General features: G+C 38.0%; 3 protein-coding genes across 3 annotated transcripts in view; 1 reads left to right on the top strand and 2 right to left on the bottom strand.

The window, feature by feature from the left end:
* The window catches only part of LOC116485351 (interleukin-7-like), a 10070-nt gene extending 4873 nt beyond the window's left edge, over nucleotides 1-5197 (top strand). The window contains exons 3-5 of the mRNA XM_032180627.1: nucleotides 2133-2219; nucleotides 3016-3168; nucleotides 5045-5197. Of these exons, the coding sequence (XP_032036518.1) occupies nucleotides 2133-2219; nucleotides 3016-3168; nucleotides 5045-5197 (393 nt within the window). The remainder of the gene's footprint in view (nucleotides 1-2132; nucleotides 2220-3015; nucleotides 3169-5044) is intronic.
* Nucleotides 5198-14049: 8852 nt separating this feature from the next.
* On the bottom strand, nucleotides 14050-49777 carry ZC2HC1A (zinc finger C2HC-type containing 1A). Its single transcript, XM_032181006.1, has 9 exons — nucleotides 49707-49777; nucleotides 37005-37078; nucleotides 36257-36373; nucleotides 35898-36033; nucleotides 33647-33795; nucleotides 32181-32277; nucleotides 31145-31253; nucleotides 15320-15424; nucleotides 14050-14667 (listed from the first exon to the last, which is right to left on the bottom strand). Exons 1-9 carry the CDS (start codon nucleotides 49720-49722, stop codon nucleotides 14487-14489), a joined length of 984 nt encoding a protein of 327 aa, XP_032036897.1. The 5' UTR covers nucleotides 49723-49777; the 3' UTR covers nucleotides 14050-14486.
* A 30847-nt stretch (nucleotides 49778-80624) lies between these two features.
* PKIA (cAMP-dependent protein kinase inhibitor alpha) lies at nucleotides 80625-122632 on the bottom strand. The gene is made up of 3 exons (XM_032182903.1): nucleotides 122432-122632; nucleotides 87494-87671; nucleotides 80625-82359 (listed from the first exon to the last, which is right to left on the bottom strand). Exons 2-3 carry the CDS (start codon nucleotides 87642-87644, stop codon nucleotides 82280-82282), a joined length of 231 nt encoding a protein of 76 aa, XP_032038794.1. The 5' UTR covers nucleotides 87645-87671; nucleotides 122432-122632; the 3' UTR covers nucleotides 80625-82279.
* Between the last annotated feature and the right edge of the window lie 21547 nt (nucleotides 122633-144179).

The raw sequence follows: 144179 nt of genomic DNA, 5'->3' as shown, positions 1-144179 counted from the left end.
GGCCATGTTAGTACAGATAGCATATTTAGTCTGTCATCATTTTTTTTTTGTGACAAAGAGAAGTGTTTCCTGGATAACAAATAAAAAGCTCTTGGTGAGCAGTTATCAAATAGGTGATCTATAAGGGGTACCAACATGACAGGAAGAAGAGCCTCTGGGAAGCAGATTCTGCTGTCTTCCTGCAGTGGAGAACCATGAGGCGCTGTCCTGGTTTCAGTTAGAACAGAATTAATTCAGTTAATAACTGAAACCAGGACAGGCACATCCCATCTCTGCTGGAGCTGCAGGACCAGGGAAGCCAGGAGGATGTTTTCTGTTTTAATAATAATAATAATAATAAACCTTCAAAATATTAGGGATGTTGCCCTTGGGTCATAGCAACTCTTTACTAGGAAGTTTCCTGCAATTGTATAGGCAAACTCAGTAACTTTCAGTCCCTCAATGTGATGTTTGGACACAGTCATGGACATGACTAGTGGGTTCTATACTAGACCTTCAGAAATTAATTTGATTTTCACGAATGTCTTTTTGAGGCCAGGATTTCTCTTGAGTTGCTTTAGCCACAGCAAATAAACTGCCTTCAGAAATGGTTACTACAATATGCCACAGATGGAGTCAGTGACTTCTTAGTGGTTAGAGAATGAAGCCACAGATAAAACTGAATTTCAGGATGATTTTTTATTTTATTTTATTTTATTTTATTTTATTTTATTTTATTTTATTTTATTTTATTTTATTTTATTTTATTTTATTTTATTTTAATCTTGGTGCTCTATGACTGCAGCAAAATTTCAGTCTGTTGTGGTACAAGTAGAGATGAGCATTATATTCATAACGCTTTTTTGTGTCAGTGAATATTTGGCTCCCTAAACTCCTGGGTTTGAAAACCCTTCCTGTAGAAAGTGCTGTTCATCTTGGATGAGCTTCTGAAATACAGGCTTTATGCAAAAATCTGTAGAAAAGCCCTGCATATGAGGTTGGCTAATGTGTTCGTTCATATGCACACCTAAATGAGGACAGCAAGTATAGTATTGACAGGAGCTGTCTTCTCTTTTAAAGCTTTTTTTTGGTTGCATTAAGTTATTTGTGTACAGGCTGAAGAAGAAACAGAAGGGTTTTGTTGAGTTAGATTCAATTGTCATCTGGATGACAACCATGAATGCAGAACAAAAAGCAGAGAGAATAAACTACTGATAAAATATTATGGCCACACAAAGGGAGCAAGTGTGGATTATCTCAAAATACATATTCTGTTAATCCACGTTAAGTTAATGCTAGAATATGCCTAGGGCTTTTTATTAAGGCAAACGTTGACAAATGTTGTGTTTGATGTCTGTGGAAGATTTAAATATTCCTGTAGTTTTTTAAATGCTAAAAGACCAAGTGATTCAAGGGAATATGAAGGTTTAAAATGAATAGACTTGCATCCAGTTCTGGGCTCTGCATTACAAAAGAGATAGAGAGCTACAGGAAAGAGTCCTGTGAAGGGTGATGAGCAAGGGACTGGAGCATCTCTCCTGTGAGGAGATGCTGAAAGAGCTGGGACTGATCTGTCTGGGGAAGAAGAGGCTCAGGAAGGATCTCATCAGGAGGGATCTCATCAATAAATACCTGAAGGCAGGGTGCAAAGAAGACAGAGCCAGGCTCTTTTCAGCGGTGCTCAGTGGCAGGAGAAGAGGCAATGGGCACAAACACAGGAGCTTCCCCTGAACGTAGGCATGTAATGTGCAATGAATATAGCACTTCTTTACTGTGCTGGTGACAGAGCATTGTCAGGGAGGCTGTTCTACCTCCTTGGAGATCTTCAAAAGCTGCCTCCATGTGGTCCTCGGCAACCTGCCCTCAGTGTCCCTGCCTGAGCAGGAACTTGGACCAACTGACCTCCAGAGGTCCCTTCCAGCCTCAGCCTTGCTGTGATTCTATGTGATTCTGTGAGTACCTTTGCAAATTGTAGCTGTAATTGGGGTTTTCTTTGCTTGCTTGCCAAGGGAAAGCTCAGAACTGTACACTGACCCTGCTACAACAGAGATCTTACAGAGCAATTTAGTGTTAAGGTCACCAACTATAAGTGAGAAACTTGGCTCATTTGATTAAAAATACTTTCGTGTTTAAACATATATTATATTTTACAGGTAAATATGTCTGCAGAGTATCGTGACAGGTGCTGCAAGAATAAAAAACATGAACATAGCAAGGTGTTCTTCTGCAATGATACTCAGGTAAAATTTAGCTTCTCAAAAATTACTTTAGAGAATACGAACCCCAAAGGATTCTTCGTACAATCCACTCCCTGAATAACACATTGTGATAGTGAAGAATGTAACATTTTTTAATTGTCAAATCATGGTGTTCAGGAATATTCCTTTTAGGAATTTGGAATCATAGAATCTGTCCAGTAAACAGATATTTTTTCAATCGAATCATTAAACAATACCACATCAGAAATCTTTATTTTTTTTTCTACTGCAACAATTGCTTTAAATTTGTAATACAAATTAGTACAGAACGCTGATTGTATTTTGACAGTGGAAGAAAACAAAATTTTTCCAACATCTGTTTTTGTTTTTCTACAGAAATCATGTTAGCTAAGGTTTCCACTTACGATCTGAGAGCTTAAAAAAAATAGTCTGGGCAGATCTTAAATAACTGAAAGCAATTGTCCATTGTAGCTGTGGATTTTATCATGACTTGGTAAAAGGACCGAGTTCAAAAATTGGTCAGCATTTTCCTGATTGCGTCAGCTGCTTTCATTAAGGCTATGATTTATCCCTAATATCCTTGCTAATATTATTGCTAGTATTATTATTGCTAATTACAAATTGATGTTTTAAATATTTTGAAGAGATGGCAATTGGGTCAGATTAGTCATGATTTATTGGAACAGACTGTTGTTATGCCATATAAAGAAACTAATGGTTACTGATGGAGCTTTTGTTTTAAGACAAACAAACACTACATGGAATTAACAGTGCACAGACTTTTCAGCAAGTTTTTTTTTTGTTGCTCTCTTCACAGGAAATAGAATCACTACAGAGTATGGCATGCAACATGCTCAAATTCTTTAATAAGCAAAAAATCATCAAAGAATTTAGATGGAAAGCAGCATTAGTCTCATGTGGGACATTACAAGTTCTACAGTGCAAATGTGAAAGACATAAAAAAGAAAAGGTGAGTGTTAGTGATGGTCTATAGTTTGCTGGAAGTATGTGCCTTACTCCTCAGAGCTCTTTAGCACAGATTATCACATCTACCTCTCAAAGGTACATCTATCATGCACATGTTACATGCATGACAAATTTTGCTCCGTATAGCATGTCTTGTAACAGACATTAAACCTGGTGCAAAGACTGTTTAAGTCAATGATCTGGATGTCTGTAGTCAAGATATGTAGTCTGGTTTAGTAGTGAAAGACTTCAATTAATTCTCCAGTAAAAGACAAAGATCGCACTTATACAAATATTGCCTTTAACTTCTATATACATAAAATCACACTTGCTACTTCACATTGGATTTCTACCCTGAATTTAATGTTTAAGGTGGCTTATTTCAACAAATAATCAGTGGGAGTTTCTCTCCTTTCCATAATCCCTTTGATTATTGATCTTATTTTTATCCACTATATCTCAAACTCAAAAAGAGTAGTTAGATATGAAAGTATTTAGATTTTTAGTTATTGGCAGCATCAGCTCTTTAGTATGTCATTCAAATTTAGTGCAGTGCTCTACCATAGAGAAGGAAAAGCGTTCATTTAAGTGTGGCCTGCAGTTTTACCTAATTAGCCAACATCAAAAAGCCTCCTTGCAGGCACCAAAGCCAGCCACCAAAAAATCTTTGTGGTTGGCTTACATAGGTGGATTGAAGGCTACATTTAACTCTTTTTTTTTTTTTTCTTTTTTTTTTTTTCTCCATAATATGGAGAAACCTATAACCTAAAAACCAGATCTTCAAAGTAATCATTGGTGTCTATATTTTGCTTAGACAACTCTGGTGAATCTAACATTTGCCTAACCATAAAAAGACTCCTAGTTCAGTAATAGAAGTCAAAGAGTGTCACCTAACTCCGTGGATGCCTGGTTTTATTTAAGGACCAATTACATAAAAGTCATTTGGTAAAAGTCTGTGACAGTCTGTAAAAGTCTATAATGTCTTATAAAAGTCCATAATATCTACTATTTCAACCTGGATAAGAGGAGGCTCAGGGAGGATCTTATCAATATAACCTGAAGGGTAAATACCTGAAGAAGGGTAATTACCTGAAGGGAGGATGCAATGAAGATGAAGCCAGGCTCTGTTCAGTGGTGCCCAGAGCCAGGACAAGAGGCACTGGGCACAAACTGGAACACAGAAGGCTCAGGAAGCACTTCCATACTGTGTGGGTGACAGAGCCTTGGCACAGGCTGCCCAGAGAGTTTGAGGAGTCTCCTTCCTTGGAGATCCTCAAGAGCTGCCTGGAGAGTCTGCTCTGGGCAGGAGGTTGGAGCAGGTGATCTCTAGTGGTCCCTTCCAACCTTAACCCTTCTGTGTGATTCTGTCAAGTCACAATCATAGAATGTGCACAAGAATCCCAGTCTGGTGAGACCCTGACCTTTAGGGCCAGCATCAGGAACAGGACTGTTTGGCTCCATCAGCCTCAAGGTACCACACATACGGGCAAAGCTTTTGAAGTTTGGCTCACAGTTTAATTGGCTTTGTTATTCGTGTCCTTAAATTAATTGAGAATAGATTTTAAACCGCTGACAGAAGATGTATGTATTCTCAATTGCACAGACTGGTTTCAGATGCCTTTACTTGCAGAGCATTAAGGCTGCGCTCTCTCAGATCAGCAGGAAGTGGTGGCAGTAGGGCTGTGTTCACAGTGAGAACTGATGCAGGCTGGGCCCCACCACAGCACATTTTGTGAGGAGCCCAGCATTCTGGCTAAGTTACCATGTAAGATACCTGCATTATTTATTGAGGTGTAATGAAATTAGTTTGCTTTAAAATACGTCTGTATAAAAAGAATTAACACTTCTCAATTAACTCAATATAAACTATTGTTTTTCAGGTTTGCACGCAGATAAATACACATAATAATGACGATAGAGAAACAGGTGAACAGTCAAAAAAGAAATGTAACCACGAGTTTTGTGAACTGAAAGAGAATATATCTAGCCTTCGATCCTGCTGGAATAAATTTGAAAAAATAATTTCCAGGTGATTCCAGATGAATCCTGCTCTTTTCTATCAAAGTGGCATTACTTTGTATCTTTGCATTTCATATGCATCCTTTGAGTAACTCTGTTCACTTACATGAATACCGGAATTCAGATGGAAAGCTACTGTACTTTGATCCTGGAGAAGGAATAAACAGAAACAGCTAAACCAAGCTGCTGAACTCCAAGAAGGGGAAATAGAGACCAGTGTTTGAAACAAAAAACTCCAGAGAAGGTTGTGTCCCACCTTCACACTCTGGAAAGTACTTCGAATTTTCTGATCTTCTGAGTGACTTTATAATACCTTCCTATGAAAGCAATCCAGTTAGACGTCTACTGCAATTTATAAAAAAATCTTAGAAGCTGCAGGCCAAAAAACAAACAAACAAACCTCAAAACAAAAACAGTATGGAAAAGCAGCTGATTATTTTTTTCTAACTATAGAAAACATCAAGAACCAAAACGAACAATTTACCAAACAAGCAGCAGCTCTTGAGTTTGTTCTGCTGATGCAATAATGTTTTCAGTGTGAGCATCTAATGGGCTTGCAAATTGATTTAGGTCTGAAAAATGGGAAAAAGGTATACTATTTTAAAAGCCTTGGAAGGGTAGTGATTTTTGAGAGATGTAGCACACTTCTGCTGGCTGAAGCAGAGGCAAGACAGTAAGGCATACGGAAGGCGAGAATTGGGGTGCCTGAATGTAAGTTTGCTCAGCTGACTGGAAACAGCAATAGCGTTATGCATTTGGTTATTGGAGTTAGCTGACAGAGGACCTAGAATTTCTTACCTTCAGATTGTGATTTCTTATATGCAATCGTTTTATATAACGTGTTTAATGTGTTAGAAAAACATGACTCAAAATGTGTGAATACTTTCAGAGAATAATATATTGGCATTTAACTAATAAAGTGTTCATATTTAATTTTGGATAAATAGAGGTATTTTTATAGATGTTTATAACTCTTTTGCAGTTTCTTACTTTGATATAACTCCTTTGATAATAAAATATTTGTCTTCTATGGAATTGGGCTGTTGGCTTTTTGAGTGTTATTACTCTTCTCTTAGCTTTTTTTTTTTTTTTCCACAGCTGGTCATTAAAATCACAGTGGCTTTTGTAAGATCCAGCTGCATGAGTTTTCCTATTATAAAGTATCTATTTCTTAATTGCTTATAACCGTATAATTTAGGTACACAGTTCCAGACCAGCTGTCCACCTTGGACTAAATATTTTGTGAAATCTTCAACTAAGCCTGTTCTTTCCTGATTCAGAGTGAAATTTTTCTGTGGAACTACTCAGAGAAATCTTTGCTATTCAAAACACAAGATTGAAAAAATGGTGGGATGTGCTTCAAACAACTGTATGTACCTCCTCTGACTGGAGTAAAATCTGCTGACTGAATCCATTAAACCCAGTGTGCCCTATTGCTAATGGTGAGGGATCTGTATCTAATCATAGCGAGGAAACTTCTTGAATTTGTAGTATCTTTGAATTGGATCTTTGTAAATATGCGACTGAGATTTTCAGACTCTCTTTAGCTCTTGATGTAAGGGATTGCAACTTTAAATTCAAACAAAAAAAATAAAATAAAAACAGCCATTAAAAAAAATCAGCCCAACCCACAACCCTTTTATGTAATAGGAAAAGGAAACAGATTTCCCAATGTTGTACTGCAGCTCAGAGAACACAACTATTGTAGGGACTTCTGAGGAAATCACTTCTACTGAAAGAAGTCCCAGTTGGCTGAGGAATGACTGAAGAATACCAACTATGTTTTGGAAACTCAGGAACAATTGAGAGCCAAGATTTATTTCCTAATAACTGCTATCACTTGGCAAGGAAAGGGCAGTGTGAGTTAAAAGAAAAATACACAGGTGCAATATTAGTTACTACAAAATTGAAATCACAAAGTTCAGTTGGCTTAAATGACTTAAGCAGCAGCTCACAAATCTTGAGGCCAATCAGTTTCTGGCCTATTTTGAGGAAAGACTGCACAGAGAGAGATCCAGAACAGAAATTTGAATTGAGTGGTTATGAAACTGTGGTTTTCCTGATTGCTTCTCTTAATAAATATCTTGCCTGCCTGATTCTTCCTGCCAAGTTTCTTGAGTCATCACTTTTATGTAAAGACTAACTGCTAAACCCAGTGATTTGTGCTCTTTGATTTGTTCCTTCTAATTGAGAACCTTCCCCAGCTTCCACTGAAATTAGGAATGTGGTAAAACCAAACTGCTTTGCAGGAGATGGGCTAAGGGACGTTGCAAGGTATCACCACCACTCCTACCTCCCTTTCATTTTTTACCATCTTTTTCTTAGTTTGTTTTAAAATTATGACACTGTAAAAAAGGAATATGAGTAGGTCACACATACAATTTAGAAATTGATGGAATTTATGGGAAGGTAGCAAAGGAAGCAAGGGAAAACAGGTATTAAAATTAGTGAAAATAATTTTAGCACTGTCGTTATGAGGGACTGTGAATTGAGCAGATTAACCCATGTGGGCAAGATAATGTTGCACATTTGAATAATTTCTAACAGCAAGTTAGGTGCTCTGCTGAGAAGAATTTCTGGTGTTCAGGAAATAGATCAAGGAAGGTCACTGGTTTGACATCTTACTTTACACTTTTAAACTGCTGAAGTTCCTCAGCTACAGGTCACTCCTGGCTGATTTTAATTTTCCTTCCAGTTTCACCTCTTCAGCTTTGTGCTGAGCAACAGAGATGGTGGCTTTATGATAGGATTCATGAAGCATCTGCTTGGTTCTTCCTTTTTTTTTTTTTTTTTTTTTCCTTTTTTTCTCCTCCTGCTATCTGACTGGGATAGTTCATGATAAACTAAAACTTGGAAGCAAACTTGGTGGCTGGCTATCATGGAATCTCAGCAGTGGTAAGATTTTGCAGCCTTTTGGCACATGAGTTTTATCCAGAATGAATGGAAAATACATCTGTTTTCCTCTGAAGAGGGTGTGGTAAAGTAAACAAAAGAGACATCAGGAGGAACTTACCCCTAAAAAGATGATAGAAAAGAGGAACTGGTCTCTACTCAGCCCTATTTAGCCAATAAAATGAGGAACCCAAGTCCTTATTACAATTTCTGGTCACATAAGTGAACTTTACAGGAAAAATATAACTTCTTCTTTTTTTTTCCTTCTTAATCATTTCATGAACAAAGCAGTGATTGGTCCTCACAAAGCAGAACAAACCTAGATCAGGTTTAGTTACAGGTTATACCTTTCAGCCTAATTAAAAATAGTAATAATAATAAATAAATAAAACAATGACTTACTACAGGTTATCACAGTGATAGGCTCTATATTAATTAAGCACTCCATATAGTTGGGAAAGGAATAACAGAATTAAATTTACATGAGCAGCTCTTACTAACTTAAATATCTGGTAAAGGTTATTTTTCAAGGTGACTAAGCAAGACAGATCTCACCTTGCAAGTCAATGAAAAAACAAAAAACAAAAAACAAACCCTAACCTTTGAAATGGATAACTAGGTGGTTCTCTACAAACCACTAGGAGTAGACTTTCGATAAGTTCCCCCATTAGGTATGGTTTCCCTGAGACCAAAGACATGACAATATTTATAAGGTTAAAATGATTTTACCTATCCCTATTTTATTTTTTAAAGACAATTTCACATTTGGCTACAAAAAATGCATGGATTTCCAAAAGTTTTATTGGCATATTTCCTTTATTGTTAACAAGTGGCAAATTAGCATCAGGTAGTGATTTACATTTATTAAAACAGAACTGGTGGTTTAAAATAATATATCAAATAAGGTGGAAACCCAGGTGTTCTGAAAAAAAAAAAAAAAAAAAAAGAAAAGAAAAAAGAAAAGAAACACTAGATGGTCACAAACACAAATATTCAGTGTACTGAAGGACAAGGCAAACATAATAAATGTAATGCTGACAAAATCACCTCAAATACATGAATGAACACTTCATTTAAAAACATAGAATATCAATAAATAAACTTATGAAGATATATACTAAGTATCATATGAAGGATGAACACCTAGATAGTTACAGCAATTATATAAAGTAAGTATTGTAACAGACATGGAATACTTAACACTTTACAAGATCAGACCCAAATCCATCTGCACTTCTGCCAGAAATCCAAATACAAATATAGAACAATGAAAAACCATGCACTTGCATTTAGACCTTAAGTTCACTATTCAACAATATCAACCTGAATATTTGATTTACTGTCTCAAAAGCTACTGTTCATATTGGAGAAAACTGATTTCCCTATTGATTACTTTTGTGAAAAAGTACTAGCTATTTAAAAGAATATATGAATAGGTTGTTTTCTGGAAACATGAAATGGGGCTAAATAGGATCCTCCAGAAAATGGCTATTCTGAACAATACATATACAAAAAGAAAATAAAAATTCCCATTAATATGCAAGATTAATCCCTTATCTTGTGAATAGTGGAAGGAAAGCAAGGACCAAATAACTGCTGAATACAGCTAAGAATCTTTTACTTAACATTTCTTCCAACAACACAACTAGGTAACTCAAACCTTACTCAGCAACTTAGAAAAAAAAAATCACAAGTTGGAATGAGCTGTACTTATTCCAAGGCAATATAAATATTTTCACCAAAGTCACCAAAAACAATTTCAAAGATGGAAATAACACTGTCTCATACAATCCCTATGATTACCTATAGCTTAGTCATACTGAAAAAAAAAATAAAGTTGTAACAAGTACTCTCACAAAACACAAATTTCTGTCAAGATATAAAAAAGATTTGTTCATTGCACAGATGCAAAAGTCATGTGATGGAAACCAGCAGTTCTTGAGAACTTTATAATATGTTGACAATGCCATTTCATTTTATACTCAAACTACTTACATAGCCTACATCAAGGTGCACTGCTATATCCTTGATCCTTAGTGTTTAAACTACTGCAACCATACCTCCTCTCGCTGACTTTGATAAGCGTGCATCATGGAACTGTTCTTTTCACACGCTGCAGTTCAGACACTAACTCTTAGTTGCAATGGTGAAGTAAGAGCTAGTCTCACCCAGATGACAGAACTTCCATGATGGGTGAAGATTAGCTCAGGTCTTAAAATACATTTTGGATTTCCTAGCCTGTGTACCTTGCTACCTGAGGGTCAGTGTTAAGAGCACCATGGAGAGCTCCCCAGGCTTCCAGGCTGCCTCCCAGGCCAAGCAATCCCTCAGGTCAAGCTTTTCAAATCTACCTGTGGGAGGCTAATGGCTCTTCAAGTCTCTTTGGCAAATTTGAAAAATTCTGCCTAGATGTTTACTTCATAGGTATAATTTGAAATGATGCTAAAGTTTGCTCCTCCTCCTGCTGCCCACTTTCCTGTAGTGGTGTGGGAGACTAAGAGTCTAACTATCTGCATAACCATACATTTATGTTGCTGTGCGGTTAGAAATACCTTAGATTGTTTTAGACCTGGAAACAGTATTATACATAAACTTCTGAAAGGTACATTATATAAATCCTAGGCCTTCTACTACGCTGCTTTCACCTTTGACACTAGTATATTTCCATTGCACTTGCATCACTACAGGCCCAATACTCCTACACTCCTTTCTGTTATGTAGACTGCCCTAGTAAATCATGTATTCGCAAAAGCAAAATAGGAATGCAAACACAGTCAGCCAGGACCACAGCAACAGCCTTCTTGCTTTTTTACCACTGACCTTTTTCTTTTCCTTTTTCTTTTTCTTTTTTTTTTTTATTTTTCTTCCTTATTCCCTTCCCCTCCCTATTGTTTTCTTCTTTGTTGATTGAAAGACTCTTAGCAAGCAATTTAGGAAGATATAGTGGCAAACAACAAAAGAAAGTCTGACATATGATCAGACACTGATAGTAGGTAACATTAAAATCATGTTAATAAATTTCACTTTCAGTATACAGCAAGTACATCAGTCAGCTGTTTGGGGCTTCACAATCCCCTAGTAGCATTCAGTACAGTTTTGTATTAACTCTGCTTTAGTGAAACCACTTTTTATTTGTATAACAAGAGTTCTCACAAAATACATGTGCACACACACAAACACACAACTGGAAAGACAGATGGTAAATGAAGCAATAATATCATCATAGATTTACACATTAAATCTAAGGAATTTAGGCTTTTAAGTTAAATATCTTTCAACAAGGCATCCAGAAGATGACACTAGCTAAGTTTAGACTCCTCAGTGAAGTGCATCAGGGCTATATAGTTCATCTAGGTGTTCTATCTTAACAATTATCAAAATTTTGATTCTTGAGGCATTCTGGAACACTACCCTTTCAGCATCTGTATTCATGATTTTTATTCTCATGAAAAAGCAAGGCATAAGGGCAGTGGGAGGAGGAGGGCACGATGTTTTGGACCTAGGTCTTGTTAATAAATTGAATTCAGGAATTTCTTCACAAATGTAATATACCTAAAGATTCAAAATTCGTAGTCTTTACTGTCTCCCTTACCTGTTTATATTTTCCTTAAATGCTATAATCAATTTATTTTCCATATTCAGTTCTGCAGGGCATTATTAAAACAAATCTACTGGCAAATAAATATTTAGATGGAATAACTGTGATCTATTCTGATAATGTGTGTAATGTGTGTACTGTTGTTAACAACACCTGACATTCAGTGACATAACCAATTGAAAGTAGAAATATGCCAGCTTTCTGGTAGTCTCACTATACAGTAAAAAACTGCATAGTCAATTATATTTTCATTCTCTGCTTATCTTTACCGTAGATTCTATTGCATACACATTACCAAATGTTACTATCAACAGTCATTTACACTTCAGTAGATCTTTCTGTAAAGCCAAATTAAAAGTTCAGGAAATCTTTTTAAAGTTTTTCCTTCAGTTGAGGTTAATCGCCTGTCTAGTTCTTGCCATAAATCATAGAAGCATAAAAAAATATAAATATGTCACTCAAGTAATTTCCTAAATGCTACGTTGGAAGCAAAGAGTTACACAAAGCTCAAAAGGTAGAAATTATCGTTGTTGTATGTGAATTGGTTTAAAATTAGGAAACCTAAATGGTCAATATTATTTTTCAACCATTCCATCAATTCTTGAAAACCTGTAATATATATATTTCCTTAAAACATTTCCCTTGTAGAATGCATTTTCAGTGAAGGGTGAAAAGCTTTTTTTTTCCAGCAGAAACAAACTGGAAATTCATCACGTCAGATAAAGGAAATGATTCTTTGATGAATTCACTAACCAATCAAACCTATGCTAGATTTCTATCTTTTCTGATGGACACTTACAGCTTCCAGTAATTCAGTCTGCAGACCTCCAGACCTCAATGGCCCAAGTCCAGGACAAATTTTTGAAAGCAAACTTATCTAAGCTGAAGATGCAGGATTGTAATTTTTCCAAGTACAAATATGAATGTGCCAAAAAGGATCCTAGAACCTAAATTATGCAAAATATAGACTGGCTAGGGTTTGTCAGGTCTCTTATTAACAGCCATCCATCCTATCATGCTCAGCCATCAACTTCTGTAAATTACAATAATACAAGACTACATTGAATGAAAAGATAATTTCTAGAAATAATTTTGTATAAAAAGTATAAGACAATTTCATATAATTCATATTGTATGAATTATATTATTTCTATGGAAATAGTTCTGAAATATCAATAGTTTACGGCCTGCATGATGACTACATCAAGCCTCTTAAATCTCTTATCCTCCAGGACTAGAACCTGTTTTGGAGATGCATGTCTTAAATCATGGTTTCTCCATAATAGGCCCCATTGACAGTAATCACATGTTTTGAAAATGCAAACAACATTCAAGTTGCTATAATGCAACACTGCAGCAGATTTTGCAAAAACGACAAAGAAAGTATAAAAATCAATTCAAACGGTGAGCTCAAAGTAACCATGTCTGACAAAAAGAGTGTATTGTGGGAAAGGCACAGTTAAGGTCTTTCAGATTGTTCTTCCATGCATAGCTAAAATGATGTCAGTATTTCAAAATAAAACTTCACAAAACAAATTACTACATTCAGATACAAGTTAAGTGATTCAGCTTGTGAATGGCTTTAATAGATTGTGTCATTTATTTTAAAAGAATGAAAAAAACAACTTCCAGGGCCTGACTCTTCTAACCAATGAACTGATGTGAAGTCTGCTACTAACTTTAAGAGGCTGATTTCAGAGCCCATGAATATACAGAATTGAAGAGAAAAAAGGTATCATGTGTTAACTCCAGAAATATGGACCTGCTGTTTGCACAGGGATAAGTATAAAAGCAGTTGCTACTTATATCAATTTCTACTCTTCTAATAGCATACATTTTATGGATGTCTTTTTGTATTGGATACGTCAAGAAGGTTGTTTTTAAAACAAGTTCAACACTTAGGTACAGTAACTACAGATTCTCCTTCAGGAGACAAGGGAAGAAAAAAAGAGTAGGACTTTTGGAAACCTTTAAAGACAAAAGCAAAGAGCTTTTACACATGCTAGTCACGGTGAAGAACACAGGAAGACAAAGACAACTATTTCATAACAAAAGGAACTGATGAAAATGAGGATATCATATTTCTTCTTATAAATACATAAAAATATTAACAAGTTCTAATTCAAAAACAGAATGGGGAAAGCTGCACAAATTTTGTTTTTCTTATATGTGAATGGAATTTTCAGACTTTCCTCTTTGAATAGTTAAAAAAAATCATTGGAAGTAATTGTAAAGTCCAGTTAGGATATTACTGTGAAGTAATAGTTTAAATAGTTTGAAGGGATCCTGTCTTTTTGCACTTTTAACCAGAAATTTCTAGGGAGTTATTTATGTTGTTTTCATTTAGAACATAGATAACATGTACTTAGTATTACATATGAAGGAAATGCCTCCACCAAGAAACTTTTGACACAGAAGTTTTTCATCGTTAGTTCCCTATGGGTGAGTTAACCTACATAAGTGATTTAAATAATGCCTTATCTAGTAGGATTATATAAGAAAAGTAACACTGAACCACTTCCACTACCTAAGTTAATTAACATGTTTTTATACTTTAAAATATTTCCAGCAGAGATTAAAGAATATTTCCATGAATGGCACAGTTTAAGGTACCTGCTATTTTTATATACAGTATATATATTTATATATAAATTACTACGTAACCGGAAGATTGCACTCAGAAAATTACAATTTGATGTTTCAACACGTTTGCAGCATGAAGTCTAACTGGAAGGAGTGCTCTAGCTTTCCATGCAGCAGTACATTGCAGATGCTTCCAATTTCTCTTTTTCTCTTTGCTGTTAAGTATGTGTTCACACAACCATTCTTCGAATTCCACACTCACAGCAAAACTTTGCCCATTCCACTGGATACCTTGTTCCACATTCATGGCAGAATTTAGATAACTGTACAGGTGAATTTCCTTCACTGCTTTTTGAACTTCCTCCATTGACTGAGTAGTCTCCACTGTCATACCCTATTTTACCATCAGGCCTGAAAAAAAAAAAAAAAAGATAAAAAACATCCACTGTAACTGAGTTCAGTATAACTTGATGCAAAACTATTTAAACCCTTTTAGGGAATTACTGCTATTGTTATTGTCATTTTCATGCTTACACCTTGCATTTATTTGCCCTTTACCTTGTAAGTTTACCCAGATTCCCCAAGTTTTAGGAGCACAATTAAGTGTTTGAGTCACTAGTTAGGTTAACCAGATAATCTGGAAACATAAAAATTAGCTTGTCAAAACAGGAAAGGCAAATAGCCTAAAAAAGAAATATAATTTTCCCCCTGCTCTTTAAAAGGGCATGTGCCGGACAATTTCTTTTTGTGCTGTGGATGTAGATTTCATTTAACTTCAAGTGAACCACTGGCCATTTGAATGATCATTCACCCAATTTGTCAATGACTAAGAGGTTTTTGACATTTCTAAAAGTCTTCTGTGCCCATCTTATCTGAGAGTGATATTCTATTAGATGGCAAACAAGGAAAATACATTCTCAGCATCTAAAACGGGACAGATAAAATTGACCATGAATCATCCATTAACTGCAGAGAACAGCATTTTCCCCTACTTATTCTGCAGTGAGTACTCCCCTTAAATGAAGATTCTACTACTGGCAAAAAAAAAAAAAAAAAAAGCTACCTTGAGTAACTGTCTGAATTACTTGTTTTTCTTTTGTTTGATAGAGCACCCGTACTCATGGTTCTTGCCACACTAGGAGGGGTTGTCCGTGCTTTAGTTACACCTCTAAAACAGAACAAATATCCGATTAGTTATATAAACACAAATTTACGCAAGGAAAGGCATTTTTAATTCATATACAAAAATTAATTTAACAATCCATAACAATCAATTCATTGTATGAATAATACAACTTACTTCCTAAAATACAGAAAAGCTTTGCCATGAACTTGCCTGCATTGGACTAAATATGATTCAAATCTTACACTGCCAAGCTAAATTGCACAGCCAGTCCCTTCCTGTTTCACTTTTTATCACACCAAAATACGGGTAGAACCTGCACTATTGATCATTTAGTATATTCTAAGGTCTTCTTTGACAGACTACAAGTCACTTTATAGTGTTGTCAGGGCTTTCAGAAAAATACAGGGTACCTGAATGTAATGCAAAAAAGAATTTACAAAAGATACCATATTTCCAATATTTTGTGACAAATATGAAACAAGTAACATTTTCTTAATAGCCACAGACTTGACATAGGACACATAATTCTCAGCTTGGCAGACCTTCTTTCTCCAAAGCACATGTATGGGAGGGGGAAAGGAGGGGAAGGAAGGTCTGTCCAGCTGGACATAAGGGCCTAGTTTTTTTCTAGCTTGCCACAGTGTTTCAAAGTTGGCTTCAATAGTACAACCACAGAGCTGTGAAAGCTACCTTCCTCAAGACTCATGGGTTTTATAAGTCATTACGCAATTAACAGCACGTCCTAAACATGCAGAACATTTTAGTGCTTGTTCTGGTCAGTGGTAAGAACACCAGAATCCCCTGCAAAATCTCAGAAGTACAAGGAAAAAAGATAGGAAGGGGCATTCTTTTATCATCAGTGATCAAGGACAGAATTTTTCTTCATTGCTCAAGAGAATTACCATTCACCAGGATTTATTCTTGTTTGGCAAGGCATCGGAATGACTATGACATCTTGTGCCTGACCACCAAGTTTTTCTGTTCACATTCTTGAACACTGATGCATAAATGAAATTTAAGTTGGGACAATCTCATGGACATTACGAAATATTAGAACAAGATCTCACAAAAAGTTAGTCACCAAGAGCCCAATCAGCAACAAAAACCCCAATAGTGATTTTTTCCAGATGAACCTAACTGCTCCTTTCAAAACTATAAACAGCTTACTCTTGGCTTGCTTTTCAAAATATACAGAAAATTATTCAGTTCCAATAACTTCAAATACAGCAATGATACAACTGACGGTCAGTGTCATAACTCCTGAATTTGAGACGATTCATTTCAAAAAGCCCATTTTCCTTCATGTTGTGAATATAAGTTAAGGATGATTTTTCAGTTCCTTCCACTAAGAACCAGTCACTTAAACACTTCAGTGGAAAAGTGATCAAATGATTAAGAATAAAAACGGAAACCGGGAACTAAATTTAAGAGTAAATCAAGTGAAAATTATATTTAGAAAACGTGTTCAAGTTTAACAAGAATGGCTTTTACTTTCAACGGGTAAAGTGGAACTACCAAAAATTCTGTCTCACTGGGCAGAACACCAACTTTCTCCTTCAGTTCTCTTTTGAGCCCTCTTACCTGGCAAAGAGATTCTAAAGATGTTTTTATTTAAAACATTGTGTAGACTGAAAAGCACTACATAGGTTTTAATTCTGATATAACATTAAAAGTCATGCCAGTTTTTCAGAAGCTACAGAATTACAGGATAAAAGTTCTAAGTGTTAAAGTTCTAAGTTCTAAATCATAAGTTACATTATGATGTTACAAGGACACACAACAGTACAGACACTAAAAAAACTATCATGCATTATTTCCTCCATCTCATTTTAGATTGGAGGCAGACCGTGCTTTAAATACTGGTAAAATTCATTAAAGCTCAATAGTGCAGAAAAATATACTGGACTTTTACTTTATTTGTTATGGAAGCTAGAAAAATGTATAAAAATGTATAAAAAGTTAACTGCAGACACAGAAATAGTAGATCTCATGGCTCAGTGATGATCAAACAATGTGGACCAGAATTACGTCCCAATTCCTGTTTAGACAATTCCAAATAATTTAAACCAAACTTTTCTAACCTATTAATGAATCAGTTTTCTCCAGATTTCCGAATTTGGAACCAACACACTACTTTTTCAAAACTGAGAGCATTAATATCTTAAATTGAAATCTGTTCAGGATACATCTTGAATCAATCATTTCCTACATAATGCAAGGAAAACTTAAAAAAAAAAAAAAAAAAGTCCTAGATATTTGAAAGAAATTGACGTGAAAAATAGTCCACTTCTCTTTCCTGTATTTCAGCTGTTCACTTCTTTAAAATATGTATAATAATATACCCTTACTCTACTAGGGTCTCTAAAAAAAGTCAACTGATACTTTAATAATATATGTATATTAAAGAAGTTTCCCCAAAATCAATGTCTTAAGAATATGATTTGAATGTATAATATGACACATAGGTTACCAGTGAAACCAGGAAAAAGTAAAAAAACACAAACAAACAAAAACCACATTGAAAGTGCACTGTTTATCCTGTCTGTTGAGCAAGGTAGTTACATGAAAAGTTAGAACTTTACTAAGGTTTAACAGGGCATCCTAACTCCTAAATACTTAAAAATAGGTTTGCTTATACACAGATACATTTTTCTTTCTAAAAATGCAGGGGAAAAAAAAAAAAAAAAAAAAAAAGACCTATTTTCAGACTGCAATAGAAGCTTAATATTAGTATTATAGTTAACTGCAATGATTTTTGCTATTTCAACAAGTAAATCAATAGCAGAAAGCTGCCACTGTCTACAACTTTATGCATCCCAGATCTGGACTCTAGAATTAGCATCAGGTTTATTGTGTATTTTATTATAAATCTTGAAACTGGATCCATAATTTGCAATCTGATCTATGGAGACAGATGTCTTCCAACATTGCCTGACATTCTTGATTATCTCCGTTTCTGCCACTATAGCTTGGTCTCCCAGTCTGTCCAACTTCTGCTATTTCTATCCATTTGTCCAGTAGGTTTAAATACAAAACTACATACATAATTATGTATTCTATATACTATATAATGTATTATATATATGTGTGTATAGTTGTATACATATGTAATTATATATAACATACATGTATATATACACCTGTTCAAAGTTGTATAATGAGAAATAGTGATGGAGCCTGACAGCAGGTGAAGCTGTCACAGTGCTATCTTTAATCCTTAAAGGTCTGACATACCTTTACAGACATTTATTATCCTGTCACAATTTCAGAAGAATTAAGACCGAAGGTGACGTCTCTTCCTAAGCAACTTATGTTATACATCTAGTTGAATTGCTACTGCATGCAAAATTGAAAGCTTAAACAAATTTGTATGAGAAGCTTACCTTTGCCATTCACACACTTGCAATTTGGTTGTATTTGCAATGAAATATCAACATATCAAGTTTGCTTCTTAGACAAGGCATTTTCAGATATTCTTGATAGCTATCACCATCACTCACAACTGCTGATACTTCAGTGCAAAATCCTAAGTATGTCTCCAATGACTAACGACATGCATACCAAAGTCCAAGAACCTCTACTATAAACTGTCACCATCTGCATGGCTATGCTGAATTTAACAATGGCTAGTAGCCATTCGCATTTGTCCAGTGCTGTCGGCACGTAATATGCTGAACAACCTCCTTCAAGGAAGACATGTTCAATCCACAATTCCAGTGGTCTTTGAATAAGTACAACATAAACAGTGAGGATGTGAATAGCAGATTAAAGGCATATACTCCTAAAGAAATTCTGTCAAGAAGAAAAGTCAAGTACCTGCTCTACAGACAAGGGATACTTGTAAGCACGTTTAGGAACTCACCAACCAGAATTTTCAACATCTTAGTAACGAATTGTAATACGAAAAATTGACCTATTTTTGAGGGTACACAGACAGCATTCATGACTAACCAACTATAAAAAGGAACACACACACACAAAAACTCTCTCTAAAAAGCTACCCATTCTCCTTTATTCCTTTTGCTTAAAATAGGAATCCAAGTTCAAACATTCTTGCCTTAAACCACTGTATTCCAAATATGGGCTATATAATTGGAATTTATAGAATTTATTTTAGTAATTATTCCTAATTACACTTCTGCAGTATATTTTGAGGTATTATTTATGAAGAATCAGCCCATTTGAATTTGGCACCTTCCAAATTACATGGAAGTGTTAACTACAATACAACTATTTCCTTTTTAAAAGACTGGAACACCTTTTCTTTCAAAGCAGCTTTGATTTTAATCTTCCATCATAAAGTCCGTCTTGCTTACATTCTTGGACCATCATAGCTACCTTACAAAAGGAGGGGTAGTAAATATTTGACTTTAAAAGCACAATAAATTCCCTTCGTCATAAAACACTTGCCTGTAAGGCAAATATTTGTACCTTTATCAGTTGTTCTACAGGCTTAAATGTTTACTTCAGCTCTGCATCATATAACTTCATTTTCATCTCAGGTTTACAGGCTATATTACTCTTAGTCTAGAATCAGTGACAGAAGAAATCAAATCTGAAAAAGGGGTTTTCATCATCTTTCCATTCCTACAATGAAGCAGTTTACCTAAGAGATACTTATACTAATTATATTCCCACAACATCTATACTGAAGACATACTGGGCAGCAGGTATCTTTCAAGGTCACACTTTTGCTATTCAAATGGCTTTGAGGAATGTTTCTGTAAAGCATAAACCAAGCAGATTTGTAATACCACTTTATAGGCAGTAACTTATTTGGTCTTTTGATGGTACTGTTTGCTTTTTCATCAATGTCATAAAACCTTTGCATATCTATATACTGAGAGGGGATCTCATCAATGTGTATAAATACCTGAGGTGTGGGAGACAGAGGGATTTGGCCAACTTCTTTTCAGTGGTTTGTGGGGACAGGACAACGGGCAATGGCCACAAAATGGAGCACCAACAGGTGAAAGAACTTCTTCATGGTGAGGGTGACGGAGCACTAGAACAGGCTGCCCAGGGAGGCTGTGGAGTCTCCTTCTCTGGAGATATTCAAGGCCCGTCTGTAAGCCTACCTGGGCAGCCTGCTCTAAGGAACCTGCTTTGGCAGGGGGGTTGGACCCAATAATCTTTTGAGGTCTCTTCCAACCCCTACAGTTCTGTGATTCTGTGATCTCTTCCAGTTTGCAGTGGTTGGCCTAACTTGTCCATCTTTCTATTAAAATAAATGAAGGGGTACTCATAACTTACATAGCAGTCTGGCAATCTCCTTATCACCAAAACAAACAAACAAAAAAAAAGTACTTACATATTTGTATTTCCAGAGAATTCCTATTTACTAAAAAAGACATTTACCCGGTACAAATCAGACTTTAATAATCGAGCAAGCAAATGGGGTGCGTGTGTGTTCTTACATTAAAAAGAAGAATATTTCATAGACTTATAATTGTATTAGGTCTCCAAAATATATATTAAAAAGCAAATAAAAAAAATGTTGCTAGTTTTCCTTACAGTCTGCACAGCACTCTCACATTTAGGCTTTTTTGTTTTAAGAATACCTTTTCTAATGTCAAATTCATCACACCGAGAAAAGGAGGCTCATATTTACAACATATACCAACTTTATTAAGATGGCAGTGTTGCGTTAAGGGGTGTAGCCGATCAACTGTTATGGGCCTGCTAGGATTCAGGGTACTGAACTATCACAATCACAGAATTCACCAATAACACATTAACTGTTAGGGGGCTGGTTGGATTCAGAGCAGTGAACTATCACAGTCACGGATTCACCAATAACGTATAACCACCCTTACTCTAGTCTCGTTTAATGAGAGCTATCACTGCCAGGAACAATGCAATCAAGTATGATTTATTACAGCAACAGGTACACAGGTTCTTTGGATTGCTGGCAATAGTGACTGTCTGCAAAAGCAAGCTAGTATGCATGAAATACACAGGTGACACAGGTGTTACAGGTGAGACAGGTGTTACGGGTGTTACGGGTGTCACAGGTGCGCAGCCCAGAAATTAACACGTTAAGAGGATTAAAGACTCTAGAAAGATTGATAACCAAGTGTTCAAATCTCACCCAAAGGCGTCCCAATGAGGGGGAAGAGAGGCTCAGCCTGGGACTGGTCCCAGGAGTCAGGAGGTTCTAAGGATGTTGTATTCCCTCGGGATGGTATCTCCCCTGACCATGGTATCAACCCTAACATCCCCCCTCTCTTAGGCCAAGTTATATTATTTTCTATCTTTTAGGTGGAGCTTGAGTGACTCTAGTCAAGCATATCTTAGTTATGATTAGTAATGATTGATCATTAGTTATGATTAGTTATAATTAGTAATGATTAATCATTAGTTATGATTGGTAAAAAGTTCTCCTGTCTCCGTTTAAAGTAATAGGCTCTGAGAAATTCAGAGCGCATGCTCAGCGAGGGGTGGTCGCACCTTGGAGGTGGGTAGCTTTTGGGATGGAGGTGTGTTTTGGTATTATAATGATATTATAATGAGCAAAAGTACACCAGCGTACAGCATTTGTCAAAACATGACAGGTCCTTGGCTCAGAGTAGCAAAAAGTGCAGCTTATCAGTTTCGGTGTGCACAAGAACAACCGAGTCCCCACCTGGTCACAGAGCCTAGCCGTGGTGTCTCCACTCTACTCGATGCTCCGTACTGTTCCTTAGAGCCAGCACACCAGGTTTCCCCAGCGCGATAGCATCTAAGGTTGGAAGCCTAAGGAACACTCACGTAATGCAGCTACACCCTACCCTGAAAGCCTCTTCAATGCTGTACAGTTTCTTTAAAATGTGAATGTTAGTTTTATTTTCCTAGTTACTTCAGGTAATTGGACCACAGGCAGAAAGTAAAAGATGTAAGTACAAGTCTTGTGGACTTTAGGGTTAACAAGAAGAAATATATATTTTATATATATATATATATTTTTTTTTTTTTTTTTGTAAAGGCTTAATGTTGTGCCAAAGGAGACTAATATGCCTTCCATTCTCTTTTATAGAGGTTAAAAAAAAAAGACTAGAGAAAACCTGAAAGAAAAACAATTGTTTTAATTATCAAAACACCCACTCACAATAGACAAACAAACAAACCAAAAAAAAAAAAAAGACAACATTATCCCTCCCTCCCACACGTGATCATAAGAAAAACTGTATCTCTTGAGAAATCACAGCTTATATGAGGAAGATCAGGACTTCATGTGAAATTTTGCATTATTATGTCAATACAGTAAACTTGCAAAAATTAAATTATATCTTCACTCCCATCTTGGTAATGTAATAAAATGTTTCTTCTTATTGCCAAAAAATAGTATATAAACCCCAAATGAAACATGATGAAACAATCTGAGCATTTTTATTGATCTTTCTGAAATCAGAGAACTATAAACAAACAAACCAAAGTTGATGGAAATGTCTAGGCAGCTGAAGATTAGCTTTTCTACAAGTTTTCTACCACTCAAGGGAAGTTATAAGGAAAACAAATGAACAAAAACAATAATGAAAAAGCTATACTTTTATACCAAGAGAAATAACTTTCTAAACTTACTGTGGAGTTCTCTGACTCTTGTTATATAACCTTAATAAACTGTAATGCCAGGAAAATTATTAAACAGCTAATTACTGTCAAGGAAGCTCACTATTTTTGATATAGCTTTTAATATCTAAAAAAAAAAAAAAAAGGAGCTTGTGTACCTCCAACATTTATATCATACAACTTCTCATGTTGCTTCTGCAATAACATCATATTAAAAGTCACTGAACCTATAAATTTTGCAAGGTAATTTGGGTTTTGGAAATTTCTTGGGAACCTTGCAATTCATATTACATCTGTAAAGAATCAAAGGAAACCTCCTCATAAGGAACAAAATTCAACAACACTAAATGATATTCCTTCATTATGAAACCAGAAGGGAACACCGAGATTTCAGTCTGACAATTTAGCCCCCAGACAATGTGGGACATCAGATAAATTCCCCTACTGTTCCTCTTCCCACTGCTCCTCCCAAACAGATGTTCTTGTTCAAACCAACTAACTCCGGAAATGCTTAATCAATTCCTGTTTGACCAAATACATATTTCCCAAGGATTGAGAAGCAGAACCAAGATTTTTGACACTGCATGACACTTACTCCTACTTGTCATGATTTTCTTAGTTGTTTCTGAACTTTAAATGATTAACGTTATGTGGAAACTCTGGGCACCCTCAGTGCAGAATACTGTAGACAGTAACCTAGCAGCAGTCACGACTGCCAAAAGGAGGAACTGTAGTATCCCTTCCACACTTAAAGACACACACAGAAAAAAAAAAAAAAGAAAAAAAAAAAAAAGAGAATCTCCTGAAATGCAAATACCACTATAACATTTATTTACCTTTATTTCACTAAACAAAGCTGTGTAAGTTATAGTCTTATTGAAAGGAAGTGAACTACTCTAAAGATATGTTGTTTTTAAAGGCTGTACATGCTGTATGCAAACATAAGTGGAATTTAAAATGTATTGGCACTGGTTAGGTGAGCAGTTCACATTGCACTTCAGCTGTACTGGGTATGCCACTGACAGACATGACTCTCAGTCATGGGAGTGGGCTTAACATCAAATAGTAAAATTCATCTGAAAAAATAAAATAAGTCATTTCTAAGGGTACACTTGCCATACTGAAAAAAAGTAACAATTTTCCAAGCCACAATAAAAGAAATATTACTGTTCACATATGAAATGTACAGAGATGAGAAATTAATCTGTATGTGCAAAAGATCTCTGGCTGGCCACAAAGAGTGTGTTTTTGCTATGGAAAACATGGGCGGGGGGGTGGAGTCTGTCTGCTTAGCCTTAGGAAAAATTGGGTAGGCTCGTCCTATCCCCCTGAAGTTCAGATTATTTCTGACAGTTCACAAGAACTGCCCTAGCCCTTAAAAAATGCAATACATGCTGCTAAATTCTGTGCTCTTATAAAATATGCATCTAACTTTGGATTTTAACATCACTCACTGTCAGAATATAAGCCCAGCAATTTACATAGAATTACCTTTTCTTTTCCCTATTCTTCAACATGAAAAAGATGAAATCCTGTATTCACTCAAGTGAATGGAGGTTTTCCTACTGATTGCAATAGAGACCCATTACTCTTGCGCTCTCACTTGCCTCTCCAGGACTCAAAAATGACACAGTGTGACCCTTATGCCACACTTCCATTCATATTTATTAACCAGACATGTTACCCTGTTCAGGCAGAAAAAGAAAACTCTTCACAGCTGAGCTCAGCTGACCCATCCCGACCTACATGTACCAACTCAGTCTCACTAATGCTAACCTAGCTTATGCTGATGATGTTGTAGTGTAGTCCTTCCTTTACTAGGGGAGAAAAAGAAGAGAAATAGTATTTAAAAAAGGAAGTTTATATAATCTGGTTGCATTTCTGTTCCTATAAAATAAAAAATAGTAGTGTAATATTGGAGTTGAATTTCATATTAAAACAAACTACAGAATTTTTCCTTTATAAAGCTAAACACTTGAAAGACCCAGTTTGTTTTAGCCTTTACCTTTAACAGAAGTGCATCAATAGCTTTAGATGCCCGTCACAAGTTTCAGACAGCAGTTCAAGACTGCCACCTAAAGAGCAAGAGGAAAACTGCATGCCTGTGTATTTTAATCACATGTGGTCGGTTGTTACATTAGCCAGCAAAGTTGTTTCTTGTCTCTTCACATATTCATCACAATGAATTGGTGCCACGATTCTACAGAAAGGAGCAGTGTTTGATTAAACTGCCCACCTTACTAATATCGATCTAATTCATCCTTGACATTGCACGTTATAATTGTAATTCTATAAGCTTTACTACCTCTGTGTCAAATTTGGAATTACAACAATCTAAGCAAAAAATTGAAGATTTCACTTCATACATAAAACCCCACAAAATCAGGGAGTGAATATACTTCAGGAGCTCATTTCTTATACCTAAGACTAGAATTCAACCAAGTCAACACAAGTATGTAGGAATATTGAATATTAAAAACAAACAAACAAACAAAACAAAACAAGTAAAACAAAACTAACAAAAAAGCATTGTCTCTCAACATTCTGAACATCCGAAAAACTGCACTTACAACGGGATATTTGAAACACCACGCTCAGTCACTCAGATCATTAGCAGCTCATAAGGAAGAGCTATTTTCATTCTGACTTTAGGATACTGACTGTTAGTCTCTCAGCCCCTACTCTGATGGAATTTTATCAGAGTATAAACGCTGTAAGTATAAACGCTGGAGGTATTTCAGTAGAACCCTAAACATTTCAAACCTCCCTTTCTCTCCCAATACTGAGGGTGAGAGGATTAAGGCCAAAATTGTCACTAGCAACCAAACTGAGACACCTAACTTTTCCATGCTGTTGGTACTCCTACATCTCTTTGCTTCAACAGAACTCATGACAAATTTATTCTCAGAAGTGAATACAGCATAGCCAAAAGAAAGGGAAAGAATCATAAGGTCTCAGAATGCTTAGGAAAGGGACACATTAAATTGCCTTCTATCGATGAGAAGGCCAGTTAGTATAATGACCAAGAAATCACATGGACTGCTTAGCAAAGACAAAAAGATGAGAAGTTTTTTGTTGTTGTTGTTGTTTTGTTTTGTTTTGTTTTTAAGAACAGGGAAGTGAGAAGGACTGCAGGCAGAACACATTAATTGCATTTATACTTGTACTGGGTCTGACTGAGACGTGGAGGTAACTTTCCCTGCAGCAGCCCATACAGTGCTGTGCTCTGCATGTGTAGCTAGAGCAGCACTGGTATCACACCAGTGTTGTGTCTGCTGCTGAACAATGGCACAGCATCAGGACTCCCTCCAAGCCCCAAGAGCCAGCAGGCTGGGAGTGGGCAAGAGGTGGGGAGGGAGCAGCTGACCTAAACCAACCAAAGGGATATTCCATGCCATATGGTGTCACACACTCAGCAATAAAAGGTGGGAAAAGGGAAGGAGAGAGGGGGCTCTTGTTATGAAGACATCTGTCCTCCCAGACAACCGCTACACGTATTGAAGCCCTGCTTCCTAGGACATGGCCGAACATCACTCGTTGATGGGAAGTAGAAAATAATTTCTCTCTGTGTACTTCTGTGCAGCCTTTGCTTGTGTTCTTTTTTGTTTGTTTGTTTGTTTGTCCCCTCTTCCTTTTCCCTTTAATTAAATTATCCTTATCTCAGCATACGAGCTTTTTTTTTCTTTCCAGCATACTTTCATCTCCGCCTCTTCTGAGGAGGAGGTAGGATAAGGGTGGTTGTGGTGGAGCTCAGCTGCCCAGCAAAGTAAAACCACCACAGTCTTCCACCACAGTCTTTTTTGGCACCCAACGTGGGGCTTGAGGAATTTGAGATAAGGATGATAGTTCAGAGAACTAATGGGAAAAACATGGACTGGATGTTGTTGATGAATGTAATAGTTGTGAAGAATTTAAGAAAGTAATACTTGTGAAGAATGTGTTGTAGTAATGTGGTGAATGGACAAGGGGTAGAGTTAGTGTAAATTGTCAAATTTGTGATGGTAATATGTCTCTTACAGTGTGGGGAATTTTTTCTTTTTGATGCAAATGAACTTTGTGAAGACTCTGATGATTATGATTATTCTTAAATACACTTTTCACAGAGATGAGCTGTGGGTTTACGTGGCAAGGTTTTGGTAGTGGGGTGGCTGCAGGGGTGGCCTCTGTGAAGTTGCCCTATGTTAGATAAGGGCCAGTTTCAGCTGGCTCTAAAGGGACCCACTGCTGGCCAGAGCCAAGCCAATAGGCAATACTGGTTGTGCCTTTATAAGAGCAGATTTAAGAAATGGGGAAAAAAAACTGCTGGACAACAGCAGCTGGGAGAGTGAGGACTGAGAAGCAGCCCTGCAGACCCCAAGGTCAGTGCAGCAGGAGGGCAGGAGGTGCCCCAGGCACACAGCAGCAGTTCCCCTGTGGCCTGTGGAGATGCCCCTGGTGGAGCAGGCTGTCCCCCTGCAGCCCATGGGTCCCACATGGAGCAGATCTCCACACTGCAGCCCATGGAGCAGGTGGATGTGGCCTGGAGGAGGCTGCGGCCCATGGAGAGCCCCCGCAGGCGCAGGCCCCGGGAAAGAGCTGCAGCCCGTGGAGAGGAGCCCACGCAGGAGCAGGGGTTCTGTGAGGAGCTGCTGCCCACGGGGAACCTGTGCTGGAGCAGTTTGCTCCTGGGCGATGGACCCCATGGGACGGAGCCATGTGGGAGCAGTGCTTGAAGAGCTGCTGCCTGTGGGCAGTCCCCGCAGGCTCAGTTTGGGAAGGACGGCATCCCTAGGAGGGACCCCACATGGAGCAGGGGCAGAGAATGACCGTGAAGGAGCAGTGCAGACAAAGCATTAGGGACTGACCACAGCCACCATTCCCCTGCACTGCTTGGAGGGAGGAGGTGGAAGAGGGTGGATGAGAGGAAAATGTTTTTAGTTTCTGTTTGTTTGTTCTTGTTTCTCACTGCTCTAGCTTGTTAGTAATGGGTAATAAATGTCTTTCATCTCCCTATGTTGAGTCTGTTGTGCCTGTTACAATACTTGTTGTGTGATCTCCCCATCCTTGTCTCAACTGTCAAGCCCTTTTTGTGTCTTTTCTCCCCCTTCCCTGTGAGGAGGGGGAGTGAGAGAGCGGTTATGGTGGAGCTCAGCTACCCAGCTGAGTAAAACTACCATACTCCCTCACAACGATCTGAATCACTTCTACCCAATTTTACTGTTCTGAAGGGAAGATACAGGAAAAGACAGCAGCAAGAAGAGAAAAGCAAAAGTTTGATGCAAGGCAAAGAAAACCAAAGGTCTCACAATACAGGACAAAATAAAAACCCTTTTCCTTTCCCAGTTCCAGCTCCAATGTGTTTCTTCATCTAACACTAAGAATAACATTCCTCTTTGATTTCCAAGGCTTTCATCCTGACCTCTCAGTGTCTCCCCTTCATTTTCCACAGTTCTGATGTTCATGAAATGTCAATTTAATCTGCACCATGCCCTGTCCCCTCTGCTAAGACTGCTGTTCCGAACTCTTTCCACAATCAGGAAGGCCACCTTGCATAAGCTTGCTGTAAGGGTATGAAAGTGTTTGAAAGGGTATGTAAGTGTTTGCTCCTTTATGAGTATCTAGTCAAGGAGCTTTTCCAATGCAACAAGGGATAATAAGAAAGGGAGGCAGTGATAGGAATCAAGTCTGGTGAGTCACATTAACGTAGTAGAGCAGGTGAGAATGTAGGAATGTTTATTCCAGCAGGGTTATCTGATTAAGGACTTCTAAGTTGGTAGACAATCACAAGAAACAAACTTCTCAGTCAAACTATTTGGTGGGCTAACAAGCTACAGGCACCACTTGCAGGAAGGATGAACGTTGTAGCTGGTAAGAATCACAGGGCCCCAGACTGGAATGATGCAGGAAACTACAGAGCTCTGCAAAGGCATAAGGGATGTAGAAGGAGAAGAGCAAACAGGTAGAACAAAAGGGGAATACATAGGAAAGAGTATAAAAGGGCTGGCTGGCTGGCTGCATGTAAAACAGGGTCAATCACACTTGTCTGGCCAAGCCCTACAACTGAATCATTAAATCTTTTCTTAACTCTGTATTCATACTATTTTTCCTGTGTGTGTGCTGCAAGGCAGGCCTGGGATCTGGGCAGGGATATTGGGTGTACAGAGGGGCCAAGCTGGTACTCAAAGGATCAATGAATGTGTGTGTTTTGAACCTTGACAGTGCTTCATGTGTGCCTGTACTAGTAAACTCCCTTCACTACCAGCCAGAGAGGAGGAAGGGATCTTGGCTGCCTACATCTGTTTTACGTGAGTCTCGCTGAAGGCAACCCTCGGCTAGGCAGCCTGTGTGAGCAGCTTGTCAACGTCCCATCTCTGTGTGTGCCTGGGATACAAGCTCAGCTTTACTGCGGGTTGAACCTGAAACATGGAAAGCTGCAGCTATACTCCAACCCAGCAGGGCAGAGATCTCAGGCCCACAGGTGACAGGAGAAGCAGTCCTGGGCCAGAGCAGCTGGAGGAGGCAGCCGCTGCCTTTGCTCTTTACCTCACTTAATGTTTGCCTTTTAGTAAAACCGTATCTCATGGTTAGGACACTTTACTCTAGCTTATTGGGACACTGGAGAAAAAACCTCAGAGACATTCACTCCCTCAGGCCTGCACCTCAACCACACAGTTTGAGTGGGCAGAGCAAGGAAGCACAGAACTGCATCCTCATGCTACATGGTGTTCGGATTGAAGGATAAGAGCTGTAATTTGCACTTGTGCATAACTCTTAAGACTTGAGAGTGATAAATGAAAAATCACAAATTTTATGCAATAACTAAAGCTGTTCATCCCCATGAGTTATTTCAGAATGTCTTTTCTTCTTCACAAACTTAAGCTGCTGTTTTTCTCCATCTTATACAGAGTTCATCCAAATTGATACTCATACTTTATAGGAAGAAGTCATCTACAATCACCAATGATATAACTGCAATCAGTTTCTTGTTTTATTTTTGTTTTCTCTCACTGCTTCTTGGGGATCCTCAATGCTCTTCAAGCTTCCTGAAGCCAAGAAAACTTTACAGAATATCCTTGCAGGGTTTCCAGTATCACTAGCAAATGAAGAGAGGTGATCCTTCCACTCTACTCAGCATCGGTGAGGCCGTACCTGTAGTACTGTTCCCACCCAGTACAAGAGAGACCTATACATAATGCAACGAGTCCAGCAGAGGGCTACCAAGATCATCAAGGGACTTGAGCAATTTCCTTTGAGGAGAGGCTGAGAACTGGGACTGCTCAGCCTGCAGAGGAGGCTCAGGGAGGATTCTCAATGCCTATAAATACCTGAAAAGAAGTGCAAAGAAGACAGAACCAGTCTCTTTTCCGTAGTGTCTAGAGCCAGGACAAGAAGAAATGGGCATAAACTGGAACACGGGAGGTTCCATCAGGTTATCGGGAAGCATGTCTTTACCATGCAAGTGATAGAGCCCTGGCATAGGCTGCCCAGAGAGGTTGTGGAGTCTCCTTCCTTGCAGATCTTCAACAGCTGCCTGGTCATCGTCCTGGGCAGCCTGCTCTGGGTGCTCCTGCTTGGGCATAGGAATTGGACCAGAAAGCCTCCAGAGGCCTTAAACACATTACCCATAATGACCAGTCTTAAATCCGCAATTTTAGGGAATTCTAGTAATGTACATCTACCATTTTGTGTTGCTGTCATAGAGCACAGGATTCTATTGCGTTACTTCTGCTCATTCATTGGTTGCCTCATGTATTTTAAGGAGCAAGCAGGAGCGAAGATGTGCATCCTTTTGTGTTAAGAGGAAAGATCCTGTCACAATTGGCTTGTGGTCCATGGCAGAGACCTCTTATTTTATTTTCATGAAATGAGAGAAGTAGTAACTTGGTAGTATGCCTGGTAGTTTTCTCCTTTTCTCTTTAAGTCCTTCCACTTTTAGAAAGAAAAAAAAAAAAAAGACTCCAACCATTTTTGTCTGTTCTATAACTTGCTATTTTTCATATCTAGTTTTATCACTTTACCTCCTTTCCTGTTATTTTAACATTACAAAATGCATCTTTGCTTTCTCCAATATTCCTTAATTATTAATTGCATTTATAAATAAAGGATGAATTCAAACCACTGCACTTTTGAAGCTTGCAGGAAACAGAAAGAACACATAACCCACAGACACTTCTAAAACTAGCACAACATAAGTATAAAATAAGCTATAAAAGACAACGTTAAGTAGGAACTTACCCTGCTTGTGGGTTCACCATTCCCAGTGAGTTTTTATGCGCTGGTGATAATGTCTGAATTTTGCTCCCACTGGACCCAGACGAAGACAGTGCTTTACCTGAAGAGGCACCTTACAGTTTAAAGTAATAAGGGAAATATAAGAAAGCATAAGATTCTGTTATTGGAATGATACATTTAACAATATATTTATTGTAAAATTCAAAACAAGAGTTTTAGACATATTATACATTATACACATATAATACATACTTCTTGTATTAAAAAGTAACAAAATACTAGCACAAAACAAGTATGTTTCCAAAAGTGTATAGCAAATATGTAATTGGGAAAAAATATTCTAATAATTGAATCTGTTTCTTCAGAAAGAAAAAGGAAAGAAGTCTAGAATAAGTAAATGTACATACTGAACCTTATTGTATCATAAAAAAGAATAAATCTGCAAAATATTTTTATAAATTTATGATTACATTCAGCGTACAAATTTAGTAGAGAATACAGCAATAGAAAAAATCTGATGTAAAAAGACCAGAAGTAGATACAATCATGCATTACTTCACAGAATGATTTTGCAGGTGAGCCCTACATGCTTAATAGTCTTGTTGGATAGGGGCCAATCTGTGGCCATTCCATTTGTTTACTTATTTTGCAAACAAATGCTTACAGTTCAACAATAAATTTGGATGGGGCTTTGGCCAACCTGGTCTAGTGGGAAGTGTCCCTGCCCATGGCAGGGGAGTTGGAACTAGATGATGTTTAAGGTCCCTTCCAACCCAAAGCATTCTGTGATAGACATCACATACGTAGTTAAAAAAACAGGTTACGAAAAACATTGATATAAAAATGCTATCTTGAAAGACAGAAGCCATCTTATCCTGTCATGAAACACTAAGCTCCTCCTGTGAAATTTTTACTCCTTCATTTTAAATCACTGGGCAACACTGTAGAAATCCTTCCAGCTATTATACAATTTTCAAAACATAGTTTGATAACTAGTATTTAGAAAATAAATGCAAAATTGCTAACATTAATTTCTTACCTACAACTGTTTTGCTAACACCACTTGGCTGTGGTAAGCGTGATGATGATGGTGTTGATCCTGCAGAAGGCGCCTTCTTAACTGCAGCAGGCTTGTACTGTAACAAAATACAGCCTAGAAATTTAAGCAATTAAATCAAACTATCTATGTAACATGATAGGTAGTTATCTCAGGCATGCTGAGAAAACAAACTATGATTACTTAGTAACTAACTTGTTTCTGGTACAGGGGTCACACAGTTTCTGCTGGTCTGGTTTATTATAAAGAAATTATACTAGTAGGAAAGATTGTCCAACTTACTGGTTTTGTTTTGTTTTTCATTTAACTGCATGTTTTGTGGTTTTTTTTTTCCCCACTTTTCTACTGCTTTTACTTTTTTCCATACATATCTCACAAGCTTAACATTACCACCTCATAACCTGGTAATTTTAAAAAGAACATTCAAGGGCAAAATCATTTTTGCTTGCTCTCACATGTGCTTTCAGCCAGTCCAACATACTTCAGAATAAAGTGCAAGAATCACCAGACTAACTGCTTTTGTCTGTTTACTCTTCAAAGCTTCCAGAAAAAGTTTCGCCACCAACTAAAGACACACACACTTTAATCCTTCATTTGTTTTAATCACAACTTAACTATTGCAATTCTTACCCTGATTTGCTTGAATTCTCTAAACCTCTATTTAGACAAAAATATAATAATTCTGTACCTTTATTTGTTTAGTTTGGAGAAGAGAAGGCTCAGGAGAGACCTTATTGCTCTCTACAAACTACCTGAAGTGTGGGGAGCTGGGGGTTGGCCTCTTTGCACAGGTAACTAGGGATAGGACTAGAGGGAATGGTCTCATGGTCTCAAGTCGTGCCAGGGGAGGTTCAGGTTGGAAACGAGGAGAGATTTCTTCTCAGAAAGAGTAGTCAGGCATTGGGACGGGTTGCTTAAGAAAGGTTGGATGTCGTACTTAGGGACATGGTTTAGCAGGTAATATTGGTGGTAGGTAGACTGTTGGACCACATGATCCTGGATGCCTTTTCCGACCTTAATGATTCTATGATTTTTATTTGTCCACTTAAGGAACAGTATTGAACTGGATTCAGAAGACTTGCACAACAGAAATTAAACTCTGTCAACAAAAACTACTTTTACACTTCCTGCTGCTACCCTTATCTGTCATTTTCACAATTACACTTCCTGCTGTTACCCTTATCTGTCATTTTCACAAATCTCCAAATTACATCTATGACTGTTTTAAGCTTTTCAACTGCTGCCATCTGATTTACAAATCTCCAGTTGCAACTCTCACATGAAACAAAACACCTCTTCCATGCTTTGGTTCTAATAAAAGAATATTTTAGTGTCTAAAACAACAACATTACAGAATAAAATAGTTAATTTAAGGGCAACAAAATATTAAAGAAGTTTGATTTTATATCCAATGCAAATTACAATTTAAGAAAAATGTTTTTGTTCACCTGAGTTCTAGTAGGAAGCTTCCCTTTGGTATCAGCTGCCAGTTTCCCCTTATTAGTAATACGTGCTGCTTGTTCCTTACAGAAATTGATGTGTCTGTCGGCTGCATTTTCATTAAATCTCCTTTGACAATATGGACACTGAATGTAATCTTAAAAACATAAAATCCTAACATTAATAATGCGTTTTAACAAGTGTTATTTAAAAACAAACAAACAAAAAACACAAAGTATTTAAAAGACTTCTGAAGACCAACATCAGCCCCAAAGAAAATCAGCGTCGCTTAAATCTGAAAATGAAACACAGATTACTAGGGAAAAGATTACTGTCCACATGTAACACACCAGGCTGATGGATAAGAAGGACAAGAGTGGTTGAGAATCAGAAACAACTTATGTAAAATCAGAAACGCATTGAGAGATGCTACTGAGCAGGGAAGGTGACCAAAGAGGTAGGTGGACATGGCTGGGAATTCAGCTGTCAGGAAGTAGAGAAGAGAAGAGGTTTAATAAAGAATCACAAATACAGTTCAGTTTGTTCAAGATATGAAAGTACGTTAAAACCTTTCCCATACAGATAAGCTAAAGAAACAAATTATTCCTCTGGCAATTTTGAAAGAACTGAGTAATACCAACTGAAATACTGGAAATGACCATTTAAAAATAAATTAATAGAACCAGAAATATAACAAGATGACCTGAATCAAAGAAAACACAGCCAAAATTAGGAGACAGGATAATTGCTGTCTGCATTATTTTTTCCCCCAAGATAAATTTAGTCATACTATGAAGAGTAATGCTTGCAGGAAATATTAACATTGGGGGGGGGGGGGAAAACAAAACCAAAACAACACGAAAGGCTAAGTATTTAAAATCCTAAAAAATCCCTCATCTGTGTGTTGGAAATATACCCCTTAAAACATACTGCCTGTCAACAGTAAAGTATTTGGGCTGCAGTTTCAGATAGATGTTTTACTGCTTAGAGATATGAATTTTGAATTAATTCCTCAGAATATGGTATTCTAAATCATAAACATCTACTTTGGAAGAGCTGAACACAAACACAGCAGTTTAAATTAGTATGTTCCCAGGTGATTATAGAAATTTATTAAAGAAAACAAAGATTCAACAGTCATTGCCTCCAGAATGAATTAGACATTATACAATCCAAAATAAGATTGAGATTACATGTTACTACTCCAAATACAGCTGATCTAGTTTAAATAGTTAGCCCTTACAATAAACAAAATTTCAAATAGGTCAAATGTTTAATGCCTGGCAAAATATGAATCGTGACTCAAGAAGGCCACGGGAAGAACACAGCCTTCACAGAAGCGATGGCATGGGAACCTCGTATGATAACAGCAATCGTTTATTTTTACATGAACTCCACTACTGTCAGAACACTCAAACATAAACTGTACCTTAATAGATGGAAAGTCAGAAGTAAAAGAACTAATAACCATGATCAAACTAAGACAGGCCCAGACAGAAAATAAAGTAATATTAATAAGAAGAAATCCATGAAGCAAGCAACTATGGAAGCCCCTAGATTATAAAAAAAAAGGCCATTTGTAACTAGGGCAGGGCTGAATTCCCACAGAAGACCTCCAAAGCCCACTAAAGTAAATAGATCAGACAATAAAGGATTAACATGTACTCTTAAGTATGAGGATTTTATGTTCATCCTCTGTAAAATGCTTAGCACCAGACAGCCACCTGGCTATTACAGTTGCAGTATGGTTGAGAATGGAAGTGGTATCTGGAGATATCTGGCCCAACCCCCTGCTCAAGCATGGACACCTGGAGCAGTTTGCCCGGAGCCAGACAATACAGTCAGTACAGAAGAACTGTTAAGATTCAATATAAGCATTATACAAACTAATCAAATTAAAAACAGGCAGTATACATATACAGCCAAGTTCAATGTAAATCGGGTTGAACCTTCTCAACATCTTCAGGCTATTCTGCACTATTTCTATAGAAAATCCAATCCAGTGGCCTTCTCTGATGGAGTGACTGCATCAGTCAACATGGGAAGACCAACTGAATTATTTTATGATTATCCCTAAGCAGATGCTGTCTTGTGACTGGCTAGCATCCTTTGTAGTTTTCAGTACATTGCAATGAAATACAATAATCTTTATGAACTCACTAATACTGTGTTCCAAAAAAAAATCCATTTCAATTCAAATTTTTACGAATTGTTTAAATTACAAAAAAGTCTTTTAAGAAACTCAATTGTTTTACATACCAGGGTCATATGATGGCGGAGGTGGTGGAGGGAGTTTTCCACCATCTTTAAGATTAAGTCCTTTGGCTGCTCGTATAGTTGCTATGAACTCCTCATGCTTTCGTCTCCAATTGGATGGTTTTTTGGGAGGTTCTGGCTAAGAAGCCAAAAAAGAAATAACTTTATATGTTTGAAGTTCTTACTGTATACATCCTTTATTTTAATACACAATATTATGGTTAAATTTCTTCCAGATCCTACTTGATTTATCATAAATTGCCAGCAGAAACAAACCTTATTATAAAGCATACATATTTTGCCTAAAATGTTCACATGCAGAGTAAACCACCAGAGTAGTTTACATATAGAGTGTAACATACCCGTGGCTTAAGAGGTTTTACTGTGGGAATGTCAGTTCCTTCTGCTCTCTGTCGGCTGGAATCAAACGTCTTCCTTTTCTTTGCAGAAGTTTTTTGGCAAATTGGTCCATGCTTTTTCTATAAGCAGAAGAAATAAAGAAAAATGCAGAATTTTCTCCTGATGAGTACAATCAGACTGCTTTCACTCAAATACTTATGCCAACCATTACTTTTTGAACAGAACTACAGGAATTCACAAATGCATATACATGATCACAAAAACTCAAGAACTGAGGAAGAAAAAAAGGGAGGCACCTGTAAATGTTCCTTGCAAATAAAAAACTGATGGTAGGTAGGCAGCATTTGCATTTTAGGGACAAAACAGATCAGAGTGTCTGAAATTCATATTAACGTTAAGGACAATCCATCTTCTATTGAGACTGAAGAGGAGGGCATTCTGAAGACAACTAGCAGAACACTTCAATCACTAGATAAGATAGCACGATGCTCAGGCTTACATTTGCAGAGACCAGGAATAATTCTGTGGGGCCAGAGCAGATGCTTTTATAAGGACCCTAATTTTCAGAATATGATGGGATGCTGAAATAAAATTCACCTTCTTTTAAGGAACTTAAGAATTCCAGCTGTCTTGGTTTTTAAGTATTTGAAAAAACAAACATCTAGATTTACTTTATTTAGCTATACCAACCATTGCTTAACTCTTGTTAACTTATCAGACCTGGAAGCCAACAGTACGCATGCTACTTACCAGTGCTGCTGGAAAGAAAGTCCTTCCACAAATCCTACATGGCAACAGATCTCCAGTCTGCACTGTAACCTCACCTTTAAAAAAAAAAAAAAAAAAAAGGAGAAAAAAATGTAAAAAGCATACTTCCACAAGAATGTTTAAATTTGCAGTAAAAAAAAAAAAAAAAAAAAATCTTCCTGGATTGCTAACCTCAGCTGTCACTGTAAAAGTACGCATTCTTTGAACCATGCAGAGGCTGTGCAGATCAGAAAGGGAAAGCTAATATGCAAGTCCTTACATACTTTTCGAAGCAGTCAGGCCCAGTAACAAGTTGGCATGAATTCTAATGATTTACAACATGACACTCTGCACTTTTAAAGAGATGTCTGCATATCAGCATGCATATGACTGATTCACTGTGTGTCATATCGACAGCTCAAACAGACATGGAGAGCAATGATACTGGATATTTCTGGGTCTTTGAAAGAGAATCACCTGTTACAGCATCAAATGGAAGCCACATCCCATTACTTATTTCTATTAAGTTACACTATTCCACTTGCTCTTCAAAAGAAAAATTCTTGAAGGCTCTTTTTACAATCCACTTTATACGGGTTATTACTGATGGTTTACATAAGCATTTCAGAAGTGGCAATTCAAGCACTGGTACAAAAATGTAAACATTATACTTGACATACAACTGGTTTATAGAAATAGATAAAAGACTAACAAGCCAAAGTATCCGAGTCTAGGCAAGCAGGTATATTCATATAGTATGCATTAAGCAATGGAATTGTGTAAGAGATGAAAACTGCATAGTTTCCAAATGACAGGTATCTACTATATTTAGTACTGTACAAGAGCTGTAGAAATATTTTTATACCATGTGTATACATCTATCAAGAGGCAGTAAATTTGGATCAAGTTTAAGACTGGTTAGACTGAGCACAGAGGAAGAAACTGACATTTGCAGATGATACAGCTCTCTCTATTTATCCTGGAAAAACAGAAGCACTTTCTATAGACTTGTACTTCAGGCAAACTAATGGTTGAAACTATAAAAGTTAAGAACATAGGGAAGTTCAAAGGTTTGATCATTTTTTGTTACCAATTCCTCAGTGGAAAACCATTTTCCAACTAAACATACATACTTGTCAATTAACTGTAGAACCAATCCTAAAAACAAACAAACAAACTATCTAACTAACAAAATGTTTCAAGGCAAGCAAATGCAGATTCAGGCAGCCATGGTTCCCCAGAAATACATTTTTTTCCCCACATTTGAAGGCTAAAATTGAATAAGATTTCTGGTACCAATACATAACTATTAAATCTATTCCTGTCTTTTTCAATTACTCAAATGAAATACATTATCAGTACGTAAATATGCATGATGCATCAATTGTATCAATATAGTACAACAAGTTTTAAGAACAAGTCATACAAAATGTGTTCTGCAGTTTAACACATTTCTGTTCATACCATATTTTCATTATTTATACACCTTCTCCATGTAGACATGAATAGGCTCCTATCACACCGTAGCAGGACTGCACTGACAGCAATTTTGAGTCCTAAAGCTGAAGTCATAATTAAATTTCCTTTTCTGTCATCTAAATGCAAGCATATTTATGTGCACACAAGTAAGGGGAAACTAGGAAAGAGAAGACATTGCAGATAAATCTTGATTTCCTTCTGTTCTTCCATCTGACTTATATTTTCATGTTAGCAACACTTAATGGGAACTTCTTTTTTCCCCTCTCTATTTTAAATAATCATGTCTGAATTTTTTTCCAAAGGCCTCTTTCTTTAAAAATCTCAAACACGAGCACAACATTAGTCACAAGTAGCAACATGCAAGCTGCTCGTATGCTCGTACATAGTTCAGATGGCTGGAACCTGCCCTCATCTTTTTTTTTTTTTTTTCCCAAGGGTGAAGTTGGAATGGCATAGGCTTTCCTCAATTCTCCCAATCAAAAAATACAAGGTATGTACTCTTAATAATGCTAGCAGACATCACTGCAAAGTCTTGTTGAAAAGAAGAAAAAACACAACAACTTTCTATTATCACATTATTCTAATTTAATTCTCAGCTTTGCAGAAATTACCAACAAGTAAGAGATGTATTTCAGGGAAATACAAAGTGATGCCACTTGTTACTTTAATAAGTAGCTGAAATAAATCACAAATAGTGATCTTAAAATAATACAAGATTAACAATTTGAAAGAATTATTTCAAAAATCTGCCTTAGTAAATGAAGAATGGATTTCCACCCCATTCTTATATTCACTCAACTCTGGAATTCAAGTTTGCATTTAAATTCCCCATGGAAAAAAAAAAAAAAAGGTTAAAATAAAATAAAAAAAAGTAGTGCTCTAGGTGATCCTGCTTGGCAGGGGAGTTGGACAAGATGATCTTCAGAGGTCCCTTCTAACCTCGGCCATTCTGTGACTTGATAGACGCTCAGTGCTCTAGCAGTATTTACACACGACATACCAACACGTAGTAAGGAAAGCAAGTTAGCACTGCCTGCAGCTACAGTTACAGAGCTGTACTTCCCTGAAGCATTCCACGCTGCCAGGCAAAGCTATGTTTTCCAGGAGCTGTTGCTACTGCCACCCCTTTCCTCCCCATAGTACAGATCACTGACCCAAAACCAAAAGGAAGTTACTTTAAAAAAAAAAGTTGAAGCTGTACTGAAAATGGGAAGCCCACAGTTGTTTAGATCTGCACACTCATCCCTTCATTCCTTTCTCATTTTCGCCTTCTTTAAAGTAAAAAAAAAAAAAAAAAAAAAAAAAAAAAAAAAAAAAACCATAAAATCTTAACATTTCTCTCTCCTGGGCTCCAAGTCTTCCCTTACAAAGAGGTGAGCTACAACAACAAGAAACGTGGTAATTTTAAAACAAAACATGGGATTGAAATTGTTAAAGTTGGAAAAGAGTTGGTAGAAAGCTTTTTTTTTTTCTGAAGACATTCATGTTAGATACCTAATGCAGTCAGTCTGTATACTCGTTACACAGAAGCTATGTAAGTAACGAGTGACACAAATGAACAAAATAAAGGAGAGAAAAATGCTTACACATTTTTTCAGTAATGTTAAAAGTTACTATTTCATACACTAGCAATAAAGAGGATAATCTGGCACTTAGGGACATGGTTTAGTGGGTGATATTGGTAGTATGGCAATGGTTAGACCAGATAATCTTGAAGGTCTCTTCCAACCTTAATGATTCTACGATGATTCAAAATAGTAGTGTGTAAGCAATTACAGATGGCCAATTTCTTATACTAGGACTGAGTTTCTGTATCCGAGTAATTTTCTGTTATTACAAGCAGCATTGTGTGGTAGGTACCACCCTATTCATTATTATTATTTTAACTGCAAAACAGCCATTTTGGTACACGGTAACTCCTGTGCGCACCTACCTGCTTACACCAGAAAGCACATGGAAATTAGGTCTGAAGATGCATCTTGCTTCTGTTATTTTCCATAAAGAACAGAATGAAATTACCTCAAAACCAGTGTTAAAAACAAACCCAGAAAACAAGATGGGAGGTGGAGGGCAGTCCCTGTCACCGAGGGGCAGCCTTTCTCTTTCCTCCTGTAGTCAGCACTGGTGAGACCACACCTCAAGTGCTGTGTTCAGTTTTGGGCCCCTCACTGCAAGAAGGACATTGAGGCCCTGGAGTGTGTCCAGAGAAGGGCTAGCTACGAAGCTGGTGAAGGGCCTGGAACACAAGTCCTATGAGGGGCCACTAAGAGAGCTGGGGCTTTCTAGTCTGGAGGCTCAGGGGAGACCTTATTGCTCTCTCCACAACTACCTGACAGGAAGGTGTGGGGAGCTGGGGTCAGCCTCTTCTCACAGATAACTAGTGATAGGACTAGAGGGAATGGCCTCAAGTTGCACCACGGGAGGTTCAGATTGGAAATGAGGTGACATTTCTTCTCAGGAAGAGCAGTCAGGCACTGGGACGGGTTGCCCAGGGAGGTGGTGGCATCACCGTCCCTGGGGGTGTTCAAGGAGAGGTTGGACATGGTGCTTGGGGACATGGCTTAGTGGGTGACAGTGGTGGTAGGGGATGGTTGGACCAGATGATCTTGAAGGTCTTTTCCAACATTGATTCTATGATCTTTTTCATTGAAATTAATTATTTTTGGCCATAGTTTTCCAGCACAACTATGATTAAAAAAAAAATAGCAGTAAGAACATAAAAATCTTATCCTGAGTGTTTTTAGCCTGATAAAATGAAAAAGGAGTAAACAAAGGCAAAAAAATGTATAGCTGAAAACTTTGGGATTTCTAGGAGAAAAAAATGAACTGATTTATTTCTTTTATCTCCCTAATCAACAGTTAGAAGAAACAGGTTGTATTGAGATCACTAATAACTTCAGGAAAGTATTCTCTGAAGTGGCAACTGAAAATTTAGCAGTGGATGGTTGAATTTAGAAGTCTTAGAGAACTCTTTTCCTGATATGCCATTGCTCAGTACATATAAGACTCCCAAATGATAGCAAATAAGGATAAATCATGCGAGCAACAAATTTGCTAAGGAGCACTAGCTTACTCTTCTAGTACTTCATACATCCTCCGGGTTGTATGAGGAATACAACCCTGAAGATGAATCAGGAATTCACTAGCCAGCTTCATGGCTGTGCCTTGGAAATCCCTCCTGCCATGGCTACTTTCCAATGCAGAGATTGCCCTTATTTTGGTTACACAACCACAGAAGACCCAAAAACCAAGACCCAGCAGCTACATTTCCCTTTCCTTTCCCCATTTGTAATATCACTTATCATGAGCAGTTTACATGCTGGTGTTAAACATGAATAAATTTAGGTAACTTAGAGAAGGACATAATTATTACCGTTTAGATAAACACACTTCAGGAGAAGAGAATTAGGTTCAGAATGGTTATGTCTATACCAACTCAAGAAGTATTTCTGTTGAAGTGATGCCAGCACTATGATGCACAGTTTTATACCCTACTCTCCTACTGCCTATCTGAAACCAGCTCTTAAAAAGAGAGTTCAACTTACTGAGATGTTGGCTGTCCAAATTAAACAAATTGACTGGGAGTTTTATTACCAACACTCTTTACTTAATTCTCAGACTCTTACCACCTGTATTTCTGAACTCCTTGTCAGAGCTCTGCCTCCATGAGCTAATTGCTGAGTACAATGATCTTTCATTTTTTTCCTACCCGCTTGTGGGGAAGTTACTGAACGCTTTCCTTTTGAATATGGTCACCCATATAGGGCTGTGGGGCAACATACAAGGTTGATCTGATACAGTCAAAGCTAGCACAATGCTAGCTCCTACTATCAGGTTTTAGATTTAAGAAGTGTAAACAGACTCCACACCTGGAGGGAGCAGAAGCCTTCAGTACTGCTGAACAGCTATTGACTGAAGTTTCGTCACAGTTTTCTCTTTTGGAAAGCTTCGTGTTCCCATGTTATGTCTGTGCTTAGATACAAAATGCAGAATGCTCCAAAGAAGCAAGGCTGCAGAGATTAAAGCAGCACTTAGCCTTAATAACAGCATTTTGTCATGTTGTGAAAGCTGTTTGCCTATCCTTCAAAACCTTTAATTTATCTGCAGCAATGACAGTACTAAATGTCTTTGGTCAGACAACTGTGATGTTCAGAACCACCAAGCCTCACTGCAGTCAAACTTGCAGGAACACTCCAGCACAATTTCCAGCTTTAAGATCACCTACTCAAACCCCAGTGGTTTATAACTGTTGAAAGTCAGTAGTCAAAGAGTGCTCGCCAAATTTTTCTGCAATTTTTCATTTATTACTTTTAGCACAACTCCCATCCCATCTTTAAAAGCAAATCATTTTTTCCGCTTAGTTCTGTACACTTCAGGTACAAAAAAGTTTCAGTGCACACCAAGCGCCCTCAGTAACTGCGGAACTGCATCATCAAGCCACAGCATCTACGCCGTCATTCTCCAATCTATGTCCTCTAATCAGCACTGACCGGGTTGTATTTTTTTAAATCAACACAGTATCTAACAGCATTCATCACAGAAAAGACCGGTGACAAATAGCATAAAAAAGACTCATCCCTCAAAAATACTGATGCAGTGATACAGGTAGTGAAACGCTTGTCCAAACAGCTTAGTACACAAATTTTTATGAGTACCGAATAACAAAAAGATTCATGTACAAAAGTATAAAAAAGTACACCAACGGTGACTGAAAACAGGATGTTCTGTAAGTTTTTGATATTTTGATAAAGTTATTTCTGAGGTAAAAAAAAAAATGAAAAAGGACATCAAACTGCTTAACAATGGGCAGTACTTGCAATACATTGCTGAAGACTGTTTGATGGGAATGATTTACCCACCAAGCCAATCCTTCGTAGTCCATGATAGTTTGTAGGAAGAGTCAGAGAAAGGAAGAGGAAATCATAGTAAGCTCTCTTCCTATTCAAACTTTTTGTATACTTTAAAGTTTTTATGCAATTGGGTTGTTCACAATAAAGAGCAAACCAATCTACTTCTGTCTGTCTAATTCTATCTGCACTTAATTTTAGAGAAAAGACTGATGAACTCTTCATCTAATTCTGTATTGACAATGGAGTTTAATCTTGTGTAAACCTGTCACTTCTGCTTCCAAAAGATAACAGAAAGCAGCAAAACTTCAATTTCTTCAAGCTGAAAAGCTTCAGTAAAGCTTTCATAGTACCTCGTATGTTTTTATGTTAGCTCTCCAGCCTGACAATGCAAGTATACTATATTTGTCAAAATTGCTGTTATTGCACTGAACACAAGTCTGATGATGGTAAGTTCTGTATTACTGCCTTGAAAATAATATCAAGGAGAGCCCCACTGCCTCAAAGTGACAACCTGGAGGAGGATTCTATGAAGAAGTTATTTTTGTGACTGAGAAATGAATTGCACGCAGTCAAGAATGGTTGTAATAGCAGCACATGCACAACTCACATCACGGTGTGTTTCCTTCTTCTCTGTCTACCCTGCCTTCTTCCCTTCTTTGTTCGAAGTGTAACTTCTGATGTGAAAACATGCTGATGTCATACTAAGTATTCTTAAAAATAACCAGCTCTCCTGGATCCTCTTCTGTCTAGGACTGTATCTCATGGGATTCTTCAAAGCTGATCCCTAAACAGGTCAGAATCACCTGAAGTCCAGGTTTGTGATCCTGCTTTTTGCCCCACTCACTCTTTTCAGGATCTTTCATTGAACCACCTCATGGTCCCTCCTGCAGGCAAGGGTGCCCCAACTCTCACATCTTGAGCAAACACTTCCTTGTTTGTGGCTGCGAGGTCCCTCAGGAGTGCCTCCTTTTGTCAGCTCCTTGATCACCTGGGTCAGGAAGTTGTTAGCAACACACACCAGAAGCATTGTGGACTGTTTGTGCCCTGCTGTGCCACCCCTCCAGCAGGTAACTGGGTGGGTAAAGTCCCCCATGAGGATCAAGTCCTGTGAATCTGAGGCTCCTTCCAGGTACCTGAAGGAGACCTTCTTCCTGACCAGGTGGCTTGTAGCAGACACACACGACATGTCCCACGTTGGTCTGCCTGCTAACCCTGATCCATAAGCTCCCAGCTGGCTCCTCGCCTGTCCCACAGTAAATCTCCACGTACTCCCGCTGCTCTCCCACATAAAAGGCAGCCTCCCCGCTTGCCATCCAGCTGGTTCTTCCTGAAGAGCCCGTATCCAGCCACCGCAGCGCTGCAGTCGCAACCACCTGCGTGTGATCCCAGAGAGACCGTAGCCCTGTAACTGTGTGTAGACCTCCAACTCTCCCATCTTCCATCATCCTCCCTTCCATACCACTCCCCACGCTGAGTGCTCACATACAGGCACTTGGGAGAGGCACTCAATCATGTCACCTAACCAGAAAAAATCTCTAAGAGCTTCCCCTGTAATGCATACGGAAACACAGCAAAGCCCACAGCGACTAAATAGCGCTATTTGATCGATTTGCCTTCTGAATACATTATTTGGTCTTCTGTTAATGAGCTTTAACGTCAACCACTAGCAAGCACGTGACCTGCAAAAAATCAATGTATGGTTAAAGAATTCTGTTTTGGCATCATGAGCTCACTGCCCTCCTGCATTCAGCCGCAAGCACCATGACAGCAGAGCCAGACTGGCCTTCTGGCTCTGACCTTGCGCCAAGGCAACTCAGAGCAGCTCCTACTAACTGCACGCATTACTACTACTCAAAAGCACTTGGACAGAACAGTCCCTACCTAAGCCTGCCTGTTTGTCCGAATATTGCCTAGTTAACAGACTACAACAGTGTGGTAAAAATAGTGTTGATAATAAGCTCCATCTATAATAATAATAGTACTCAGTATATTATTTTTAAGGAATTTCTTTAAGAAGTAAGCTCTCCTCCATCACCTGTTGAACTCAGCCTTACAAACAGATTTTAATGAAATGAAACAGTAGCTTTTGATAATAACCACATCATAATGTGCAGGTAAAATACACTCTTTTTCCCACTTCATTTAACCCATTGAGTTCAATGGCGAGATCACGCCAGTTTCTGCAATTTAAGTTAAAAATGCACAGGGATATGATCCACTAGCTCTAAGATGCTAAAGAAACAATAATGTGAAACAGCTGAAGTCCTGTATATGCATTTTACTTCCCTTCCTTTAAAAATGAAATATATTCTTATAACACATTTCCCCCGTCACTTCCCCTATCACAGAAGCCTACATTTAGTTTTCAGAATTGTTCTTCAAGTAAAACACTTTGTTTCAGTTTCTACTCCAAAACAAATATTAACAAAAAATATAATTGCCTTGGAAAAAGTAAAAAACGTCCACAGTTATTCAGCATATTAAATGTAAAAATTAGATCACTCAGCAGAGGTGCAATTATGTGTAAAAGAGCAGTTTGATGCAAAGTCATAGTTATAATTGTGCTTTAATAGCTACCAGAGTAACAGATTCTTAAAAATACACATACCTTTTAAAAATATATATACCTTAATAATAGTTTTACATTTCAAAATGTCTTTAGTAGTTTCCAGCTTGCTTATTTCAGAACAGTACCATAAAATTAATTCTGCCTGAAACACACTTTCAGGAAAAAAAAAAGTAACAAAAAGGCAGAAAGCTCTCTTAAATGCAGCTTCAGAAAATGGCTGCCAAAGTAAGGACACATCCAGAGAGGCAAGACAAAGATGTACACTAAAGGGAAAGCAAACTCACGTTAATATTTTGTTTTCAAACAGAAATAATTTCCTGCAGTATGACAAAAAAAAAAAAAAAAAAAAAAAAAAAAAAAAAAAAAAAAGGAAAGGAGAGTGGGCACTGGCTCTTTCAGAAATTCTGTGAAAGCAAGCATGTATGAGTAAAACCATTGGATGCAAGCACACAAAACCCCACAGCAGAACGCCTGAACCATCTGGGGTGGGACACGTCAGCCACAATCAGGGTAAGCGAAGTGTCCAGAGGCAAATGCTATTTCAGCACAGGTCCCAGCTCCTGGGAGACAGTGCTGTACAGCAAGCCTTATTCTTAACAGACCTCCAGGGCACACCCAGATTGCTCAGAGACTAAATGCTTAATCACAGCAGTCCCTGCTTGGCACCCGCAAGGGAAAGCTCTGGGCTGGAGACTGCAGGCTATTTCCTGAGCAAGCAGCCACCCGTCCCTTTCCAGCCACAACCAGCCTGCCCCAGCTGCAGCAGCGGGGGCTGGAGATGGCCACTGGGGCTGGGCAAACACAGCCATTACCTACCACAGGGAGCTGGACTTTCTCCCTCAGACACAGCTGCCCCGTGCCCTTTATTCCTCAGGCAGCAGCAGCACTGACCCGCTGAGATGGGCTGCGAACAAGTGTGAGAAGAGGCATTTCGTCAGCTCAAGCAGCTGTTGTCAGCATCCTCCCAGAAAAAAAACAACAGACTGGAGAGCAGTCAAACATGCCGATGTGACAGTGACAGCTTCTTCCCTGCCAGCCAGCAGTGACAGCCACAAGCACATGCTGGCCCGTCAAAATCGGTCCTGCCATTCAGCACGTGCTGGACTGCCCAGGACAGGGCTTTTCAGCTCACTTTACTGTATTTTGCAGGCACGGAGAGTCTACCGCTCTAAGCATTTTCACCAGTAAATTAAATTAAAATTGAGATACAGCCAAACACTGAGAAAGTGACAGAGTAACAAACGTCACACTAGGAACATGAGATTTAAGGTTTGAAGTATACATCAGACTTGTCACTTGTAATGACGTGTGCACACTAATTCCTTTTTACAAAGCTCACAATCCTAAATTTCACTTTCAGTATCAGTGTAGTAATACAGCAATGCTGGTATACAGAGAAAATAATAAAGCACACTTTAAAAAAAAAAAAAAAAAAAAGAAAAGAAAAGGTGAATTTGGAAAGATACATTTAAGTCACACAGAAACTTACTTTGCTATTTCACTGAACATTTAAACTTGCACACTGCAAGAAAAATGTAATCACAACATCAGAAATATTAATCAGCTTTTAAATGTCACCAGTGCACATCCACAAACCAATTAATACACAGTCAACTCTCCACACTATGGAAAGAATTGTTATTAACTGGGTAAAGTTATTTCTTATTAGAAGCATGCTTGCACAATCAGAAATAGATCCCACATCTATATTGCTGAGCTTCAGAAAATTAATGCACCAGTTCTGGAAGGCTGAAAGCCCAGGCCAAGCATCCCCAGCCTGAGGGGGCCTTCCACAGTCATAAAAACATGCCAGCAGGCTGCAGCCAAAAGCCCAAGTCCTGCCCCCCACCGTAATTACATCCCTCACACTCAGAACTGCCGGCACCAGCTGTACAGATCAGCTCTGGGAATTCATTTTGCTAAGCCCCAACCCAAGACAGGGAATGGACAGAGACAGATTTCAGGAGCAGCCCATGCTTCAACATGCAATAAATATGACTGTGGAAGTGTGCTCCTAAGTACAGACTTAATCTAAAATGGCAACCAGCAGCAACGTTCTGCTGATGCCAGTAAAGCAATAACAACAAAAGCATGATGTCCAAGTGAAATAATTCATTATTGCTATTGGCTTTGCCTTCATTTTCCTTTCTTGAGGCTGCCTCCCTACACAAACCACATTCAAGCCCAATCTTTGTGCAGAGACAGCTTAAAGTGAAAAACTGTGCAAAAGCCCTGTTTACTTATGTACACTGCAGCTCAAGCAACACTGATAAATCATGTTTTGAAGGGGAAAAAAAAAAAAAAAAAGAGTATTTTGTGTTTTGGCAATGTTTAAAGTAAGAAAAAAAGTACAAACTGACCCACAAAGATACAGAGAATTATATTGCTCAGTTTCAAGAACTTTAATACTTAAGGACACTGAATAACAGGGTGGGATGCGAGTCTTCACAACCAAAGGTCATCTCAAGTTTTAGAAACGTATTATTACCTAAGCTATTCTTAAATTAATCTTGAGTGTTCAGAAAGAACATTCCACATCCCGGAAAACAACATTACTTTGATAATACTTCTGAAAGTACTTTGAAGAAAAGCATCAGAGAGCAAACATGAGTTAGCTCTACAATTTAACATTCTTCCTCCTACCACTCCCTGTGCCTACTGAAATACAAAGAGAAGGTAAACCAGCTCCAGAAGTCAGAACACTGAGAAATTCTACCCCAAAAACAACATTTCTCAGGCTTCCACTGTAACCTGTAGATCATTTTTCTTCCCACTGTCTGTTATGAAGGTACCAGAGCTTATAAAACACAGCTGGCATAGCTGGCCTTGCTAAGCTAGCTCACAGCCAAACCAATTGATTGATGAGCTGCAGATGATATGCAGCCCCAGCTGCAGTCAAACACATTGCTGACTCAAAATTAAAGCAGGCTTTCCCTTTCTGGACAGGCAGCATGGGATTGTCATCAGTCAGAGACAAAAAAGGAATTATTTGATACAGCACTGGACACTGCCTTTCAGATTTAATTAATAGGCATTAATAGTAAGCAAGGCATAAGAGTAAATTAAATAAGAGAGAACCTTTTTGGATTTGAATGTCAAATCACGTCCAGATTTATTGCCTTGCTGAAGTCACTAGCCATATGAACAGTCTGACTGTGAGCTCTATTAAGGAAAGAAGACAGGTATTCATTGAGAATTACCTCTGTTCTCCAACTGCGCTAGAAGGGACACAGAACAAAGGCCAGCTGGTGCTGCCTCCTGTTTAAACACTCAGTTACCTTTAGTAAGGCACAGGGTGGAAGCCTTAATAACTATTTTGCGACAGCTACTCAGAACAGGCCTGCATTTTTTTTTTTTTTTAATATGGCTAAAGCAGCTCATAAAGCACCGTAATGACAGACCTACTGACATATCCTGAAGGCGAGCTGCAACTTCTGGAACCCCAAACCGATACCGACAGATACTCCGCAGAGCAAGGACCCCTGAATTCACCTGGCACAGTATAAAGTTGCTCATAGCATCGACAAGCACACAGACAGCGCACTGACCGCTCCCCCAGCGTTATGAGCGCTCCCTGACACCCAGCTCAACCCTCCGCCTGCAGAGATAACAGGGCAGCGCCTCCACGAAGCCCCCCCGGACCCCAGCGGCCCGGGGGCTCCCTCCCCACCCGCGGCCGGGCTGCGGCGGCGAGGCAGGGCCGGAGACAAAGCGGGGCCCTGCCCGCCGGGCTCCGCGCGGGGCCGCCGCCCCTTCCCCTGCTCGCCACCCCACAGCCACCGCTCGCCGCCCGCCTCAGCCCCTCACCTTCCAGCCCCTCCATGGCGCAGCCCCGACCGCGGCCACCGGCGCCCAGCCCAGCCCAGCCCGGCTCGGCTCGGCCCGGCCCAGCCCCGCCGCCGCTGCCGTGGCAACGCCGCCAGCGCCCGGCCCGCCAACATCCGCCGCTGCCATTGGGCAGGGCGGCGCGGGCGGGCCCGGCCCTCGGGGCTGACAGACAATTTTTTATTTTTTTATTTTTTTAAAGCGTTATTTATATTTAAACCTTACCAAAATTATCATTGTCTTTATACACTTAACAACCATTTCTCTGGTTGTTCCAGACGAGTCAGTCCATACAGATTTTCTTGTCCATAAAACCCTGGCCATGGTCACAATCACACCTGGGAATGTACCTCAAAGCCAAACAAATACATAAAAACTTAAATTCCACCTGAGATTTTGGCCACGCTGCCTTCCCTGCATTGCCTTAGCACAGGACGCACATCCATGTGCTGCATGCCAAACAGCCAGCATGCAAGCCATGATAAACATAGGGTTTAAGTCACCCTTTGAGACAAAAAGCTTGAAGATGTACAGTAATGCTACAATTTTTCATGGTAGTTGAGAACCATGCTGAAAATACATTTCAAATTTGCCTTTGATCTATCATGCTTGTAAAATTACAGGCCCTGCTAGAAGGAACTAGTTTGCCACCATGTTGCAGAGTCCTAACTTTTGCAAATTATCTATTAAAGCTTTGACATAAAACTTAAATGAGCCAAAGTTTGCCATAGCTGCCTGCTTACCTAACCATGATGGTAGCACTGCAGAAGTTCTCTTCCTTTCATGATATTTTCATATTTGGACTGCAAGTTCAAAAGAAGAGGCTTAGGATAATTTCAGCTTTCAGCAGGAAAATCCTTTGTAATGAAACCATAAGCATAACTTTTATCTTGTGTTTGCAATTTAGTGAAGGGTTTTGTATGAGAGAAGTGTTTGGTTTACTTCGATTCCTTGTTTCTCTTTGAAATTTGAGGTTATTTTTATTAGAAATTAGGGCAGGAGGTAACTTCAGCTCACCCATCTTTAAGTGTCTTCAACGTGGTGAGCTAAGTTAATTGTTAGATTTCCCATTATATCCAATAAAGTTTTGTCTCTGTAGTTTATGCAGTCTATGGGAAGGAGGGTGAGATCTGTCTAGCCAAACATAACGCCTGTTTCTGGAGGTGATGAATCACAGCCTAAGCTCCAGCCAAGAGGAAAATTAGCCTTACTGACTAATTCAGCACCAACTATAAAGTGAACAATTGTTAGTGTCACGTGAGTAGCTCAGTAGACAAATAAACACCCATGTTAGAGTAGTGAAATCCTAACCTAGATGTCTTCAGACTGAATCCTGTACTGGAAACAGACATACTGTTTAGTTTTGCTCTGCCAAGGTGCCATTGATCTATTTCATTATCGCATTACTCATCTGAGAAGTGAAGGAAATAAGATCTGGCTTATAAAGCTAGTGGGCAAGTGACGGTGCTACTGCAAAGCTAAGAGATTCTCTGGGCTTCTGTGGCTGGTGTATGAACATCCATTGTGCAATGGACAGCATATCTTAAAAGACTCCTGATGATGGGTCTTTCAGTTGTTGTGAACATACGGGAACTGATTGTGAACATATGGGAACTGGTTCTCTATTATCATTGCTACTGTGCCACATGAATGCCTTCATAAATTTACCTTAGTTCCATATTGAAACAAACAAACAAACAAACAAAAAACAACAACAACAACAACAAAAAACACAAGCCTTTGCTATTTTGCTGTAAACCTACTACTCCATGTCTCTTCTACAAAGACATTCCTATAATATTCAGGATTTCTTATCTAAATTCTTTGATAACTTTATTAATTGCTAGTTTGCAGTATGCATTCTTGTGCCAATATGGGTTTCTGGCTTAAATGTTTTCCTCATTGTTTATCTCTTTCATGTATTTATAGGCAATTAGCATACATTCTGTTTCAGTATTTGCCTTGTTCAGCTAAACACAAAGTAGAGCTCTTCTAAGGTGTCTTCATAAACTGTGTTTCCCATTTCCACACTCATCATGTTACCTTTCTTTTTTTTCACCTATTTCTCATTAGTTCGTAATTCGTATGTGATCAACACGTTAAACCATCCCTCAGAGGTGATCTTACTGTATCACTTAGAGTTTTTCACCTCTTCTGGGAGTATTTGTACTCAATGCATCTCACGTTACATTTGCTATGTTATTGTAAGCTTGTAGGCACCACATCTATATTTAGTTCCTTTTCCATATCAGTTGTTTAGCAGGGGCAGCAAGGGTAGGATTTTTTGCTTCTAGACAGTCATACAGTCTGAACAGTGCCTGTTCAGAATCTTTGGTATCTCTGAGGAAGACCAAAGTGGCCCAAAGTGCAGCAGCCACATCTTTCTCAATCATACTTTATTAGAAGAGTGGAAATATAAACACTAGCATAGACACAACTAGACACGGACAAATGCCAGGAGGAATTCCAAAGAAGAGAGATGAGAGTTACACTGTGGTAAGCTCAGACAGGAGTGTAGAGGTACCACCTTAGCTTCAGATTCAGTTTCCAAAAAGGCTCAGGTCTCTTTCAGTAGGTCAGTCATGAAAATTTCTCAGCTTTAGTTGATATAAAAGAGAGGGCTGCTAACAGGAAGAAGTCCTGAGTTTGTGACAAATTTGTGAAGGCCCAATTTCCCTACCAACTGGGGGCATAAATGCAAATCGCAGCTTAGTCTGTATTTTTGGTTGCATAAGGCAACATTTTCAAAAGTGACAAGAGACTGGGAATTTCAGTCTGAGGTTTGAAAGGGTCCTGAATTTCAAAATTCACAGGGAAGCTGTGATACCAAATCTTTCTACCAGAATCTGTCAAGGCCTCTTGAGGAAGAACCTGAGGACTGTATGCACAGGTCCCAGGTACATTACTAGTACATGAGGATGTCTCTTTGCTGCTTGTGTGTGATACTTGTGACTGATCACACAAGGAACTCTAGTCCTTTCTTTTGTGCCGGCCCTATTTGTCATGGAGATCCTCATGTGATAGAGATAACCAGATTATGATCATCTAAAAGGCACATATTGATCACAGAATATATTTAGTAGAATGCAATGGGAATAGGATTCTGGGCCTTTGAACAATTCATATGGGCAACAGTCACCCCAGGTAAAGAAAGCTGCAGGAAATGAACTGTGAGTCTTACAAATAGTTTGGGCAGGCCAATAGGAGCTGTAGAATAAATATGGTTTCCTGTATATTTTAATATGGAAGATCATCTAAAGTGAAGTACTCAAAACTCGTCAGTCACTTCAGAAAGTACAAATCCTGGGATCCAGAGTTTGGCAATACATTGTCCTAGATCTTTGCAAAGCTTTGCAAATCCTTCATTTTGGTCAGAAGTTTTATAAAAGGACTAAGTCCTGTAAAATGATCAGAATTTCATTAACATTTCAAATGCCTTTCGTCACCATTCGAATCCTTTTCATGATGACTAAGATCTTCATAGAAAATCAAAACCCGTTCACTATCTTTCATGTTAATAATGAACATTGGATAAAGAAGGATTTCCCAAAGTGGCATTTTAATTAATACACTTTGCACTAAAACTAGCTTCTGGGAATTCAGATATGCTTGCACAGGGGGACTTTAAAATTTAAATATTTCTAATAAGCTTTTTCTTACAATTAACATTAATTGAGGACTGCAGACAAGAATGATTACTCTCCTACTAAAATAATTCCTCAATTGAATTACTACAAGAGTGCCTTTTGTTCTTCTTTTGTGGATTATAGTCCTGATTTATATTCAGAACTGGAGTATTGTGATTTTGCTATCAATCTTTTTAGAAACCCAGCCTTTTTTTCAGTACTCTTTATGGTTTTGTTTGCTCTGGGACTCCCACATCAGGAAGAACAAGACCAGAGGCCACAATGAAAATTGGTGAGCATTGCTGGAGTGAACATATTTTGCTCATGAATTCCTCAAACATGAATTGCTCAATGTATAAAGCTGCATCTAAACTTGAAGCATTAGAGCAAATGAGATGTAATAACGCCCAAAACACCAATAAAATAACAGTTTAAATTCTGGAATGCCATGCTGTTAGATATATTTTGTTGAACCAAGTAGCCAGTAATAAGAGGAGGCCAAGGACTGTGACTTTATCTGGGGATGTAATTCTTCAGTTGGATACCAAACGACAAAAGAAAAACTATTTTCTTCCGTCAGGCTGTCTATTGCTGGAGAAATGCCATATGTTCACGATCAGTAAAACAATACCACCACCAAAAACAGTTGTCCTCTGATGACCATCGTTTCTCAGCTCTTCATTCTGACCCTAGTGCTGGCCCAAGTGTTGATGTACTCAGGTGGTTTGGGGATTTATCCAGTTAGGACTGGGTAAGTGACACTCAACCATCATCTGTTCTGTGCATTTCTCTGATTACCTGCATGGCTAAGTGAACTGCTGTGCCAGCACAGGGAAGGATGTCTGCATCAAATCAGAAGGGCTAGCCAGAGACTTAGGGGAAGACAAAACTGACACTTCCATTGGTAGTTTGTGGTGGTTTAAAAAGAAGATAGTATAGAGGTTTTCTCAGGCAATAAGCCTGCAAGTTTCTCATCTCCTACCTCAGATGTTACATATTCTTCCTGATCTCTTTTTTTGTTTTTCAAAAACAAAAATGTCCCTTCCCCATTAAAATGCCACTTTTTTTTTTTTTTTTTTTTTTTTTTTTTTTTTTTTTGATCCAGAAGCACAAAAAAACAAAGTAATTGAAATACAGCCCCGTGTGTAGGGTAGGGCTAAGCTGTATCTAAAATGCTTTATGAAACTTTAACAGGCCCATTATACAATCAATCTCATAGGACTGGTTTTTATTTTTATTTTTTTCAATGATTTTTTTTTTCCAATTATTTTTTTTCACGGTTTTGTAGCAGCTACTTTAATAGTTGAAGGGACAAAATGACAAGCAGGCATTTCCATTTCTTGCTTCTCAGTCTGGCTAAAATACAAACTGTTGGATGTTACCTGACAGATGAATGTTTAGAGGCTGGACCAAAACAGCAGCAGTGGAAAATCCTGAACAGTTAGAGCAGTAGCAAGTTTTAGAGAAGTAATTTTCCCAGACTGTGCTTCTGCCAGACATGTTCTCTTATCAGTCTTTCTGCACTCCTCAGAGTACCACCCAGAGCAGAGTGGAGAAACCAGAGCTCCAGAAGACAGCAAGACCAAATATTTGGTGTTGAGAGATGCAGTTCAGGGTATGGTGTCATTCTTCCCTAGATACAATAATAGTTTTCTTCTCCTACGCAAGATGTGCTTGTGGTGTCTATAAAGCTGGTAGTGTAAAGCCAAAGTTTCAGAATTGAAGAAACAGGAGGATTCTTAAGTTCTTTGTTTGCAGATTGCTTATATTTGACATATTTTCTTATATTTTCTCTTCTAAAACAGGATTGCCCTCTCACTCCCTCAGATGTACCTTTCTATTTGAAAGAGCTTTATTCAGGCAGTAAGCATATTTATTTATTTTTTTTACAACTCTGCATTTTTACATTCAACTTTCAAATAACACAATACACACAATTTTCTATATAATCTCTGCTTTTAAATTCTGTTTAGAGACATGGTTAAATTTTCATAGCCTATAGTAGTTCTGCCATTTTCTTTTTTTTATGTATCAGCATCTGCAATCTATGTAACAGTCTTCAAATGTTGGGGTGTTTGTTAGTTTTCACAGTTCTACTAGCAGGGTAGTTCTTAAAAAAATGAGTGGGAAAATCAGAGTGCAGAATATGTAAGCCAAACAGATTGACTTTTGGTAAATCCCCTGCACCATTTGTGTTTTATTTCCAACACACTTCCACTGCTGAGCTTGTTGCCTTAGGATATGATCTTGTTTTCTAAGGCATGGCACAAGCCAGAACTGAGATTACTGAGAAGAAAAGCAATGCTATAAAGCTGATTTAACAAAGCCATTTTATATGAATTTCTGTGAAAAGCACTTTATGTGTTTCTGTTCCTTAAGTGTTTGCTTAGAAAACTGACTTTTCTGGGAAGGCATGTAAAAATTGGTTGCATTTATGTATTTTACAAAGCAATTGCCCACACAGATGGTGAAATATTCTAGTCTTCTGGAATTCTCCAAATGTCATACAAGGCAATTAAAGTTAAAATTATATATATGCATTGTGGCCCTGTGGATAGAATGAGGTAGTTTCACCCTTTTATGAGATATTTTTTAGTTGATAAGTTAAACTGGGCACTTTAATCCTTGTTTTTAATTTTTTTTTTGTTTGTTTTGTTTTGTTTTTGTTTTTGTTTTATAGTGTTCTTTTTTTCTATATTCAAAGGAAAATGTTGTGTTAAATCACAGTAACCAATGATAAAATCATTCAGAACTGGACTTGAATTTCTTTCAAAACACATATTTTGCTATATTTATTTATTTATATATTTATTTATTTATTTACCATTTAAGATACTCAGCTTCTTGCAGTTTTCTGTCCCTGAATTTGATCTCAAGATTCTTCTATTCTTAGACAAAAAAAAAAAAAAAAAAAAAAAAAAAAAAAAAAAAGAGAAATTATACTGTGCATATCATCCCTCATCACCTTGTGCTATGTGACTAAATTTACACGTTCACAGTTCTTCTCTTTAGGAATGTAGTCACAGATTTGGTGGTAAAATTCCCTCTTAAAACAAAGCATTTTTACATAGTGCTTTGGCAAAGAAGGGAAAAAATAAAGCAATCATCTAAAAGCACATTTAGTTTTGTCATTACATTGGATGTGCTTTCCTTATATTGAACAGGAAGAGCCAAACCGATGGATTCTCCAGGCCCTCTCTAGTTGTAGATGACCTTCTGGTGATTGTCTCTCATGGTATTTTTCCTTTCAAGGCTACAATCTCACTCCATATATGTCTTTCTATCCTCTGTCCTTCTGTCCTTCTGTCTCTTCTTCTAAGAAACATTTGATACATGGCCATGATGAACATTCCTTCCATTTTATAATGATTTGTGGTTTTTCTTGTTTATCCAGTTTCCAGATATCCACATTCACCATGATGTTTTTCAGTACTAAGAAGTGCCATTGAATACACCTACTTATGGTGCAGGGTGAAAGCTGGTTCTTCAGCCTTCCTAACAGCAAATCAAGGCATTGCAATAAACTGCCTTTTGGGTGTAGATCAAAATACTGAAAGCTACCAAGAAACTGACAGTCAGTATGGTGACTTTTGGTCTGACCTAGGTTGAGATGGCTTTTTCTGTACAAGTCAACTTTGCCATGTAGTTAGACACTTGGATAAAAAAAAATAAATAAATCACTATATGATACAATACTACTGATACTTCCAGATTCATATGAATGTTTACTGAAAAGTCTTGACACATTTGGCACAGACTAGATTTTACAACAGTATTCATGTTGCTCATGAGTGACTTGAGTAATTCCTGTACGTTCTAATACAAAGAACACATACAATGTTGCACTTTATTTTTAAATTTAGATTTACCTTATGGTGTGGAGTTTTGTTTTCCACAACTTTATAAGAAGTCACCAAATATACATGGGCTACAGGAAGAAACACAGAAATATTAGTCAATGCTTTCATTTTGGGCAATGGGTCCACCATACCGATGGCATCATATTGGACCAATTCAACAATTTGTATTCATTTTTCATCATAGATATCAGTAACAGGAGGGACTCATGTTAGTGAAAAATAATTTTCAGAATGTATTCATAGATATTTTGTGTCATTTGATCAAATTTTAGAATTTAGAAGTACAAAAATCTTTGACTATTTGTTTCACTGAAGAGTATTTGATTAGTTGTAGCTTAAAGTCTCAGTCTGTCCAGTTAACTGTGAAATTTCATATTTATTTAAAAGATTTACATATATTGGTCTTGAAACTGAAATCAACTGAGGATTTCTATTTTTATTCTGTACTGTAAGACATTGAACTCAGAGCCTGAATTAAACTGATCTTTGGTCTAAAATATTTAGTCTAAAAAATAAGTATTTGGATATAGAAGCTACTACTTACAAAAATAATGGCCAGCAGTTAAGGAGATTTTTTTTGATCTTAAAATATTACCGAAGTTGGCAGTGTAAGACTCGGAAAGGGGAAGTGAAATCACACACAAAAAAATCCACATGCAGTGTTAAGAGTCGAAATTATATTCCCTGACTCCCACTCTGTGTCCTGGCATCACAATCATCTTTCTTTTTGCATAAAGAAAGATGAATCTTTGTTGTAAAATAAAAAGTTAACTATGTGAGTTTGGCATTTATTTAATTCTAAGTACCAAAGGAGATTTTGAGAATAAAACCCTACACATTGGTTGTAATGCTTTTAATAATTACAAATCCTAAATGTGCATTTTTGGATATGATTTTTATGTGTGTGTAACTACTCCTAAGACGGCACAAAATGTTTACAGCTCTAGGATACTGACTTGTTACAGCTCTTGAAAAAAAATCACAACACAGTATTCTTTCCTGCAGCTCCAGCTGCCTTCCTTTTCTTCTTGGGACCAATTCATCTGTTTTCTGCTGGGTTGAAATTCTTGCTTTATTCACTATCTTAATTAATTGCCTAAATTCATTACTGATAGAACAGAAATACATTGTTTAACAGTGCCTCTCAACCAACAATTCAGGTAGAAACCCCACTGAATTCTATTACACCTTTAAAAAGCTTGAAAATATTCTCTTGTGTTTCTTTCCTGACTTGACTTTCTCTGAATCTTTCAGGCCCCTTTTAGGTACTGGAAGGCTGCTGTAAGGTCTCCCCAGGGTCTTCCCTTCTCCAGGCTGAACAACCCCAACTCAGCCTGTCTTCACAGGAGATGTGCTCCAGCCCTCTGATCACCTTTATGACCCTCCTCTGAACTTGTTCTAATAGGTCTGTGTCCTTCTTGTGCTGGGGACCCCAAAGCTGAGCACAGCACTCCAGGTGGGGTCTCACCTGAGCAAAGCAGAGAGGGAGAATCACCTCCCTTGACCTGATGGCCATGCTTTTATTGATGCAGTTGGCTTTCTGGGCTGCAAGCATTGCATTGTGAGAGATTTGGAAAATTTGGGGAGAGCAGAGTCAGCAAAGACTTGACTACATTTATCAACTTTATTTCCTGCTAATTAAATGAAGCTAAAACTGCATACAAGTGTGACTTGACCTTGTGAAAGGAGATTCTGGGGCGTGTCAAAGTACCCCAGCTTCTCACATCAGTCCAGTGTCAAATATAAAAGCATCATGTGTACTTGTGTGGTGTAAATGCCTGAAGTAACTAGGAAAATAAAACTAACATTCACATTTTTGAGGAAAAGGTACAGCATTGAAGAGGCTTTCAGGGTAGGGCATAACTGCATTATCTGAGTGTTCCCTAGGCTCCCAACCTTTGATGCTATCGCGCTGGGGAAACTTGGTGTCCTAGCTCTAAGGAACAGCACGGAGTGTAGAGTGGAGTGGAGACACCACGGCTAGGCTCTGTAATCAGATGGGGCCTCGATTGTTCTTGTGCACACAGCTGCACTTTTTGCCACCCTAAGCCAAAGACCTGTCATGTTTTGACAAATGCTGTACCCTAGTGTACTTTTTGCTCATTATAATATCATTATAATACCAAAACACACCTCCATCCCAAAAGCTACCCGCCTCCAAGGTGCGACCACCCCTCACTGAGCATGCGCTCTGAATTTCTCGGAGCCTATTACTTTAAACGGAGACAGGAAAACTTTACACCAATCATAACTAAGATATGCTTGACTAGAGCCACTCAAGCTCCACCTAAAAGATAGAAAATAATATAAATTGGCCCAAGAGAAAGGGGATGTTAGGGAAGATACCACTGTCAGGGGAGATACCATCCCGAGGACAACATCCTTAGGACCTCCTGACTCCTGGGATCAGTCGACGGGCTGAGCCTCTCTTCCCCCCCATTGGGACGCCTTTGGGTGAGATCTAAATACTTGCTTATAAATCTCTATAGAGTCTTTGACCCTTTTAACGCGTTTATTTCTAGGCTGCGCACCTGTAACATCTATAACACCTGTAACATCTATAACACCTGTAACATCTATAACATCTATAACATCTGTAACACCCATAACACCTATAACACCTGTGTATTTTATGCATACTAGCTTGCTTTGCAGACAGTCACTATCGCCGGCAATCCAAAAGAACCTGATTATCTGTTGCTGTAATAAACCATACTTGATTGCATTGTGATAACTCTCATTGAGTGCAACGAGGGTGAGGGTGGTTATCCGTGATAGTTCAGTGTTCTGAATCTAACCAGACCCCCAGGCGGTTAATGCATTTTTGGTGAATGTCCGAGCGGACCCCCAGATGGTTAATGCGTTTTTGGTGAATGTCTGAACGGACCCCCAGGCCGTTAATGCGTTTTTGGTGAATGTCTGACTGGACCCCCAGGCGGTTAATGTGTTTTTGGTGAATGTCCGACTGGTTCAGTATCCTGAATCTGACCGGGCCCGTAACGGTTAATCAGCTACACCCCTTAACGCGACAACTTGTGATACATGGAGTCTGTTCAACAAGGCTTTGGGAGCTAGGGCTATTTGCACTTCAGATAAATATATGACTATATAGGTTTTAAAATGCATGCAGTAAATGCACATATATGCTGAGTTTTGCTTTGGCTGAGTCACTGTCAAGCAAGTTCCATTGGTGTTCTTACAAGTCAGCAGTCTGTACACCTACTGAATTTAGCCTTTAGCCTATACTTAAATGTAGATACATCCTACCTACTGACCAGTCCTACAATATCAAGGCACATCAAGGCTTGGTGCCTCATTCCAAACAAGTCCAATAAAGAGTGTGGTAGAGTCTGGACATACCCTTACATTAGCATTTCCATGCTAGAGCTACAGTGAATTTGGGGTGGATATATTTCTTTTAGGTCATCCAGTTTTCCTACATTCAGACCCAAAATGTATTGTAGTTATAGTCCAGACAAACATCTTTGGGTAACTTGGACCTTGGATTTGAACTACCACTTTTAGCTCTTCCCAATTATGTGTTTCTACATAAGTCCTCCATAGAAACCTCAAATGACATTTCCATCAGCCATGTTTAATCATCCATTATCTTAATCAGTCATTTTTTTGTGTATTCTATAGTTGGGTGTATGCCAGTTCAGTTAACATGCCTTCTGCGTAAACATCTGGTAATTGCTAACAAAATGTTTTTTTTTTTTTTCTGTAAACAGAAACAAAAATTAGAACCACTGTTAGTGCTGTCACTAACATTCTTTGAGGTAATTGTTTTGTTTTTTTGTTGTTGCCATTTGATGTACAATTACTGTGTAGATAACACAGTAATTACTGTGTGATATTTTTGTATAGTACAAAATATACAAAAGAACGTATATATACAAAAATATCAGCTCTAGCAGAAGGGTTGAATTCCGTGTCTTATATCTATGTGGATCCTATATGGATACAGGCATCTATGGGGATATGGATACTGGACACTGATTGGCATGCACTCCATATCCTTACAGTAATACAAATTACTGTATCACTTGATATATTAATTTGCAGGAGCTCTGCATTTTTCTTACTTGCACCTGCATAACTATTGAAAAGACATATGCACACCCTTCAACGCAAACTCTCCTTTTTTGTTTGCTTAAAATAATATATTGCTTTCCAGGTCCCATCAGAAGCCTTGTGTTTGCAGTTTTTGAACTCCAGCTACTCCCAGTCTGAGAAAACACAATATTAATATAAAATACTGTTTAGTTATGAAACATCCACAATATTCCTACAAATCATTAAAGCACTATGAAAACAGCAGAGGGGCTGAATTTGTATGCTGATGTGGCACAGATGACTAATGTCCTAATCCCGGTATCAGTAGTTCTTTGGAGAGTGATACTGACAGAAATAAGGCTTTCTACAGGTGTAGGAAACAACGATCTGATTGTAGGATTTGGCAAGGAAATTATTTTGTCTTCATTTTCAGAAAGACAGGTACTTCCTTTTCCAGTACTCATTTTTAGCTACAGTTCTTTTAAATAAACAGCAGAAAACAGAAGAATCTTTTCATGAATGGAAGCACACGTCTTAAGGTATAATTAACTTTGTGGTCCAGTTGAATGCTAAATAATAAAGCCTGTAGAGTACTGTCCAACCATGAAGCAACACTTGGTGACTCAGTATGGACATGCACTGTCATCAGCACAGTAAAACAAGTTTATTCTGCTGCTTTCTTACAGCAACTCCCTAATTCCAGTAATATTAATACTAAGATGTTATTCCATGCTTCAGAGTAGGTGAGAAGTACCGGTTTTATAAGTCTTGATCTCCCTGTTTCTGGCTATTCATCTATTTGCCACAAGGCAGAACAACAAAGAGAGATTTGGTTTGCTTTTTTTTTTTTTTTTTTTTTTTTTTTTAACAACATGTTACCTCTGTGTAAAAGAATTGAATACATACATATATATACATATAGTCAAAAATACAGAAATGCTATGACATTAGGTTAATATATTTGTTAGAATTTTATTTTATTTTACTCCCTGAAGAGTGAATAACAGAAAAAATCATAGAATCACAGAATTACTTAGGTTGGGAAAGACCTCTAAGATCAACCTTTAACTTAGCACTGCCATGTCCACCATTAAACCATGTCACTGAGCTCTACATCTACACTTTTTTTGAAGACCTTCAGGGCTCAGCCACTTCTCTGGGCAGCTTGTTCCAATACTTCACAATCCGTTCAGTGAAGAATTTTTCCCTAAAATATTAGAATATTAATCTATTATTTGAATCTGCCTTTAATTCTGTAAGAAGGCCTTTTTTTTTTTTTTTTTTTTTTTTTTTTTTTTCTTGTTTAATAATTGAACAAATATTATTTGTATTTAAAAGATGTTGACCTCAGTGCTTGACTTTCTGGCTAAGGAAGGTTACACCCATGTAATTGGTATAGAAAAATGTGACCCTTTGTTATTGGTAGATGCTAACACTCTCTTTTATCCTTTTCCGTGTTCAGGACATGCTTCCAAAACCCTCAGAGATCTGACCTCGCATTCTTACAGTTTCTTACACTGTTCTTTCTTCTTCCAGCTGGAATGCAAACCCCACCTTCATTTCAAAGATATTGCCTGAAGAAATTGTACATAAATGCCCATATGCTTTAATCAATGAATTCCTAAAGGCTAAATTGAAGGTTAGGAAACTCGTAAGTAGGAGCTGAGAGTGAAACATAATGATGTGGACAAATGCCAGTACTGCTCTTTACCTAATAACCCTTCCAAAATTCTCGACTGGTCTTGATAGAGTATTTCTTTTACCTATTATGCAAGCTATTATAATATTATTTTAAACAACAAAGACATTCTCTCCCAGAGCTTTTTAAAAGTGCAGGAAGGGATTGCTACACAGTCTTGTCCTGTTTCTACACTGTTTAGTTAACCAGTAAGACATAATTACTTAGTGAAGTTAATTATTCTGTTTGAAAATCTCACTAAAATGTGCTGAGAAGCATATATCACCAAGTACAATTATTATAATTGTAATATATATATGTATTAATTAGTCGGTCCTTCCAAATTCATTAGCTGTGAGTCAGGAAATGTGAAGGTAATAGAGCAGCTTTTTACAAATTAATACTTACAAAAGTGTCAATGGCAAAACCTGTGCCACCAGAGGGGCTGTGAAGTCTGGTGTCTGCAAGCCTACACCTTGCGAGGACATGTCTGGCAGTGCTGCTTCTGCTTTCTACTCTGGTTCCTAGAAACTGAAGTTGCAGTTGTTTTGGGCATTTTCAAAGAAGGTACAGAGCAGTGGCATACAGGAGCAGCTTTGTAAGTATTCTTTCCTTGGTGCATTACAGTCAAGCAAAATGCTATGTATTAGACTTAGATGCCTTGAAAATAAGCGTTTATCTTAAAAGAGAATAAAAAGAAGAGTCAGTGTCATGACCCATGACTGCCTTATTAGTTATCCATCCACTAAGTAACAATAAAGCACACTATGCAACATTTCGATGCGTATAGCTACATAGCATGCTACCGTCTGCTATGTGACTACATAAATGATGACTACAAATGGCTTTTTAAAACTCTCACAGTACCTTGCTCTGTAACTCAGCCTTGCAGGACTTAAAACATGAGCTGGGACAAAGTGAAATGTACATGGGGGAAAACTCATTTATGGTTATTCAGGAAAACAAAATTCCAAATTAACTGTATAATTCTTGGCAGATGCTTCAGTCAGGGATGTCTGGCTGCTTCACACCTACCAAGGTACTACAGCAGAAAGCCAAAAGCCTGTGTGCTGCTGTTGAGGTCCAGATGCAGCAGAAGTGGAGAGGACACATTCTGCACCCAGCAGGGTCAGAGATAAAATTCAGCACTTCTAGAACTGGAGTTGCTAACAAGAGACACTTCAAAAAGAAGAACTAGGCGGGGAAGTCTGAGGTAAGGTATTTGCAGAAATGCTAAAATAAATAAATAAATACATAATAATCTAATTGTTCTACTATATTTTTAATAATACTGTAAGCCAGAAATCAAACCAGAAACATGTTGTATGTCAGGTTTTCCAGATCTCTGCACACACTTTCTAACTGTGTTCTCTGACCTTGTGAATTTCCAAGCGTCCTCTGTCATCACTCTGAAAGCATTCAAATTATGAAGTATTCCTCCAAGAGATCTCAACTAACTACTATGACTGTGTTCAGCTGGGAAGTGTTGACAAAGTTACCTTCCACTTTACATACGCAGAGTTAAGAAGAAAATGTCCCGCAGTGTACCAGATACCATATCTAAGAAAGGATCTTTAAGGGTCTAGCAAGTGTGGGATGAACTCACCTAGAATACAGCACTGAATGTCTAAGTTGGAGGACCCAGACTTATGTCCTTGTGCCCCTCAGCCCCACATAGAGGCAAAAATTTTGTGTTTACCAGCTCAATGTTCCCTCTACCTTGCTGCACTGTGCAGATGACTTCCATTAGAAGGAAACTACATTTTCTGGCCTAAAAAGCCTCTGTTCTGGGTGATAAGAAAGTCAGGTGTTCTGCAGTAAAGAAAAGATGAGGGTGAAGGAGAGAGGTAGCATCACCCAGTTTCATGGATTTGTCAGTCACCATGTGAATATGTCCTAAGGGTAAAACTTGGAGGCATGAAGAAGATGTCTGTTACTGATAAATACAATTATATTAAACTAATTACATGCCATGTAATAAAAACATGCATACAGTGATTTTATTTTTTCTCTTATGGAGATGACACAATGTTTCTATTTAGGCAAATATTTTGTGAGGAAGTCTGGCAGACATGATAAAAAAAAAGGAACTCAGTATTGTATTATTTATTATACCTTAGTATATTAAATGTTCATTATTATTATTGTTAGAATTAACAATCAATTATCATCTAATATACTGAGGTATAACAATACCATCATAATAATTGTATTCCCTCCTCATAACTCCTCAAATAGTGTCTCAAAGCTTAATAGCAAATAAATACAAAGGGAATAAAATAATCAAAGTTTTGTCTGGAGATTTTATGTCAGCTTGTTTTTGTTTCCAATTTATTCCTTGGTCTTCTGAACTCTAAGAACAATATGCTATTCTCAGATGGTGCTATCTGGCTGTGACACTGTAAGCAATAATGATACTGTGTTCATATGCTTCAGGAAAGAACTGAGCTCTGAAATATATTTGAAGGGTTCTGCTGAGGATAATTTTTTAGGATAAAAACATTTTGCATATGTGGTGGTTTTACCCTGCTGGGCAACTAAACTCCATTATAGCCACTCTCTCATTCCCCCTCCTAAAAAGGAAGAGGGAGAGAAAATAAAATGGAAAGGGCTCAAGGGTTGAGATCACCACCTACCGTCACAGGCAAAATAGTCTCAGTGTAGAGAGATTAATGTCATGTATTGTGTATCACTAGCAGACTAGAGCAGTGAGAAACTAAAATCAAATTAAAAACACTTTTCTTTCCCCTCATCCACTCTCTTCTGCCTCCTCCCCCTGAGTGGCAGAGGTAAACAGCGAATGGGGGCTGCAGTCAGTCCCACACTAGGTCAGAAATTGGACTCGGTGATCTTGGAGGTCTCTTCCAACCTATATGATTCTGTGATTCTGTCTCCACCACTCATTCATGGTCACTCTTTGCCCCTGCTCCACGTGGGGCCCCTCCCACAGGATGCCGTCCTTCCCAAACTGAGCCTGTGGGGGCTGCCCACTGGCAGCAGCTCTTCAAGCACTGCTCCCACACGGCTCCGTACCATGGTGTCCATCCCTCAGGAGCAAACTGCTCCAGCACAGGTCCCTCACAGATGGGCGGCAGCTCCCCCCATACCCTCTGCTCCTGCGTGGGCTCCTCTCCACGGGCTGCAGCTCTGGCCCGGGGCCTTCTCCTGTGGGGGCTCTCCATGGGCCGCAGCCTCCTCCAGGCCACATCCACCTGCTCCACCGGGGGCTCCTCCACCCATGGGGGGGCTGCAGCGTGGAGATCTGCTCCATGTGGGACCCATGGGCTGCAGGGGGACAGCCTGCTTCACCAGGGGCCTCTCCATAGGCCACAGGGGAACTGCTGCTGCCTGCCTGCAGCACCTCCTCCCCTCCTGCTGCACTGACCTTGGGGTCTGCAGGGCTGCTTCGCACTCCTCACTCTCCCAGCTGCTGTTGTCCAGCAGTTTTTTGTTTTGTTTTGTTTTGTTTTGTTTTTTCTTAAATCTGCTCTCACAGAGGCGCAAATTGGCTTGGGTCTGGCCAGCAGTGGGCTGGCCATACCTAACATGGGGCAGCTTCTAGATTCTTTGCACAGAAGCCACCCCTACAGCCCCCCCCACTACCAAAACCTTGCCACATGAACCCATTACAGTGGGGTCTACAGAAGGCATGTGCTGACAACTGAGCTACATGAGTTTGTGAAGAAAATACACAGGGGGTGCTTCAGACCTGCTTGTAAGGGATGTAAGTCTCTCCCTCTGGGCTTGGGGGTGCCTTTCTCTTCTTTGGCTTGACTGCTCATATTAAGCATGTAAATCTCTTTCAGTACTTTCCTTTGAAGATCAGCTTATCGATCCTGCTCTTTTTACTCTTTTTCCTTTAAGAAAACAACCAGTGTAGTTTTGGAGCAATTGTCAGGTAGTCTTGTGATTAGGGTACTCACCTGGGAGAAGGTGAAGCCTTTCATTTCTTTTTATGTAGTGGGGAAAACCTTTAAAATGAGGGCTCGGAAGTCTCTGCACTAGAATAGTCTCTTGCCTAGAAGGTAGATGGTGGAGATTCAAAGCCTCAGGCAAAGGATAGGATTTATTCTAAACCTTTGATGTCACGGGGGTCAAAACTTTAATCTTCAAACTGTTGGAAAAAAGGACTGGAGAAAGAGGCATTTTTGTTGCAACCTTTGATAAAATGGTTTCCTAGGAAGACCAGTATTACTGAATGTTAGAGTAACACATGGTGTACTGTCATGATCATCTGGTCCTTATTTTGTTTCAAGTATGCTTGACATACTTTCTTCAAAAAGTAAAATGCTGCAAGGCTTCTGTGGCTTTCAGCAGGAAGGGGTAAGAGATCTCACCTTCAACCACAAAGAAACACAGTATCCAGACCTGCAGCTTTATTCAGATGCCTTATTTAAGGTTTTGAGTTTTGGCCTTAAAAGGTCAGCTGGGAAAAATTATTTTATTATGAATAGTTGTCTAAAAGAGAAGAACCCAACTTTCTGGAAGAACGAAGATTTTAGGAGGCAGTTCTTATCTCAGTAGGCTGATACTCAGAACTCGCATTTAGAGCTTAGTCAAAAGCAATCTCTGGGGAGAACTCTTCCCTCCCTTCCCACCCCCCAACATTTATTTCAGCTTTCTGGTAAGGAAAAATGATTATGTCAGCTTATGGCTAAAAGATAACTACTGAAAGAAAGGGTTGACTATTTTAGTTTAGTTTAGTTTAGTTTAGTTTAGTTATTTTTTATGTGTGAAGCTTCACGGGTATGTACTACACCTTTACTTCATGTACTTCCTAAATGGTGCATGTACTTTGTACTTCCTAATGGTGCAGCCTGACAGACTAGTTCATAGAAATCGCAGATTTCAAAGCCTAAGCTGTCAAACTACAGCATAAAAGCTTTTAAGACAAAATTGCTTACTTTCCTGTGATGTATCTGAAATAGGTGTACTATCTTTACTGCAATATACTTGGTAACATGATGTTACATCTCCATAGTACACATGTGATCATACATACCTTTGAATTAAATAGTTTATCTTTTTAAACAAAGACAAAAGGAATCTCAGCCTGCCTGGAGTAGTAAAGCATTGTAATGCTCGTGAAAAAACGTGTTCTGCTTTTCCTTTTGCTGAAATTGAAAAAATAATGACTGAATTACAATGTGATTTTAGCTGGTGAGTCAAGTGACTTTTCCAGTTGGAGAAGTTGTGCTGTTCAACTCATTAAAGATGACAAAGATATGCAATACATAATGTATATCTATAATCTCTCTATATATAGAGTTACATATATATGATAAAGATGTATATAAATGTAGCTAGTATATCTCTAGCTATATCTAATAATCTTTCTTGCATCTAATATCTATATCTAATCATATAGATAATAGATTAGATAGATAGATATAGATATAGATATAGATATAGATATAGATATAGATAGATAGATATAGATAGATATAGATAGCTGCAGATGGATAGCTGTTGATGGACCACAAGATTCAAGAAACAAGTAATAGGAAAGGGAGCCTTTCACTCTTCCGAACTCATTCAGCTCTTAAGCGGGCAAAACCTATTACTCCTGGCTGAGTAGTAGAACAGATTGATGTTCTTAGTTGGCAAACCTCCATATAATGTAAAAACCCTCACTGAGATATTTCTGAAACTCTTCCTAAGTGTTCTCTGTGCTGTAGACAAAACAGAAGAATAACAAAATCTGAATTTTCACCTTGAAGCTGTTAGATACAGTGCAGACACTTATCTGAAAGAGTGTGTTCCTTGTGTGAAGATAAAGTTCAAAAAGGATTTTTTTTTTTTTTTTAAACTAAAAGAGGCCCTAGTGGGCTAATCTTTAAAGTATTAAAAGTAGATACCTCAGACTCAAAGTCAATGTATTCAAAGTCTTCAGAAAGTGGAAAATAAAGTAAAAAGGCTGAAATTTCCCTACAATGTATTCAAGAAAGGAAACTACAAACTGTGCTCCTCTCATTTAGAGTCTCAAGTGAGCTGTACAGTAGATCTTTGAGACTAGCAGAAGTCTTTTAAATGAAATATATATTTTTGTATTTTTCCGTATATGGTAAAATGAAATGCATGAATGAGTATATATTCCAATGCAATTTGAATTGTAATAGAAGATGGAAGAATAGAAAATAGAAGTATTTCAATAGTTCATTGACTTCTAGGATTTAAGGAGAAATTAAAGGATTTATAGAGAAATCATACAGTTTCTTTCGTAATTCTTCATTTCTTCATCAAAGAAGATGTTGGCAAAAGATCTGCAGTTTTCAGGTAAAGTTTTCAGGTGCACTGGTTTAAAAAAAAAAGAAAAAAGAAAAAAAGGCAAAATACTTTATCACAACGTGCTAGATTGCTCTGGGAATATCAATAGGAACAACAGGAACATTACAATCTAGCAAACAAAGTATACCGTATAAGCAGAGGTTTCAAAGAGTCTTGAAACTAAGAATGCAGAATAGAACAAACTAAAGACTGAATCCTAGCTTGTGGTAAAATCATTCTTGTTAGAAGTACTCTTTCAGTTTTCTCTGCCCATAGAAATGGTTGTGGCCAAGTTATCCACCATGACAAGTACAAACTCGCATGGTGAGTATTGAACATAATAGGTTAAAAATAAAACAATTGCTGTCTGCAGTGGGGCTATTGGTGTTCAACTCGCTAATGCATGATTTGGTAGAGAAAAGAAGAGCAGAACAAAACACAGAAAATCAATGCTATTGAGGAAAAAAAATATTTACTCATTTTTTGTGGGGATCATATCAGGGACAGATATATAGGTGGCACAATGACAAAAATAGAAGTAATGACAAAAGAAGTTATTGACAATACAAGTCAATTTACAGCACAACAAACCATTCTGATGTCTCCTGTTGTTTCAGGGTTCTGTAAAGCATACCAAGAAGAGAGGAAAGTGTCTATATGAAGATCTTGGAAAAAGCAGAGAAAAATGTCCATATCTGGTAAATAGCCAGGAAAAAGATCACTTTACTCATATATAAAAAAATTGATTGGTAAAAAAGTAATAGATTATACACAATTATATTGAACCCCCACGCTAAATACTGTATTCAATTCCAGACATTGCCAGTGATCTATTTAGTTATGATAGTTGATATGTTATATTCACTTTGCAGAACTATTCAGGTCTTAAAATAGTAAGGAACATGGTGGTGAATGGAAAGAAAATATGTTTCAGTATGACATACATCTCCCTCCTCCTTCTACTGTGGAAGTGCAGAGAAATGTAATATGAAATACAATATTTTCATCATGACCCTATACATCAAGTAAGTGGCACAACCCAGTCAACAGTTTTATCATACATGAAAATGATTTTCCAGTTTTCATATAAGAACAATTTTCATGTTCATGTGCAATATCATTGAAGGTTTAAAAGTAGAGACTTGTCTGCTACTACTGAAAACACTTAACTGGAAGCTCAGTTGCATACTTTTATGTGCAATATGGATGCTAAAGTGAGCAGACTCCAGATGCCTGTTACCAGAGATATTAATATTCTTTTTTTGACACCTTGCATGCCTGCTCAAATGAGTGTCTTTTTGGGGTACTGCTCTGATTACATCTTCCAAGATTTTTTTTTTCAGCTCAGTAGATTCCTATGTGTTGAGTAGTAGTTTCTGTGTGCTTATCAACTGCAACTGCATTGTAAATCATCCTCTTTCAATCTATGCAAAGCCTCATTCACCCAGGGAGAAAATGCAGTAGCTCCCCTTTACATATTTCACAAGTTCAAGTGTTATATTCACCATGTGGCTATAGTGAAACTGGTGTGTATTTTTGAAATAGCTGATCCACTTTTGATATGAGCCCTGGCTATCTCACTTCATGCAAAAGGATAAAATGAATAAAAAATTAAGATGAAAAGACAAATTTTGTGAATTTTCTGATTCTCTATTCTGATTATAAGTGTAGTGGCATATTCATGCCAGAAACGGAAGGCTGGGCCAGATCGTCTCCCCAGAGTCTTTTTGCAGAAGACAATTCAGAGAAACTAATCTAGATTTTTTTATTTTTTTTTTTTAATTATTCCCTGGAGAAACCTCTGTCTCCCTGTTGACTGGGCACCCATGCTGGAGGTAGGAATTAATTGTTTTTGAATTGGGGCAGTTTATTTAATGAAAGCTCAGGGCAAAATATACTTCCTTAATTTTCCTTGTGATTGAAACCCTCACCAAAGATGGACTTGCTGAATCTGCTGCTGGTAGTCACTATTACTCCACATGAGCTTTATACTAGTCTATTATAATAAGTCTATTGACTTTGATAACAGGAGTTTTTCTGATATTGCTTTATAATCTGTACAAACCAGATCCCCCCTTTTTAAAAAAATGTGTTATTTTTGCAGAATGTACTGAGCACAATCTACCTATTATTTTTTGTATTTTTGGTGTAGTGTAAACCTCAAAGTAGTTATTTGCTTCTTTTCTAGCTTGAATTTAGCTGCTCAGTTCTTCTCATTCACTCACATTCAGCATTCTTGTGAAAATGTTTAGCAAACTGGAATATCTACTGGATAGTCTCAGTTGCCCTAAAGAAATAAAAGAAATGGAGAAAAAACCAACATCCAGTTTTAATGTGGGACATATAAGTCATGTTTTAAATGTCTTCTTCACTTCACAACACATGAGTAAAAATCACGGAAGTATTTCAAAGAAACAGAATAATGCTTCAGAGAACAGAGCATGAATGTTTCATGGAAGACAGCAGGGAGGGACAAACAAGAGCTTGTGAGCTCTTGGGAAAATGATGACTGGCCTCGTGGGTAGCTGACATGAAAGCAGGTCTCCTGCCAGTCAAACACTTAGAGAAATATTATGTTGGGATGCATCTGTGTCCAGTCTTTGCATCAACATAAATGATACTTAGACCACTACTAAATAATAAATTCAACAATGGCAATGTCTTCAGAGAAATACATTTACAGGTAATAAAAACAACTGGCAATTACATCAGGTATTTTATCCCCCAAATTTGGTAAAAGAATACTGTTTAGTAAAGGGTGTGGATTCTGCCGTATTGTTGAAAATGGGAACTTGCTTTGCTTTGACATTGTTAGGCCAGTAACCAGTACAAAACACACTAAAAAAAGGTATGTGCGTCTATTTTTTCCAGTCCTTGAATATTTTTATATAAACATTAGGATTGCACATAGCTTTCATCTGGGAGATTTATTGTTTTCAACTTTCAAAAAAAAATGGAATAAAAGAAAAAGGAAAAGGGAAAGGGAAAGGGAAAGGGAAAGGGAAAGGAAAAGGAAAAGGAAAAGGAAAAGGAAAAGGAAAAGGAAAAGGAAAAGGAAAAGGAAAAGGAAAAGGAAAAGGAAACAAAGTTTTAGGGAAGCATGTGTTCCCAAACAATGAGTATCTACAATTGATAAGGTAACAGGTTGCTACGTACATTTAGGTATGCCAATAACTCCATTGCAGAAGGCTGTGTGTGTGGCAGAACTGTGCTTGGAACAGTTAAACAGCAATTTCTATTCTTCGGGTGATAGAAATGTAACGTTTTGCTATGTTTGCAAGTACTATTGTATAAGAAAATACAATCACTGGCATAAATGATAATATTATGATCTTCTGGGCATCCTGAGTTAGTGAAAGAATACATATTGAAGAAAATGTAATTTTCTATGTGCCTTTGTCTCATTCAGACTGTTTCATAATCCTAAAAGTTATTGGCCTAAAAACTTACTTTTGAAGAGGGAACATGTTATAGTCAGGGTAATGAGAAATTTGTTAATATGAAATGGAATTTCTGATGAGAATGTTGCCTAACATGGGGTCCGCTGTAGCACCAGGTCATTTTTCAGACATCAGGAGAAAAGGTAGCAAATAGTTTTACTCACCAGAGTTGTGGCAATACTGACGGCATGTTATCATAAGCAAATATTTTGTGGTTGAGATGAATGGACAATCCTGTCACTGACAATTTTTAATTTGACATGTGTTGCCTTTAGAAAGTAGTTTAGATTTTAGGCTTCTCCAAAGATTCTAATACCTGCCAAACTTTCTTGAAATGTGGTGGTATTAACTCTGAAATGAAGCTAGAAGCTGTCAAAGAATACTGTGGTTTAAGGGTGATCTGCTAGAGAACTACTTTGGATTGGAGGCAGTAGGAAGCTTTCTTCTTCTTCTTAGCTGTATCTGTATAAACGTGCAGTGGTGTTGGTGGAGTGAAGAAGCTTCTCTCTGAAATTTTTTAACTGTCTGTTCCATTTTAGGCATTTGAGTTTGACAGACCATCTCGGGACAGTGAAGTCCTTTGTAAAAGCATTTTAAAATGTTCTATTTCCCCCTTTGAAGAAAGAAAAAAATAAAATTCAGATGTGAGACTGTCACCAGCAGGACACAATTTGGCAGGTATGGTAGAAAAGGTGGTAGGACTCTCAATTGCTGCTTTATATTGTTAATCTGGAGAAAATAAGCTTTCAAGCTTTCTGAGACTTCTGTTCTTGTATATCAGAGTAACAAGCAAGTGTGTATTAGCAGTCTTTTCTGGTATCATGCCTGGAATTAGTGATATAATTTACTAGCACATTGTGTCCTTTCCTATCTTCCAACACTAAGCCTCTTTGTGAGGAAATGGCAGGCTTGTTTAAAGATTACTAAAATGAAGTGGCTCCTTATCCATCTTTGCATATGATTTTTTTCTATTTTTTCTCCAATAAAAAGCTCTTGTGTTCCTTTTCTCCTTGAAGCATCCTGGGCTACTTATGGTAATAGCTACCAAATCCCTTCATTATTGGCCTCTTTAACATCTAGTTGCTTGGCCCTGTTCATGGGATTAGTACCAGGAAATAAAGGTCTATCAGAAGCACCCTGTCGTGCTTTGGAATCTCCCTTCTTGTTCTGAATTTGCCTTGATGATATTTCTGTATTATTATTAATTTGTTTTTCAGGAATTCCAGTAAGCACAAACTTCCCACAATTGTCAGAAGAGCATTCTCTGCTGTACTGACTTCATTTAATTTAAAACTTATTTGATATATACTAAGATTCATATTTTTTTGATAGTACAGGTCACCAGGAATGTACAATTTTGACTGTGCTGTCAGATTGGTGAGCCCAGGCTGGGATTCTGTGGGCTGTCCTTCTAGCAATCAAAGGCTGCATGAAGACAAGGGAATACTGCACTCCTGATTTCTGTTCATCAGCTGGAATCAGCTGCAACGCCTGCTTTACAACCTGAGGTTTATTTCCAGCAGTTATGGAGATTAGTTTTGAGGGGTATGGATGGTTTCCTGGGAAAACTCTGAAAAATAATATCTCTTTTAAGAGGCTAAGGACAAAAGTCAAATGTCGTCGTTGTTCATTCCTCCTCCCTCCCCCCCCCCCCCCCCCCCCCCCTTTTTTTTTTTTGTTTTTCTTTTATCTTCTCTCTCCACAATGCCTTCATCTTCCCAGCTCCACCACGGCTGTTCAGACCTCTGATCTATATAGGTCGGTTTAATTTCTAATCCTTCTTTTTAAAATACTATCCAGTGCCACCAGGAGGTGTCCGTGTGCTATTTATCGGTTACTTTCCATGGTGCTTGCATTTTTTTTAGTTACTTTGTTGAAGGGGGCTCCATAACAACACCACAGTGGTAGGAGCTTCTGTGGAATGTTTATTATTATACAGCATTGGTGTTTGTACTTCCAAACAAATAAGGATATCATGTTTGTGCTTGGAGAGAGTGCTTAGTTCTTTCCCTGGCAGAGGAAAATTATAGATGAAAAATACCTGTTAAGTCATCCTTTTTTTTTTTTTTTTTCTTTTTTTTTTTTTTTTTTTTATTACTTACAGCATACACTGTTCTTTGAAATATATTGTATAATGTATTGAGGATATCATTCTGTTGCTAGGGAAATGATGACTATAATGAGATGTTACACAGTCTACATTTTGACTGCATTGCAGGATCAAAGATGATGCTGTGGAAATGAAGATCTCTCAAGGAAACATGTAACATGTCATATCTGCATTTGTGTGCAACTTCTATGGTTAGTAAAAAGAGATGAATGTGTAAATAAATGAATAAAGCTAAATATCACAGCATTGTTATGTTGCAGATCCCCATTTTTTCTGTGATATGTAACTGGAAAATATCTAATGTATTTTTGGTGTAAAAATGGGAATAAAATATGTAGAGAGGCGTAGAGTTACCTTTAGGACATTATAAATCACACCTACCTAAAGTAGAGCCAATATTTATCACCACATGAACATTTACAAACATACCTTAGAGTAAATCTGATTTCATTTAAACATCAGATAGGAAAAAAAAAAAGTTGGTAAAATATGATCAGCCCTGTGTATAATGTTGCCATAGCTTCCATAGCTTCAGATCTAGTTGACAGTCTCCCTTTTTGAGCCAGAAGTTATCATTCAGTGTGTTACTACAGTTGCAAGCACTACCTGCAGATGTGCGTGATGGGGACATGCAGGACTGACACTTTTTTAATGCCTGCACAATCAGATTGGCTATTTCTGCTTTCTCTTGCATCTTGGAATTAACTTGGTTTGATAAAGTGCATTCTATCTTTGCTAATGAGAAATCAACTAGTCTAAGAATGGTTTCCAAATACAATGGTTTGTTGTATGGGTCGTGGCCAAACTTCTTGTTTTATCTAATTATTTGTCAAATTTAATTTAGTGAAAAAGTTAACATTTCACTGAAAATTTGGCTTTCAGGGTACCTGAATAAACCTGCAACTCTGCCACCCCACAAACCCTTTCCTTCCTGAATTTACCTATATTCTTGGTCCTTTCTATTTGTAACTGTAACACCCTTCCACCAAAAATGTATCATGGCTCATAAAGAAGTTGTTATTGGATGCCCATCAGAAAAGGCAGACCCAGAAAGTTTCCGAGTAGGTCCTGACACCAATGAGTCATAGATGTCCTGTTCGATAAAGAGAAATATTAAAGCAGAAGATAGGTATCATTACTGTACGAGCTTTCACAGTGTGTGTTCCTATATCAATAGCCAGTTAAATAACTGAACTGAGAGGAATGCAGACAGCAGAAATCATTTTACAGGCAAATGAGTTGACTGAACTAGTAGAAAATATGGTGAAACTCTAATGAAAATGAATGATAAAGCAGACTTGGTAAATACCTTGATATACTTGCAATTTGTGGTCCCATGTGATAGCAGAACTCTGTTAAGACAAATGTATGGTTCTGCTGATGCACACAGTGTGATACTGAATTTCTTTGCCCAATTATATGTATCCTCTTACAAATAAATAAATAAATAAATGAATAAAATGAAAGTAATGAAACAGACCTGTCAGCATGCTACATGATGATTGCTTTCTCCTTTGCTGCCTTGGAAGCCACGACCTGTTCATACTTAAAAATTGGCTCTGTGCATGTTTGCAATATCCATGTTTAATGAACACAATGAGAGTTAATTTACTTTCTACTGCAACACCAAAGATGTAGAATAAATCAACTCACCTGCAAATATACAGTGTTCAGGCAACACTAGTACTGATTGAATGGCATGTAGCTTTACTCCCCTGATACTGGTTTGCAGAGCTGTTCAAAATCAGATGTCCCTACAAATATCTCACTTCTGTCTCTCAGATGATTATGTCACTATTTGCTATAAATTAGTTGACTTTTATTTCCCCTCTCATCCTTTTTTTTTTTTTTTTTCTTTTTATTCCATCTTAAAAATAGTGATTGATTTGTCAGGATATATATATATAAATGAAAGCAGATTTAATCATTAACTGGTTAGTGATCTATACAATAGATTTAATATTTAAAAGATACAAAACACTTACTTTCTGCCTGCTAGTGAGAGAAGGATTTTTGCAAACATTTTTGTCTCAGACATTCTGGAAGCACTCAAGATGATCTGACTTGGTCAAGTCTGTATTGGGATATCAGCTGTTATAGCTGTTACACTATACTCATGGACTAACACCAGATAATTTCTTAATGGCAAATAGGATTTAATATGTATACTGATGCTAATTTGAAAAAACAAAAACAAAAACAAAAACTTACTTAAGAACCTGCAAACTAGACATCACCAGCATCGGTCTTTTTATATGACACTGAAGCATAATGCCTGAAAATACCAAGAGATCGTTTGCACATGCACACATAATGAGTTGACAAGGCTTTCCTGCATCCATCCTAAGAACTCAGCAGCTCCAATCCATAATGCAAACATCAATATAACAGGGTAGAGCATGAAGTTCTGCTACTTTCAGAAGACTGGGATGCTTCTTGACTTGTGCCGTCAAGAAGCTTCACTCTCTGCTTTTAAGATTCGTTCACAATTTGTTAACTCAGAATTAGGCTTAGTCACATACTTAGGAATCGATTCAGTACCCTGCTATCCTCTTTGACCAGAATATTGTGTTTGACTATTATTTACTCTCAGCAAGATATTAGCAGTACTTAACATAAATGATAGGTACTAAACATCCGTATGGGCCATCTCTGTCCTTAGCATTCAGCATAGTATCCTTTATCATGATAAAAGGTCAGAAAGTCAGCCTGTGAGCCTGCAGAGAACAGTGAGAAGGTTCCGGCTACTTTAATTTCTATCATCTTCCTAGGTGTTAAAGTTTCTGCCTTTCAGAGACTACCCTGCATTCTAAATTGTCCAGGAGTCTCTCATTCTCTTTCATCAGAACCTGTTGATACTCACTTGTCTCCATGGCAAGAGCCTCAGAATTATGTCTGATTCTTTTCTAGTGTATGGCTGAAAATCTGAAGTTGGTTCTGATGTCAAAATGCCACCTAAAATTGAACACTTTCCCTGTTTGAGCTAGAAACCAGCACAGCATGACTTTCCACTGTGTGATAAAGGAAGCTCTTTTCTGCATTGGTTTCCACCTGTCTTACTATTATGAGATGTTGTCCTCCTAATATTGCTGGCCTGTCTTCCTGACTTCATGCTTCCTTCCTGGATCTTTTGCTTCTTTGGCATTAAGAACTTAGTGCATTGATCAAAATAATAAAGAGAAGCATCCTTTCCACTACAAGACTTTAGTCAGTTAACTATACAGAAAATCCAATACAGTATTCCATATCCATCTATTTCTCAGGTATTATTTTACTTAAGGGAAGCAAAGAACAGAAAATTAACAGGGTACAATGAGAAGCAGAGAAAAACAAATGAACAAGTCAGGGCAAAAATACAGCAGTTTAACAGGAGTCTACTGCTGAGGTAAAAGCAAACTATCAAAGTTCAGCTTATATTCCTGTGCTCAGATTTGACCGCAACTTCTATTCTTCTGTGAAAACATTATTGACGTTTCTAAAACATTAAATATAAACATTAAGCACACCTGGAGTTCTTCAGTGTTTAGGAGGAAGAGATACATACAATGAAGTCACAGGTTAACTATTCTGGTACTCACTCCCTCCTGGACACCAGATAATTTCATTAACCATTTGCATGAAATTTAACTCCTCAGGAACTGCCACTCATAGCAGGGCACATTTTTTCCACTTGAAACTTTAAAACTATGAAAGAAATCAGTGACAAGGGAAATACCAGGGACAAGTAGCAGATATACTGGCTGATATTTATTTAATAATTGTTGTATAGAAGATCACAATGAACTTTTGGCTTAAAATTATAATTTGATGAAACCATGGTATCTTTTAATAAAAGTTTAAAGCCCATGAACACACTAAAGGCAGTAAATAGAAAAAAATGACAGTATCTCTGCCCAATTCTAGTTTTATGTCCACTATGTTTAAAGCAGATTTAGAAGGTAAAACCTCCAAGTATGGTTGCAAACATAGTCATAAAATTTACCACGGGCAACTATTTTTTTGGAGTGATGATTCTGTCAAGGGGAAGGAAACACTGAAAATATACACCTACAGAGACAGTGAAGTAAATAAACAAAAACCAACAACAATAATTAAACAACCAACCAACCAAAAAAACCTGTAAGGTGTATTCCTTTAAACTGATAGTCCAGACCTAACTCTGCTGAGTTTATTTAGCTTTTGGACAGATTTTTCTAGCATAATTCTGGATTAAAGAAGCATTTCAACATTTTACCTATCATGAGAGCAGTAAAATACGCAGAAGTCAGATTGGAAGGTTTACTGAAAAAATGACTAAAAAAGGGAAAATAACACAATCAAAGTCTGATTCTACCATTAACATCCCTGTTATGTGGTGCAATTACACTGCAATAGAGGTGTAACTATACTTGAACCAGTGCTATTGTAATTGCTTGAGTAGTAACAGTACTCAAGATACAGTAGCATAATTTGGAATGGACGAACTCCATATATAAACATTCAGGGGGCTCTGAAGGATGTTACTGTGCTGGTAAAATAAACATTCCTAGGATCTGTTCTCCAGCACTGAGAATAGACACCAAAGAACGATCTTTACCTACACTAACAAAGAGGACCTCCAAAGCAGAAAGGTCACATGCTAACTACGTATTGAGAACCTTCTACAGTTTATGAACAGTCCCAAGCCCTGAAATTTTAGCTGGCATGGGTCAAATACATGCTAGTGTGCACTTTAATAATGCAGGGGCATAAACAATCAAATTCCAGTGGCTAAGAACATTCCTTAAAAACTTTATAGAGCTCTGTATTTGAACTGGATCACATGAAGTTAGCCTACTTTTAGATGCTGCAGAAAAAACAAATAAAGAGAATGAGCAGAATTCAACTGATAAAGGAAGCACTCATATACTTCTCAGGGAATGAGGAACATAAGTGGCCTTTTGCTCTACTAAAATTAACAGTGCTATTTTCCATCATAAAGAGATGCATCAAAAAATAGTGAAGGCCTCCATATTTGCTTTAAACACAAAGGAAAACAAGAAGAGAAACAGAAGGAATAAGCAGGTGGAAAGCAGAGAGGAAAACCTGAAATGTATTTTATTTCACAACAGAAAAGACTAAGGAAGAAGAGAAAGAAAAGTATGTAAGGAAAATGAGGAAAGACAACACTTTAACGTACTGTATTACTTATTCCATTACTAACTTTTTCCATGAAAGTTTACTGATGGTGTTTCATGTATATAAAACCCCAAGATCTTATTTCCTTCTGGTGTTAGTGTTAGATTGATGCTAACCAGCAATTCAGGACAAAAGGACGACCAGTTCTTTTCTCTGATCAGGTTGAAGACCTGATTCAGGAGCAAGGTAGAGTTGGGCGGAATCAGTAATAATGTGTTAACTTTGAAAGGAACACCAGGAGAAACAAATGAATAAATAGTTCAAGGGTAACAATATTTTCAAAGCAAATGGACAACTTCTGTTACCAAGAATATAGGGCACTTGACAGCTAATAAGACAGCAAGGCATTCAGCTTCCAAACTTTAAGAGGTGAGAATTAATATTACACTAATGAACCACAAGCATACTGCTTGGTTGTTTTTTTATTAACATTAATAAATGAGCTCATAATACTGATCAGAAGTGTTTTGTTTTTTTTTTTCTCCACACATCTCACAAAAGAATTTCATGTGACAAATACTATGATACATATGGTAGAAACAAATAACTGTGGCCACAAATATGTTTTGTTAACTGATGATTAATATATTCAGGAAGCAATCACACTATTCATTAGTAAAAGTTTACAAACATTAAAAAGTGCATAACATTTGAAACCAACAACAACACAAAAATATATATAATATATATATAATTATATATAAAGAAAGTGACATCACCTCCCATTAATAAAAAGAAAAAAATTCTTCTGACTTTGCAATTGGTGCTTATGTGATTGCCATGGTTTACTAGTCAGTCACTCTCTTTTCTCACCTCAGTCACACACAAGTATAACTTCCCCATTTTGCAGAGTTCAGCCTCATGTATGGCTTTGTCTGCTGGGGCAGGGGTAGGAAGGAAACCAATCAGCATAGCTATGGCAGAATACGTTATTAATTTATAGGTATTAATTTATAGGTTTTAAGTAGTCCCCTGGATGGACAAGCTAACCTGGTATTTCAATAAACGTCCAGTTCAGACTGCCATTTTGGAATAGCTGAAATAGGAAAAATCTAGTATTTTGGGTGCTAGCTTCCAACTCTTTCAACGTCCTTTTCCACAACCTGACCAAAAGGCTCCTGGGGCAGCTTCTAACTCTTGGCTGTGCCTGGTACATCAGTAACAGGCTAGTGGATGTGCAAGCTCAACAGCCTGATTAACTGAGGCATAGCCAAGGAGTAGAAATAGGTAGTTCCCCTGGCTGGATCTGGTTGAGGATCCACTATTTGGACTATCCTGTAATCTAAAACTCATTCCAAAATAGATAATTGGCCATAACCTATGCCACTTATTTTCCCATGTGTATACAAGGACCATCTTTAACAATGTGAACCAGAAAAATCTCTAGCACCATGGAATTTGTTTGAATTTTAACCCATATAAGGTTATAAATGTATTCTTAAAACTACCATTACAATAAAATACTTGGACTAACATTTTAAAAAAATAGCTTGGAGAAAGATTAAGAAATTGGGAGTAAAATTAGAAAACGGGGAAGAATAACATCAAAGATTCAGTCTGAGTCTCTGATATGCAACTAACTACAGGCAAGTGGCAAAAATGTACCAAGGACACAAAACACACCGAAGTATTCACATTAATGAATCGTTTTGAAGGCTCATCTAGTAACAAATTAGAGTGTTGCTGAGTCATTTAGGTTTAGGCATAATCAATTTAGCGGTTGACGTTTTAAATCTATCATGTGCACATCACCACATTATGCAAAAAAAACCAGCCCTTTCAAAACGCGTGGTAGAAAAATTCACAGTAACAGAAATATTCTTCATAAGCAGTTGAGAAGGGGCAGTGTGGAGCATCTAAGTCGTACAATACAAAAACCATTGTAAATAACAGAGCTGTAAAACAGACGCAAAGTTCTAAAAACAGTGCTTTCTTTACAGTTCTTTTAATGGGTGAACACTTTGGCCAGAGAATTTTAAACTCTGAGGATCACACAAGCCTTTGCTTAAGATACACAATTAGATCCTCTGACGTTTCAAAGGCCATTTGCTACAAGATTTACCTGTTTGTTCTACTTTCTAAAAGTGTTCCCATCAAGTAGTCATTATGAAGGGATCCATCTGATGACACTATCCCAAAAATCAATACATGTTCAACCATTGCTAATGACAGAGGTAGAGAAAATTCTGTCTTCTGCCACAGCTTGTACCCCCATTTTTAGCATTGTGTTGACTGGGTTCCAGCAGTGAAGACACATGCACTTGCTTTTCCACCAGCTTGCTCATGGAAACAAATTTGTTCCAGCATGCTCTTGTAGCCTGAAAACATCCAGCAGTTGCTCCAGTCAGTCAAAGTCGGATGTCAGCTTTCTTGCTTTGCTGCCTCCCCTTGGGCCTCCCCCGTTTGCTCACTTGGATTTCGTTGTGCATCTCCTTCTCCTTCTAAAAGATACAACAAAAGGATGAGTGATCCACCCTAGAACAGAGAGATCTTGCTTCCAGAACCCCAACTGTTCTTCCACCAGTCTCAAAACAAAGTAAATCGACTGAAACAAAACAAAAATCTTACATTGAATATAAAACCTTTTACTGCTACAATACTCATACTATGACTTCAAATACAAATCCCTAGCTCCATCAGCCGCTATCCTACACCTAAAGTGGTTATAAATGAAAGAAGTTAAAATATTTGTATATTTTTGATGATTTATTTACTGTGGTACTATGACAATAGTACCACAAATAGACTAGAAAAGCCTCCTCACACCAAGTTTGAACAGAGTTTACTAAAAAGAGGTACAGCTTCAATAGGCGAAGTAGTTTGCTAAAGCGCTGTTCATCCTTTGCCTTTGTTTACAGTGCCATGCCCCAAGGCTTTCAGCCCAGCTGTCTCACTGCAAACCACAGAACGATCTGAGGAATAAAAAACATCTCACAATGACACAGTGAGCAGACAACTCAAAGCCTGTCTACAGAAAGCTAATCGGTGCCTTGACAATGGTCTGTAAATACCTACATGCAAAGTACTGTATTGTACCCTATCTTCTGCCTAATGATTAAAGACCTAGCAGGTCCAGATGGCTGAAAGCTATGTACTAATATGCCACAGATCTCTGAATGCTACAATAATTAGGTATCAATACATAACAGTAAAGAAATAATTTTAAGATTTAGATGTACCCTGTATCTTGGAGGAATTCTGAATCATTTGCATTGATCTGGCTTAGCACAATAGTTAAGAGAAGACAGTTCCAAGGACAAAGTTGCAAAGAGGTCAAAGAAGAGGCATTATTCCTCTTAATTTTTAAGTCTCTTTCATAGGTTACTCCGCTATTCAAACCCAGGTCTTTAGAATAAGGGCAGGATTCTCAACACAGATATTTATCATTTCCTCATTTTAAATTAAACTCTGCCTCTACAGCCTTATTTCTGTGTATAGAAACAAACCCTCTAAATACCTTCTCCTTTTTACACAAAAGAAATAGGATATTGGTAATGGAAAAGAGAACACTGCAAAACACTCAGACTTGGTAACTCTGTTTTGAGCATGGACTGAATACTTATGCTGCAAACTGCCTCTGAAGTTATTGGTTATTACTGAATTCAATCTGATGAGAAGTTGTATTGAAGGTTGATTAACCCACTAAAACAGTGATGTTTGTTCTGTTTGCTGAGGGTTAAGTTATAAATAACAATTTGCTTCGCAATCCATGTTCTCAGAAACCTCTCCTTATTTCTCCTTGTCTCCCACATTACAGAGGTTTCCAATAGGATTGATTTCCTGTGATTTTCACTGTGATTTCCTATTGGATAGAAACCCCTTTTGCCCAAGTTGTCCAAGTACTTTCTACAAAGCCTCTTATACTCGTTCTGATACTATAAAAGAACAGATGAGTGGAATTTCATTTTTTGATTCCTGTTTGCCTGCTCTATCCTCTATTGATACTGACAACTACAGAGTTTTGAATACCCCTCATACTATCCAGGCAACTCAAGCTTTCCTGAAAGGATTTTTATTTAAAAGCAAAACAAAAATACAAACAACAACAACTCAAGAGAAAAATACTTGCATGTATTTGTGCTTAAAAGAAAAATCATCCTGGACACAAAGTCTAGATATTTCACTACCTAAACATTAAATGTAGTGCACAAAAATTTAAAGAAAGCACTAGGATTTTAATCTGCCAGTTCTTCAAATTTACTTCTCACAAGTGAGCTCTTACAAACTCTCTGAAAAACTCACAAGTCTACATCTATTTAATCTACAATACACTTTCTTGGTACTACAAAGTTTGTTTTCTGCTGACAGAGTTCCCTTGCTAAAAAACTTAAAATAGGCTTGGAAAATCCAGAAATTGATGAAGAACATTCTGGAACTATTCTTCCTTCAAAACATGATTGCTGTAAGCTCTTAGAAGTAAGAGTTGTGATTTTAATGCAGCATTTTGATTGCAACAGGTATTATTAAAACAAAACAAAATCATACCAAATAATAAAATATTTTTAAGCCATAATACAGTTGTGAGAGTTGGTTAGCTAGCAACAGTTATTAGTTCTGTCAATGTCCAGATTTTTTTTTTTTTTCTTCTCTCAGGTTACACTTCAAACATTTCTACCATGATCTAAAATCACTTTTAATGACAAACTTCTGCAATCAGTCCTTCATTCCAGTGTGGTACTGCAACACTTCCACTATCCCCATTTTATGTAGATGGCTGGACCATCACAGCTCTTACAAGGAAGCCTCCTTCTCACTTCTGCACTGAATGTGTTCTCTGGCATATCTTCAGACACCAGGAAAACTAGCAGCTTGTTTTAGAGATTAGACTTGCAAAGACTGGTCTTCATTCTTCGTTATATTTTCGCCTTACTACATTTTTTTAGCTATGATTACCTCTAAGATTGTCTGAACATAAAGTTCCTTGGAATTGTACTGTATACCAAGAGTGAGAGATAACCAGGTATCTGGGTTACCTGGTGATTTCCATACTGAAATCTTTCTCTTCTTAGTCAAGACTAAGGATAAAGACATCCCATGATTTTTATTTATTTCACTTTTCTACTCATGAGATGTACACCAGGCTTCTAAGTTCAGATAAAATACATTGCCAAAGAGAATCTGAAACCTGTATTCTGAAGTACACGCTTTAGTAGATATGTTCACTCCATGAATATGAATATTAGAAGGTTGTTAACTTATTATGGACAAAGAACACTGGAATTGTTGTTCTGAAGTGAGACTATTATACAGACATTATATGCAGTCAACTCTTGTTTATCTTTAGTTGGCTTATCACTGAGGGGATCACCACCACTCACTTCAGGTATCAAATAGTGCATGACAGAAAATTCATTGTCTTGGAACAAGGCCTCACTGCCTATTGTTTTTCAAAGCTGTTTCTGGTCTTAACAGGAAATGTACCTGCATGCTTTTCAAAGTGGATACACTAAATATGCTTGGGTAGCTTAATTTACATATATTTTATAATACCTTTTTTTTTTCTTCTTTATCTGCATTATTCTACTCTGTCATTAATCTGTGCAGTTGAAAATTGTGCAATTGTGCTTGCATTTTTGCAAGAAGATGTATATAGCTGTAATAAAAATAGGATAAAAAGAAAAAAGAATCAAAACTTGGTATATGTATTTGTATAATGAGGTACCACTTAGCATAAGGTGTTTGATTGACATACACCTTGAAAGAAATAAGATGTAACCCCTAAACATTTGTTTTTCTCTTAATCCTATCAGGTGTGATGCAAATCTACATCCTGCAAGCCCTAACATGATCTGAACTGGAATTGGGGATGCAAAATGTTTTTCATCCTCTCTTCAGTTTGGAAGGACATGACAGGATAATACAGTAATACTCACAGGAATGATAATGCAATGCATTTTCCAATATTTGTGGTTTGGAGGCTTTTGTCTGGCACCAAGGTGTACTAACAATACAAACGTTAAGTATATTTTCATTGTGTCTAATTAAAACTGCACCGCCAAAGAACTATGCTGGCATTTTTGTGCATCTATCACCTAATGTAACTTTATGAGCAACTCTGTATATGTTTCTGCAATGATTAACAGTTACCCAAGCTGCAAAAGAGGTCTCCTGAAAAGACTCCTGAATTATGTATTAACATTTAGGATAACAGTTATTTAAACCATTCTCAATGCTACAGAGCTAGCTGCATGTGCAAAATGCATACTGACATATATTACAAGTACAAACTCACATTCTTTTTATAGCCCACAAAAGAACACAGTTCTGGCTAATAATCAATCCCAACAGCTAACTGAAAAGTAGGAATTGTGTATATGTTTGATCTTGTCCATTTAGAAAATAATTTTGATAAGTGTAAATTTGAGACTGAACAAATGAAGCAAGGGGGAAGGTTGACACTATGCAAGTTAAATACCACCTACTTTGTGTATTTGTCCAACATTTTAGACATATCCCCACATTAGAACAAATAGACACACCTACATGCATGCTCATGTATTAATAACACTTTTCTTTTTAAACAGAAAGAAAAACAAATGCTTTGCACAACTAGAAGCGCATGCATCTAGAAGCTACAGGCCCAAAGCTGGCAACACCAGAAGGAATGACCTAGGATGTATGTCTGGTAAAGCCAAAAGAGAACCACCACCCAAACAGCACCACAACCACCTGAACATCTTACTGCCACATCTGATTTTCCAGTGATAAGATCACCTCTCAGAGCTCTTGCCCTTTTCTCTCACACAAATATGTGTACAAGAGAGGACGGCTGCTTATCAACACTGTATTTTTGCTGTGTCTACATTCTTCTGCTGTTATTAAGTGTAAGACTCCTTTCCCAAAATCTGAAAAGGCCTTTCAAGAATTTATGAGATCTGTTCATTAACCTCCACCCAAATAACATTATATTAAATACATAGCCATATTACTATTTTTATTTAATGTAAGGCCCTTCACCATACACTGTCCCTCCTTTCTCTCAGCTGAAGGTGTACAACCAGCTAAAAATTTTGTTAACATCAGAGGTTGAGTAAGATTTAGGACTGCATTAGTGCTAATTGCCTTAAAAGAAGGACAAAGCATCAACATAATCTGGAAACAAAGATACAAATGAAAGAAACATCAATGCATTGCTATTGAGCTGTCCTCTGGCAGATGAAAACAAAACTAATCTCTGCAAGCATTTAAGCAGACACATGGCATCTTCTACTGGCTTCAAACCAAGGCGCTTCCTTTAAAGGATACTATGAAAAGTTGGGTATTAATTAAGACTTTGTTATTTTCTTTGTTGTACTTAATTTTCTGTGAAATTTATCCTAACATGGACATGCGCTAGGCACTCACTGCACAAAGTGTTTTCTTGTTTTACTAGTATGTTGCGTTTGCAGATAGGTTCCCTTTTACGAAAACTGGACTTCTTATTGCAGGCAACCCCTGCTCATATTAGTTTCAGAAAAAAAAAAAAATGTTGTTGAGGGACAAGTGAATAACTCGTGCACATAAGCCATTTTTTGTGTACTACTTTTTTCATTTTAAGTTTTAAATAAATACATTAGCAGACCAAAATGTACTTACCTGCTTTGTTTATATCAAGCTCTGATAACTTTAAGGCTAGTTCACTAGAGTTCCCACCTGGAGAGGACACAAGTATGTCATGGAGTGCATTTCTTCTACCTGTTCTTCCTGAAGCAATAAAGTCTGCATATGTAGATTCCACATCAGTCATTGCTAACAAATATCCACATAGCAGTACCTGGATGAGAGAAAAGGAAACACCAACACTCAGAACACCAGAAAAACAGATAGTATGAAAGGAGAATAGAAGAGCTAGAGGGGTCTCATTGTGGAATAGACTGGGCATATGCAGTACTCAGCAAAAGGAGATGCCTCAATCTAAACATTTGGAGAAACTACAGCAGAAACGGAGTGAAAAGAAAAAAAATCTGTGGATTTTATACAGTCTGTATTCAGCAGTACTTTAAACAACTTCATTTATCATACTTCATAAAACACTGGTGAGTACTTTATAAAAGCAATGACCTCAGCAACATAATTTCTCTATAGAGCTGTCTCTGCTTTTAATATTAGCTGGGAACTAGGAGGTAGGTAGGGGGTGGAACAAAGTTCTTTTCTGCACAAAAGCAAAGCATAAGGATTAAGAAAGTACAAATCAGTAACACTTTGCATGTAGACCTGCATGCTAGTGCACAGGCACACAGATGTTTTGTGCATTTTCCTTTCCTGTAGTACAGTTAATTTCAGCATTGTACATACACCCCTTCAGACTCAACGAATTTATTTTTGTGTGGTTGCTGCAGCAAGGTGCATGTATTACCGTAAGGTTACTGTGATGAGTACAGACAGGCTAATCAAGTGCAAGAAGAGCCAAACTAATGCAGGATTAAAAAGCTAGGCTCTGTAACCTAGCTATAGCTCAGAACCCTTTTTCCATTGGAAAATAAATATTTCTCATGTCATTATGGAATAATGTGATGATACGCCTTCATGTGAGCTCTGCCAAAGATACAAGGAAGCTTGTGTTTCACCCTCAGTAAGAGAAAGATTTGTAACCCTGCCGGAACATCTGCTATAGCTCTAACCTGCTACATTTATTTATTTATTTATTTATTTTTACCCCCAAATTATAGAAGCATAACTATAAACCTTGCAGGGAGAACACTCTCTTTTGCTGATCCCACTTTTACTGTTAGTTCCATTTGCATTCATCTAAGGCTTTCTGCAAAAAAATAGATTACCATGCTTCAAATGCAACATCCCTCACATTTTATGTTTGGATGTAGGAGGGAGATCAGGGAAGCTTTCTGGTAGCGCAGTACTCTGAAGAAAAGCAGCACTAGGGAACCATGGAACAGAAGCAGCACCCCCACAGCTATATGCTGCCTTCATTTCTAAGCAGTACTTCTGTTTTTTTGTACTGCAGAGAGAGAAAATGGCCATAAGGGAAACACTGCACGCAACTGCATGCAGTGAGAAGGCTTAGCTGTTATTTCCAGAGAAGATTAATATTTACATTTGTATACAGTGTACAAATGTTTTTATCCAGATCTTACCATATGCACTCGCTGGACACTGAAGAAGCCCCTAAAGTCATCAAACACTAGCAGCAGCAAAAGATTTGACTTTCTTTCAATAAAAAGACAACTTTTTTTTTTTTTTTTTTACACTCTTGTTTAAATAGATACACGACAACAGCCAACTCATTCCCACACTTAGTTCTGAACAATCTTCACAAATTCTGTCCATTCTTCATCCTCATGCTATTCCTTACCTCCCCAGCTTCAGTCAGCTGTCTGAGGGTGTACAAAGGAGTTGTCTGAGAAGTCAAAAAAGGATTCTAAACCGTATTTTATTTAGACTAAATATAACTATATCATATATCATTGCAAGAGTGATGTATTTACAAAGAAGTTCGGGGCTATCACGTTTTGGTGTCCCATGTCAAACACCGGATGGCCAATGGGATAATTTTTCTCCTATGAACAATCAGTATGAAACAGGAAACTACTTTAAAAAAATAAAAAGCTAAAACCTAACAACAAGCATCCAGGGAAGTGAAAGAGGTCAGCATTGACTGAAAGCATGCCTGACAAACATAAAACGGTGTGGCGCCTCTCAATTAACAAATGTCTTCATGAGCATGAGAGTATGCACATTTCTTCCTGTGCAGTGCTCCCTTTTTGAAACACTGCAAGAATACTGAAGGAAATGAGACATCTACCATTTGTTCTTCCCCCGAGGCGCAGCAGACACCAAATATATCAACGATGGGGTAATGAAGCACATAACATCCAAAAGTGAAGAGTAACAGTGAGGACCTGTTCCTTGAAAAACATCGTCCAGCAAGATCAGAATGCAAAAGGTCTGAAGTGAAACTTACTGGAGGTATCTTTGCTCATTCCTGTTATTGCAGTGGGCTTGCAGAAAAGGTGGTACAAGACCTACAAGTCAGCAGTGTGCAGCTTGGATTTTGTCAGTAGTAATAGCATGAGTCCAAAGTCATCACTGCTACCACTCCTGCCAAGTTACTGATTTCATTTAGTGAGGGCGAAAAACAAATAAACAAAAAATAGAAAGAAAGAAACAAGACAAAACCCAAACCAAACTAAACAAACAAACCCACCACAGAAGAATATTCTTTCATAACTTTGGCAGCTGCGTATCAGCGCATCAGGAACAGAATGAGCAGAGAAGTCTATGGCTGAGATGAAACAGGCTATACAGCTGTAACGGCAGCAAAATGAGGAATTCTGTACTCAGTGAGCAATTCCCTGGACTGTACAAACTTTGCACTGCACAGAAAACTCTTCAGAGAGATTATATTCTTCATGAAACACTACATAAAACTAGGAGAGCACCTGGGGAATTCTCAGGCTTGCTAATTTAATTTTAGCCATGAAACAAGCTATAAAGCCATGCAAAAATGTGCTTGCAAAGAACCTTTATTTTAAAGGCTTGTTTTCTATAGGCTCAATATGGCATTACTAAAAACATTCAGATCAAAAAAATAATGTTACCAAACACACATTTATTAACACTTCCAAGTTTTCCTGTCTGCATCTTCTCTTAAATGTCAAACACCATTCTGTTATGTATTGGCATTATCTTGAGACATTACTGCATAAATATGGAACTCCACTGACATCAGCCGAGAGCTCCCCTTCCAGTGAATGGCGCAATGCCCAGCAGTCTCTAATACATTCACTGAACCAGTCATTAAGGAATTACCATTCACTCCAAAAAACCTTTTTTGTTTATTCTCTGTGGAAGGAACAGAGTTTGCTAATAATTCTGTGAAACGTAATTTGAATTTCCTAATTGTATTGACAGATACTCCTGCGTAAAAGATTGTGGTCCTGGTCCTGTTATTTCTAGTATTTATTTATTTGAAGTTGTAAAAACAGTATTTTCCTGCATGGTATTGAACTGAAACAAGAAGGCTGCAAACTTTACCGCTTCTGCCAACTGAACTAGCAAGCTAAAGAAAGCAGGAACTAGAACAAGAAAGCAGTTGTGTGAGCATAAAAATTAATGAAACCTGCTACCACAGGGTTGGAAAACGTGGTGAGCGGTAAGATACCATCTGAAATCTGCCACAGCTGTGCTTTCCCTTTCCCCCAGCGTTCTGCATGACAGAAGTTTAGAATTTGAACTTCAGCACTGGAGATTTTCATATAGTATCCTTCTTTTCCTCAGCTTCCTAGTTTCATAAAACTTTAGAAATATGTGTATCTTTGACTTCTGTCAAAAGGAAGTCGTGTTGAAAATTTCTTGCAGGCTCTTAAACAATTATAGAGGATGAGGAAGAGGAAGAAAATAAACAGGCATAGCATGATCACAGGAGACTTGCTGTCTTGGATTTTAGCCTGTGTAATAAGATATCTGTTATTTTTAAAAATAACAAGTAAACCTGCAAAGGACATACTTCTATGTCCTACAAATGTATAGCTTTTACTGGTAAGTATCATGAGGAGTGGAATTAGTAACCGGAGAACTTGGGAGGAGTAAGGAAGGACGACAAAAACAGTGTAATTTAATACACACAGAAAGAATCAGAATTTGTGTTTTCAGAAAGCTCCCTGAACACTCCACAATCCAACTCCTGTGTTAAGTTTTCCATTTCCATGCTATATATAACACATCCACCAAGTTTCTTAAGGTAACTGTCAAATTTCTGCAGCTGTTTTCCTTCTTCTATGTACTTCAGCTCTGTTGAAAGAACAGTCAAATCTAAAATTTAGTGATAGCTTTCACAAATTAAATCCCAGTTTGACTAGATCCCATAGTAACTCAATGAAACAAGGTTTTACACGGTGACGTTGTTATCAAGAGTTTTGAAGTGAAAGAATTATGTGAGATACCAACATAAATTAAAATAGAGCCTCTGTAGTTTGGGGGCTATAGGTACCTAGGGTGGTTGAATTTTAATACTTTTAAAGGACTAACTACCTAGAAGAACTACAAATGCATTTAATAGAAAAATATAAATTAGCAAGGATATTTTATTTTAAAAAGGCTGACAGTAAGAATGAGCATTTGACACATGGCTTTTCTAGAGGATTGTCATATGTTGCCCGCTAGCACAGGGGAGCCATTTTCTTGGTGAAGCTGCAGTGTAAGACTAAGAGGTACAATCCTTCAATGTTTACTCCTCCTCTTTCTCCATACGTGCTTAATGATGGGGTTGAATAAGGGATTTTCAAATAAAACTCTCTCAGGCTTTGGCTGCTAAATGTTGTATCACGATCAGCACATTATTTAAATGTAATTATCTATATTCAGCTTTCATAAGAGAACAAAAAAAGCCAAGAGAACTTGTCATTTAATAGCATGTCTGTTTTAGAGAAGGTGTATAATTATGCTTTTAAAATAAATTTTGGTTCCAAATCTAGCCTTAGCTTAGAGACAGGGCTCTTTCCAGTGAGGAGATAGTTCTAATCCCCAGCACCTTGCACACTTTAAGATTCCCATCTAATTCATGGCCTGCTATGTTGAAAGCAAATGAAACAGAGCAACAATTAAATAGAAGTACACTTTCTCCATGAGAGTTTATATATCTTGCTATAGAAGAGCACTGTTTTTGCACAGACACACAGTTGAGCGACCAGTGTTAACTCTAAAAGTTTTTTTAGCTTTCAAGTCAGAGGGGTATCACGTAAAGGAAATATGAATTTCCATGCCACCTCATGAGCTTCTCTTGAAGTTTCCCTTGAATTTCCATTTTCCCTTGAGTTTCCATGAGTTTCCATTCTGGGAAAGTAATGTTTTAGTATAGCCTGCCTAAAGAAGTCTACAGAACTATATGCCAGATATTTCAATACTCTGTGTATGCTTGAACAAAATCCATGATGCCCACGATCATAAGGACTTGGTCTCTCATCTACCACTTAATTTCAATTCGATCTTCCTTTCTGCAGAAACAAGAGTAGATGCAGCAGGACTTTCACTGAAGGGAAGAAAGTCACATGGGTTTTGTTCATGAAGCTTCTCTGTATCTTCCTAACCTTGCCTTTAATGCTGCAAGCAAGTTCTTTCTCTTGAACACACAAGTGCTAACCTGCACAGACAGTACATTAAAGGTATTGACCAACACAATTCTCATTAGAAAACACAGCTGAGTCTCTGATATCTATTCTTTTCAAGAACTTGTTATAACACTGTAATGAGTTTTTTTTGAAACAGCCACATCTTCTCTATTCACTGCTACATACACCAGCATCTATATGGCTTTTTGAGGAAAAAAGAACAAAAAACCTGAACTGTCTTGATCAGTAGTTGCAATTTTTTTTGGACTAGACTGCTGTGAACCACTGTAATCCTTACAGGCAACTTTCACTGTTTTTTATTTTTTTTTTTAAATTTAGCCAACTTTTAACTGAAAGTCTAATAACAAAATAACACTGTGAATTACCTGCAGACTATTATGAATTTTTAAACAACCAGTTTATTGGCGATAATGTGGAAGCCACTCAGATAAATGATTTGCTATCAAAGTTAAACTTCCAATTTTTGACAGAAGCGTAGTACTTTGGAAGGGACAAAATGAAATTTACTGACAAATTTTAAATGCCTGTACATACATATGTAGGCAGGTACTTATATGAGGTGATTCATTCAATCCATAATAAGCATTTGTTTTAGAATGAATGCAACTTAGCATCTTCAATGTGCTTATCTCTTCCTACTGAGTAGAAAAAAAGTCCAATAGGTAAGCCAAGATCTTTACTACCTATGCAGGTTAAATTACATTCATCCTACTCGAGATGATCTAAAAGAATTCTTCTGGTCTGTTGAGTTTTTAAATGTTGCACATCTAAATGCTTATCCACAAATGACCTATCCCCCTTGATATCATTTTCCTCTGCAGTTATACACCTTGCTAGTTGTTGCTTTATTAGTATGCTTTTAAAGTTCACATGAGAATAAATAAATAGACTATTTGATTCTCATTGAAAAAAAAAAAAAAATCAAACAACAAGTGGTACACAGCCAATATGCAGCACACTGTTGTGTACTTCTCCAGTTAAATGGGACCTGGCTGTGCTTTTTAAGAAATAGTTCCATGGTGCAAGAAAATGTCAATTCATTTATGAGGGTTGAAACATGCAGCTGAATTGTAGATTTGAATAGCTGAAGATTCCAAAGTAATATCCATCCACTATAGTTGCTGCAAATCCTAAAAGTCAACAATGAAACTAGCACGAAGATTTATGATCTTTATCTAGCTACAAGCCAAATAACAGACCACCTCTGCCATACTAACATATACTCAAACTGACCAAATACCTAGCTTTGCTATGCAATGGTAAGAACTAACGTGAACCTTGCTCTTCGTTGTTTTAAAATGTCAGTAAAGGTAATGGTTAGCAAAAAGATATTAGCCAGCACTGCCAACAGTTATCTATGTATCTGCTGGGTTGGGGAAATATGGTGGAATTACAAAACTCATGATATGGGTGTGAAGAATCAAACTTCAGGTGGGAAGATACCATCCAAAAGGGTACTCTGTCGGAAGGACAAGGCCAGGAAGACAAAAAGCAGGTGGAGATGTAGGGAGCAGCAATTGCCTTAGAGAACTGAGAGTTTGGTTAAAGAAACCAGTCAAACCTGAACAATCAGGAAGATAGCTTCCACCTTGGTAGATCCCTCCAGCTACCAAGGTTCCAAGAGGAACCTTGGGCTAATTTGAGTCAAGGACTTCACACAGGGCTGCTGATTTGAATGAGGGGACTGTATGTATTTTAGGAGAGAGGAAGCAGGGGAAGAAGCTTCAGACCTCTTACAATAGGAGGATAATGTGGTCCGGTGCCTACAGTATTTAAAAATAATTCTTTCTATGGCATCCTTCTATTGCTACTCAAGAAAAAGACTGTTTTTAATATCATGAAGCCTATTTGTTATGAAAACTGATATTGCTCTCCTGCTCCTGTATGACTCTGTCTTAAAAATACCTTGATTATCTTTCCCTGGAATAGACTAACTCCACTTCTCAGCACTGGACAACAATCTAACATACTTACAGCAATATACTGTATTTCCAGAAAAATACAGTATCATTCCAATGCCGTTTTCCTCTAAGACAATCTCATTCAATATAATTTTAGAAAGCCTTCTGCCTTTTAATCTCACTGCAAGAGATTTCACTTAATAGAGTCATCCTTCTTTGTTACATTGCTCCCATTCCCAAGTGAATCAAAGTTTGCATTTTGTGATGTTCTGCATTCTGACAATTTGATTGATGTGTTTACAGCATCTTACAGTATCAGCTTGTAGATAACATAAGAAGAAAGCATTCAGTTAGAAAAACAAAAAGAAAGTGTCTAAATACCAGCATCATGACAATATTTAAAACAGATTATGCATTGGTCCTGTGTGGAATGGAGGATGTATTGACGCTTTTAAGAGGTTTCTTCCAGACCTATTTACTCTGATTCTTTAATGTTTCAGTGCAGTGTTTAGTCTAGCTAACAGTATTCAAGATACATAAATGCTCCAGTTCATAAATCCTTAAACTCTTTCTTAGTATTTTAAAAAACAGTCCCCTTCCAAGACACTTTCCTCAAATCTTTAATACATTAATCTACTAGAGAGATTTGTTATATCACTAATCTTTTCAGCAGGTTCTGGTGCAATAGCTCAACTGCATGTGACTACCTTTTAAAATCATGCAGTCATGACTCACCATCAAAGTATGTGTTGCAGCATCCAGAACAGAAGAGCTTCAGCTTATTACTGTATCTTCTAGGGCAGTGATAAAAACAGCACTGAAAGGAAGGAAATTTGTCTTTTTGTTGGCACGATCATCCACAACTGTATGCTACCAAATATTAAATACTGGCTCCTTTATTTGCTTTTAATAAAAAACAGATTACCTCTTGCAAAGTTGCTAAACTACAATGTGCTTCTGCTGAGATCTCACATTTCACATGCAGGCTTGGAGTTTGCCAAGAATACACTCAATGACACCGTACTTCTCAGTATCTGCTGAGATAAATACCATAGGCCAACTTGGAGACCTGTGAACGTCAGACAAATAGTTTTTTAATAATAACCAATTTGTGCCACAATACCTTAATCAATATTTCATTCAAAGCTTATTTCATCAACTTCTGGCTTGTCAATAAAAAAAAAATCCAACATCTCCATGCATTTTTTTTTCTTGTGGTAGGCATTTAACATCTACTTTACATTTGAATTAGCTTTCCCAGCCAGCAGACATTCTGCTGTTTTTTAATGACTATCTAGAAGCTACAAAAAGAAAAAAAGAAAAAAAGAAAAAAAAGAAAAAAAAGAAAAAAAAAGCCCAGTTTAGCTGACAGCATTTCAGTTTGACTTAAAAGCAGTTCAATTTATTATTTCTACCACGGTACGTTCACATTCTATATTGCATATCACTTCACTTCAGTCTCCCTTAGTCTCAGCCTTACATATTTCAAGGTTTCCATCATTTCTGCATTCTGCTCCCATGTGTCCGCTGACTGCTTTGGAGTCTAAGGACTGCCTGCTTCTGTTGCTATGCAACAGCATAGCCTACTTAAGGCTTCCTGAAATAATCGTCTCACATGCGCTTTTTTTAGACTTGTTTCCAGCAGGAATACTGTACTCTTTCACTATAGTGGTCCACTGATACTATTGCCATAAGATTAGATGACGGTCACCCGGAAAGTTTTGCTAACTACCTTAGAGGACAGAAAGAACGATATTGCTTACAAAATTGATGACGTACCTCCTGCATTGGCCCAGGAAGGTGTAAATCTCAAGCATTGCTATATTCTTGCCAGATGTTCTCCAGGTGTATTAGAGCCATATATTTCTTCACTGGGGAAAAAATCCTAATTGCTTTCTTTTTCCTACTCTATTTCATTCAAAGGAAAAAAAAAAAATTGCTACCTACTGTAGAATAAGTCACCAGACAGGAAAAAAAAAACACACACAAAAAACCACCGTGCTTGTATATGAAGTCCATTATAAATTTAATCAGATCAAGAGGAAAAACCTGTATGCGAATATTCCAAGTTGTCATTCATTACAACATAAGCTGATTTCAGAAATCCCTAGGGCAAGACTCCACGTATTTAATATTATGTGACGGATGCCATGCAGTGGGGCTGCATTTGCTTTTTGAGGTAACATTGTGCTGCCCTTGAGAAATTGTCCTGTGAAATACTCAGTTTTTCCAGCCTCGGACGGCATTTTTCTCATTATGACCTTCTAGTGTTGCTGCTGCAAGGGTAAACCAATGTGTTTTGTTTTCTCATTGCTGGCTCGTTTGGGAAGCTTAAGTTAATTTATTTCTGTAACAATATGTAGAGCAATATAAACAGAGGGCTCTTGTTAAAGCCTTGTTAAAGCATCAGTCAGTCATCCCAAGAGGGCCAAATGCACCAGGCTGAGGGGACAAAGGAAGGTCTAATAGTACAAAAGCGATTTTATTGAAAGGAAATATCTTACGTCATACTTTTTTTTTTTTCCCTTGTCTGTTTTAGCATGCTCAGCAGCAGTTATGTCTATAGAGAGCTATGTGTCAGGCCAGCACTGATGCAGAAAGAGGAAAGATGCTTCCCAGCCCCAGAGAAAACAAGGTATGAATTAAGGTCCCTGCAGAAGCAAGTCTGCCTGTGGTCTTTTAAAGGAAAGTGGGAACGAGAGCAGCAATTTCCTACTGTTTACAGTACCTTCAAGTCTTAAAGACAACTTTTTCTTTTAATAAAGTTCCGTGGTAGGCACAGGAATGGCCTTCTCAACAACAAACACATGAAGTGGTAAACAGCAGTAATTTTCCATATGCATATGCATAGCCACAGACATGCAGTGAAGCCAAGCTATTCAAGAACATGATTGTGCAAGGTTTAGTGAGCATGACACCCCCTGAGTGATGTATTTCAAGTGTTTATTCTTTAAAACCACTGGTATTAAAAAGCACATCTCAGACTCAAATCAGAATCAATACTATTTTGAAAGCCAAGAAGTTGAGACCTGAAGAGCAACATCTAGAAGGATGTCCTTTATCATAAGCAGTCTCAAGCCTGAAAATGATGCATGAGCATCTGGAGGAAAGAAGGGCATTAGCAGGAAAGTCCTACTAATATCCAATTTGCATTTCCAATCTGCATTTTATATTTTGTAGTATTTATAGGCATTTCTGTTATAGGACAGTTTATAAAGAATTTCTAACATAAAAAGACAAAAGAAAGTCCTCACGTTTGCCATGGTAAGTTTGAAGACAGGAACCTTAAAAATAACGTTTGCAAGTCCGAGTGCAAAAGAAGAATCTAATTAAGCAAAGACAGAAAAAAAGCAAAACAAACAACAGCCCCTCTTCCTGAAGAACCCTTCAGATCCAGGAACATTTTGAACAGTTGCGACTGAAAAAAAAATCTGCATTTTATAGAGCAAGATCCTCTTAACAATGATGACAAGTTTCTGTGTACTGGTACCAGATGGAAACTAAAAAAAAGCTTGCATATACTAATATTTCATTAGCAAATGTGCTGCATTACAAAATCTGTCCATGGCACTCTGACTTAAGATATATTTGTAGATGCCAACCCAGGTACCCAGACAAATATGACACCCCACAGCAACTGAAGAAAACAGAGGCCCCACAAACCACAGCTACATAAAAACTCTGTGCTAGTTACAGCTTTAAATATGAGTGGGCAATATTGCTTTTGTCCCCAGTTTCAAGTCAAACTAAAGCTCAAGTAACTTGAGTCTTGTGCCTCCAGTGCCCCAGTTCTTCATCTAAGAGAAGAAAGGCCTAAATGAAGGAAGAGGTGCTTACAAGAAGGGATGGTGGAAGCATATAAACAAAGTAGAACTTCCTTGACTCTTGCAGAGCTCAGTGATTTCAGCCAACTGTAACAAAATACTCAAGCACCTTAATATATGGGCCATTAAAAAGCAGTGGCACACAGTAGATATTTTATACTCATGCCAATAAAAGTTATCCAACTAAACTAATAAATTTTCTGCAGCCCAAGCTCCTAATTCTAGCTCACAACAATTTCACAGTAGTTGCTGAGTACTTAGAAATGCTAAAAAAGCCTACAAAGAATCTGAACATGCAATTCTTAACCAAGTGCATAAAAACAATAAATATAATGAAGTGCAAGGCATGTTTTCTGGATATGAGCCAAGGCATAAATATATAGGTATGAGCAGAGACTGAAGAACTTACTGCTGCACTAAGTTCCCAGTTCATGTTGTCAGAGGACATGAATACTTTCATACTTGACCTGAGACCATGTAAGCACAGAATCCCTCCTTCCTTTCATCTACCTGTTGGTGTACGGTGGATAATAAAAGAAGTACCAGCTGTCTGCTTACAATAACAATATATACATGGGCAGAATATTTCTAAGGACTTCCATTTCTGAAATCCTGGCAAAGGGAAGAAAACCTCTCAAAAATAAGAATCACCCACAGAAGTGAGTTCTTGGATACCATTTTTTTTTTTTTTCCATAGGAGTCAGGTTGTCTGTATAACCTCAGAGATAGAGGGTAACTGTATAAATGGGTTTATGTTACTCCAAATCTAAAGCAATAGGAAAATACATAGTTGTTAAAGTCACTACAGAAGCACAGCCTTGCATTGTTACGTAAAAAATAAGCTTTAGGAATAAGAGAACAAAAAACAACAAAAAAAGGAGTAACGGATAACCAATGAAGAAAAAAGACAAACAAGCAGACTGTGGCAAGTATATAAAAATAAACCTAGATGGTTTTTAAGACTGAGCAGGAAGAAACAATCAACATCAAGTGCCTCCTGGCAAAGAGTAAGAACCACCTTTTATAACTACTGTTCTTTCTTGCAAAGACTTTGGGATACTGACAACCAGCTGTAAGCCTCTCCCTCATTCTAATTAAAACTGTCTATCTTTAGAGCTAGATGAACATGTGAAGGTTCATATCACCAGAGGAAAGCAGTATATACCAGTAAATATTCCTAAACAAAAATTTGAACTGTAGTATCAAGGATTTTCTCTATCAATACAGACAAGTATTAATAGTTTTGTAACTTAACTATGTCTTGTACTTTAACTATTAAATTTTTATTTCACATCAGGTATGTTTCCCTTTTTGCTGGTAACATAGCCAAGAGTCATATAGCCCTTCAAAGGAGTTGACTGAACTGCAGGCACAATTTAGGAACTGTAATGCTAACATCCCCAAGCGAACATTTCCACTCATAGAAGTGGAACAGAGAAAGTTGCCTTGGCTCCCACCTAGCTCTCCCTACTACCATGCAGCACTACAGCAAAAGAAAGAAAAGCAACTGAAGGGAATTGTGATTACAGGGAGCCTTTCACCTTCTGTTAAGAGATAAAGAACTGTATTTTGTCACATACTGGTCTATTCTCCTTGATCTGTATGTTAACAGCCTGCATTCAGCTTTCTGACTGGCAGAGACCAGCAGCTGCCCCATGTCAGATCAGAGCCAGCTCCAGACAGCTCCAAAAGGGGCCTGCTTTTGGCCAGGGCCGAGCCATGAGCGATGCTGGTTGGAACTCTGAGAAAGCAGATTTAAGGAAGGAGGGAAAAAAATGTGCTGGGCAACAACAGCTGGGAGAGACAAGTGAGAAAATGTGAGAGAACCAGCCCTGCAGACCCCAAGGTCAGTGCAGCAGGTGGGGAGGAGGTGCTCCAGGCACCAGAACAGTTCCTCTGCAGCCTATGGAGAGGCCCCTGGTGGAGCAGGCTGTCCCCCTGCAGCCCATGGGTCCCACACGGAGCAGATCTCCACGCTGCAGCCCCCCCATGGGTGGAGGAGCCCCCGGTGGAGCAGGTGGATGTGGCCTGGAGGAGGCTGTGGCCCATGGAGAGCCCCTGCAGGAGCAGGCCCCGGGCCGGAGCTGCAGCCCGTGGAGAGGAGCCCACACAGGAGCAGGGGGTCTGAAGGGAGCTGCCACCCACCCATGGGGAACCCGTCCTGGAGCAGTTTGCTCCTGGGGGATGGACCCTGTGGTACGGAGCCATGTGGGAGCAGTGCTTGAAGAGCTGCTGCCTGTGGGCAGCCCCCACAGGCTCAGTTCAGGAAGGACGGCATCCCGTGGGAGAAACCCCACGTGGAACAGGGGAGTAGAGTGACTGAGAAGGAGCAGTGGAGACAAAGCGTTAGGGACTGACCACAGCCCCCATTCCCCTGTGCCAGGGTGGAGGTGGAAGAGAGTGGATGAGGGGAAGCTGTTTTTAGTTCTCACTGCTCTAGGCTGTTATTAATTGGCAATAATTGCCTGTGTGACATTTTTTGTCCCTTCTTAAAAAAGAAGGCAGAGGACGAGCGAAGAAGCGAGAAACAGCAGAAGGAACCCTAAGGTCAGAGAAGAAGGAAGAGGAGGAGGTGCTCCAGGCACCAGAGACGCCCAGTTTTCCTGTGGGCAGCATCAGCTTGGTGGATGGGTCCATCTGTACCCAGCAGTGGGGCTGTTGTGGAGCTGGCTGGAACCATCTACATCCAGTACAGGGCAGACCCCAGCCTCTTCATCACAGAGGTCACCCATGCAGCCACCCCATTACCAATACCCTGACACCTACACCCAGTATACCCACAGACAAAATTTGTATTTATCACAAGACACTATGCAGATATAAATGGCCGTGACAAGCACTAAGTAGGCTTTTCAGTGTCTCCCTTAAACTTCCCTAACTTGCTGAGACTGCTCTTCAGTCACTTTCTTTCCTCTTCAGACTAGGAAATCACAGGCACATGGTAAACTCATTTGTTACACATCCCTAACACCACACAGCTGATGTGCGACAATCTCATGCCAAGCAAAGGCTGTGCGTCAGGTATGTTAATGCCATGAGCAACAACTAAGGCATTATCCTCTATACACCAGACTTTATCACCATATACCAAGAAATTCTCAATTACCGTCATGCTTATCTTATAGCCATGATTTCTATAAACAACAAAAGCAACTTGTTTTTCCCAAGATTGAAGCTGTTGTTTTACATGGGAAAGGATGAGGTACCTTTTCTCTGACATTTTCAGTTTTCTGTACCAGAGGAAAAAAGGTGGAAGAGAAGTATATACTAGTTTTTCAAACCTGTATGTTGCTTCCAAGAAAATATTCAATATAGTAACAAAATTATATAATTATTATTATCATTTTATATCACACCACCTTATTCAGTTGAATTAATGCTGGTCAGAAGAGCATGAAGTACCAAGAATTCAAGCATGTTACACGAGGTGATATGCTTGCTTGTAGGTTAACTCTAACCATTTACAAGTTCAGGTGAATGAACAGCGTGTAGGACATCTCCCATTAAATTTGAAGATACAGTGCTAACTCTAAGACCTGTTCACACTGATGAAAACACAGTACAATTTCAGTTGAGTCAGAATTACCAATACTGTAAAAAAACATTACGGGAACAAGGATGGAGGGGAGACATTTTTCTCTCTACTACCAAGCACTTAATGCCCACTTTTTCTAACATGACTATATTGGATTAAAAACTTCAGTGAATATGTGCTTCATCATCAACCTTTAGATAAGTAGATTTTAAACTTTTTGCTCAATGTCTTTGAAATATGCCATCCTAAACTAACACCAAAAATGATCTCTTCTGCCCTTATCCTAAACAAATCTTTCCATTACCTTATAGCTCAGCCCTGCTACCTATGGCCTTCTCGTGATCCAAGAGAAACAGCAACAGTATTTTCAAACAAATAAATCTGTTGTTTGTGTAACAAATAATCCATATTTACGCTTTCATCAGACTGCAATGAAATCAGAGCTGAACTAAATATGGAAAAACCATGAAGCATCTTCATTTTAGAAATCTTTTCAGTACAGTGTTATTGAAATAACCTTCAGGTAACAGTTCTTGGATATAGACTGCTCAGCCTCAGTGTCTTTCTGCTTTAAATCTTTCTTTCCAAAATGCTCCTCTTCCCCCTAAGCAATTTGCTCATTCATGCTTTGTCAGGAATATCTTTGACTTTCGGAATCAGGCAATATTTTGCCCCTTTTCTATTTTGCCTCTCTCTTCTTGCTCAGCACCCTACAGGGATTATTGAAATACTACTACTCAAATATTAAAAACAATGAAAATTTAAAACCTCAGTTATAACTACTATTATATTTTTTAAAAAAAGTACTAATACCTGAAACACAGAAAGTAAAAACATATTCAAGATTCCATAGGCTAAGTGAAATAGAAACCTCTCTTTCCCCTTAACTGACCTTTGGATGGACATACACTGAACACTTTTATGTGAAACACAGCTGAATCCATGTTTCAGCATGTGTCTCCTTTCCACAGAGCTATTTAACATGATGTCATTACTGGAATAATGATCTTGTATCTAGACAGCCGTGATCTACACGTGCCAAGAAATTTTCTGGGAATCACAACAAATCATTTAGTCATTTGATACATATACCAAATGAAGCAAACTTATCTGTAAAGTCAAAGGGAATCTGACTGTTTACTTTAAACTTCACGTTATGTGATATGACGATTTCTTAGGTATGTTAAAGATACTACTAGGTGAATTATTATTCACCTCCTGCTTGGTATACCTCAGTATACTGGTTAAAGGACTACCAAAACCAATGGGTTCAACTGAAAGTGAAAGCAAACTTTATCTTTCCCACTAAAAAGTAAATACAGAAGAATTCTTTCTTCTTTAAAAGTATACAAGTAGTTTGCAGAGAGTAAGTGTAAAAATGCTCGGAGTCTCTGAGTCTGACAATCGAAGACATAACTAGAAGACAAAAAAATTAAAGCAAAGAGTTATGCCATTCCTGAATAGCATAGACAAAGACAGCCATCTTTACACACCTTAGGAATATAAGCAGAAAGGAGGTTTATGTTAAAACCAAAAAACAACCAAAATAAACCCCAAACCCAAACAACAACCAAAAAAACCCACCACCACCAAAAAACCCCTATACCACACCCACAAGGAAAACAAACAAGTAAGGGAAAAAAAAAAAGCCACAGCCAAACCACAACACTCCTGCTTATCACGCACATAACCCCAAACAAAAATAATTCTTCTTACCCCATGAAGCCTATTTGAGACATCTTTAGTTGACTTTCCAGTTAACTGATAACTTGAATAAAATCAACAAGAACAAACAATGAAAAAATACCATACAAAAAGCATATAAACTACATAAACTAAATCAAACAACCCTCCACCTCTGATTTGATGAAATATAGATGGTGATCAGGTTGCCAAAGACAAACTGTTTTAGCCTGATTATTAAGCATGTAACCAAATACTACAGTGATCTCTATTACTGCATAAACTTTATGTGAAGCTGCATAGCATTATACCTTTTAGATGTAACTACAGAAGCAATCAAGTATCACAGAACTAAACATTACCACTTTGAGACAATTTTTGCTCTGCTCAGCTTTAGATTTGTTTATTTCTTCTGCATTTCTTCTTGTTAATCCTGGGCACTCTGAAACAACAATAATAGGACAGGATCTCTGTAGACAGAAACACACCTGATGCTAGATTGAGAAGGTTCTTAGAAATAGGGGCTGACAAGATACATCTAGAAGAATAAGTAGCTTTTAGTCAGCTTACGTCTTTCATTAAGAAAACTACTCTCCTTACACTAATAGAAGGGTGAGTATCTTTTTCCTCAAGACACACAAAGAAAAAGAAAAAAAACAACTTCCAAGGGTATTGCTGTGACAAACCCTCAAAAATACCGTCTTAATTACAGTTAAAATCAAGTAGATCAGCATAGAATCTAGTAGCTATAATCCTATACTATTTTTCTTCCAAGGAATCAAGAATCATTAACAATTAAAGACAAAAGATGAACTAGAGTTCCTTACAATTAGACTAAAAAATCAGTGCTCTATAAAAAGCAATTATTTTATGTTATGACACTATGGACCATACCAGCAAAAATAAGTTATTTTCTGATTCTTTATCCAGAACAAGTATTTTTCAGTAGCTTTCCTTAACAAGCCCGTGCAGTAAGTTGTTCACCTTCAGTTTATTAAAGGTGAATACCCTTCAGTAGAGGAAGCTACAAGGTCTTCTGGAACTGTTCTGGCACCATTCACAAACAAACAAACAAAAATAGCCATGAACTTCTACTCTCCTTGCTTGATTTTTGTTGTTTCTTGTCCTACACCAGTATTGTTTGAAAGCTGAATGATACACAGGTATTAAGTGTACTCTAATTAATTTAATTTACTTCTGAAGGTTGCTTTAGATTTTCAGATTTCAGCATGTGATGGAGCTTTTCTTGAATATCTATGTGGGTGGACTTGATAGAAGAATAAGTTTAGTTTGCAATGCCTGTTGTCACATTATCTGTATTTTTCTGCACCAGCGAAAGTACATTAAACAATGACAAGCTCATTAATACAGATTTCAAAATGCTTACTTGGTTTGCTTCCCATTGTCTTAGTATCAATTTCACTTGACATGGCAGCTTAAGTAAAGCAAAAACAATCTCTTCACAAAGATGTTTTACAGGTCCAGAACACCAGCTTGCCATAGAAGCATGCGAACCACTTTGCCATGGCACTTGCATATTGTTCTGCTGGATTTAGAGGCCTTCTGTGGGGGAGTCTAACTGAACCTCTGTATCTTGCATGATCTACATGTAGATATTCCTGTAAAATAAACATCTAGTGACAAAACAGCTTGTTTTGCATGTGGCACCTAAAGCTAGCAGGTCTTCCAGGGCTGTTCATCTATTTTACTCTAGAGGCAATCAAAAACAACAAAAATAATCTGGGGAGCAAGATTCTGAAGCAGAGGTTTCCTGTTTTGCAGCAATCATATGACAGCCAGGCATCCTCTAATCTGCAAAAAGGCACAGAACCAGGAGAATAATTGTGCCTGTACACAGTAAACCAGTTTCAACTGCTGATGAAGAATCAGTATGCTGACGGTTCTGTCATCTGCTGGGACAGAGGATCAGGTCCTTTGAGCTTGGGGACAGTCTGCAGGACAGGTCTCCTGCTTCCTTTATATGGGGCTACTGTATTGAAGACAAAAAATGCCATTCTCTCATTCCCTATTTCCATGGAGAAGGTATTACCTTAAACTTAAGTCCCAACCCTGAATCAGGACTGCTAGGCCTCTACAGGCACACGTAGTAAATCAACAAAATCATAGAGAAACTTTGACTGGAAGTGACATCTGGTGGTCATCTAGTCCAACAAACCCCAGCTCCCTTTCATGCAGTTAGAATTTCTCTCATTGCAACTTGACCAGTGACTCTTTTGTTGAGCACCTCCAAGAAAAGTCTGTCTTCTCCATAACTGCTCCTTATATATGACAATTTCTTCTTCTTGTACTGTCTTCCCCAGATTGTAGAAAACCAGCACCCTCAGCCTCTCCTTGTACATCATGTGCTCCAGCCTCCTAATTGGTCTTGGTAGCCATCACTAGACTTGACTTGGCATGTCAACATACTGCTTTGATCCTTGGGGGTCCAACATAGGCGACATTATTTTACATGACACTTCAAAAGGCATCTGTATGCATGTCTTTAAATAAAAAAAATCTATACATATATATATATATATATATATATATATATATATATATATTGTGTCACTTCTCTTGATCTGCTAGCTTCACTCTTTTTGCTGACGAAGTCCAGCTTTTTTCCTGGATTGAGAGCCCAGTTTCGTTAAAAGCAATGCAGAAAAGCAAAGGATATTAGTTGACAGAAATATTATTTAATCCATGCTTATTACATTTAAAAAGTTGTCACTATCATCAGCATCATGACAGAGATGAATATAGCCCTCTACTTACACATGGAACTGAGTCTTGGCACAATGATCCCCTTAGTCTGGCCAGCTCTAGAGTTTCTTGATCCTGATGCATGCTTCAAGTAACCAGGAATTTACTTTTTGAACACCTATGCAAAGGTTTATAAAACCTTTTTGTTTTTAGCTCTGTTGCTGGAGGGCAACAGCCCAAGTTCAGACTGTAGTTGACTCTCCTTTGCATCCTGGTGCAATTCAAAATGTTAACATTACAGGCCAAAACCATTAATCTACAAAGGCTTAATCTACAGCCTTAAGCCACCATGGATGAGAGTTTTAGCTCTTCACAAAGCAATCTGTCATCTCAGCTTGTGCTCTCAGGCAATGACTACCTCAGTCTCTGCTCACAGGCTTACATCTTACATATTCAGACTGCCTGCAAGAACCAGTCACTGGAAGATCCAGCTGTGAGATCAAGACAGTTTGTTTTAAATTACAGTCTGTGTAACCAGGCACAGTAGAGGCCACCTTCTCTCTTGTAGAAAGACCTGTTAATTACTGTGCTGTCTTCATTCTGCTGCCATTTCTTGTCCTCAAGGACAAGCTGACATTTACCTCTTTCTTTTTTCCCCTGCTCATACCTCAAAGTCTATTTCTCTTTTGGAAAAGGGGACCAGTGTCTACTGCTCCTCTCCCCAGATCCCAATATTCAATTAGGAACATGCCCCTTGATATTGTTAAGCCCAGAACACTGCTACAGATTGAGTAACCATTAAGTTTTGATTAATTAAGGCTGCAGAAAGTAAAAGTATAATCTGATACAAAATTAATGCAAAGCGTTCTCAGGATACCGGCTTTAATTAACTTTACTGGAGAAGTTTTGCTGGTTGAATTCTCATCAGATTCTACCCACGCAGTCGAAAACATTTAATTTCTCAAGAGAAGATGAAGATTTGCATATTTAACTCCTAAATTTGCAAGAACACACAAACTTTGTCCTTGAGCTTGGTGATAACTGGGACACACTGCTATGTATTTTACTACCAGTACATCTACATAGTCTATAGAATAAAGTCTAACATATGCATCTTATCTACAAACTGGATAACATACTACAGGAGACAGAATGATGATTTCCATTATGAACTGGAACACAAGAAACAGTCTTAGGAATACACACGGCAAGCAGGCATTGAAATAAGATTCTGTTTTGAAATCAATTTTTGAAGTAGTAAAATAAAAAAGCAGTAAGAAATTTTATCTGTTAGCATCTGGAAGAAGGTACATACAAAATGCTTCTTTGCAGTGAGGTTTCCTCATTAGTATATTGCAATTATGAACTTTTAAACCTTTGAGGTTTTTTTGTTTTTTTTTTTTAAACAAACAAACAAACAAACCAGAAGATATATAGTGTGAAGCAATCACTCTGACATACGGTCCAGAAGCACAGAGCTGACCTTCATCTCTGTCCTTTGTGAGAAAACAAAAAGAAAGGGGAGGAGTACCAGAACAGAGTGAGCTGGAACAGCTAGAGGCTGAAGACAAAGAATTCCACAAAAGCACCTCTCATACAGAGCTCTGGCCACAGCAGTAAAAAAACAAATAGTTTATAAATTTGTTTGTTGTTGTTTTATGTTTTTAAAAGTTGCTTCCCAGACACTCTTTGAAAGATCATATTCATTTTAATTGTTGACGTTTTTTCCTAATTTCTTCATCTTGTGTTTCTCATGCCATTTTCAATAATTAATTTGAAAGACCCAGCCAGAATCCTCTAACTGCAACTTATACAAGAGGTTCTCTTCATGCTACTAGATAGCACGCATGTGGCACAGCTGGCAGTCTTCTGTTTTCACAGCAGTCAGGTTTTCATTTCATCTACTGCAAGAGAAATAGGGAAGATAATGCGACATTAAACTCCCCTCTTCATCTCCAGGCAACATGCTGATGATGTCTGGAAGAATGTCACTCTGTTGTAGATGGAACAAGGAGCTGCAATGGAGAACAGTCTGTACCAAAGTTCAAAACTCAAAAATATATTTGAAACAAAGTTCCTATTTTCCAATACAGAGTAGAAAGAACCAAGACACACAACGTAATTACAAGGGATTAATTAGGTATAAAGCATTAAAATGAGGCAAGCAAAGTAATGTCTCATATGGAAAGAAACAGAAGTGCCCAGTTTCAGTGTTTCAACAGTTTCAAAGGTTTCTACCAAGAGAGGATCATTTTGGTGGATTTATTACATGAATTTATGATGAACATGAAGCCAGATGGTTGTAAACAGATTCATAAAGGCCAAATTTCAACATTTTTACAAGCAACCTTAGAATTCTGCTTATTCTATTGGTTAAACAGAACAACAACAGCTAAAAAAAAGTCTTGAATGTCACAGAAAAAAAAAAAAAAAGGGCTTAAAATGGATTTTTCAGAAGCTTTCAGGCCACTAAAGCACTGTCCTTCCCAGCTTTTTATTAAACTAAGGCTCCTGTAAAATTACTGGTAGGAGGCTGCACAGATCTTTCATCAGCTTTGCAATGTAGCCATCAAACACACTTGGAAAAAGTGTGGTCTATATTAAACATACAAAGTTAAAAGAAAAAAGAAAAAAAAAAAGCATGACATAGAAGCCTTTAAGATGGCCTTGGAGAACGTTTAATTCTGTTTGTGCTGTCCTTGAATTCATCTAACAATTAAACATACTTAGCGAGCCCTATAAAGACGTCTGTTAGGATACTATTGATATATTTGCTACATTTAAACAACATCCTGGATATCAAAGCTTTTGAACAGCTAATTCACACTTCTTTGGCTTCAAAGTTTTATTTTAAGAGAAAAATGGAGTGTCTGTGTGTCAAGGTAAATTATCAATAAGAAAACAATTTTAACACTGTGAAACAAATACAGAAGCTGTACAAAATCATGCAGCTCTCCAAATATTCAGAGCTCAACTCTCTCAGAGTACAACTCAATTCTGTTTCAACCTTCTGCTGTAGGAAAAACCTCCCTCTGCTTTTCTTTCTTAGGGTGAATTGGGAAGTCAGGGAGAAGAAAGGTAAGTAAGGAAACACCCAACAATATTGCAGACCATCGCAGAGACTGAGCAAGAAAGGGAATACCATTTATCACTCAGCAGATATTCATCAGGTAGGTATGCTTTGGTATTTTCTATGCAGGTAAAGAATCCTGTAACTACACCATTTTTTAGAAATCTTTTTACAGTGAACCTAGAAACAGCTGCTTCATCTGGGTTAGCTCTGATCTAAATGCAGCCACGGACTTGCTGGGAAGACATTCATCACACCTCTATGACAGGCACAAAGAAGTTACAGTGGGTAAGACACAGGTGTGAATGTAACATATATATTTTGCTTTAACTATCTGCCTGGCATCTGGAACTAACTAGCAAACCTGGCAGATAACGTGGTAGAGGTGTTTGAGTTGGCAGACACAAAGTGGTATTAACCACAGATTTCACTGAATGAAATACACTACTAAGTCTACTTCCTTTACCCAAACTTGCAACCTCCAAAAACACATAGAGCCAGCATATCACATCCTCTTTCAATCCTAGAACAGATTGGGTTGGAAGGGTCCTTAAACATCCTCTAGTTCCAACCCCTTGCCATGGGCAGGGACACCTCCCACTAGATCAGCTTGCCCAGGGCCTTGTTCAGCCTGGCCTTGAACACCTCCAGGGATGGGGCATCCACAGCTTCTCTGGGCAACCTGTGCCAGGGCGTCACCACTCTCTGAGTGAAGAACTTCCTCTTAACTATCTAAATCTCCCCTCTTTTAGTTTAAGCCATTCCCCAATTCCTGTCATAGTCTACCCGAGCAAAAAGTTTCTCTCCATCTTTTTCGTAACTCTCCTTTAAGTATTGAAAAGCTGCAGTAAGGTCACGCTGGAGCCTTCTCTTCTGTAGGCTGAACAGCCACAGCTCTCTCACCCTTTCTTCATAAGAGAGGTGCTCCAGTCCTCTGACCAACTCCACAGCTCTCCCCTGGACCCACTCCAACTGATCCACATCCTTCTCGTGCTGGGGGCCCCAGACCTGGACATTGCACTCCAAATGGAGCCTCACAAGGGCAGAGCAGAGGAATACAATCCCCTCCCTCAAGCTGCTGGTCACTCCTCTGGTGATGCAGCCCAGGATGCAGTTGGCCTTCTGGGCAGCAAGCACTCACCACTGTGCTCATGTTGAGTTTTTCATCCACCAGAACCCCCAAGTCCTTCTCTGCAGGGCTGCTCTCAATGTGTTCTTCACCCAATCATGCCTGGGATTGCCCGGACCCAGGTGCAGCACCTTGCACTTGGGACTTGTTGAACCTCATTAGGTTCACATGGGCCCGCTTCTCCAGCTTGTCCAGGTCCCTTTGAATGGCATCCCTTCCTTCTGGTGTATCAACTGCACCACTCAGCTTGGTGTCATCTGCAAACTTGCTGAGGGTGCACTCAATCCCACTGTCCGTGTCAATGATAAAGATATTAAATAGTACTGGTCCCAGAACAGATCCCCTGAGGGACACCACCCTTTGACAAGGCATTTTTTTTTCTTTTTTTTTTTTTCTTCACTAACCATCAGTGATTGGCATTACCTACAGTATTATCCTCCAAAGATTTAAGTAAAAGTAATATCATGGTTCCTACTATTTTGCCTGGTATCAGACTGATAGACCTTGGAAATTTTAAGTCATTATATTTATCCATTTTGAATAAAGACAACATTAGCTTTCCTTTTCTTGGTAACTGTTATTTGTACTGTTCCAAAATAGTTGAGGGAAGAGTAGAAGAGCATGAAAGAACGAATGGTGGGCAGTTCCATTTAAATTCGGGTGGCACTGCTGTTTTTTGAGCAAGCTGTACCCAACAATGTGTGACAAACAAATTCCACTCTTTTTGGTAGCTTGTATAAACATAGCTACAGAAACAGACTAGCTAATGGGTCACAGATGGCCCTTCCATTAGAAGATTAGAAGGATGCGGTAGGAATTCCACAGAAATGAATGGACTTCAAAAGCTTTTAAGAAATATGCCTTTGGAGATAAAAATTTCTTTCTTGCCTGATTTTTCTGCTAAGAAATTTTGGAAAGGACTCAGAATTATTTCAGTGGATGATATAAAGTATCTTGTCATAAAGGCACTTCAAATAGTCAAGACTATAAATGACAACTTGGCAAAGCCATTTTAGCTCCCTCACAGCACCTGGCAGAATGTTTGGATGTTGAGATAAGCCTCACATGTGTAAGTGTGCACTTTTCCTTTGGCTCACAGTAGATGAGAAAGCACATCCTCCTCCAAGCAACTGCAGAAATAAAAATTACTTGCCAAACCGGGTATTTTCCATCAGAAGGCTAGGAGTAAGCCACACCATCTGAAAGGTCCTGCTCCAGCAAACAAAGGGGCTGGAGTATTGCTCAGTGAAGTAGTAGAGTGACTTCTGTCATTCTGAGATGAGAAGAAACTCAGAAGAAACAAACAAACAAAAAGCTTGCCTGTAGAAAAAGTAGCATAACATGCTGGTCAGTGAGACAAAAAAAAAAAATGAGATCCCAGTTACATTACAGTTGCATCCTCCATGACTACTTTGCAGATTTGTCATAATTAAATGTCAGGATGAAACCGAGACACTCCCATTCTCTCCATCACCATCCCAGTTTCCATGGAAAAACAGGCATCCACTTGAAGTAGGTGTGTTGTGGATGATCCAAGTGCAGACAGTGAGGCACTCAGATGGGTGTTTTAGACCTTATTCCAGTCTCGTATTCCCCTTGTGTTAAGAGATGCAAGGATTTTCAGAAGGTAACAAAGGATCCTTTACGTGCAACTGGTTATTGTCAGGTATTGCTGTGTTCACCTTTCCTAGGTGAAACCAAGCAAGTGACTACAAAAGCCAGGGTGTTTTCATCAAGTTTTATGAGGGGATCTTGAGACACTCAGTAAATAGGAAAGTAGAGACAAAGAAAATGGTCGATGTTCAGCTCTGGTTAGGTTTTGAACAATAAGCAGTGTGTGAAGGAAGAAGACCTGGATTAAACTTGTGGGTAGTCCCTTCAGTTAATGGACAAGCGAGCAGTCAGCAAGGCCTTACATGCAATTTTATTTACAGAAGCATACAGATAACTGACTTCATCTGTGTCTCACTCAGATGTCATCCATGCCACCTAAATAACCAACATTCTGATCAAGTGTCTAAACCACACACTGTGTAGGAGGGAAGACACCCTTTTCATAGACAAGCTGGCCCTGGGGAGATGTAATACAGTTGCTTCATTCAACATTTTTTCTTTTTCCTATCTTTAATAGGCTTCTTCATTATTTCTCTTTATATTTGATCACATGTAAACTTGTAAACTAAAGACCTCCAATTTAACTGCTTTTCATAGGTGAAAGAACTTTGAAGAACCTTCTCTTAAAATTTCTATGTTATATTTAACTTCCCTCAATTAATGCTTTTTTCTTTTTCTTGCTTCTAGCTTTGAACACTGCTCCTGCAAGGAATAAACACTTTCACGTTGCTATTTAATCCCACTTCATCTTTTCATGCTTCCCTGAATACTTTTTCATTTGGTGATACTTCAGCTAGGTTAGATGCAAACAGCCTCCTCACCAAGTGTAAGATTTTGACTTCAAATGATCTGGCTAGTTGTAGAAAGCAGTAGGAACCTAAAAGAAAAAAATCTCTAAGAAAGCTTTAAGCCAAAACTTTAAGACAGAAGCATCTGACTTACATATCTGACCCAAATACATACAAAAGCAGAAAAGAAAAACAGAAGGACAGCTATAGAGCAGAGATCACAGCCATGTTTACTTTGGATTACTCCAAATTGAATAGAGTGACCCAGCAACACGTCTCTCCTCACACTGTCTCACACTCATCAGTTCCACAAAGAAGGCACTGCCTATGGAGGGGTAGGGAGAAGAAACCTCACCCATTGGACAATAATCAACATAAATACTAACGTGTACAATTAAACTTTTTAGTCCAACATTTGACTTATCCAGAAAGACTCTCAGTAGATCCACTCTTGCATTCCTCTGGTGACAGTTAATTCCTCTATTTATCTTTTCCAACCAGTCCACATGCATGCCCTGACATACATTAGAATCTCTTAAGAGAAACAACCCTTGGTAAAAATGAAAGCCTAGTATTTTGGCTACTGTTAACAGAAATGGCAATAACGTTTGTAAATTACTAACACATAGCGGGAAACTGATAAAGTCAAGGTGCTAAAGCATAAGTTCTCTTGAAATTTGCTCAGTGCCTAATGCTCAAAGAAAGCGCAGCATTCAGTGGTCAGCTCAGATCACAAAAGCTTGGCAAGTGGGGGCAAACTGCTCAGATTCGTGGCACCTTCTCTTTTTCCTCTCACTCCTGTGGGAAATGAATGCAACATACCACCACATGTGGCGGTCATTTGGGTGCTGATCCCAGAGCAGTGCTTCAAAAAAGTTCTTCCTCCTAATTTTGTGCCTTGCAGTTTGTTTAAGCAATCAGATGCATTTTCAAGTGCTAGTCTCCAAAAAAATTTACAATATAGTAGTTAAGAACAAATATTTATAAAATAGTGTGCTGCCAAGATAGTCCCAACTATAAACTCAAAAGGCTTATCGACAAAGTAAAGAATATACTTGGAAAATGAGTATCAGTGCCTGGCCAGACCAAGAAGAGGGGAGAAGGTGGAAGAACATAAATTATAATGAAGGGTGGACTTGAAGAATCAAATAAACCTACACAAAATACATTTGCATAGTGTGCTGTCCCACTGGAAACACTGCTTAAGAAGCAGAGCTGCAGTCAGTAACGGATGAACAGCCTTCAAAATTGCTTACATGAGGCATAAAAGTGACAGGAAAGAATTTTCTGCTTGGGAGGAAATAGTATGGTTCAGTGTGCTGCAGCAGTCATCAGAAATCAGTACCTTTTTCTGGAGATTAGCATAAATAACTCCCTGCAGTTCTACTGGCTATACGACTGGGGGAAAACAATGTTTAAACTACACCTTTCATTCCCTGCTTGTCAATGAAAGTGGAAATACTGTGAAGTGTTTTGAGGTCTCCATGATTAAAAGTATATAATACATTTCCCCAGTATCTAAGAAAATGAAAGTAACACAAATTATTCTTCTTGTTCTTTGGTTTGTAAGGTAATTGTTTCAACATGCAAAGAATGTAAAATTGAAAAGTATCCACTTCTGGAGTGACAACTAGCTAGTGTATTGTACCATGCTAAATATCTTCATGCAACTCCTTCCTTAAGCACTAATCAGCATCATCAGTTTTTGATATATTAAAAGCTTATTACTGTATCCACATGCAATGAATGCGAAAGTATTAGTGAGGAAGTGATGTCACATGCTTTTATTTATTTATTTATTTATTTATTTATTTATTTATTTATTCTTATACACAGTATCTGTGTTCCTCTGGATGCATGGCTATCATGTTTGTCTTCTATAAATACCCTCGTGCTGTATGTGTCATGGGGGTGGGTATGATACTTTCTGTGGAAGCTGTGCACCTCATTCACCATTTATCAGTGTTTCTGCCTCTGTAAAAATTCAGTAGAACATTGCCATTGCCCCAGACAGGCCCTTGTAGTATCAGACATGGTATAGCTATAACAATTACACTCTAAAAAGGACATGCAGGGCTGGCAATGCCCTTTTTGTACATTGTCACTCAGAGTGAATGACACTGGCATTATAGAATTCTATTTTATGCCTTATAATGTTTCAGCTGCCATTCAACAGATCAACACCTGTACTCCTCACAGGCAAATTTACACACCAAAGAAACATTCAAGAAGTCCTCTAGTTATTCAGATAACTCAGGGCACTTCCTATTCACGGTATTCTGCTTGGAAAACGTTCTGGTGTTTGCCTAAGAAATGAATGTTAACATTAGTTGCCTGTCTAGAAGCAAATATATGATAAAATACTCTTACCTCACTGACAAAAAGCTCTGGTATCCTTAGGCTTTCAATGCATGCTGTAATCAAAATTGATAAGCCATGTCTTTCTCAAGTCACGCAGCTTCTATATTCATGCGTACTCCATTCACATTTCTTATCACGCTTTGACTCCATGAGACCTTACAAATAACAGTTACTTAAAATGCAGCAGTCTATTCTTAGGCTTTATTTATTTATTTTTCATTAATAAAGTGTTTCATGTTATGTCTGCCTTTCAGAGTACGTTTTTTTTTTTCCACATGCTCCAATTCTCATATGCGATAATGGATCCTATTCACTCATTTCCAGCTCGCCATGTCTAAATTCACAAACATCAGCCCAAATCCGTAACCTGCCATCATCCCACTATTTTAAAACATAAGAAATATGAAACAAAGAAAGGGCTGAAACTTCCTTGTTCTGTAAGGCTACACACTGCATTTTTTTCTTTCTTACATTTTAAGACACACTTTTTTGATATTTTTATGCATTTGTAGAGACACATTTTGAGATCCAGCTACCAACATCCATGCCTCCTGCTAATGACACTCAATTAATTCTTCCAGACTCATTGCAGACATATCATTGCAGTGATCCTACAGTGAACTTCATGGGGATGCCAGAGATCAGTTCAAATGAAATGCAGAATTAATAACTGTAGGGAAAAAAAAAAAAAAAAAAAAGAAAAAAAGAAAAGGAATAGAACAGAAATAAAAGTCACCACACCACTAAGTGGAGTTCCTACATTGTTACCAGTGCCTAACAGAAATAAAGTTGTAGTAAGCATATAAATAACGTGATGAAGAATCAGATATGAAACAAGAGTTTCATACAGGAAGAGTAAATAAACCAGGAAGACTGTTTTTGAGGAAAAGACATGTGATAGATAAAATGAAATCATGACAGGTGAGAAATTTAAAAGGAAATGCTTGCTTAACATTTCTCACAACATGACAATCTAAAGGGCACCAATTAAATGATTAGGCAACAAATTTAAGGCAAAATGGAGACTCACACAAGCACAGCATCATATGCCTGCCACACTATGGAGGCTGAGAACATAAATCAGAGCAACTGAACTCATTCAGTGAGGACACTATATCTCCTGCAATTAAATACAGTAGTGCAAGTATTACTTTGAGCTCATAAAACTGTTAATCAATGCTGAGCACCAAGTGCTGGAAGACTCCATCAGAAGAATGTTACTGAATTTATGTATTATTTCTCTATTATGTATTACTTCTCCAAGCATCCTTTACTGAAAGTTTGCCAGCAGTTTTATTCCAATAGCACATTTCTATTATTACAGGTTAGGTCTATACTGATATAATGCACAACTTTTCTAAATGAGAAGAGGTTTATGTCCATCCTAGACAGTTTGAGCAGACATCTGACAGTTAATATTCTGGTGTGAACAACTATTTTTGTTTATTTACTAGCTATTCTAAACCGCACCAGTCAATGCCATCTGTCAAGCACCATGGGAAAAAAGTCTCCATGCATATTTCATTTAAAATATTCATAAAATAAAAAGACAGTCACTAATAGTTACTAAGAGGTTTGCTCAACTTAATAAGATGTATCCTTCATCCTTCTTGCTATGTATTTTTTTGCAGTGTGTAACAGTGTTTTCTTGGAATTCATAAACAACATACAAACATCAAGAACTTACTGCACCTTAAGCAAGCACTTCAGGAAGTTTGAAAGCAGCACAGTCTGCTTATTCCGATCACCCTTTTAAATTTACATCTCAGTGAAGTGAGAATGGTAATAAAAATACCACTTAACATAAATAGTTTCTTCTTGGCCCCTTGTGGATAGATGATTGATTTTGAAGTAGAAATGCATCTAATGCATTTTAATTTCTACTTTGATCAGGTTGAAAACAACAAAAAAAAGCAGCAGCAAGCAGCAGCATTGAACTACAACTCTGGAAACTCTTTGGAAGAAAAGTTAAGATTCCAAGTCACTTGTAAGAAAATACAGAATTGATGGAACATTTAGGTACATAATTTAGTCTAGTCAGTTTAGAAATTACTTTTCCATGAAAGGAAAAGAATATATAAAATACAATAAGGAGATGATCAAGTGTCAACATTTCAGTTTATTCACTTTCCCTTGCTTTGGTGAAGACTTTGTTCTTGAGCCTGGCTGAAGGAGTTCAGACCAACTGAGCTCAAGACTTCTGAGCGTAGAGAAGTTGTGTACTCATACTTTTTGCAGTTCTTTGTGTTACTCTGGCATTCAAATAGCAGCAGTCATTTTCACGTAATACCTTGTACGGGACTCACTGACATGTTTCTCACTGGGGATCACAGCTTTGAGTCTCCCATTAAGTTTGCCTCTGTCCTACCTGTGAGCAATCAACAGGTTAAGTAGAGATGCTGAACAGGAGCCAATTTAAGGCTGCTACTGAAGTAATAATATCCTTTACCAATATGATCCACAGTATTTTAAGGGAGGTTTAACATGTACTATAAACAGTATCATGGAAGGACCATTAATAAGCATCTGTGCTATTTTAAAACAACAGGTGGTGAGATCGTTTCACCAGAGTTATGTGCTCACCATATGTGTAAATGGAAATTCTGTAGGAGGTAGAAGGCAAATGAGTGAATAGTTAGCAAATACATATATTATATATTATATAATATATATATAATTATATAGATATATTAAGATGTATATGATCTCATTAAAGCTGCAGCACATTTTACAGGCTAGCTAACAGCTGCCAGGATAACTTCAATGTATCTTTGAGTCTTTTGGAACAGTTTCTAGAACAAAGATGTGACAAAAAAGCAGTCAGAGAAACAAAGACCGTATGTTGGAGTTAGACCTATTTGCCTATCACTTCTGATGAATCACAGGGACATTAGTGCAGAAAGGGATGCATAACTGTGCAGAGACCAGCATGTTGCTTTGAAGTACTTCTGAAATGGGACAGGTTAAACTGCCCATGAATCCCATAAAGCCAAAGAACAGCAACATAGCCTATTTTAAAACTGATTTTAATAATGGTTAGAAAACAAAATACATTCCACTAGAGACAACTACACCTGGGAAGACATCAGAATTTGTCCACTGAAGTTCTTCTCCAAAAAGGTTTGGGGAAAAAAACAACAACAACTTTACACTTGGTTCACCCAGGGTAGAAAGACAGAGGTACCGTGGAATCATTTTACTGCCACAGAAAGTCAGGCAGCTCAGAAATGCAGTATATTGGCAGCACGCTAGGGAGCACAAAGAAAACCAGTGTAACTCATTGGTTCTTCTGCAAACTTTAAGGGATGAAAAATGAGACTGCCTGATCTGGCATTTGGCTAGGACATTTCCACCAACACTCCCATAAGAGATTCCATTTTATGTTTCTTTCTCCCAATAATTTTATATTTAAAGACATGGATACATACTGGAACCACACAGTTCTTATACTATAAGATAATCTATTTTATTATGTTAGACACTTTTTAAGAGTATAAACCCAAAGACTGTCTTGAAACTAGTGTATCAATGCATCATGAAATTAATGCAAATAAATGGATTCATGCTTGTGTTGCGTTCACATAAACCTCTCTTGAAGAGGACCACAAATCAGATTGCTCCTGCAATAAACATATACGAACTCTGTTCTACATTCCAGATACTAAATTCATGGCTTCAGTATCTTGGTTGTGAAGTTCTGATGTAGGTCAATTAGGTCTGTGTACAAAGGTACTTAATGCCTGTTTTGTTCCCACCACTAGATATCAATCAATTGAACTCTTAGTTCTCCTTAACAATTGTTACCTTTGCATTTGACTGACCACTCACATGCAGACTTTCTACTGACAGTAATTAAAGACTCCAGCAGAAGATTTTACTATGCAAGTGGGTTTGGATGAAATTTAGATAAAACTGATAAAATTTAAGTCAATACCTGGCATTTAGTTCTGATGGAACTTTTTTCTCATCTAGAAATGCTAGTTACTGCACATACAGGGCATGCATTTCAAGCATTAATACATTTGTTGTCATGAAGAAACAATGGTATCACTACCTTTAAAACACTCCTATTTGCTCATGTAGAGTGTGTGTTTGTATGTATTATATATAATTTAATGTCTGCTTGCTCACACTCTGCTCATCTTCCTTTATTTCTTGGACTCTAAGGAATTCATAGATGGAGAAAATAATTCGACTGAAAGCCTAGTAACAACATAACTGGACTGTTACCTGCTTGATCTAGAAGGTGCTTACTTCAGTTGGTTCAAATAGCACTTAGAAATATCAGCCTCAAACATTCTCATAGTAAGGAAAATGCATTAACTGAACTGTTTCATTTCAGCCTTGGAAAGGAGCATCAAGCCTCTGTAGCTTCAAGAGCATTCAAGGTTACTAGGTTTTCCAGTTTGTTCTCCTAAGGAAACAAGCTTTATGCAAACATATCCATCTGGCCCCTGCTCATAAATTTGGTTAAATGAACCTGCTGGTTCAAAGGCTGGCTGTGGCCTAGAAATCTCAGAGATAATTAAGGTCTTACATATTTGCAGAACTAACCCAGATGAAGAAATCCAAAATAGCAGACCCTCTGAGGAAAAGGCAGCTAAGTCTCAGCTGCCACCCAGTCTGTCTGGCATCATCCAGCTGGGCAACTGTGCTGTTCTTCCAGTCAGTGGGGCTCTTGCCCCAGATCAACCACAGCAAAGATCCTTTTCTTTGCCTGGTAGAGGTAAGGAACTTACTGTAACAAAAGGAGTAAGAGGAGTTAAGAAACAAGTTGATTTACGCCATTTAACTAAATCCAAACTGGTAGTTACATATGTACTTTTCCTACAGACACATGCACTCTTGCATTTGATATGATTATACCGTCTGTCTTTGGAGTACACATAAACAACAGCAAGTTTCCTGTGTCAAACCAACCAGATGTATGTGCACATATATAATAATGACTCTTGGCCAACTAGTCCTTCTTCCCTGGCACCACACTGTTTTAGAAATTACTGACATCCTTTTGAAACCCTCTTTACATTTGCCAGGAAGCACAAACAGCTATATTTACTGTGGTAATGTTTTGTCAACATTAGCAAGTACTCATACTACCCCACATTTACAACAACAGAATGTGAAACCCTTACTTGATGCTCTCTTCAGCAAAGCAATGGACTCAATATAGAATGGGTGGACTAATATGAAAAGTATGTGAACTCAGCTGCATGGTTTCTTTTTCCAGCCAGAGGCCATTACAGCAGAAATCAACAGATGACTGCAACATTGCAACTGCTGAGACAGACAACCACGTTCTTTTCTGACAAAAAAAAAAGAAAAAAAAGAAAAAAAAAAAAAAAGTAGAGAGATGATAATTCAGGCTCCCAGGTGTTTTACAGGAACAAGGTATATGTTTGGTAGATAAAAAGTAGATTTGATGGAACGTGTTATTACTTTTTCTGGCTTGAAATGCATACAATGGATGTGCCATGGAGTGCTTAACGGGGTTTATATGGGGCCATAGTTAATGACTATAATAGCTTATACGGGGTCATACTTAATGACTGTTGTTCACAGTAAAGATCTGTCTGTTGAACTGATTTCTGACAGTGCAATTCACCAGTCACGCTTTGTTTCAGCCTTGTGAAGCCTCAATTGTCCTTTATATGCATTTCCTGCCTCCGTAGCCATCATTCGCCTTCTGCTTACCCAGCAACAATACTGAGGCAAACACATGAATTTAAACATCTTCCCAGAAATAACAAGAGACCAAGCATCTAACTGCCTGTTACCTCCATAGGTATCATTTTTATCATTCCAGCACCGTGGCCTGGAGCTTTGGCCACAACTGAGGAACCCACAACTACATGAGCTGCTTAACGAGCGCACAGCATAACAGGATCCTTTACAATGAATGTGTAAGTAAATAGACATTGAACAAAGTAACTTTCAGGTTCCGGTATCCTGCTTCCTTTTCTCATTAGTACCTTATCCTTCCTCTCACCGGAGGCACAATCATTCTTTTCGCTTCCCAACCAAACCATATAAAGCCATTAACCATTACCACATGCAAACAGAGCTCATGCTAATGATCTGCCTATGCATGCCAACCCTGGCCTCCTGTACTGACATGCCATCTCTTCAGCATCCTTCCTGAGAGCAGAACAAAGGAAAAACAAAACCAAAACCCAACAAACATACCAGAAAGGGACACAGGCCAGGCAGATTTTTCCCCTTTCGCTCAACTCCAAGCGACTACTCATGTACTGCCAGGACCCGCGTACATACCACGAGGAAGGCGCAATGTCAGTGGCCAAGCTACACTGCTGCGTGTACTCCTGTTTTCCCACTTAGATGTTGATACGATGGCGACACAACTCATTAATTCTTCCATTTAGCCAACGAGGGCACTGGGAATTTCGCCGGCATTTCTCATCCCAAACCTCCCACCGGCCGGCACCAATGGAAAAAAACGCACGGAGCACGGAAAGGAGCCCGTGAGGAGCCCGCAGCACCCATGTCGGTGCGAGGGCCGGTTCTCTAACTTCTCCCACTCTCCCTTTAGTTCCCTGCGCGGCGAGCTCCGGCCGGGGGTGGTGTACGAGGCAGCTCCGCTCCCCTCATCCCCCCCGGCCCTAAGATGTCTCCCTGCCGCCGGCGGGAGCAGCAGCAGCAGCAGCAGCAGCAGCAGGAGGCGGCCCGGAGCTCGGCCCCGCACCTGCCGCAGCCCTTGCGACCCCCACACCCCGATCCGTGCCGCCGAGCAGGGAGCGGGGCAGAAAGCAGAGCGTGAAGGAGACGGAGGAGGCGGCCGCGGCCCCCAGCTCCCCGCAGCCCCCCGCAGCCCCCCGCTCACCTTTGCAGCGACCGGCTCAGCGCATCTTCCCCCCTCCCTGCCTCCCGCTGCTGGCTCTGGTGGTGGCGGCGGATCGGGGCGCCCCGCGCAGCCCCTCCCTCAGCTCCCGCTGCCTCTTCACCCCCACATCCCGGTGCCGGCGGTGCCGGCGGCAGCTGCTCCTAAATTCACGGCGCTCCGGCGGCATGAAGTCATCCTCTCCGCCCCCTCCCCGGGCCGCCGCACTCCGCTCTCGCCGAGGACGGGGAGGGGGGGTTGAGGCCGCCCCGCTGCATCCCCCCCCCCCCTCCCGGCTCCCTGTCCCTCAGCGCCCGGCCCCGCGGCACCGTACCAGGGCAGGGCAGGGTCCCGCGGCGCTGCGAGGCCGGAGCCGTGGGGGGAGCCTTCCCCCCGGGGTGTGCGTGTGTCTGTTTTTCAAGGAAAATCCGCTGTAATCCCTCGTGTGGGCGCCCGGCTCCCCCCTCCTCCTCCTCCCGCCGGCCTCAGGGCGCGCAAGCGCTTCGCAGCCTGCGCCCCCAAAAAAAACGCCTTGCGCCCCCAAAAACGCCTTTCCCTGGGGGGCCGTGGGGAGCTGCTTGGCTCGGGGGTCCTGCTCCGTGCAGGGGGTTGAAGGGCAGAAGGAGGGCCTAGTCCTCCACCGTCCTGGTTCAAGGTCACCAGGACGCGCTTCTCCCTTTTACGAGGGTGTCCTGATATTTTTAAGATCCACCAGTAGGCAGCACATCTATTTTTGTTATTTATAGAGCGCCGTGCGTGCACTGGGGAGCTGGCAGGCTTGTACAGAAAGAAGGCTGGACTACAGCCAAAGTTTACAACCCCACGAACCAGCACGGCCGTGTCACTGCACAAACAGCACCAGGCGGTCCAGTGCAGATCAACAGATAGGTGTGTGGCCAAGTCACTTGGCCCAAGAGCTCTTGGCATTGCCCAAGCGAAGCAAACAAGGAGAAATCCTGATGGAAGAGCTCCCAGGGAAACACAGATGCTGTGAGCGCAGGTGTTCCCAAAGCACTTGGTCCTATTGACCGGGTAGCCAGTGTACCAGTGAAGTTCTGGAGTAGGCACGAGTTGGAAGCACTGCTGTTAGCCATGGTGGTAAAGCCTGAGACAGGAGCAAAGCTCTTGAGAGGAGCTGCTTCAACAGCCCCAGGAATAGCTAGGAAGGTTGTCTGTAGTGGCAGAGGAAAGCAGATAAGGGGAGAAGAGTCTCATTAAGGTAAGGATCTTAATCTCGGTCTCTCAGATGAAATGGAAAAACTAAGAGCCCGTGTTCCTGTTTGGACATTCCTTGTATTTATATTTCTAGTGGTTATGAAAAGGCTTTTAACTGTGCTGGGATCTTTGATTTGATTCCCAGTGCCTGCGCAGTTCCACAGTTGCACTAATTTGGGGCAGCTCCTGTTTACTCCCTGCCTTGAGACTATTATATTGATTGGCATTGTGGATCTGAATGTGCAGAACTGGCAGCATTTCAACACTGATGCTTAATCTCTGTTTACAGTTTGTTATGTGATTAAGGGCTCATCTCCGCACACACAGGAGCGCAGAGGCAGGTGGGGCTGGCCCAGGCAGCCTCAGCCCCATGGGGCTATAGGGACCCAGCACCAGCAGGCAACTGAAAGGATTTCTGGATCACCTCACTGACTGCTGGGGCAGGGGAGGTTATGGGGTGCATAATAGGAAAAACGTTTGGGGAGTGTACAAAGTATTATTATGGAGTGTTTAGGGGAAGAGTGAAAGGCCAGGGGAAAGGGAGATACCAAGGTGATTTGGAAAACGGTGAGATGAGGGGATCAACAGTGTTAGTTCTGTGTAAATAGCCGGCTGGTTAGTACGCTCGTCTGTCTGTGCCCTGCATCTGATCACTGCAGTCTGTCCTGTCTGTTCATTAAACTCTATTTTGCTAGCTGAGAGGGCTTCCTGGTCTCTGTGTGTATGAGGTGTAAGTGCCAGCAATGGGAGTCAGACCTCAGGTCATAGGGACCCATGCCAGAGAGGACAGTGTTACACGTCCCACACCATCTCTGTTTGCATGAGTGTTTGTGTCTGTGTTGAACTGAGTGACTGGCCAAGTGCACATTCATAACTTTACTGTATACATACATAGTGTGTTTTTGCCTATCAGGAATGCATGCTCAGACTTGATGGAGGAGAGGATGGACCTCAGAATATGGAGCCATGGCAGCCTTGCTTACTATCTGGTTCAGCAACTAATTCACTAAATGATTAGTGTCCTATAAAATACTTGATCTGTGCTAAAATAAGAATTAGTACTATTTCTCTAGTAACACTAAATTGCAGAGTCAAGAGAAGTAAATGCTCCTGGCCCAAGAATATTAATTACTACTGTTCCACATGATTACAAGAAAAGAGGTAGGGCACAGGGCAAACACATACAAAATTTGATTTTAGTAGAAAAACAATCATCTAGCAACATTCAGAGAGCCCATACTAAGGGAATATAATATTGGATTTACTAATCATGGACTTAGTTTCAAATAAATGGAAATATAAATTCAAATGATCATAAACTAAGCATTTTAGCTTTAAAAGGGTAGTCTGCAGGGAAATTAAGAAACTAGTTAGTGAAATCAGTTGAAAAACTCAGTGTGGGGAAATCTTGGGAATTTTTCTAAGATGTGAAAAGAACAATGTGTAAGGAATAACTCCAGACAACTGAAAAGAGAGTGACTTCAAACAAGGTATTAGAATTAAGCTGTCAACTCACAAGTGAAAAGATATTTGTGGCTTAAAGGTTAGAAATAACCAGGGTGATGTGACGTTTGCCAACACTTGAATTAGATTGTTAAAATAAATACTGAAATAAACAGTAAAATGTGTATCACATGTAAAAATATAAAGAAAACCTGAAATGAAGAAGTTGAGCTCTCTTTCAGTGAGGATGGGGTGAAAAATGTACGCTTTGTCCCTCAAACTGAGTAGTTTGCTTTTCTGGTAATTGCTGGCTGGAACAAAGGGTGGAGCAAATGGAATAAATGTTTAGAAATTAACGTTACTGTTTTCACAGTGAAATTAAAATCAAAAGAGTGTCTTCAAATCAGAGGAATAAATCTCTGTCTAAATGTAATGAAAAACTAGTGTACAAAATTGCAAAAAATGTTTATAAGTCAGGGTGGCACTCTACTCCTTGGAGACTGTCAGACAGTACCAGTATTTAAGATATGAGAAGATAAAAGACCTAGGGAACTTTAGTTACTTTAGCTAGATGTTGGCAGCATGCAACACTGAAATCTGCTGATGCTTTGACTATGGAAGCCATTTTGACAAACTGCAGAAAATAAGGAGTGGTTAAAAGTAGGTAAAGTACATGTATATGTGTAATAGACCAGGAATGTGGAAGATGTCAAAAAACAAAACAAAACAAAACAAAATGACTGTTTGGAGAAGATGTCAATCTGGAGAAAAGTTAGTGGTAGCATTTCAAAATGAGCAATCTTGGGTTTTATTTTGTTTATTATTTTCAGTAGTGGCCTTGGCAAGTAAGTACAAATGAATTAAAAGAAACCTTATCAATACAGAGTGGGTTTGGAATAACCTACTAATTGGTTGAGGAGTGAAATCACAGAATTGGGATGATGTCTTAATAGCAAAAACACAAAACATTTTAACTATACACTAGAGAATCTTTGTCTAAAAATTGCAAAGGAAAAGAAAGAAAAAAATCAGAAGTACTAGATGATCATTGGATGACTCTGAGCTAGTGATGGTGTAAGATTTGAGAAAGCAAAATGTATTTTTAGCAGATACCAACTGAGGCTAGTATAGATAAGAAAGTTTGCCGACTGGGTTGTATTTCCCAGTCTCTTGGTCCACCTTCAGAGTAGATTAGCTCCCATTGACCTTTCATGTCAGTGATACCTAGGCATATAATGCATCAAAAATCTGTGCACTAGATTGTATAGCAGTATTTGATAATTTATGGGAGCTATTTAAGCTCCTCTGTAAGGAAATACTTCTTCATGCTTTTGCTCACATATACTTTGTATGTAAGTGTATGCCCACCTATGCACATAAGACTTTTTACAAGCATTAGGATGTTCAGGAAGTTCTGAATGAAGTCTCCTGGGCTTAGCTTTTGCTTGATACGAGTGGTAAAAATGGTTCAAACCACAAGGGTTGGTAAAAGTGGATCTGCTTTACAATGTATCTTGCTGATGAAAGTTTATATTATATGGAGAACATATGAAGATACAAGTACCACTGCACATAAGCATCTTCAAAGGTTATAGTCCTCAGATTAGGAAAACTGATTTTATTGAGTATAAACATGTATAAACAAGAACTCTGATCACCTGTCTGAAAAAAATCACCCTGATTTTTTTTGATCTAAATAGCCTACCTCCTACCAGCCTGCTTATGTGGCAGTTATCCAGGGTAGGTTTGGTTTGTGGGCAGTTATCCAGGGTAGGTTTGGTTTGTGTGTGCCAGAATTCTAAAGATTTTGGAGTCTCTGCAGTGCAAGCCAGTAAACTTTGTTTGTTTGTTTGTTTGTTTTTATTTCCCCCAGGAGAATAGATAATACTTATAACCAGTTTATCATACTTTGTCATAAGCTTTATTATTATTATTATTAAACTTGTACTACATTTATTAAACTAAACTATATTTCATATTAAACTAAATACTATATACACTTAAATAACAATTGATTATTTTTTTTTCTTGGATTTCTTCAGACTATGTTTAAAAGATAGGAATACAATGAATAAACAGTTCTTAGGAAATTTCACCAGTTTTTACAACAGCTGTAGGCAAGAATGTTATGTAATATTCAGAAAATGCCAGGAAAAACAATTGCCAATTGTCACCAGCAATGTAATATAAGATATCAAACAAGTTTTTACAGTTCCTCTGGAGAACATTGGAAGTGCAGCCCATATTGTGTAGCAAACCAGTTTTACTGGTGTTGTTGAAGAATAATGTAAAAATGCATTGTATGAACTCTTTAACTGTGCCCAGTAAGTTACTGTCCTTCTGATCCCTCTGACACCTCCTAGATAAAATGATTTCAGGTCCCTGAAATAAAATTATGCGCAAAAGAAAAATTGCTGTAAATTTAGTGTTAAGAAAATGCAGTTTTTCTTTTATGCTTACAAGAAGGACATCGAGGCCCTGGAATGTGTCCAGAGAAGAGCTTCAAAGCTGGTGAAAGGCTTGGAGCACAAGTCCTGTGAGCAGCAGCTGAGGGAACTGGGGTTGTTTAGACTGGAGGAGGCTCCAGGGAGACCTTATTGCTCTCTACAACACCTGAAGGGAAGGTGTGGGGAGCTGGGGGTCAGCCTCTTCTCACAGATAACTAGGGATAGGACTAGAGGGAATGGCCTCAAGTTGTGCCAGGGGAGGTTTAGGTTAGAAATTAAGAGACATTTCTTCTCAGAACGAGCAGTCAGGCATTGGAACGAGTTGCCCAGGGAGGTGGTGGAGCCCCTGGGGGTATTCAAGGAAGGGTTGGACGTGGTACTTAGGGACATAGTTTAGTGGGTAATATTGGAGGTAGGGGGATGGTCGGACCAGATGATCTTGGAGGTCTTTTCCAACCTTAATGATTCTATGGTTCTATGACTGTTTTATTCTGTTTCAGCAGGTATTTAAAAGCAAATGGACTAAGTTCTCTCTCCAAGATCACAATTTCAATTCCTTTTCATTCTTTCATTCACTCTTTCTTTATTCCTTCATTACCATTATTGCTTATTATGTTTAGTTATGCTTTTAGGTAAATGAACATATTTTGTACAATTGTTTGTGTTTATGGGATGTAATGTGTATTGCAGAAATTTTTAAAAGGGACACAGAAGTAATGTGACATTGAAAAAGAACAAAAGAACATTGCAAGACAAACTGAAGTGTCAGCAACACTTTCTTACAACCAAAACCATCATCAATAAAATATATTTAAAATAGTGATGTATATCTGCAATCATTTCCAAAATGGGGGGGGGGGGGGGGGGGGGGTGTTGTGTGTGTGAATGATTCGGGGATTTAAGTAAATTCTGCCTGATTGCTTGATAATTCTATCAAAACCATATGAATTAAAATGAAAACAAGTCATGCTGAAGCCACTACATTAGTTTCTAATCTTCAGCAGGAGGAATTTTAAAGTAAAATGATCTGCCTCTGAAAAGATTAGAACAACCAAACTCTGGTTGCAGACAGCCTCTGCCACTGTCTCTAAGTCTCCTTCTTTTAATGCTGGCTGCATATTTTCTTAGACTAGGATTGTCAAATTTTCAAGGCAGCGATGTCAGTGTTTCAGTTTGTACAATGTTAGCCACTTCCAGAATGCACTTACAGTAATTTATGTCACTTGTCTCTTTAATATGATGGTTTGACTTTTATGCATAAGACCAGTTCTGCCCTAAGTTACAAGTTGTTTCAGCTGAAGGTAATGGAAGTTGTACATGTACAGGGGTAGAGCCTGGCCCTTAGCCTCCTGAGGTCAGTGGGAACAGATGTGTTCTCCTTTTTTTTTCCCCTTGTGGCTTCAAGCATTGTCTTAGTACAAAACAGTCTGATTTTCTTAACGCTTTAATAGCAATGATGCTTGTTTTTTCTCATTTTCCACCATCAACTTCATTGCTTGATTATACATTTTCTAAACTTTGTAGGAATAATAGGCCCATAGTAGCATTTTCTGTGCTTAAAAATGCATTACTGACATTGTAATATAAAGCATCCTTCCAAATGGGAAGAACAGCTCATAATAATATAATGCTGTTACAGTGTATATGCTATAAAAAAGAGAAATTAAGATTGTACTGTCATTCTCAGTTCTGGCATTAGCCATAATTCTTTCTCAGCGCTTGACTTGTCAACTGTAGCTTTTTCACATTTTCAGATATAGTACGTGGAAACTATTATTTTAAGGAAAAAAAAAAAAAAAACAACACACAAACAACACAGTCTGTCAGTGACAACTTGGATACCAACATAGTTTTTTGGTATGCTTACTTATGTGAATGGATATTAAAGAGATGTAGTGCTTTGTCTCTGGATTCCACAACTCTTTGTCAACAGTAGAAGAGCAAAAATTGGAGGATCTTGGCGTACATTGTTCATGCCCTCTTCTAATGCCATCTTTGCATCCTCCTCAACATTCAAACTAAGTCCCACCTTCAGGTTTTTCATGCCAGTCCCCAGAGATGTTAGTCACTAAGAATCTTCATCTTAATCTGCTAACCTAGTATTCATTGTCTTTTCTCAGATTTTTCCACCCATTGCCAGACTCTGTGTTACATTATGTCCCATTTTACTCTTTGTTCAGGTTTCTCTTTCTCTTCTACATCCTGCTGCTTCTATTTTTTTTTTTTCTTCTTGAATTCCATTTTGCTTTCCTTCCCCTTTGTCTCATAATGTAACTTGTTCTTCATTCCTTCTGCTGGTATTCAACAGAGGTCCTCTCCAGATTGTGGGATTTTCCACTTCCTAAAAATTTCATAGTGGAGCAAATATATTAAAGACTCTGTAGTTAAGTCTCACTTCATCTCTTCCCAACTGCCAAATGTCATTTTGGCTCATCACCATACCCCTCCATCCCTTTCTGAAAAGCCTGAGCCAGCATACGCTTCTTACCAGAACCCTCTCCTAGCTCATATCCCCTCTGCATTTTGAACTCCGCAACTTCCTTTTCCATGCATCTGAAACCAGATGGAGTAACAAAAAGAGAACACAGAAAGTGAAACCTTTGGATTTCCAGAAGTGGTACCCAGGTAAGTAGTTAATGAAAAGTCCTACTGACTCTGCTGTGGGGTGTGCTTTGTGAGTGGTTTTTCCTGAACTCCCCAGTTCTCTCAGAGCATATGTAGTTTTCAGACTTCTAAGGATATGAATATGTCTTAGTCTCAGTAGTTAAGTTCCTTATCCAAACCATGTAGACTAATGAGCAGTCATCATATTTCTTTTTACCCAGGTTGGATTTACCCTGACAATATTTGGAAAAAACAATTTTTCTTACTGACATTTAAGTACATTTTGAAGCTGGCACAGTACTGAAATTTGTAGGTCAAATGATTGAAGTCAGTAAATTTACAGCAAAAAGAGTCTAGTCCAAAGCAGTGAGTAACTCTTATAACAGGTAGGCCTTTTTCAGTATATACCTGTGTGCAGTGGCTACCATTTCATTTTTAGTTTGATGTCCTTCTGTCTTACTAATACTCTCTGGAGTTCAGCCTGCAGTGACATCTAGCATGTAATGTACAGCCTGTATTTCATTGACTGCCCTGGTACAGATTTAAAATTATGTAAAATCTTAATCTTGATTTTCTTCCAGATTCTTTCTTTTATACCTGTTTTAGTGATCTGGAGTCAGTGAGTCAGTGAGTCCAGAAGTTTATCACTGTACTGTCCTTTAAAAATAGATTTATCCAAAAGATTGTCATCTCAGCTTTTCAGTTTGCAATGCAGCAGAGATCATCCTGCAATGTATATAAGATAATTAATTTAAATTTAATAAATAAATAAATAAATTACTACGTGTGCAGTGCATAACAAGGAGGAGAGAAACAAAAACCATGAGAGTGGCCAAAACCTGATGCCTTTGCAGATACAGAGAATTTGTCAGCAGAAATGAGCCAGAGTCATCCTATGTATTTTAGGTTATTCACTTCCGAAATAGTTGAAAATAGCCAAGAAACAAGAAAACCCTATCAGCCTGACCAAAGAAAATATAACTTTTCCTAACCCCAAATCTAGCACATCCCATGGCCAAGGTATTAGACAGACTTCTCAGCAACATGCCTGCACTTCTAAAACGTTGTCTAAAGCTATTTTTGAAACTGAAGAAGGCCCATTTTCATTCTCTGTGTTAGCTTTGCTTTCTGTTTCCCTTTCTGTATTCCTTCATGTTCAGTATTCTTTTCAGTCCAGTATTCTATTCAGTTTTGGATAGTGTCTAATCTTAATTTTCTAAATAACAGAAGCCTGTGGGTTTATTGTCATTTTTTAATTGTTGGTGAGTAGGTGGCAGTTAAACATACACAGTTCTGATTTTCAAGACACTTGCAATTCTCTGTTTTTTCTTTGGGTACCAGCTATCAAAACTAATTCTTGGTTCCTGCATTTGGGTTGGTTGGTGGTCATCCTTAGGACTTTTTTTTTTTCATTGGTTAAGACATTTGCCTGTTTCCTAAGGGACCTTTTAATTTTGTACAGATCTGTATATTTCATGATATGTTTTTTTTCAGTAGAAAAAAGATGCAATTTCGTTACTGGTAAGTGTTGTGCCCAAAGCTCGTCAGTGTTTTTGTTTAATGATGTTGGGGGTGTTGGGGCTTTCTGCTTAAAACTTAATAGTTTCTTCTCAAATAAGGTACTTTAGTGATTCTGTATCAATACCAGTGAATCTTTACATCCAAAACACTTAATTTTATAAAAAGTAATTAGCTTGTAATTGTTTTGTTTTAATTTTACTTTAATTTCTGAATGTATATTGGAAAAAAAAATCAGCTGTTCCTTGTGTCTATCCATTCAGAAACTCAAGGCATCTATAGTAATCCCATATTCAAGTCAATCTTCTGTTGTGGTTGAGGATTTCTCTGAGTCTGTTTATGATCCTAGAGCAAACTCTGTCAGTCCTGAAACAGAAGGAACAATAACCTTTTCAGATAACTCTCTCAACAATAGGGTAATAGGCCATTTGTTGTGTAGGATGGGAAGAAAGAGGAGACTGGAAAAATAGTTCAAATTCCAGCAAGAGCTAAGTGGAAGGTACAGTTTTACAAAAGCCTCCTGCAAACACTTTTTGCAGTCAAAAAAAAGAGGATTAACTGAGAAGAATTTGTAAGGCATTTAGTTGCTGTTCGAATGAGCTCAGATGTTACAAATGGGGGAATAAAACTGTAGAATAGGTTGAACACTGACATTTTATAATGTGTGGAGTTTCATTGTATAGATAGGAACACTTAGACAAATAAAATTGTATAAAATGAGTCCTGAAGACAGGCAGTGTCTTCCAGAGTAGTATTAAACTACATGACGCTGGAGCAGCAGAGCATGCACCATTTCCAAAGAACATTTGGCCAGTGTATGCTAACTATCTCAAGGCAATAAAAGATTACTTAAGTGGATAAGTAGCTGGATAGCACAGACTTGTAACTTGCAATTTGTAGGCCAAATGTGTTTGACCTCTACTTTTATAACTCAGACCTCTGCAGCTGATTCCAAGCACTACAGTTTCATTCACTTTAGCCTTGTAAGCAGCTATACTTTTTACCAGTCTGAACAGAATATAATCCAAAATTAATCTAAACTACCTCTTTCTTGAGACTGGAATTTTACTAGAAGTGTCAATAAAAAGTGTCATTTGAATTACCATAGCATAAGAAAGCTTTGATTCTAGATCAAGTTCTGATTAGACTAGGCACAATACAAAAACAGGCACAAAACGAGACATGTCCAAGTGTAGTTTATGTTCAAATGATCAAGATGCTGGATAGCAGAAAACAGCTGGGTAAATCATTCTTGTTCTTCTTCAACAGACAGGAATCATAAAACAGGAGCAGCCTGGACTCTCGGTTAAAAACAAAACAAACAAACAAAAAAACACATAAAGGGAATAGGAGTTGGCTATGAGATAATCCCTTTGGGATATGATATGTCTCATCTCAGATCTCAGGCCTAGAAGCTTTGCATGTGAAAACACAAATATGTTTGCACTGAAACTGTAAAAAATGGCCTGCAAAATGGACCAAGCAGGAGTGAGAGTGGATCTCATCATGTTGACTAAGAAACAGTATTTGATGAAGATCATTCTAAAAGTGGGTAAAGCAGCTTGATGTAAAGAGATAGAGAGTTCTATGAGTGCACAGAAATTAATTCTGCAATCAGTGTGACAAGATAGAAGGTTCATTGTAGTAACAGTGTTGAAACTTTGTACAAGCAAGGCATTTGCCAAAACCAAAAAGGATACTGTAATAATCCATAGAAATTCATAAGAATTTAAATGAGATCATCAATTGCAAGGCTAAATAGAAAAACAAACAAACAAACAAACCAACAAACATTTTTGAAGTATTCTCTAACATGGAGACTGACTTGAAATACTATATATAGAAAGACAACAGAAGGAGAGTTAAGGACAGGACTCTAGAAACCTGAAGGCAGCAGTTAAGACAGATACTTTAAAGACCACAGGAAAGGAAGTGAAGTAAAATCAAGAACACTGCTTCAAAAATCGAAGAAAGAACAAGACTGCACAGTCAGCAGGTTAAAAGCCAGTAAGGAGTAGTGGTTCTGAGATTTTAGTAGAATGGTGGGAGGACAGAGTAGAAACTTAGTCTTTCCATTATTATTTTTTTTTTTTCCTAAAAATGTTCTTCCTGTGGTTTCCTAAAGCAGTTACTGTGAACAGCAATATTATCTTTCAATTTTTAGCTTGCCCTATATTCTGAGTTTTGAGGGTTTAGAAGATACTATAGAATCAACGAATCATTAAGGTTGAAAAAGACCTTCAAGATCATCTAGTCCAACCATCCCTCTATCACTGATATCACCCATATATCTCTCTATTGCCATATAGCTATATAGCATGGCTTTTCAGCTGAAGGTCATCCTTTTTGGGGAAAAGGCTCTCAGTTTTTACATTTATGTTATTTCAAATGTCTCTAAGAGACTTTAGGTCAGAAACCACCATTTAATTATTGTATAAAACATTTTCTGAATTGAAAGTGCACCCAAAATGGAATATATCTTTGCAATACAAGCTTTTCACAATAGTTTGTGACAAAATGTTGATGAAATATATCAAAAAACGAGAGATTAAAGACAATCCTTTACAAACAGCAACAGCAACATTTCTGTACCTTCTTAAGTGTTTAGTGCTGGTTACCTGCAGATGTTTTTTACATATTGTATTCTTTCATTAATTTTGCAGCTACAGCAATATTTATTATGGTAGCTGGTTACTTCTGCTTTTAATTAAAAAAATAAAAAAATCTGATACACCAAGAGAGTTGTGAGTTGTGATTATCGCTGCAGTTTTCACTGAGAGAAAACTCTGTTGGGCAAAGTTTTAGATATTATCTAAAACTTTGGAATAGACAATTAATCTATATCTAATGAATCTATAGAACCAAAACTATATGTTCATATACTGGTGTGCAATGCAAAACACGCATTCTCACAATGTAAGGTAAAATATGCACAAGATTGATAATCTTTGACGATGACAATGATTTCTTGTGGTTTGAGGAGTTTTCAAAAGTCATCTGGACCCCTCAATGTTCTTGATATACATACACATGGCATTAAGGCCAAGATCTGAGTCACCTGGATTTTGCCTTATTATGACCGTTGGTCTCTACATTTTCCTCAAGTCTGACACGGATAAATTTCCAGACCCAATTTATCCTCCTTGATCATCCTTAGAATGTCTTCTATGCTTAAAATTAGGCCATGGGAATACTCAGAAAAAGCGATCACTGGGAACAGAGATGCTTTGCTTTTGCCTAAGCCCTATTCAGTCTAGTGCTGAAGTTCTTGAGTAACTCTGTCCTACAGCTTGGAGAACAGCTAACTGATGCTTTCAGCTCTGGTGTCATTAAAAAACATGTCACAATAGTCACCTCCTGCAGGTATACAAAGTGATGAGTGTATATCTGCTGTATATATAGGTGTTTATTTGATATAGTCTGAATCTTCAGTGCAAAGAGGGACAGAAAAAGGAAGAAGAAATCTTTCATTTCTGCATTACAAATGGAGACTGGGAGCACACTGAAAGCAAACAAGCAAGCTCAAACAAGAAATCTGCAACAAAGCTGTGAACTGAACTGACAATCTTGAGTGCCTTAACCATTGTATTTTCTATTAAGTGTGTAGTGTTTGGTTTTTTTTTTTAACACTCAAATTCTTATCAGATGACTCTTTTTTTTTTTTTTTTTTTTTTTTTTTTAACTTTCACCCTAAATTCTATTTTCATTACTGTTTAAATTTGAGTTTTTTTTTTTTTAACAGCTGCTGTTTTTGCAGCAATGAAAGTCAATATTGTGGAGCTGGTCTTAATTTCCAGATGGAGAGCATTTATTAAAAAAAATATTATTGAATGCTTGTTCCTTATGACATGTAAAGCTGTTCAAACAACATTCTGAGAGAGAGGTGATAGCTTTGGGAGGTGTTTTTTATAGAGTAAGTTTATAGTGTATTGCACCACTCATCTGAAATTTCAAACAGAATTTACAAAAAGAAGGTAGAATTTATAAACAGTATTATCTTCTACTGAAAACCTGAATTTCTGGCTCCTATAACCACTTCTTTCAACACAGATCATGTATCAATTAGGGAGACTCTTGCTTTGAACAAGTTGTAGTATATGATTAAGTAGTATATGACTAAGTAGCAGGATAGATTTATTTCAACTATATTTTAAGGAAAATGCACTCAAACCTGAATATATAATACATTCTTTCATTTTACTTACATTATGTATGAAGAGTTTTAATTTTAGTTAGCAAATACCAAGAAAAAATCGTTTGATTTTATTCAATGTAATGAACTTGTAATACAATATGGTATGATTGTGTTGTCTCAAAGCACAGCAAATCAGAAGGAAGGTTGCCCTTCCATATGGTTGTTTTTCCTAATGAAGCTTCTTCCATAATTCAAAGATTATTCACCAAAAAAAATGCACCTCTTCAACATTAGCATACATATTTAGGCTGTCACAGGAAGTGGAGTCAAGCCAGAATCAGTCCTGATTTTTATAAAAGGTAATTGGGATTCACGTTGTTTCTGTTTCTTATTTGTTTGTTTTATTTTTGTTTGTTTTGTTTGTTTGTTTTTCTTTTTTTTTCTTCTTCTTTTTTTCTCCAGTTTTCTTCAGCCCACCAACATAGGTAGATATGAAGATATGATGATTAGGTGTGAATTTAAAGCTTTGCTGAAGTTTCCTCAGAGGTCCACCAACAATAACATTAGGCCAAAAGTTTATCCATGTCTGCTTGTCTCTGTCAAGTCTTTATTGACTCTTCACTATTCCAGTTCTAAATTGAATACAGCCTCGGGGAAGGAAACATTTATATAAGAGGGTTACGGTGGAAGAATTTCTCTATTGATCCTGTGTATGAAAAAAGAGCCTTGGAACCAAAATGCCTTAAACTAATTAAATATGACATTCTTCTCCTCGAAGAAGACATATTCATCCAAAAGACAAACCTGCAAGCTCTCTCCTTTCTTTGACAGAGAATACCTTCAACTGAGAAAACTAAAACTGAGCAAGTTAAAAAAAAAAAAAAAGTCCTGATAGAATTTGTATTATGCAATATTTGTGTACCTGTTTTTGTGAATAAATTGTAATCTACATTTGTGGAGGGATCACTCCCTGACTGTGCTATTTATCATGCATATCCAGGTTTGTCTTCTTACATTTCTCTATTTACCATTCAGAGAAATAACCGTTTGGGAAGGGCTGTTTCACCTGACTTCATAGCAAAGTCGTAGTCTATTTTAATGATACATGTAGCAAATAACAAAGACACTTAGAACACTTGTATTTTAGACTGTTTTGCATTAATTTATGGTGTGCCATGTCACATAAGTGACTTCAATGACTCCTAGTATCTCAAATGATGTTGATTTGAAGCAGCAAGATGTTAAAAACCTCTCACTTGTTCTAGGATAGGTAGCTGATGTATGTGGCTATTCAAATCTACATTGTGTGAAAGACCATCATGGAAGAATTAAGGCAAACATTTAATCAGAAAGGCCGTTGAAAATCATCCAGCTGACTGATAAAATTTGGAAATACAGCTGGTGCACTTAATCACACAAAAGCTAAGTTTATCACTTATTCAGCATTCTTTGTCTCTAACAATGCCATGGAAAAACAATAGCGTGTTTTTTTCCTCTTAAAATGGACTGGGCAGCTCTATTTCTTTCCTCCCTTGTTTGATTTACAATATATGTATTGTCCGAACACTTTGCATGAATATTTTTACAGTGCATGCATTGTCTTTGTCTTGAATGCTGTAGGTCCAGTGCTTTACCATTCTGAAGGTTTTACTTGCATCAGAATCTCTGTTTTATTGCTAGCCTTTGTATATAAACTGAATGAAAAGAAGCAAAATAATCTTGGAAAACACATCCTGTTGTCTGGTAGCAACACACACTATCAGTCTGTATTTTGGCTAAAGATTTTTTTTTTTTTCCCCCTAAATTAGCTAAAATAGCTAAAAAGCTAAATTAGTAGTTTGCACTAACAGTATGTCTAACATACAGCATAAAAGAGAGTAACAGAGAAGATTTAGGAGGTATAGTAGTCATTTTGGGGACATTTTTCCACCTTCAGCAGGAGTTGTTGACTCCTGTAGGTATGCCATATATAAAATGAATATGGCAAAAGAGTTTATATGAGCTTTTTTTTTTTTTTTAAAGCAAATTTAAAAGCTAGCACTATACAAAAAAGTGAAGCTTTTTTTTTAAGTCTGTAAAAAAGCAAGATAGAAAAAGAAGATAAAACTGACCTAATGATGCAAAAATGCTGGGGGATTTATAAAAGATCAGATTTATAAAAGATTGTGACTTGTCCCAGATTCCAAATACAAAGAAATAGCTTCTGTTGAAGTAATTAAAATTTGCCAAGCAAAGAAAATTTGTCAGCCCACAAGAAAAATTACTGAGGAAAGTTAAGTTCTTGGCTAGCATAAACATGAGAGAATATAAAAAAATAAAGAAGAGGGAATTCAAAACAAAAGGGGAAACAAGGATCAAATCTGGAACCTATGAAAGTCACGTTGTACAAACCACACCAAGTAGCATAATATCATAAAATCTTTATCTCTGTAAATTGACAGCATATCTAAAAAGTATTGCATCAACTGCAAGAGTCAGCAGAATGTATGTACCATAGACAAAGAAGCATCTTACACTTCAAAAGAGGTCTTCAGAGGAAGAGCAACAGTGCAGCAAAAGACAATTAGAAAACTAACTTAAAAATAAATAATGTTTAATTAATAGGTCCGTGTTGCTAGAAAAAGCCCATTTACCTCAGAAGGATATAATGTGTGTAGTAAAAGATGATAAAATCACCAGTTTTAGCTTAATGTGTTGAAGTTACAACAATTATTGGAGCATATAAATGAAATATATAGATAAATGTAATATCCAAAATGGAAGGAAAAATTGTGATGAAAGAGATTTGTGGTGGGGGACAAGTAGCGAATCCCAACTTTTAGAATTAAAATGTGACAACCTATTTTGGTCTCATTAACAAGACACACTCTTTAGAAGGCTAAATAAAGATAACATAGAGAGAGGCTAGCTGCTGCTTAATAACAATTACCACCTTAGAAAATTTATTAAGTTCTTATAGAAAGTAGTAAATGCTAGCACAATTAAAAAAATAGTAAAATACTGCATACTTTATTATTGTACTAAATTAAACTTTCTAACATGCAACAACTTTAGCAGTTTTTCTATCATAAGATGTCTCTGTGGTGAGTTAGGCATATCCTTTCACCTTCTTGTCTGACTAAGCCCTTAAAATACTTATATTCATAATTATAATTACATTAATAGTCCATATATGTGCACTGTCTGTAACGGGAAGTAACAAACATTTAGCTAAAATCTCAAATTGTGGTTATTATTTGATTATATTTTTTGAAAGCTAAAAACAAAACAAAACAAATATAGTTGACTGACTGTGAAGATGCTGTTCGTACAAAGTATGGCTGGCAAAACCCATCCATTCCAGAACTCATGCTCTCAAGAAGGTTTCCCTTTTTGTAATGCAGAAAGTAATGGACAGATGTGATAGTCTGACTCTTTTGGTATTCAAAGAAAGAGTAATAAATTAGTGGATTCCCTAAGTAATGTCAGCAACAAAACAAAGTTCTTCATGTATAAACCCAAAATTCAGAGTAGTGCTGTGCTTATAGTGACATTCTAAGCTCTTTATATAATTGGCAAGAGTCAAAGTTGAAGGTGTTGAAAAGTGGAAGCCTGGAGATCGATCCCTACACAATTACAGGAAAGCATATGATGTTAAATTTGTGTAATTTTCTTGAAGATTGAAGTATAATGTACAGTCTTTTTGTTGCTATATCAAATGAAAAGTCGTACTGAAGCAGCTCTTAAAGGCCTATGCACATGGCAAAATCTGTGGCAAAGTCAAGAGATGATAATGATGGCAGAAAATTGTCTGGTTTATATGGGCTGAAAGCAGCAATAAACTTGTCCTTTGTGGTAAAATATTTTTTCCGCATCTCTATCCCTATGATCTATTGAGCTAGTGGACACTGTTATTAACAAGGAAAAAAAAAAAGGCATTTTAAAATCAGATTCCTGATCTATAATTAACTTTGCAAAGTTAGAATACAGCAGTAATAAAGTGGCATTGACTGATACTTAATTAATTCACAGAACACTGGAAATCAATTTCTGCATGGTTAGAAATTGCTGTTTGAGCCATGAGGATCTTGCAGAGGTCTCAGAGTCTTGCAGGCAGATGGAAAAAAAAAACAAGGAGCTATAAAAAAACTGAAGAACAGATTTTATTTAAAAAGTCATTATGGGAAAAACACCATCTTTTTTTTTTTTTTTTTTTTCTTCTTCTTCCTATATATAAAAGTCCTATATATACAAATTGCTATTTAAAACTTTTCCCAGTTTTAATACATTTAAATACTTAAATAAAATCAAAGCATTTAAAGTTCCTTTCAGCTATAAAGAGGCCTGCACAACATTTCTAGGTATCCAAAAGTAACAAACTAATGCAGCTCCCATTATCTTGAAATTTTGAAATGTATTTTTACATCTTTGACAGGATGAATTTATGAGTCGGAGTCTGTCTTGCTTTGCAGGAAGTGGACTCTCTTGAGGGACAAGAGGCCTTGCAGAAGGATGTAGGTAGATTGGAGCACTGGGCAATCATCAATGGCAAGAAGTTCAGCAAAGGAAAATGCCAGGTCCTGCACCAGGGATGAAGCAGTGCTGGACACAGGTACAGATTGTGTGGTTGGAGAGCAGCTCAGCAGAAAGGGGCTTGGGGGTGCTGGTTTGCAGCAGGCTCAACTTGAGCCAGCAGCATGCCCTGTCAGCCAAGAGGGCAAATGGCATTTTGGGGTGTATTAAGCACAGCATGGCCAGCCAAAGATCACAAGAGGTGATTCTCCTCATATATTTACCATTGGTGTTGTCTCACCTTGAATATCACATGCAGTTCTGGGCTCTGCAGTATGAAAAGGATGTTAAGGGCCTTGAAAGTGTCCAGAGGAGAGCAACAAAGCTGGTAAAAGGTCTGGAAGACATGTCCTGTGAAGGGAGGCTGAGGACACTTGAGTTGTCTGGTCTGGAAGAAAGGAGGCCGAGAGGCAACCTCTGCAACTGCTCTCTGCAGCTTCCTGAGGAGCAGAAGCAGAGAGAGGTGCTGGCTTCTGCTCTCTGGTAACAGAGGACAGGATATGCAGGAATGGCACAAAGCCGTGCCAGAGAGGTTCAGACTGAACATTAGCAAAAAATTTCTTCACTGTGACGGCAAACAAACACCAGAACAGACTTCCTAGAGAAGTGGTTGATGCCCCATTCCTCTCCGTCTTCAAGAAGCATTTGGATAATGCCCTCGTTAATATGCTTTGCCTTTTGGTTAGCCCTGAAGTGGTTGGGTAATTGGACTCAATGATCTTTGTAGGTCTCTTCCATCTGAACAATTCTAATAATTCTAATTCGAATGATTCTAATAATTAGATGGAAGTGAACATTCATTTTCATTTGCCATTAATTTGCAGACAGAATGATATCTCAAAGAATTCACATTGACACTGTAAGACAGAGATAATAATTCTCTGTCAAAGTGCAGACCAATTGAATGTAGTGTGCTTTTTATTTTTCCGAAATTCCAGCTTTTTTTTTTTTTTTTTTTTTAGAAAGTAATCCATCTGACAATGGATTTTTTGTTTTCTGTAAGCTTTATTAAAGTAGAACTGTCAGAAATTATATCAATAGCTGTAGAGGAAAATATTTTTTCCTAACTGTTTTCAATGAGTAACTTAATAATAATTAAAAAAAAAAAAAGCTCTGTTTTACTAAGAGGTAAGATTTTAGACATCAGTGCTCTTAGAAATCACAATCAAATGATTCATAGGAATAACTCTAAATGATATGATGGTATACTTAGTTGCTTTTGCAGCAGCCACCCTGTGAGCATCTGCATTTTCACATTTGTTTTCAATAACTGACAAAACAGAAAACCAACATCGTTGTTCCTAGATACTATTCTAGAACTATTTGAAGGATTTGCATTGCCTGCATACGTCAAACAGTTCCCTGTTAGCAATAGAGAAACTGCTTCATAATTTTAGTAAAAAGTCTACCGTATGTACCACACAAAACGTCTGTCAGTAACAAAAGAGGAAAACATTGTCTTGAAGGTATATCTTCCATTTAGTGCATGACTGAATAACATTTTACCAGCATCGTACTTATGATCCATAGGAGGATAAAGTTTAACCAGATTAAAATAAATAATACCTGGCTCTACCTTTAACTATTATTTCTATGCCAGTCTCTATAGCTGATGGATATTATGTGTAAGTCCCAATATATATCTATAATAATCTATAATAGATGATATTTAGCCTATGATAAACATAAGAAAATAAATATTTACTCACAAACTGTCTGACTGTATTAGGCTATCCCAGCTACAGCTGTGTAGCAATTCTGTAAAAGAACCTTTTCCAATGATTGTTTTAATTATTTTGGTAGAAAGTTCCTAAAGAAAGGTAAGGTCTTTTAGAGGTGTATGCACATGCAATATTATTCAATATCAAGCAGATTGCACTTAATATTAAGCAACATATTTGTCTGGATAATGAAGGCTGGCTAAGGTAGCCTAGATGGAGTATCTCAGAGGAACCTCTGACTCAGCATCATTCATCCCCAGTTCTTTGCTTCACTAACTGGATTTTCCAGATCTTGCCCAGTTGTGACAGTGGAGAGTGGGAGAGAAGTAGTCTTCCCCCTCAAATTGTGTTCAGAAAATCCCTTGGCACACACACCTACTCTTTATTGTGAGCCCAAAGTGAGACCATCTCTTATGTAGTTCCAGTGCCTGGTTTTGAAGTCCTTTGATTTTTCAGTTGTTTAGTACGAGACAGTGAAGGCTGTTCCAGGAGGTTCTCATCATCTTTTAAGCCTACAGGCTTTTTAAAGCTTTAATCTCTATGTGATACTCACTAAACATTTGTAGTAAAATGTATGATAGCTTGTATTATCTGTCTTTACAGTGATTAGTTAACCTTTCCAGATTTTCTTTTTTCTATGACAGTTTCCTTACCAAAGTTACAACATAAGAACAGATCCTTAGAGCAAAATCAAGTTCTAACATGCAGAGTCTCAAAACAGGAAGCCACATCGAGGATTTTTTTTTTTAGGTACAAGTTTAAGACAGCAAAAAAGAGGACATCTTTTAAAGCTGTGTGGTTGATTTTTATTAAGGGACTAGGTTTTCTTAGGCTGATTTACTCTATTATGGTATCCATACACTATATATATATATGTGTATGTGTTTATGTGTGTATATATATATATATATATATGTACACTATACATTATACAGCATCTGCTAGTTCAACTAGTAATAAATATGTAAACATTCATTATTTGTTTTGATTAGTTGCATGAATTTAAATAAGCAGGTAAGGAAAACAGGGTGGAACCATAATTTAATTATCTGTGTCATAAACCAATTAAAAGTAGGTGTTCTGTTTTGCTAAAGCTTATGTTAAGTAAAGCTCATCATTTAGGATGTGGATAAGTGAAGCAGCTCTCAGGCTCTGGCTTGTAATGACTGCAGAGCAGCACAAATTAGGTAGAAACATGGGAATAAATAATTATGTTGAAGGATCTAGCAAAATAAGAGCATCTAAGCAGAATCAGAAAGTAATGCTTCAATAGAGGGCAGTCCATTTAATAAACTATTTTTTAATATTTATTTTTGCTTCATATTCCTCTTATCAGTCAGTCATCATTATTCATCATTAAATATACTTGTTTTTGAAATTGGCATAAACTGTTTCGTGGGCTTTGCTTGTTTGCTGATGGGTGAACAGCACAGAAATATGTTAGGCAAATGTTAGTCTTCATGGGCTTCTCATTTTTATCAATAAAAAATAAAGCTTTGGAATTCAGTTCATTTGTATTTTTCTCATACCAATAGAACACCTTGCACAAGCATCAATTAGGAAGTAAGATATGGCTAAGTCAAAATTGCACTAAATCTATTCTGTAGTAGTATAACACTGAAATAAGGCAAATATCATTAGCATGTGAACAGCACTTTATATATGTTTGTGGAATAAATAAAATTAAGATGATAAGATTTTCAATTACAGTCTTTTGTGCTGAGACACATAAAAGCTGTTATGTACCAGCTGCAGGTTGGTTTATAATTTTCATCATTTTTCTTTTCTAACGAGTTGGAAAAAATAAGAGAAAGAAATACAGCAACACTGAAATAATCTGGTTGGTTACACCTGCAGTACTAATAGAATCGAGTTGGGGCTTGTTCACTGCACACTGCTCTGTATGGCTGAATTTTTCCTCCACTTCTTGCCCAAGCAGGATAGTGCCAGCCACTCTGCCAGTTGAACTGGTACTGTCCCTGAACTAAGCATGGGCACAGCCTGGGAAAAGACTAGCTTTTCTTTTTTTTTTCATCCAAATTAATGCCAGCATGCCTGCTAGCTACCAGGCACTGTATGTGGTTGCAGAACAGCACCAAAGCTATGCCTTGGTCATG

The sequence above is a fragment of the Aythya fuligula genome, chromosome 2 (genome assembly GCF_009819795.1).
Source record: "Aythya fuligula isolate bAytFul2 chromosome 2, bAytFul2.pri, whole genome shotgun sequence".
Lineage (NCBI taxonomy): Eukaryota > Metazoa > Chordata > Aves > Anseriformes > Anatidae > Aythya > Aythya fuligula.
Note: the sequence above shows the minus strand (reverse complement) of the source record. Positions and strands in the feature narration are given on the sequence as shown.

Bases quoted from the DNA above. Each gene is read 5' to 3' on its own strand.
- PKIA (XM_032182903.1), bottom strand. From the start codon at position 87,644: ATGACTGATGTGGAATCTACATATGCAGACTTTATTGCTTCAGGAAGA. The intron at 82,360-87,493 runs GTAAGTACATTT...TGTATCTTTTAG, and splicing joins GCTTGATATAAACAAAGCAG to AAGGAGAAGGAGATGCACAA.
- ZC2HC1A (XM_032181006.1), bottom strand. The intron at 15,425-31,144 runs GTAAGTTCCTAC...GTTCTGTTTTAG, and splicing joins ATGGTGAACCCACAAGCAGG to AGGTGTAACTAAAGCACGGA. The intron at 14,668-15,319 runs GTAGCTTTTTTT...TTTTTTTTTCAG, and splicing joins AATTCAGACAGTTACTCAAG to GCCTGATGGTAAAATAGGGT.